This window comes from Amphibalanus amphitrite, unplaced genomic scaffold, assembly GCF_019059575.1.
Source record: "Amphibalanus amphitrite isolate SeventyFive unplaced genomic scaffold, NRLGWU_Aamphi_draft 000091F_arrow, whole genome shotgun sequence".
Lineage (NCBI taxonomy): Eukaryota > Metazoa > Arthropoda > Thecostraca > Balanomorpha > Balanidae > Amphibalanus > Amphibalanus amphitrite.
In genome coordinates, this window is record NW_024881587.1 from 427321 (window position 1) to 570086 (window position 142766).

General features: G+C 51.3%; 4 protein-coding genes and 2 long non-coding RNA genes across 12 annotated transcripts; 3 read left to right on the forward strand and 3 right to left on the reverse strand.

Moving 5' to 3' along the window:
* Window positions 1–884: 884 nt before the first annotated feature.
* Window positions 885–11211, reverse strand: LOC122380091 (O-phosphoseryl-tRNA(Sec) selenium transferase-like). Of its 3 annotated transcripts, none has more exons than XM_043362910.1 (11): window positions 11154–11211; window positions 6890–7030; window positions 6284–6413; window positions 5529–5672; window positions 4827–4985; window positions 4361–4487; window positions 3994–4131; window positions 3629–3750; window positions 3101–3286; window positions 2620–2757; window positions 885–2227 (listed from the first exon to the last, which is right to left on the reverse strand). In XM_043362910.1, exons 2-11 carry the CDS (start codon window positions 7001–7003, stop codon window positions 1890–1892), a joined length of 1596 nt encoding a protein of 531 aa, XP_043218845.1. In that variant the 5' UTR covers window positions 7004–7030; window positions 11154–11211; the 3' UTR covers window positions 885–1889. The 3 variants fall into 3 exon arrangements, with proteins under 3 accessions (XP_043218845.1, XP_043218847.1, XP_043218846.1); XM_043362912.1 differs by having other exon boundaries at window positions 6890–7028; window positions 11112–11178; XM_043362911.1 differs by lacking the exon at window positions 11154–11211 and adding an exon at window positions 11094–11149 and having other exon boundaries at window positions 6890–7028.
* A 378-nt stretch (window positions 11212–11589) lies between these two features.
* On the forward strand, window positions 11590–17058 carry LOC122380096 (beta-sarcoglycan-like). Its single transcript, XM_043362917.1, is given in 6 exon segments — window positions 11590–11690; window positions 12604–12694; window positions 14194–14362; window positions 14796–14927; window positions 15321–15548; window positions 15550–17058. Coding segments are annotated over 5 exon segments (1056 nt in total). The 5' UTR covers window positions 11590–11690; window positions 12604–12614; the 3' UTR covers window positions 15997–17058.
* Window positions 16968–28393, reverse strand: LOC122380095 (interleukin enhancer-binding factor 2-like). Of its 3 annotated transcripts, none has more exons than XM_043362914.1 (9): window positions 28184–28393; window positions 23895–24050; window positions 22701–22829; window positions 22355–22523; window positions 21818–21986; window positions 19858–19978; window positions 18194–18305; window positions 17865–18017; window positions 16968–17624 (listed from the first exon to the last, which is right to left on the reverse strand). In XM_043362914.1, the coding sequence occupies exons 1-9, from the start codon at window positions 28184–28186 to the stop codon at window positions 17482–17484; spliced, it is 1155 nt and encodes a 384-aa protein (XP_043218849.1). In that variant the 5' UTR covers window positions 28187–28393; the 3' UTR covers window positions 16968–17481. The 3 variants fall into 3 exon arrangements, with proteins under 3 accessions (XP_043218849.1, XP_043218851.1, XP_043218850.1); XM_043362916.1 differs by having other exon boundaries at window positions 23895–24054; window positions 28259–28315; XM_043362915.1 differs by lacking the exon at window positions 28184–28393 and adding an exon at window positions 24762–25025.
* Window positions 23759–41123, forward strand: LOC122380093. 2 transcript variants are annotated; one of them, XR_006256278.1, is made up of 9 exons: window positions 23759–23844; window positions 28767–28909; window positions 30509–30710; window positions 30940–31165; window positions 31402–32502; window positions 35645–35769; window positions 36062–36148; window positions 36519–36687; window positions 40268–41123. XR_006256278.1 is itself a non-coding variant. In XM_043362913.1 (9 exons), the coding sequence occupies exons 2-9, from the start codon at window positions 28792–28794 to the stop codon at window positions 40611–40613; spliced, it is 2382 nt and encodes a 793-aa protein (XP_043218848.1). In that variant the 5' UTR covers window positions 23759–23844; window positions 28767–28791; the 3' UTR covers window positions 40614–41123. The 2 variants fall into 2 exon arrangements, 1 of the variants encoding a protein (XP_043218848.1); XM_043362913.1 differs by having other exon boundaries at window positions 36511–36687.
* A 385-nt stretch (window positions 41124–41508) lies between these two features.
* LOC122380098 lies at window positions 41509–46569 on the reverse strand. Of its 2 annotated transcripts, none has more exons than XR_006256280.1 (3): window positions 46151–46569; window positions 45746–45857; window positions 41509–41581 (listed from the first exon to the last, which is right to left on the reverse strand). It is a non-coding gene; the product is annotated as an uncharacterized LOC122380098 (long non-coding RNA). The 2 variants fall into 2 exon arrangements; XR_006256281.1 differs by having other exon boundaries at window positions 46141–46286.
* A 3539-nt stretch (window positions 46570–50108) lies between these two features.
* LOC122380099 lies at window positions 50109–53391 on the forward strand. The gene is made up of 5 exons (XR_006256282.1): window positions 50109–51148; window positions 52010–52137; window positions 52290–52397; window positions 52931–53048; window positions 53338–53391. It is a non-coding gene; the product is annotated as an uncharacterized LOC122380099 (long non-coding RNA).
* Window positions 53392–142766: the final 89375 nt, after the last annotated feature.

The following is a 142766-nucleotide window of genomic DNA, read 5'->3' on the forward strand; positions in this document are numbered from 1 at the left end:
ACGAAACTGACTAATGCGTTTAAAAGGATCCGGCTTAGCAGCATAGCAGCATACATGATACATGAAGTTATTTTATTTTGGGAAGAGATGTGTCATCACTCATCATATTCAAAGTACTATGTAGGTCTCAAAGACGTACAGAAGTATGCCGCCCAGCGGTGCGTGCTGAATTGCGAAATGTTGTCACTATATAACAATTCAATACAACGTTACCATGAACATTTTCAGGAGCACGATCGAATTTCAAGAAATATATCAATCAGTGACGCGGATGTGAAAACAGTACTTCGCTTTCAATCAAACCATAACGAACCATGTAGGTACTCCGGCTGACACCCATCACAATCAGATTCTGTGGCACGACCCACTGCGAACAAGGGTGCCTGCCTGGACCACGACAAGCCAGCCTGAACCCTATGAACAGCTATCTACTGAAAAGGACTGAAATGGGAGTTAATCCAACCCTTAGCAAACCTGGGCTCTTCAGATAAAAATCAAGAGGCCGGGCGAAAGGGTCCGCCTCAGACCGAACACCGGCGGACCGCGCTGTTCCCGACCGGGGTGTCTGAAGAATCAGAGCACGGGCCGAGCCGTCCCGGCCTGCCCGGGCCGCTACCGCACCCTGTGTGTATTTGGACAGAGCCGCACCCAGTCAGGCCCGTGCCTAACTGAACGGTGCTGGGCCCAGGGCACTGGATCGCATCGTGTGCGTCCTTCCGACGTCCGTCCGACTGTGTTCTAGTGCTGCTGTGAAGTCTCGCTACCAATACAATCCGCGATAGGCATTGCATCCGAAATGCATTGCGATTAGCGCCACTGCGCCAGTATTTAAGACGCGGCATAATTGACAGCAATCGGCTTTCGATGACGCTGAACAGAGCATGGCTAGAAGATGTGTATATTATGACAAGCGGCACAAATGACGCTACAATATGTGACTAAAGTACGCACACATATACGATACGACACAAAACACAAGCTTATGGTCAAGATGGTACGGTTGCATCACGTGAAAATGGGTTTTTCAAACAAGTCTGGTACTTGGTAGCATATAATTAATAGTGATTTGGCAGTTATCGCGAGACAAGGTAACACTAACCAACAATGACGGTGAACAGCTTAGGGCTATTTTTGCGGGAAATGTGAATTATTCCACAAGTTATTATCTATGTACAGCACTGAGAGCATTGTCCCGATGTGAAGATCATCCCGATAGCTACATCGAATATCCTTTGAGGAATCATAGTATGTAGGCACAAAAACTCATTTACCGCACCTTTCAAAGAAGCGGGAGAAAGTCCCCTATCCGTTCCAATGGCCCTGGAAATGCATCTCCCCTGGAAGAGGTCGGGTCGCCGCTCGGATACCGACCGCACCCGCATCATCACCCCTGCTAGCGGAGCTAGAGAGCCAGTCACCGGCACTGGGGTCCCGACTCCCAGCACTGCAGCCACAACCCTGATCACTGGTAATCACTGCCGCTACCAGCGGAACTCAGTTCCGGCGATCTTTGGTGAAATGACAATAATCAGACTGGTCATGATTGTATCACTAGTTTTCAAAATCACGATCAATGATCGAAGGCGGTCTCGACCATCGATTGTAAGGCTCAGCAATCACTTATGGGTATCATCTGAGGCAGATGGCAGATCACATTTGGACTGACTAAACATTCACAGTACGTTACCGCTCACAACCACTCTGCACACACCACACCACGCCAGACCTCTTCTCTTGAATGTCGTAAATAAATACGCGGGACTAGACTACCGATGACACGAAGCGAAATCTCCAAAGCAAACTATATCATATTCCCCGTCCCCGTCCTCCGAGCCCAGGCCACCCCGGTGCTGGACCCACCAGCACCTGACACGCCCCCCCCCCCCCGCCTACAGCAGAGTGACTGCCACGCTCTTTTTGCTGTTCTTCTCGGGCGGCTGCGGCGACGCGGCGCCGTTCGTCTCGCGACCGCTGGGACCCACCACGATCACCACCTTTTTCTCGCGCGGCGGCGCCCCGTCCGAGGACGAGGCGCCCCCGGCCGACTGACCGTTAGTTGCCGCGGGCGCCGGTGAGGGCGCCGCCGGCGGCGGCCGGTCGCGCCGCCAGCGCGCCAGCACCTTGTCCAGCTGGCCGATGAAGCGCTCCACGTCCGTCTCGGTGATGCCGATGGCGGCGGCGGCCGTCAGGTAGGCGTGAGGGTAGTGACTGTGGTGCGCGCCCCACCCTGCCGGCCGACACGGGGAGCGGTCACCGGCACCGCCGAGGATCGACCACGCAGTTCAGACACCACCGGTCGCGACAAAATGGAAATACATATGGACCATAGATGACAACAGAACAATACAAACGACCTATTGGCGATATGACATAACTCAAAATATGAAGCTTTCATATAGAATCTATGAATAAAAAATGTGGTAATATAACTGTTGATGAAGATATCACGAATTCGTGTAAGGAATATGTATTACATGCTGATTACGCATAGCAAACGCCACTCGTTCAGTAATCGATAGCGCACTGCTTAGCATTGCTTTAGCGAAAGTAGCATCTTGAACAGATCAGACCGTCCTCCCTCCAGATGCGTCCTCCCCCACCGCCTCACAGCCGCCTCACCTTCGAACTGGTGGCCGGCGATGACCTTGGTGTCGCCGGGGGCGATGACCCGAGTGCCGGACACGCAGCGCGTGTAGAGCATTGAGCCGATCTGGGTGAGCTCGGTCCGGTCACCGCCGCGCCCGGTCAGAGTCATACCTGCCGGGCACCGCCGGAGGGGCAGCCGAGTCAGTCAGACAGACGAGTCAGTCAGGAGGAAACAGCATACACAGGAAACCGGTAAAAAGTTACACAAAAACGGAGCAATCCGTTATTTCATCCCCGGACCAATCATTTTGGCTGCTCCGGGCGTGTCTATAAAATAGCCCCCTTCCCGACGACGGGCGCCGATTGAACATAGGCTCCCAATCTCCGCTCGGATTTGGGTTATTCTCTCATCGATGGAGATTGGGTTGTTCTCTCATCGATGGAGATTGGATTGTTTCTCACCGATGGAGATTGGGCTATTCTCTCAGCGATGGAGATTGGGTTGTTTTCTCACCGATGGAGATGGGGTTGTTTCTGGTGAGCAGCAGCCGCTCGCCGTGCCGCTCTGCCAGCTGCATCATGCGCTGCTGCAGCTCGGTGTACATCCGCTTCCGCTCCTGGAGGCGAGCCTTCCAGCCCTCGGCGCCCAGCGCCAGCAGGGTGATCAGCAGGTCCACCGAGGGCGCAGCGGACGCCCGACCTGCCGGGAGGGTACGAGCAGACGTCAGTCCCACTGGAGAGGGCGCTTCAGGCCTGTTTGGTTTTCTCTGAGGTCGCCAGAGTAGCCGTAGGCTGGGACGGGCCCACACATCCCACCGCTTGAAAGGAACTGGCTCGGAGGGGCGGGCTTTCAGTTAATTAAAATCAACTAATAAACGACTAAAAACCACAGGCGGAAGCTAACACAGAGTCCGACGCTTAAAGTATTGGAAACTTCTACTGAGAATACTGCATGCAATACAATACAGAAAACAGATATAGGCAGCCGCGACTCAACCATCCATTCACATGGCCGACTTAACTCCACTGTCCACGACAGTACCTGGGTAGTTTTTGCTGATGGAGTCGACCAGGGCCTTGTCGAAACCGGCGACGATGGCGCCGCCGACGGGCACCATGAAGTTTTTGTCGGTGCTCTGTACAACGACGTCCACCCGGCCGGTCCTGCGGGTCGCGACAGATTAATGTCACCGGGATGGAAGCGCATGTGATCAATACGATAACTGCGACCATGTTATATTTTGTAGCTTCATATAAACGGAAAATATTAGACGCCAGTATCTTCATTGTATAAACAGATAGTTGACAATGAATGCAGGGTCCTGAGTGACCACTATCCGAGTTTATCCAAGCATTGGCTGCCAGCGAGCCTCTGCCACATTTAGCCCGCGGTGCCGCGGCACTGACCTGGCCGCCTGCTGTATCTCGTGCATGCACTTTGAGCTCTGCACACCGTAGGCGTTGTTGATGACGTGCGGGATCGAGTGGTCTCGACACAGAGCCCCGAGCTCCTCCAGACGGTCGATGCCGCGCGGCGCGAAACAGCTGCAACGTGCCGCATGAGGGGTCAGCAGCTAACCGGTAAAACAAAGACAGCAAATAACACGACAACAAAAGCCAATATCACGTCATATGAGGGTCACGCTACCAGGAACTAAGCGTTCCATTTTGGACAGGTCGGAATCATCTTAGCACAGACAGGCGCTAATAAATCGAAGTGGACAGAACACCTGTGAGTACGTTTTCGAGTTGTTCCCAGGTGCAGCCGGCTCACCTGGTGGTGCTGAGGACACACAGAATGTTCTCGGCGCCCTTGGCCACGATGGCACGCTGTACGTCGTCGATACCCGTCCGCAGCTCGTCCCCGTCCAGCTCGTTCTCAATGACGATCGGCTCAAAACCTGCGCGAGCCAGAGCGTCACATGACGGGAATGTACTTTGTTAAGACATCAGACGCTGGACATAAAGATAAAATTATATTAGACAAATAACATAAAAAGCAATCGAATGACGACAATAAAATCAGAAGAGCATCCACATTGCTTCTAGTATTGACAAAGAAAACAGACATTGGTGCCCCGTGCTCCCCACCTAGATCTCCCTCTCCGATCTTCACAACCGCTCCTCCTCACTTGGGCCCGACCAGCTGACCCCCAGTATCAGCTGCCCTGCAGCCGACCCACCTTTCCAGCCAGCCTCGCGGCCGCCCCACCCTCCCATCTGCCCCGCGCCGGTCCCACCTGCCGTGACGATGGCTTTGAAGCAGCTCTTCTGGTCGATGCGCGGCCAGATGACGTACCGGGCGCGTGGCCGACTGTGGCGCAGCGTCAACAGGCACAGCGTCACCGTCATACCGGTGGCCATCGGCACCACGAAACAGGCGCGCGCCGTGCGCAGGCCTGGGGACCAGAGCGGGCAGAGGCGTCAGGTCACCGCCGGCCGGCAGGGCTCGCAGCACTCCACCTCAGTGCGGTATTACAAACAACGGTAACACAGGACAGCCGAGAACGGCTGCAGCATAGCATGCTGCTTCCAGCATTGGGACCGGCCACCATCGGACTAACAGTAATTGCCGCACCGGCACACACCTTCCGTTAACGATGTAGGTAGCATTGTAAATTGCAGCCTTTCCTACCCTGTGCTGCCTACCACACCCCGTGTACCGCTAGAATCGCCTCGCACTTTTCCTTCCGGCAGCTGCCAGCCTGTGTGTGCGACAAGAGCAATCCCGTCATTAGCCAGAGTGCAATGTGAAACACAGCGAGACACCTCACACCACATGTCAGCATTTTCCGCCCGATATGGCGGGAAGTGTTCCCAAGGAGGGACCCCAATCGCCCCGAATGTGTGCCGCAGTCCCCCCCCCCCCCCCCGAATGCACATGTGCCGCCGTAGGAACCCCCGGTCGCCGGTCGCCCCCAGTGAGGTCGCCCGCCGGTCACCTGCCGCCCGCAGAGCGTCCAGCGCCAGGTCGTTGGTGAGCCGATTGATGACGCTCGAGCCGGCCGCCTTGGGCTGCGGCTCAGTCAGGTCGCCCGACCGGCCGATGCCGTGACCCAGGTGGAAGTGGCGCCGCGACACCAGACCTGGGGGCGAGTTTTCCACGAGTAAGGATACACGTGTGTACATTACGCCGTATTACACAGCGCTGGCCGCTACAGACATGGCTACCGACTGCCAGCGTAGTGCGTACCTACATCGCGAAACCAATGCCGTTATCGTCCAAACGGTAAACACGCACGCATTTGAGTTTACTGCTCAAACCTGCGCACTCATCAGTGCAAACGGACGCTCGGCTCAGCCGACCACTGTAACCAGGCCAAGGTCCGCACCCCTACACTCGAACGTGCGTCAGCGAAAACGGCGAGTCGAACACAACAAACGAATCGTCTGGCAGCCGCGCCATCCACAAAGCCCGGCAGAACCCCGTCAGTGAGATTTAATGCGTACAGGACACGTTATTAACTCGTAGTGACTATCAACCAGGCGCGTATAGCTCATGATCAATGACTGCATATCGAAATGACTCATCAAATGAAACACCAACTCAAATAAACACTGCAGTCAGAATCTGATCGGTCCCACATCACCCTGTATCCCGGGATCTTAAACATAAATAACACATGTGTTCCCTTTCCCACCCCGTGCCACAGCACCCACTGCACAGCCCTGGTCTACTCTACAACTGCCGACTGACCTGATGCGAGTCGGGCCTCCCGCTCGCCGACGCCGCAGTTGGAGGGGAAGTTGTTCGAGTCCATCAGCGAGAGTTCGCCGAGGAAAGACTCGATCAGCTGCTCCGACCAGCCGTCGGCAGGCAGTTTCCGCTGTGAGCGGGCCGACCGGGCACGGTAAACCATCGGCCGCTGGGGGGGGGGGGGGGGGCCGAACAGTACCCACGGCCACCCATACCCGGGCCCGGAGAGGAAACACTGCAGTCTAGGAGTAAAACGCAGCCCAGAGCCCCGCCATCGTGGGAAATATGTTCAGTCATAGGTATAGTCGACTACAGAATGATGTTCCACTTTTCACAGGCAATTATTTGCCTGAAGTGGTAGGCTGTGGCACATCACACGGGCTGAGTTCACAAATTATAGCTTTGTCCCAATGCTCACAATCGACACGCTTAATTGCGTGATAAACGGCACAACTTAGCGCTCCGGTCAACTGATAGCTTCTGAGGAGTGCAACGTCATTCTGTAGTCGACTATACATACAATGCAAATCTAGCGGTCGATGAAATTAGCTGTAATGTAAGCAGCCGTTGCAAGGGGATCAACAAAATGGAAATGTGATGCATTACCTGTTCAAGAAGTATGCGAAACACTTTCGCTCTGCTATCTTGTGCATCATTTGCTGTTGTCAAAAATGCCCTAGGAACAAGTTTGGCTGCAGCATCTAAAGCTTCCGCATCCATTTTTCAATCGGCAAATTAATGATCACTGTAAAGCAAAATAAGCTTACAGGTTATTGCGGTTCTTTTAAACAGCAGTGTTGCCAATACAGGTAAGCACTGGTACGTGGCCCTCAGAGGCGCCGGTGTGGGGACTCTCACGAGTCGCCGATGTAGGCCCTGAAGATGCGCTGGTGTGGATCCCTTGGAGGTGGCGTGAGGGGCCTCGCAGGTGCCGTTGTGGGGGCTTTTAGAAACACTGGTGTGGGCCGTGGGGCTTTCATAGACGGGTGTGGAGCCATTGCAGCTGATCCCTCATTGGCCGTTACTAGGGCCCTCAGAGGCCGGCAAAGTCTCTCAGAAATCGGCATCGGGCCCTTTATTGAGATAAATGTGGCTACTTAGGAGCGCATAACGTGCTCGCACAAGCCCTGTGGTGTCCTTCCGAGTTGAAGTGCGACCAGAGGGTGGCAGGCTAATTGGTGGCAGACCCTCTGCCACCAATTGGCGCCGCACGGGTTCGAAGGAACCCAACCCTAAACCCGAGAACGGGCACGTAACCCCTCGCTCCCTGGCTATGCCACTGAATCCAAGTGATCAGGGACCCTGCAGGCAATCAGGGACCTCTCAGTAAACAGGGGCCACTCAGGTAACTGCAGGAGTCCGGAGTCCCTCAGATAACCAGGGGCCGGCAAGATCTCTCAGGTCCATTTTTGACAAGGCTGTTATTGATGTCAGTTGCGAGCCCTTTGCCCCCAGCTGAGGGCCCTTTCAAGCCTTTTGATTTTTGAGGGTCGTTTAACGTCTCTTGAGCTCCCTTTGAGGCTTCCTAAGGGTCCTTTGAGCAGTCAAGGGGCCTTTGAGGCTTTCTGAGGGTCTCTTGACATCAGCTAAGGACCGTTTGGGGCCTTCTGATGGCCATTAGACGCCAACTGAGGGCCCTCTCACCTCTGACACCAGCTAAGGGCCCGTTAAGTTTGACGCCAGCTCAGGGCCCTCTGACATCAGCTGGGGGGCCCTCTGACACTAGCTCAGGGCCCTTTGACACTCTTTAAGGCCTTCTGAAGTCTGTTTGACGCCAGCTGAGGGCCCTCCAACACTAGCTTGGGGCACTTTGACGCCAGCTAAGGAACCTTGAGGCTTGAAGGCCTTCGCAGGACCGTGTTACGCGAGCTCAGGACCCTCTGACATCAGCTGGGGGCCCTATGATGCCAGCTCAGGGCCTTTGACGCCCTTTAAGGCCTTCCGAGGTCCATTTGACATTAGCTGAGGGCCCTTTGACACCAGATGAGGGTCATTTGATGCTAATTGAGGGCCCTTCGAGACCATCTGAGGACCCTGTGACGCCATCCGAGGGCCCTTTGAGGCCTTTTGAGGGCCATTGAAATTTCACCACAATCGCCCTGACTGCACTACTGGGCATATCATGGACTCATATGGGCCTGTTGGGGAGCGAGCTGGGCCCTCATGGTCTTTTCAATCATTATTTCAGCTCATTTTTACAAGGTCTTCAACGGTCTAGGGATTAGGGGCCCCCAACTCGAATGGGGGGGGGGGCAGGTGCCCCCCTTGTGTGCGCCCTTGAAATGGACCATAAAACATATATCACATGACACTTTCGTATTGTGACCCTCAGTAACCTGACCTCTGTGACCTGACCTGGTATTAGTGACCTCAAATAGAAAAATATGTGTTTTACAGACAATTCCAAAAATAAATTTTTCAATAATATGCATTTTTACCCAATTTTACAACACAATTCAGTCATTTAATTCCTTTGCACTCTTTTAAAACTAAAGAAATTCAAAAAACAAAATCATGAAAAGAAAGAATACCTACATCTTTCTAAGGTAGAAAAGTGAGATAGGTAACACATAGGGGAGAGCGGGGCCAGTTGAAACACGGGGTCAGATGAAACATGGCTTTATTTTCAACAGTATGCAACATATGGCGTTGCCGACACCACTGCGCATCCGCGCTCGACCACTTCCTTTGTCAACGGCGTTTGGGCGGCAAACGGACGGTAATTTTGATTTGACACTTGTTTTTGTGTTTTTTAGGGGCGTTTGGGAGAAATCGTTTTTATGAATATTTTGTGATATCTCATATACCTTTGTTTGCTGAAAGAAGAACTCCTGGCTCCGGAATAACACCTTATTTGGCCCTTCATTCAGCATGATGCCATCCCTCCAGCTCGTTTGACATGTTCTTTACGGCGCGTGCGAGATGGCGGGAGCGGATGGGGTCAATTGAAACGCTTCTCTGAGGGTCAGTTGAAACAGGGCCACAGGCCGTTTCAATGGACCCCGGTGACCTTTGCAATGGTTATTGTTCAGGGTCTGTAAACATTAAAGGAAATAGTCCACCTTTGAAATGAGCTTTTAAACTGAAATAGTAGTTTAATAGAGCTCAATTTTTGACCCCTTTTTCTCCAGCCTTTTGCTTGAAAGCACACTATAGCCTGAGATATTTCTCATTTTCCTCATCCGCCCATTTTACCATAGTCTATGTACTTTATGTCACCTATTATGAGGAACTTTGCACTTTTAGCTTTCCAACGACCTATTGAATGTAGCATTTGGAAAATTAAACCGGACAAAATATCTCCTTAAGAAAGTGACCTTAAAGAGGAAAACATCCCATTGTTAAGGATAGGTGCAATTGACCCCATGGGCTGGTTCAATTGACCCTCGCATCGGGGTCATTTGAAACGGGCGTAGAGCTGTTTTATAAGCATGCGTTTGGCAGCAAAATATGTTTGAAACATAATTTTAAATATCTTAAAATAAAGCCAAAAGAGCATATTTTTTCATGGTCTTGTGCATTTTTCGATATGACAACTAGATCTCGCTGTGCATGTCAATATATAAAAAGTGGTTCAACTGGCCCCGCTCTCCCCTAGATACTTATGATACATTTTACACAAAACAAGATAAGTTACACCCGACCCAACCACTCGTTGAGTCGGTTAAGGTTATGTGGTGTATAAGTAGATTTAGGTTGTAGTTTAGGTTGTAGGGTACTATGTAGGTTGGTACTTGGTAAGTGTAGGTTGGTACTTGGTAGGTGTAGGTTGGTAGGTTGTAGGTTGGTAGGTTGTAGGTTGGTAGGTTGTAGGTTGGTAGGTTGCAGGTGTAGGTTGGTAGTTTGTAGGTGTAGGTTGTAGGTTAGTAGGTAAGGTTAGGTCAGGTTAGATTAGGTTTGTTTATTTCTGCTTGTATTGTACCTGATTTTTTAACATTAAATAATTGTATGAACAATTTTCTAGGTGCATGGTTTGTGTGGTTTTTATTCAATTTTGAGACCAGGGTGCAAAAGAGGGATTTGACCCACATTTTTTAAAATGCCTGTAAACGGCAAAAATTTGACATTTGAACTGACCTGTGACGTCATTGGTTAGACCAAGGTCAATGAAATTGGGTGACAAGGTAGTGCCCTGTTTGTGTTGGGGCTATCCACCAACGTTTACTGCTTGTCGCTATGTTGCATGGTTCTCTAGATCTTAGAGGGGGCCAAAATGGCTTCCCATCAAGATCAGGGCGCGCTCAGACTGCTGCTCGGCAGACCCCATCAGGGTGTGGGTTAAAATAATTATTCACTCATGCTCCTTGGAAAGGCACTATGTGATATCATCAAGGAGTCTTGGCATTAGTAGAGAAGACGTCACACAAAGGTTTTCCAACCGAGGAGACTGAGAGGCGCTGTAGGTTTGTAGGTTGTAGGTTGTAGGTTTTTAGGTTGTAGGTTGTAGTTTAGGTTAGGTCAGGTTAGGTTAGGTTTGTTTAGGTTTTCCTAGAAAGAAGCACCACCGGGCATGGCGCCTCTCTTTGGTTGGAAAACCGGTATATGTCAAGTTTACGTCCTAAGCACATATTGATATATTATCAATGATGATAGAATGCAAATAAATTATCATTGAAATGTGCTTAGGACGTAAACTTGACATTTACCGGAAAACCTTCGTGTGACCGGTGACGTCTGTTCTACTAATACCGGAGTCTTAACTCTTTCTGGACCCACTGATATCAATTTTGTGGAATCATCAACTGCAAAGCTTGTCATTCAAAAAATAATAATCATAACAAATCGCTGTTCTAGCAAATATTCCTTATACCCTTTTTCTATCACACACCACAGTCCACACCTCAACCTCCTCCACTCTCGCAAAGTATGTAACTCAAATGCAAGAGGGCCAGGCGAGACTCAAATCACGCGTGAAGCATATCGTTCATAAGGTTGTAATTTCATTGGATTCTAACAAACAAAAGTCCTTATTAGCATCCTTTCGCTTCATATGTTGCGCATCTAGGACATTGAAAAATCAAGACAAAATAGGATCAACTGGACCATCATTTTGATGACGTCAGTAGTTTATCACGCTTGGAAGCAACTTGGAAGAGCGTTTATGAAAAATATTTGCCTATTATAAAAGAATTAGCAATCCCCATATTTTGTAATAACTGTTCGTCATTTTTCATCAAAATATATCTCGTTTAATGCAATATTTTTTCTTACTTGTCTTTTATTAGGAGGGAAGCATGACGCAATAGAAAACACATTAAGCATAATTCCTTTACGAATTCGATATCCTTGATATCAAGGTTTTATATCACGGTCCTTGCATGAGTATTTTTCGGATTCAGATTGAGATAGAGGGTGCAAATGCAAAAGAGACTGTAGCAGCCTTATCTATAAATTATTATTGCTAAAGGTAGTAGTCAATTGCAGGCACGTAGCCAGGATTTTGCTCAGGGAGGGGCCACAGGTCGAGGCCAAGTTTGTACCCCTCCGAAGAGGAAAGCTCCTCTGATTTAGCCCACTTTTTCAGAGGTGTAGTGGAGCTGTTGTTATTTATTAAATTTTGTATTATATTTATTTTATTTCCTGCATTCAGGGGGGGGGGGGAACCGGGCATGGCCCCTGTGCCCCCCCTGGGCTACGTCCCTGGTCCATTGCTACATACCTACCTGTTTCAGTGACCCTCTTTTCACACTTATAATATTACCTAGATTTATTGACAGGTTTTTCTCATTTATGTTTCTGTACTGCCTTGATTCAAATTTACCAATTGTGAATCTTAAAGGCAAGCATTTACTTTTTAGGGGAAAATATTCTGTCTTTTTCATGCACTCACCTTTTAACCTGTTCAACTCACCTTTTTAACAGGTTAATGAATGATAAAATGAAAAAATGCACAGTTTTGACGTACTGGGAATTCCTTCTCTGCCTTAGTCAATCTGATATAATGCCAGTTTATTTTGTTAATGTTTCATTTTCATAGGTGTCAATTGGCATGGGCCTGCTGCCCTAGCTTACCAAATTTATGAAGTTTTAACATTCATGCAATGGTGCTACTGCTGCATGTTAAAAATGTTTTTAGTATCCTAAATGAACCATTTGAGCCCTACCAATAAGACATATAAAAAGTAACACCATGCAGGTTGATAATTGTAAATATTTTAAATCACCTTATGATAGAGGTTCATCCATTTGTAATTAGGCAGGATCATGGTGTCTGATTGAAACTGCAACTAATTGAGTTGCTGGTTGGTAGAATAGAATGTGCTTAAAGTTTTGTATTTGACTCCTAGCTGGTCTGCTGGTTATTAAGTTACTTTTTTCAGGAAATTTTAGGATGCAGGACTACATTGTCAGCCAGAGGAGAAGAAATAGTGCCCACCAATCAATGGGCATGTATGCCCAGCCTTCAAATGGGTAAGAAGCTGTTCAGTATGTCTGTTATCTCATTAATCCCTGTCATTTCATTAAGAAATTGTTTAATTAAGCCTGCCATCTCATTAGGCAGTTCTGAATGGCCTAATGAATAAGCCATGAGGTGTCTGCCTTCAGAACTTGATAGCAATGAGTTGCTGCAGGAGAGCAGTACACTGTCCTATAACTGTTTGTTGCTGTGCCTGCGTTAACTCTGGGCCTGCTGGGAATAGAGATGCTCAAACTGTAATAGAAAGCAGGTACCTACCATTCTGCTATCTACCTGTGAAACCTGCCATTAGATGGAAAGCCTAAGAAATAGAAGCAGAAACCCAAACTTTTTCTACACGTTTACCTTATTTACTCCTTTTTTTTGAAGAGTTAAATAGGCTGTTTTCCCCAGATTTGCTCTGGTGCATTGTCAGTTTGTATCACGAACTCTTTCAAATCCAGACTACCCACTGTAGGGGCATTCAGTAGTCAGTACATCTCAGTTTTTATACATAAGTTCATAACACAATACACACCAAATGTCATTATAACTGAAGTGATTTGTTCCTACAGGACCCTGCCTCTAAATTCTGTGTAACTGTAAGGTTAGACAATGTTGAATACATTGCCAGGTGCTTGTTTGAGAGGTCTGCTTTCTACAGGGCATTTCTTGTTCAAGAACACTTATGTCCTTTGACTCCCCTACGCAGGCATTAGGGCTGCTACCACCACTGATAATGTGCTGTGGTGGTAGCAGCCCTCTCCCCCTGTAAGTGTGGTGTGTTTAAGGTCCAGACAGTGACCCTGCCACCCCTGAACGGCCCCTGGGTGCCCTCAGGGCACGGTGAACCCTGCCGCCCCTGTCTGTTCCCTGTGTGTGCTCAGGGTTCAGTGGACCCTGGCCAGCCACTGTATATCGTACTATATACTCAGGGTGCAGTGAAACCTGTCAACCAGGGCTGCAGAGTCGATTAATTTTTGGTAACTCAGACTCCGACTCCGACTGACAAAAACAACTCCGACTCCATGCGAAACTGTCGACTCCGACTCCGACTCCGCAGCCCTGCCAAGTCTGTGGAGTCTATGGATTTTGGTGACTCCGACTCCGGCTCCGGTTTCCAAAAACAACTCGGACTCCGACTACGGTCAGGACTGTCGACTCCGGCCGACTGCGACTCCGACTCCGCAGCCATGCCGTCAACACTGACCACCCCTTCCCTCCAATATACCCATGGTGCAGACAGTGAACCTCGGTCTCCCCTCTGATACACCCAGGGTGCAGACAGTAATCCCCAGTCTCCCCTCCAATACACCCAGGGTGCATTGAACCCCAGTATCTCCTCTGATACACCCAGGGTGCAGACGGTGAACCCCGGTCTCCCCTCTGATACACCCAGGGTACATTGAACCCCGGTCTCCTCTCCATTACACCCAGGGTGCATTGAACCCCGGTCTCCCCTCCATTACACCCAGGGTGCATTGAACCCCGGTCTCCCCTCTGATACACCCAGGGTGCAGACGGTGGTGACTACCGAGCCGCCCGAGTCGGCCGGCGGCGGCCGCTCGTACGCCTTCTGGCTGCTGGTGGCCGTCGTGCTACTGGTAGCTGTGTTCAACCTGCTCATCACGCTGACACTCATCAGCGTGCTGCGCATCTCGGTCGGCATGGAGAGCGTCCAGGTACGGCCCGGCTGGGTGGTGCCGGGCTCGGGGACTGCTTTCTCATTTTTTTTTTTTTTTGGTGATTCGTTTTTAATCGCAGCAATTTATCGATAAATTGTCGGTAGACGCGTATGCTATAAATGATGGTGCAGGTGACGGGCAGAGGTATGTTTTATGGCCTTGGGCAGAGGCTCGCTTCTGGGACCAGGTAGGATACGATATGATTGATATATGATTCGAAGGGGTTTTCATAAAGTTTAAAGCTCATGCCTATGCCTGGCTGGGAGTTTTGGGTTATTTCCAATGGACTGCTGATTTTCAAAGCCGCTCATAGCTTGATCGAATATCACGGCTGACGCAATCGTGTTTCATGCATGCAATACCAACCATTCTCTGGGCAGTGCACTATGTGTACGTCCGGCCGCCCTCTGACATCCCCTCCCTGCGGCAGTTCGTGGACGGGGGCATGGTGCTGCCGGGCACCGTCAACCTCGACCGGCTCTACAAGCCCGACGGCAGCTTCATCGGCTTCGACGGCGACCCGATGACCGTCACCGGCGACGCGGGTCAGGTGGACCTTCTGGTGAGCCCCCGGCGCGCGCCGCGGCGCCGCCGATCGGGCGACTGGCTACACGGCTGCTCGTAATATAGGTACTCAATCGTTGGCGATATGTTACGTGAAAACTGAATTGATGGCACTTATTTTTGTGATCAGAAACAGATCGTTACGGTTGAGAATATAATTGCGGAATGTTACGTAGTTGGAGAATGGAGATGCTGGGTGATATTGTCCGCCACGATTGTCTTGTCTAGCGCTCTTTATCGTCTACTGAGTGACCATGTCTAATGTCTTGTCAGTAATGCCTTCTGTACCCGACGCCGAGTGTTTCCGGTGTCTGACAGCCCGGACACTTCCGTCGTTTATTCATCAAGTGTCTCACAGCCCTGACAGCTCCTGTGTCTCCCCTTTCACCAGGTGTCCGACACCCCGGACGCCGGGTTCGAGCCGGCTGAGAGCCAGCGCGTGCGCCTGTCCCCGTCCACCCGGGACTCCGCCAAGGCCAGCCACGGTGTACGCGTGGAGGGCGTGCAGCGAGCGGCCGTGTTCGCCGCCGGCCCCGGCTCGTCGGCCGGCGGCGCAGCGCCCTTCTTCAGCACCGACTTCCCCAACTTCGGCCTGCCGGACGGCGTGCGCAGCCTGCAACGTGCAGAAGGTGCACACCCGGCGCGTGGTCAGTCCCGTGGACCGATCACTTAAACTGGAGGCGTCCACTCAGGTGCACCTCAAGGGCAGCGAGGGCACCTACATCGACGGCAAGGAGATCGTCATGTCGGCCGATCAGGAGCTCCACCTGAAGAGCGTCAACGGCAGCGTGGTGCTGCGCGCCGGCGCCGGCGTGGCGCTGGACGTGCGCAGCATCCCATGGGCGCAGGGCCGCGCCGGCGCCGCCGACAGCCAGGGTGCCTACCAGCTGTGCGCGTGCGTCCACTTCCCGCAGGCGAGGCCCGGGGAGGGGGCGGCCAGCGGGCCGGCCGTGATCGGCCGCCTGTTCCGGGTACACGTGCCGGCCGAGAGCGGCCAGCTGCCGACCGGTGAGCGGGTCACCTGCGGCCAGGCGGCGCTGCACGGCGACAACAACCCGTGCGTGTGAGCGGGGCCCGCCGACCGGGCTCCACAGCGACCCACACAGGGCCTTCCGAGGGAGAAAGGCGGCCAACGACTCAGAACAGGTGACCGTACCCGGATTTTGTGTCAACCGTATCTAGTCACTAATCATTTATCCTGTGATAGCTTGAGCTTAGATCTGAAATTTCCTCGGTGTGTGTGTCTTGTGGTCTTTAATGGTGGACTTGCTCCCTGTGGTGTGCCAATAACAAGGCTTGTGTTACGAGGCATCTACCCAATAATATGCGGGATTAATGATCCCAAATGTGAAACAAGAAGTGATCATTTGAATTGATCGAGTCGAGATTAGTCTTTTTGAAACCTTCTCTCCGCCGTTATACTGGTTTTCGATTAATCTACATTCTACAACTGATGTTCCCTGAAATGTTCTACACGTTAAATGTTGAACCTTTTATAGTCAATGTGTCACTGTCGCAGCATTCGCAGCACAATTGAATTTGGGGCGAACCCCTAGTCCCCTACATACATACAAGATCCCAAATATCACACCACGTCTCAGTGTCACATTATCCTCGCTTCCCAGCTACTTTGTAAGACTAACTCGTATATTTCACCAGGATAAATGCATTCATAAATGCGCGGATAGGTCACCTCGCGCAAGGAGCTAATCTGCTATAGCCAAGCTGCTCCTCATAAGACTGTGTTTGAGCGCTAGTCATGTCCCATACTGAAATCCTAGTCATGTCTGAATCGAAGACCCGTTTATCGTGTATTTCAGTTAGCTTCGTTTCGTTCATCACATATTACTATGTGATGTGCCGTCTTATACTCGTTGCCTCTGACGAAACGACGGCCAGTAGCATTGCAGCTGCTGTATCAGGGCCGCTGAGTACCATCTAACGATACCAGTGTTAGCGCTGGCCGCTGCTAGTCTGCCGTATGCTGGTACTTGCATACCCGTCTTTGGTACTGCTGCATAAGACAGTGTCTAGTCTGTATGTTTGTGACGTGATGTATTCGATAAAGATGAACGGTTTTATGACAAGCGTTTCTGGTAGAATGGAAATAAAGGCGACCCGCTGCATTCGCGCGGTGTGTACAAATGCCGAGTCACGACAGTGATTACCGGCCCCGACGCAACAGACCTACACACGACAGGCTCCCTCACATGCGCACACGCAACCGCACTGAACGGGCCGCACAACCGAAATCGGGCACCACGGACACTGATTTGCTTATAAAAGCTCATAAATCCACGCCAGTGAACACGACAACGGAAAAGAATGTCACATTTTCGTAAAACATTTTAAACAGTTAAGCAGATAATCGGCGCAGATGGTCCTAAATTGAAACACCCACTTAGCCTTGCGTACCACGGTCGCAGGACATTAAAAAGAACACAATACATGCACACAAACTCGACCTGCCACGCGTCCGTCCGACCACGCGCGCCACACAGCGATAATACACGAGTACATGCCGCCGTCCCCCCAGCCGGTCCGGCCGGCGCTCAGTTGTCGGCCATGTCCATGTCGTCGTCGTCGGCCAGCTCGTCGCCCGGCTCGCCCTCCTTCCTCTCGGGCGGCTTCTCGTAGGCCTTCTCCAGCGGCGAGACCACGATACCCTCCCAGACGGTCATGTCGGTGGCGATACCTGCCGACGCGCCGGCGGCTTCATCAGAATCGAAACCATGCTTCAATAGCTGAACGGAAGAGCAAATTTTACCCCGATCCGCATCAAACACTCAAGTGGATAGCTCGGCTGTGCACAAGAACCGATAAGAAATGTCCTTGCAGGACTTAACCTGACATCTTAAGCAGCAATATACTAGCTTCCGAAAATGCCAACTGACACAGACGAAGGATCGGCTCTCAGCTGTCGGTTTATACTCACTGGCGTTGCCCTCGAGTCCGATGACCTGCTTGTAGCCGCCGTGGGAGAGCGCGCGCAGCAGCGTCTGCGCCGTCAGACACACCTGATCCTGCTGCTCCAGCGTCATGGCCGTGTGCACGCGGATGTTGCCGCCCTCGCACGGGTCGGCGATACCTACAGACAGCAGGGGGATGGGCCGGGCACTCAGCGCAGGGACGCATACCAACAGCCCGCAGCCCACTTAGCCCTACGGGTGACGCAGATGTTATATTCATTTTCCAGTTCAATCTTTGTTTCTATTGATAATCAAAGAACCGTTTCCTATATTCTATCGGCCCCCGCGGCCCTACCTGCCGATCCGGGAAGGAAGAGGCCGGCTGCCAGCAGCTGCAGACAGCGCCGGTACGCCTGGTGCACCGACATGGCCTGACGACTCGGGTTGTTCATCACAGCGTAGTGCGCCTGCACACAGACACACACGCAATTACAAGCAAGTCGGCAATGGCATGCGAAGCGGAAGTCGCAGAGTCTTACTAAGACTACTTGGCTAAAACACAGCCACCAAGTCTGCTGGCTGTGTGTGATTCTGAGAACGTATACCAGTCATGTAGTTTCCCATACCTGCTACATTGCATGATTAAATCGAGACATCCAGGCATTTAAACGGCACGTGCACTGTACCACACTTTTCAAAGTTTAATGCAATGCTTTAATATTACCAGCCGTGTGGTTCAAGGGGTGTGGTTAAACACGTTGAACCACACGGCTGCTGACGTCACTATCATATAGTTGTGAGCTTTTTGGCAGGTATGGGAAACACCTTCCAGCCCTAAGGCCGGGAATTCAATAAATGTCACCTCGCTTTTTTTAGCAAAATCACCTCGGGCCTAACGGCCCTCGGAGTTTTCGCTAAAAAACCTCGGTGACATTTATTGAATCATCCCGGCCCCGGGCAGGAATATATTAACCCTCGCCGGCCGAGGGGGGGGGCGGGTGCCGCCCCCCCCATAGGGTTTTTTCGCGATAGCTCCGAACACGCTGGCGATAGAGAGCTGAAACTTGGCATACCTAACCTTTGATCCAAGCCGGATCTTTTGACACCAACCGCATTTTTGGGTCAGGTCAGGTCACTGACCTATGACGTCATAAGTGAACCGCTGCACGGTCTTCAGATGTCGCAACTTCGCAACGCCCTCACTGCCAGAGGAGATGTCACAGGGAAATGAAACTTGCAGGATCTAGTATCCATTATGAGTCCCACAACTTGTATATCTCGGATTTTTCCTAAAGGTCATATGAGGTCAGGTCATTTTCGTGACCTCACCATTATAAGTCAATGGGGAAAAATTCAAACTGCTATTCTGGCGCCGGGAACGATCTCTAACTATCTCAAGCACACAGAATCATGATTTGATGCACTCCTTGCAAGGTTAGATGCGTCACTTTTGCAATGTTGACCTTGCGTGACGTCATTTATGACGTCATCAAGGTCAAATTAGTTTTTCGTCAATAACTCTTGATCAAATTGAGCTAGCGAGTCGGGAAAAGCACCAATGGACTCAGGAAGGCCTGCCGAATCGAATGATATGCGACATGACCTCTTTCGACCAACTTCGTGACCTGGGGGTGCTGACCTGACCTTGACCTGAGGTCAACACCCCAAGTTGACCTGACCCGGACAAAAAGTATATCATTCGACGCGCCTGAGCGAGGCGAACACGATGCTGCCAAAATCGGCGCTCTGCGGCCGTTTTTTGCGAAGTTATTCACCAAAAACTGAACCGTACCCTGGGGCACTTGACCTGACCTCAGAGGTCACCGGTTGACCTAGGACCTTAAAATCGGGTACCAATCTCTGCGTCTCGTAACGGCGCACACGCTCGTATTTTCTGCGACGCGCTAGCTCCACCAGGGGCGAAACGGCGAGGGGGGGTCGTACCCGCCCCCCCCCCCCCCCTCGGCCGGCGCGTATGTAGAAAACCAATAGGTCCGGCGAGGGTTAAGCTGTACTTACGAGGAGATCAAGCATCCAGGGCGAGAGCGGCTCGAAGCCCTCGAATCGGTTCTTGAGGTCGCGCAGCAGCCGGATCAGCACCTTGATGGAAGAGTGGTGGGCGTTCTCCTCGAACCAGCGACTGGAATACCAGCGAGTTTGTCAAATTTCATTTCAAAATGATCAATGTCGTTCAATACCTAATTGAAAGTACTATTGAAATATGATTCACTGCAGTCATGAAGCGCGCTGAAAAGTGAAAACAGCATAAATACATACATAAAACATTCCTGGCAACATAATTCAAGCCCGCGCTTCTGCGTACAGGGCTATGGAAATTCGTACGCAGGCGATGGATGAGCGGCTCAGGCTGGCGGCACACGGACGGCACGCTCCAGCCGGTAGAGAGCTGGAGGATGTCCTACTGTCCCGCATACAATACAATACAATACAATACAATTTTATTAGGTCCCTCCATTACATGGGTTTTGTGGTGACAACGTCGTATACATGCGAAAACACATCTGGATAAAACACTGCAGTAAAACCGGATAGAAGTGAAACCACAGAGTAAAATACACATCTAAGACATCTTCCGGTACACTAACCAGTCGACCACACCTACTGTTGACGCGCTCCTGAGGACTCGTTCCAGTGCTGGCTGGCGCGAAACAAAAATCCACGACGGCCGAACTCGGTTCGGACCCGGGGCAGACGCAGCTGTCCCCGCTCGGTCGCACGCGTGGTGCGAGCTGACTCGTCGGAGCTGAGCACCAACTTGCTCCGCAGGATTTGTGGTGCACTGTCCGAAGTAAGTAGGCGACTAACCACAGCTGCTACGTCACTGTCACGAATCAAGTCGTCCACACACTTCCAACCCAGCTCGTTAAGCACAGGAGTCACGTGATCTCTTCGGCTGAGGCCAGACACGACACGTGCGCCGAAATTCAGCACCTTTTGGATGCGTTTCCTCTGAGCGATGCAGCAGGCACCCCATACGCTAATACAGTATTGTATGTGCGGAAACACTAACGCTTCGATAAGCAGGCGCTTAGTCTCCGTCGGCAGCCTGTTCCGCATTCTCGCTAGGCTAACAAGTATCATGTTGCAGCGCTGGACGACAGACGTGACATGTGAATCCCACGTCAGGTGAGAGTCGATGGTGATGCCCAGAACCTTGACGCTCGGTGAAGGTGAAACTACGTCACCGCCAAAGTGGATCGAGAAACTGGTGTTAGTTTTTGACGACTGGATTTCAAAATGGTCATTTCAGTTTTGGATGGGTTAATTTTCAGCCGGTTCTGAGTGAACCACTGCACGAGTACAGATAGGTCACTTTCGATGCGGTTTTTGATAGCCAAGACGTTACTGGGAGTGTCAGCGTCAAGGATCTGGACATCATCAGCGTACATCACTAGTTTGACATTTGACAGATGTTGGGCCAGGTCGTTGGTGAAAAGCAAATACAGGCTCGGTCCCAAAATGGACCCCTGTATCACGCCGTGCGTCACGCTCAGCGGACACGACCCGATAGCCTGACTGCGCCCACTCAACCAGTCAGAAAACCAGTCAGTTCGAATCCCGTACCAGCCCAGCTTGTCCAGGAGGCGGCCATGCTCGACGCTGTCGAACGCCTTGGACGTATCGGCTGTCACGAGTGACGTCACGAGGCCTTTGTCGATATTGTCAGTGACATACGTGACAACGTCAAGCATAGCCGCCCCCGTGGACATGCCGGGCCTGAAGCCATACTGCTGCGGGCAGAGCAGAGCGTTGCGGTCTAGGTACGACGTCAACTGGGAACATACCACTGGGAGCATCGCGACATACTGGGAGCATCGCGACATACGGTGGTGGCACACAGCTGCCAGTGTAGCTGAGCCCCGCTGGTAAATCCCCCACCTGTGCCGTATCGCCGCCAGTTGACGGCAGAGAGTAACTACTCGTTAGAGCCGAGGCTGGTGAGGCCGAGAACACCCACCTGTGCCGTATCGCCGCCAGGTGGCTCTGCAGGATCTTCTGGTCGAGGTGCAGCTCGGGGTCCAGCTTCCGCAGGTTCTGGTGCACCGTCGTCACCAGCACCCGCACCGTTGCCTCGCTGTTGCTGATCTCGAAGCCACGATCATTTGGCAGCATCGCCATTACCAGCACTGGGGGAGATCACCATATTATTCAACCCGAACGTCAAAAAATCGAGATGTCGGTAATGGTATCGCAAGCACTGGAGGCGATGATCCAATTATACATATAGTCAGCCTCGTGCTACCACTGATCGGGTCGAGATGTCTGTATAGTGTATAATGTATATGGTTATTCAACAAGGTTCACGAAACGGCACTGCAACGGCTGATACTCAGGGATGGCGAAACAATAAGTCAACTTTGACATCGAACATGACGACATTCTTGCATTTTTTTTTTTTTGCAATCCAGAGCATATCTGCCTATGGAGGGTTTCGTATCGACCCGTGTCGGCTCTCACCCCTCCGCCGCCCGTCCCGCCACCCACCCTGACCCACCGTCCGCGGGCTCCTGCTGGCGCAACTCCTCCGTGACCTGGTTGCCCAGCGCCTCCACGGCCTCGCGCGTCGGCAGCGTCTTCAGGATCACCACCACGTCGGCCACGTTGTGGTTGGTGCGCATGGTGCCCTTCTTGTAGGAGCCCACCTGGCGGTGCTCCTCAATTTGCTGCCCCACAGACGAGCATGTCAAAATCCGCACACTATATCAGTCCTCATCAAAAGCTGAATACCAACAACAGAAGAACACATGACAAGGCCAGCGCTGGAGCTATCTCGAGCGCGCGCACACTGAAACCAATCAGTCCGGCCCGTCCGAGTGTCCCGGGAACGAGGCGCCACTCACACAGGCGTCGAAGGATCCGGGCGTGACGATCAGCGTGTCGAGCACGGTGGCGATCTTGGTGACCAGGTTGAGCACGGCCGTCTGCTCGGTGGGGCTCGGAGACAGGTCCGTGTTCCGCTTCAGCAGCGCCTGGCAACCACAATCGGGAACCAGAACGTGAAAAGCATGTTCACACAACACCTGTGTAACACTAACAAACATACTTAATTTTGCACGTTTTATACTTGGCAAGTTAAATGGCGATAAAATGTCAGTCACGCATCACAAAACAAATGTGCTCGGTCGTTTATCGTGTCATTATGCGGCTTCAATTACACAAGATACAACTTGGGCAATGTAACGCTATTAGGGTGTTGATACATCAGTTCATTCTCCTTAGTACGGTCATTGGGAACCTCGCCGTGAATTCCGCGGACGGCCATGCATCCTGACTACTCGTCACATATCTCATATGTTCGAGTTAGTGCCAGCTGGCCGATCGGACCATGCAGCGCGCCGACCCCACAGCTGCTGGGGAGAGATGAGTCAGTCGCGCGCCTGCAAACCTCCGACCGTGGTCAACACAAACAGCCACCTCCGTCAAGGAGGTAACACGGTGACGTGTCACAAAGAGGCCCGATCTGCGGTCCGGACCGGATCCAGTCGTGCTGTAAGTAAACAAACCGCCGCAGACCCCGCACAGCTCTGCAAGACTGTCCCACTTCCCCGCCACTGTGCCGCGCAGCCCAGGGGACCTTCGCGGCAGATGTCTGGCATATCTAGTTACACCACCGCGACAGCGTCCGGCTTGTAGGTCGAAACAGAAAACACGCCGATCATCCCTCCTGCATCCAGCCGAGCTGGACGCAGGGCGAGCTGAGCTGCAGAGTGATACGCACCCCATCTGGCGCGGCCACCGTCTACCGTCGCACGTGCTGCTGTCCGGACGGGGCGCGCAGTCTGGCCATGTTTGTGTTACGGCCGGACACCGGCTGCTAACGTAAACAAGAGCGGCGCGCCGGCTGCGGCTGCGGCGGCGGCGGCGGCGCGCACGGCGGCCGGCGGCCAGTGACGGCGCGGCGCGCGCTGACGGCCGCCGCCGCCGCAGCCGCTGTGGACACTGGACGCCCGCACCGGCTGAACCCCGCCGAGCACAGCGACTCCGGTGAGTGCACGGCCAGAGGGCCGCCGGGACGGGGCGGGCCGGTCACCCACCTGCTGCAGCGGCGTCTCGTCCGGCGCCGGCTTGGCCCGCTGGAACGCCGGCTCACACAGGTAGATGTCGAACGGCAGCCGCGGCACGAACGTCTTCATCTTGTAGCCGCCGCGGCCCATGCGCGGGCCGCCGCGCCCCCGGACACCGCCGCGCATCTGGAGCGGAGCGGAGCGGCGCACGGTCAGGTGGCGTGGCGCGGGCCGCCGACAGAGTGTCAGCAGCGGGGTGGTGGGCCAGCGCGGCCGCCCGTGCCGACAGCGGGACACTGGTAAACAGGACGGGCTCGGCCGCCGGCACGACGGACGGACCGCACCCCGCCAGTCACACAGTCCACTCAGTTTGGGAGGGGGGAGGGGCGGTCCACCAAACTATCATATCCTGGTGACGATGCGTCCAAATTGGTAGACATGAAACATACCTAGCGATGTGATGCTGTTTGCATATCAATTCAATATAGCATTACAAAGTTATGCTATATCATTGCTTAAACAGGAATGTCATTACTGAGCAAAATTGATCCTAATTCAAAGTGAGACTAACAGCAATACCATTGCTACAAGTAAACATCAGCTCATTTTTAGGGCATCAAAGAATTTATCAAAGCTTTCCTTCTATTCAACAATATAACATTTCACAAACTTTTGAGCAATTTCCTGTAGGTGGTGCACAAAGCGTATCATTATTTTGTTACAATCGTTTTGCATATCTCAGCACTCATCATAGTTTTATCATAGAGTTCTATCATAATCATTACAAAACACATGAAGCCAATATCACTCATTTGAATGCATAAGACTCATCTGAATGCAGAAAGACAATAAACTAGCTAACTAGTTACTACCCACAACTAGCAAGCAGTAGCTTACCATGGATTGCTCCTAAGAAGTGTCAATAGACATTTGAGGCACATTATGCCTGGAGAGAGGTAGCAGTAGGCAACAGAGAACTATCTTTTCACTCATCTGGGCATGTCAGATGTGATTCTTTGTTACACTGTATTTTAAGAAACCAAATCATTTATTGAAAAGATGCATTCCTTTCTGATGAATATGAGTTGGCTGTTACACCTCAACCAATTCAGTTAAGTCATACATTTTTCTATCATTTATACAGTCAGGCTGAAAGATCAATAGTTGATAGTCAAAGATGTTTCATTTTGCTTAGGTATTAATTACAAAACGATACACTGACAAGGGCGCACACAAGGGGGGGGGGCACACGGGCCCGTGCCCCCCCCCCCCATTCGAGTTGGGGGGCCCAACTCGAAGGAAGGGGCCCATTTGAGGCGGCCGAAGGCCGCCTCAAATGGGCCTCTAACTAATCCTTAGACCACCGAAGACCGTGTACAAAGGGCCCTCAAACGGCCTTAAAGGGCCCTCAGATGGTCTCAAAAGGCCCTCAGATGGCCTCGAAGGGCCCTCACTTAGCGTCATAGGACCCTCATCTGGTGTCAAAGGGCCCTTAGATGGTGTCAAAGGGCCCTCAGATGGCCTTAAGGAGCCCTCAGGTGACCTCAAAGGACTCTCAGATGGCCTTAAAGGGCCCTCAGATAGCCTCAAAGGGCCCTCAGCTAACGTCAAACGGACGTCAGAAGGCCTTAAAGGGTGTCAAAGGTCCCTGAGCTGGCGTCAGAGGGCCATGCCCTTGCGTCGAACGGCTCTCCGAAGGCTCTAAAGAGTCCTTTGCTGGTGACAGAGGGCCCCCAGCTGGTGCCAGATGGCCCCCAGCTGGCGCCAAATGGCCATCAGAAGGTCTCAAACGGTCCTCAGCTGGCGTCAAGCGGCCCTCAAAAAGCCTCAAGGGGCCCTTAGAAAACCTCAAGGGGCCCTTAGAAGACCTCAAGGGCCCTCAGAAGGTCTTAAAGAGCGTCAAAGGGCCTTGAGCTAGCGTCAGAGGGCCCCCCAGCTAATGCCAGAGGGCCCTGAGCTAGCGTCAAACTTAAAGTGCCCCTAGCTAGTGTCAGAGGGCCCCAGTTGGTGTCAGAGGGTCATCCATTGGCGTCTAATGGCCATCAGAAGGCCCAAAAACACGATCCTCAGCTGGCGTCCAACGGTCCTCAGCTGACGTCAAGAGGCCCTCAAAAGGCCTCAAAGGCCCCTCGACTGCTCAAAGTGCCCTTAGAAGGCCTCAATGGGAACTCAAGAGACGTTAAACGGCCCTCAAAAGGCTTGAAAGGGCCCCCTGCTGATGGCAAAGGGCTCGCACCTGAGTCAATAAGAGCCTTGTCAAAAAACGGACCTGAGAAACCTTGCCGGCCCTTCTGCGGGACTCCTACACTTACCTGAGTGGCCCCCGTTTACTGAGGGGCCCTGGTTATTGATGGGGTTCCTCGTTACTTAACGCCTGGTTACCAGAGGGGCCCATGGTTACCTGGTGGGCCCCTGGTCAATTGAAAACCCCTGGCCATCTGAAACGCCCCTGATTACCTAAAGGGCCCCTAATCACTTGGATTCAGTGACATAGCAAGGGAGCGAGGGGGTACGTGCCCGTTCTCGGGTTTAGGGTTTCTTCAAAACCGAGGGGCCCTGCGGCGCCAGTTGGTAGCAGAGGGTTCGCGCTGGCCGCACTTCAACTCGGAAGGACACCACAGGGCTTGTGGGGGCACGTTATTGGCTCCTATGTAGCCACAATTATCTTCATAAAGGCCCAATGCCGGTTTCTGAGAGACCTCGCCGGCCGCTCAGGGCCCTAGTAACGGCCAACGAGGGATTGGCTGCTATGGCTCCACATCCGTCTGTGATAGACACACGGTCCACACCAGTGTTTCTAAAGGCACCCACAACAGCAACTGCGAGGCCCCTCGCCCCACCTCCAAGGAACCCCCACCAGCGCATCTTAAGGGCCTACATCGGCGGCTCTGAGAGTCCCCACACCGACGCCTCTGAGGGCCACGTACCAGTGACTCTGAGGGCCTCTTACCAGCCTCCGAGTGTCCTTGCCAGCCTATGACGGGTCACTTTCCACTTGCAGGCCATTTTGCAGGGCCACACACATGCCAATGATGGCCCCACCAGTGTCTCTAAGCCCTTGAGACCCCGCAACGGCGCCTGTGAGGACCCAACACCAGCGCATCTGACGGCCTTTCACTGGCACCTCTGAGCGCGCCACACACCGGTGACTCTGAGGAGCTCGCTCGCTTATAAAATACCATGTAAATTAGGCATTAGTGTACATTAGGCACACTCCTCGGGCATAAATGATACTTTTGCTTGCCGATTTTCCACATTTTCTCATGCAAAGACCGTTTTAAAGAGACCCGTCTGCCAGTGAGACTGGACCCACCGTGCCTTCCTCCTCCCATCGAAAGGTCCTGGATACATCCTTGCCTGAGCTGACCCCGGGCCACCGGGTGACTCGCGGGCCCGGGGTCTGCGAAAAAAAAAAACATGCTAAAAAAACATGCTAGCGTAAAAATATATATGTTTTGAAAATTAAGCTGGTACCGAAATAATTGTTTTACCTACCATGCATTGACAAACCAATTGCTCAAGCTTCAAACCAACCGAAATATAGCCCCGTGGACCGTATTTTTTTTGGGGGGGGGCCCTTCGGCATGGGGGGGCCCAGTTCGAAGGTCGTGCCCCCCCCATTCAAAAATCCTGTGTGCGCGCCTGTACACTGAAAACCCGTGGAAAAGCCAAAGGCAAAGAACCAATCCATCAATCTAAATAGTGAAAACGCTCAGTCCTCAAATGCAACATATAGCAATTTTGACATCTTGATTGCGGGACACTCAGTCAATTGATGGCAAGGTGAGAAATTATCATGGCGTGCCATGAATTTCATGTAGTGGTGTCAGTGGGCCTTAACCCTTGCCCGCACATGCTATTTTCCCATCCTAGAACCCACATGGGGGGAGGTGGTTGCCAAGCTGAATTTACTTTTGCATTCCTTGCTGAGGAATGCAGCCATGTCATTGTCAGCCAATCTGCGTGCTGCTTACAGCCAGTATGTACTACGGAACATGATTGGTTAACATGTAGGTAAGCTTCAGAATCAAACATTATTTTAGTTAGAATATAGTTCTTCCTATGTCAAAATAAAAGTTTCAGAATATTACAGCTGGTGAATCATAAGGTGTTCAGATATGAGATGATGAATGAAGTAAAGTGAACGACGAAGGGGCTAGTTGGTTGGTTTGGGTTAAGCACCATATCCGGTGGACCAAGTGCTAACCGGAACTCTCACGCTATTCCAAGCGGTCGGGCAGCGGAAATGCCACATAAACGACGGAGGAGGCTATCACAATCACTGACTTAATTCGAGCTCAAACACTGTAAACGCTTACCATCTGTTGGGCGTGAATAAAACTCGACGAAATGGCTCAAAAGTCAAAACCCCGAAGCAGTATTTGGCACCTTGGCAGCGAAAACGTGTTACGCTCCTCTGCAAAGAATTACAATTCTATTAGGAGTCTCCCCACCAATAAATTTATCGATTGTAGCAGTACAAGCATGCCGGCACATGCGTGCGCGTTTTCAACGTGTCGAATTATTTGCGCCATACATGTAACATGCGTCGGAAAAGGCATACAACTCGAGCTACCAACTTCACCGATTGCTACCATATTGCAGTTATCCCTTTACAAGTTATCCTTTCGAGCATTCAGCATAGGGCATGGGCATTGTAACTTTGAATTACTGGCAAGTGGCAACAAATACAATCGGCTATGCTTGTATTAACCTCGGTATGATCTATTCAGAATTCATATCGTAGCCCTTATTGATCGCTTGTCGAAATCCTTCTTCTCCCACTCCGCCATCATTTGAGTGAACTTGATGAAGCTGTCGTTTTTCGAAAGCCGAAAGGCATCCCTTGAGCATCTGACTGTCGAAGTGCTGACAACTGCATCCCCATACGTGTGGTTTCAGACGTTCCGCTCCTCACACCGCAGCTATGGGCTGGCTCGCTGGAGCCGCTGTCACCGGCGTCATTGTCCTGGCTCTGGCGTCGGCCAACGAGGTCACCTTCTCCACCGCAGCCTTCGAACAGCGCATCATCCAGGAGGTCGGAGGTAAGCCGACCGTGTATTTAACCCGCGCACCGACGGGGGGGGGGGGCGGATATCCAACCCCTGAGGTTTTTCGCAAATCGCGAAATTTGGTACGACTATTCGTATTCTCTCATCAATTTTACACATGGTGTGCAAGTTTGAACCTCCTAACTTTTAAGGTCAGGTTACCAGGTCACTTTGAATGACCCAACCTCAAGTCACTTTTTTGCAACTTTGTCACCGTGCCAGAGCTACAGTAGATGTCTGAGGCCTTTGAAAGTTGCAGAATGTTATTAGATCATTAGTAGCTACAATTTGTATATCTCAGAATTTTGATATCGGTGACCTAAGGTCAGGTCAATTTCTCGACCTCCCCATTATAAGTCAACGGGGGAAAAATCAACTCCCTGTTTTTACCACTAAAACGGGTCGGAATGGCCCCATATACCATACATGACTTCATATACGATCAACCTTCACTACCTTGAGGTCTGTTTTGCTGTTGGGCAGCTGTAAGGTCATGTGACGTCATCAAAGGTCAACAAAGGTTTTTTGCTAATAACTCCGTACAGGAACAAGATACAGCCGCGCGGATGATCTCATTGTGTTCAGCTCGTCAAAACGCATCAAATGATATGCATGATGACCTCGAGGTCCCGTGACCTGAGGTCAACCTTTGACCTTGACCTTTCGAGGTCAACATATATATCATTCGATGCGGATTGACAAGAGGATCACGATGATGCTCTTAGTTTTTTCCTATCTTGACTAATTCGAAAGTTATTCGAGAAAAACTCTCCATATCCAGTGCCGCCATTTTGACTTTTTTGACCCCTGTGACGTCATCTTTGACCTGACCTGAAAATGACCTGTGTAAAAATTGTAGACCTTGTCCGTGCGTATCCGATGCCGTTTACCACTTGTCGCTATCTTGCTTCGTTCTCGAGATCTCAGGGGGGCGGTCATCCGCCCCCCCCGTCGGTTCTAAGTTGGCGCAGACCCCCGTCGGTGCGCGGGTTAAGTACGCGTACTGCAGTCTCATCCCCCCCCCTCTCTCTCTCTCTCTCTCCTCTCACTCATTAATTTTTTTAGTGCGCCTCTTCCACCAAGAACGCGCGGTCCCAGCTCCGTGTTTCTTTCATCTGCCACTAGATGGCACTAGTTGTAAACACCTGAAGGTAGGCTGCACCGCACGGCTCCGCCGACCGCCGTCGCCGCGCCGGTCGGTCGGTTTATTGCTATCACAACTAGGGACATGGACACAGACGGTGGCAAAGGACACGGACAGGGCCGCACGTGCCAGTACCGGTACCCTCCGCATTTATCGCCAGTATTCCTTCTCGTTTGACGTCCGTGTTTCCCGGGTCTGACAAACGTCCGTATTTTTCGCCTTTGGGTGTCCGTATTCCCATGTATGACGTTCGAGCTACCCGGATCTGACGTTCGTATTCCCGTCCGTACTTCCCGTGTCTGACGTCCGTATCCCATGACTGACATCCGTATTCTCCCCGTGTATACAGTCAGCGCCGTGTCTGACGTTCATATTCCCCGGGTCTGACGTCCATTTCTCCCGGGTCATTTCTTCCGTGTCTGACCCGGTGATCGGTGCGGTGTGGGCAGCGCGGATGGAGCAGTTCGGCCAGCAGTACCTCAGCCGGATAGAGCAGCTGCAGGTGGGCACCGCGCGTACGCTCACCCGTGTCGAGGATAAGCTGGGCCAGCTGCAGGAGCGCGCGCGCGTCTGGGACACCTTCCAGTCGGTGATCACCTCGTGGACGGACCTGCTGGTCGGCACCGACCGCAAGATGGACCTCCTCAAAGAGTCAGTACCTGTCGATGCACTCACTGCTAATGCTGCTAATATGAATGCCTTACCGAGACACGAGTCATGATCCGCTAGATGAAATGACGATCAAAAAGTGTGCCGCTCCAGCATCAGGGTATTTACCACGTTGCTCTGTTATAAGGGACGCTTTTCATCAGTTATCAGGGCGCTGACCGTGCCGTTCCATCCTTAGGAGCAATGACCGTGATGTTCCATCCATTGTCAGGGGCATTGACCGGACGGTCGAGCTGTATGAGGACATCACGCCCTACTCGGCCGTCTCGTATGCCGTCGATCAGCTGAACGCCCAGCTGGCCCGCCTGGTGGCCAAAATACCCGAGTCTTCCGGTGCCATGGTCAACGACTTCGCCATCAAAGGCGTCATGGCCACGCTCCGAGAGCTCAAGACCAAGATCGAAGGCATGAACCGACGGAGATTTGTCATCAAAAAGGTAATCACGAGATCAATTAAAACAATAGGTATATACTAGATTAAATGAAGTAATAAATAACATAACTGTGTATAGACAATTAAAGTCACAATTCATACACGTCATAAGTAGCGCTTTGTCTCACCAGTGCTCGCTAATGTTTTGTTTCTCGCCCGCGCCCCTGGGTACACACAATTGGCGGATTCCCGTTGCGGCCCGTGCTATATCCCCTGATCTCTGACGGTGCGCGGCCGCAGGTGGTCAACTCTGTGGAGTCGGAGCCGGGCGTGGTGTCGGCGGGCCCCGGCGCCGACATCCAGTACCGGGACATCCAGGACGAGCTGGAGGAGGCCATCAGCAGCAACAACATGCTCAACGCCATCGAGGTGAAGCTGGACAGGATCGCCGCCGTAGTGACGGAGCGCCGGCCGCCCGAGGTGCACGCCGCCCGCCGCCGAAACTCCACCGAGAGCGTGTTGCGCCAGGCGCGGCCGCGGGTGCACGGCGAGCCGCGCGGCCGCCGCCGCCCGCCGCCGGGACGTCCGCCGCCCACCAGCGCCGCCGCCGCCGCGGCCGGCGTGGACAGCTCCGACGCACCGAGCTGCGACAAACTGCTCAAACAGTGGACTCAGATGGAGCTCAACTTTGACCAGTTCGAGTCGGTGCGCGAGGCCGTGGGTCGGATGGAGGACGTGCTCGACTACCGCACCTCCACCATGGAAGTGAAGCTGGACCGGCTCGAGGACGTCCTGTTCCGACAGGGCTCCAAGCAGGACAAGAGCGACCTCTCGCTGCAGCGCCACCAGGAGGACGTCGTGGCGCGTCTCAAGACCATCCGGCAGGCCGGCTCCGAGACGGTCGAGGCGTTCCGCAACGTCTCCGACACGACGGCGGCGCTGGCGGCGGGCCTGGGGCAGCACCGGGAGCGCACCGAGCAGCGGCAGGCCAACATCAGCCGGCTGCTGGCTGAGCTGCACGACCACGGCCGGCAGGCGGCGACCAACTCGTCCCAGGCGCTGCAGGCACTCACCGAGGCGGTCAACAGCACGGCCGTCACCACCATGGACCGGCTGTTCGCCGCGCTCGACCTGCTGGCCAAGCCGGCGGCCGGCGCGGAGGCGGCGACCGGCACGGCGGCGGCCGGCGGTCACCAGGCGGCCGGCGCGGGCGCGGCGCCCACCCAGCAGCCGCCGCCGCCCGGGCCCGGCCTGCCCGGCCTGCGCGGCTGCGAGGACCTGGCAGAGCTCGGCATGGAGAGCGACGTGCGCTACCGGTTCGGCGACGCGTTCGGCCCGCCGGTCGGCCTCGACTTCATGGAGCGCTACTGCGACATGGACACGGACGACGGAGGGTGGACGGTCAGTGGGACGGATGTGGGGAGGGGGACGGCCAGTGGGACGGATGTGGGGAGGGGGACGGTCAGTGGGACGGATGTGGGAAGGGGGACGGTCAGTGGGACGGATGTGGGAAGGGGGACGGTCAGTGGGACGGGTGTGGGGAGGGGGACGGTCAGTGGGACGGATGTGGGGAGGGGGACGGTCAGTGGGACGGATGTGGGGAGGGGACGGTCAGTGGGACGGATGTGGGGAGGGGGACGGTCATGAAGTCGAGGCCGACGCGTTCGGCCCGCCGGTCGGCCTCGACTTCATGGAGCGCTACTGCGACATGGACACGGACGGCGGAGGGTGGACGGTCAGTGGGACGGATGTGGGGAGGGGGACGGTCAGTGGGACGGATGTGGGGAGGGGACGGTCAGTGGGACGGATGTGGGGAGGGGGACGGTCAGTGGGACGGATGTGGGGAGGGGGACGGTCAGTGGGACGGATGTGGGGAGGGGGGACGGTCAGTGGGACGGATGTGGGGAGGGGGACGGTCAGTGGGACGGATGTGGGGAGGGGGACGGTCAGTGGGACGGATGTGGGGAGGGGGACGGTCAGTGGGACGGATGTGGGGAGGGGGACGGCCAGTGGGACGGATGTGGGGAGGGGGACGGTCAGTGGGACGGATGTGGGCAGGGGGACGGTCAGTGGGACGGATGTGGGAAGGGGGACGGTCAGTGGGACGGGTGTGGGGAGGGGGACGGTCATTGGGGCGGGTGTGGGAATGGGGACGGTCAGTGGGACGGATGTGGGAGGGGGACGGTCAGTGGGACGGATGTGGGGAGGGGGAGGTCAGTGGAGCGGGTGTGGGAATGGGGACGGTCAGTGGGACGGATGTGGGGAGGGGGACGGTCAGTGGGACGGATGTGGGGAGGGGGATGGTCAGTGGGACGGATGTGGGGAGGGGGATGGTCAGTGGGACGGATGTGGGGAGGGGACGGTCAGTGGGACGGATGTGGGGAGGGGGACGGTCAGTGGGACGGATGTGGGGAGGGGGACGGTCAGTGGGACGGATGTGGGGAGGGGGCGGTCAGTGGGACGGGTGTGGGGAGGGGGACGTTCGGCTGAAATAAACAGTCACTCTTGAATGTACCGCGTAGCGTTGCGGTGGATTCATCAAGCTCGACCGAGGAAGGGCTGCTAAATTTAAGTCACCAAACCAAGTGTCGCCTTCATCCATTCCCCACGTCAATTGGTTCAGTGACTTTCAAATTTAGCAGCCCTTTCTCGGTCGGGGGGACTGATGAATCCAACCGCAACGATGCACGGCACTTTCAAGAGAGACTGTACTTACTCACGTTGATGGTTTGGATTAGATTGGATCTCTTGAAAGTGCCGTGCATCGTTGCGGTTGGATTCATCAGTCCCCCGACCTAGAAAGGGCTGCTAAATTTGAAAGTCGGTTTGATATTGTCACTTCGATGGTATTTCTCGCAAGGTTTGCAACTTTTCCAGTGGCGGTCGCAGGGAGGGGGGGGGGGCTTTTCAGGGCCATGCCCCCCAAGGCAAATAAGGGGAGCCATCACATCATTTGCCCCCCCCCCAAACAACCGATGGGCCCCCATGAGCGCATGGGGCCCTGGCCCTTATTCGATTGTCACAAGGCTCAAGAAACCCACGCCCAGCTATGAATACTTATTGAATAGTTCCCACACCGACCTTTGAGCGTCCTACACTGATCTCTGAGGGCCCTTCAGTGGTGGTCAAGCGCCCACATTGACTGCTGAGAGCCCACATCGACCTCTGAGGGCCCTCCAATGGTCTTTAAGGCCCACTAAACCGGCCTCAAGGCGCCCCAACCGGCGTCTGAGGGTCTCACACCGGCATCTGGTGGCCTCATTTCTGTCTCTGGGATCCCAAGACTAACCTTTAGGTGCCTCTGAGGGCCCCACACTGGCTTCTGAAGACCCGATGCCGGTCGCTAAGGGTCCGCATCGGCCTCTGAGGGCCCATCTTGGCCTTTGTGTACCCTCTGCTTGCCTCTGGGGTCCAGCGCCGGCCCATGCCGATCTTTTAGGGCTCCACGCTGACCTCTGAGGGCCCCATGCTGGCCTGTAAGGACCTACATTAGCCTTTCAGGGCCCAAGTCGGTCTCTGATGGTCTCAAACTGCCCTTTACAGGCCCTGTACTGATCTCTGAGGGCCCTAAACTGGCCTCCAAGGACCCAAACCGGTGTCTAAAGGTCACACATGGCCCACTAAGGTCCCACACCGATGGTGGTCCCATTTCCGTTTCTGGGACCCAAGACTGACCCTGATGTGCCTCTGAAGGCCCCGTACTGGCTTCTGAAGGATCGATGCCGACTTCTGAGGACCCACGCCGGTCTTTAAGGGCCTCACACCGACGTCTGAGGCCCCACACTAGCCTCTGAGGGGCCCCAAACTGGCCTCTATAGGCCCCCATGAGGTCTCTACACCGGCCACTGATGGCCCTATTATGTTCTCTGGGGGCCCAAGACTCCTTTGGGCGTCACGCACTTGCCTCTGAGGGCCCACATCAGCCTCTGGGGCCCCATCTGGGCCTTTGAGGCCCTTCGCTGACCCTTGGGTCCAACGCCGGCCTCTTGGGGTTTGACTTAAATTACGTACCTACCAGTTACTCACAGTTGTGCTTAAGTAAAAAAAAAGAAGACAAAACGAAACACATGTGATTGAACACATACCTACTGATGACCCAATGTCAAAAGTTTTGGCGGGATGTCTTCGAAAATGGCTAAATTAGCCGCTTTTACTTTTTACGGCAGCTAATTCACAGTTGCGTGAATTATTGACATTATCAGTGCTTCAAAATGCACTTATCGATACCTGTTCGACATGGTACACTCTCAAAGTTCGCAATGAGCCCCGCTCGGGTGCCGCTCCCTACCCCCCCCCCCCCGCTTCACCGGCCTTGGCTAGATTCCTGGCCCCATTCACCCCCAATGTTTCAGCCGCTCCTACGCCCATGGGCCCCTTTAAGCTAGCACCGGGCCCCCCGGGTCAACGCGGGGGCCCCTTTGCCAAGTTGAGCCGGCCCCAAACGCCAAGTCTGCGACCGCCCCAAAACTTCTCGCCTTTATCTTAGGTGCACTGACATGCATGTCAGTGCATGCGCGCTAACACCGAATCTCCTACCTAACAGGTAATTCAGCGACGAAATGATTTTGGAACGCCAAAGCTAAACTTCAGTCAAACATGGAATGCCTACAAACACGGCTTCGGAGACCTGGACAAGGAGTTTTGGTTCGGAAACGAAAACATCCACAAGTAAGGATTAATATTTTCTCAGCAATCTTGGATTGGCTGGCAACTAGGCACTGAAGTAGGCTTCGTAAATAGGCTGAACAATTTACAGATATCCGTCATTCGGTACCTACAATAACATGCCGATTGCCGAACATCCCTTTTATCAAGGCCGCATATTGTTTCTCTATTTTGAAGAATCGTTTCACGGGGATTCAGGGTGATTTATCCGTTTGAGCTTCAGCACGAACTGCGAGCGTCGAGCATGTTACACTTGCAAGCTCGGCACATCTCATTTGATGTTGTTCGTCCTCAGGCTAACGCACGACCAGGATGTGACTCTTCGAGTAGATCTCGAAGACTTTGACGGAAACACCGCCTACGCCATTTACACCAAGTTTAAGTAAGTCGTGCATTTTACAAATTGTAGGTAGGTACCGTGGGTAAGGTAAATACATTTCGGAAGCAGTTATGCCAGATGGTTCACGATATACCTACGCAATGAAAAGGTGAATAAACATTTCAACGGAACCAATGCATAATACATTTATAATCGACTAGGATACTCAGGTTACTAGACGTGCAATGATTCATTTTGTTTTCGCTGTGAAATGTGCGAGTAAAAATTAATATGCGAGCACCTTGTTTTCGGTAGGGGTGCTTGACAAAGAGCACATATCATGTTCCTTCTTTTTAACCTTTTGTGTGTGTTTTTCTTATGACTAATGTTCGGAGTGTAGAGGCCTGGACATTGTCATTACTCAGAGTTTCAGGCGAGGACGACGGCTATTACCTGGAGGTGGCTGGTTACCATGGGAACGCGTCTGACTCACTGACGTCACACAACCTGAGCAAGTTCTCCACGTGGGACGTGACCAACGACAAGGCGCCGCCCTGCTGTCCCTGCGCCAACGCTTACGGAGGCGGCTGGTGGTTCAACAGGTACATACGCCTCCATATCCCGGAACTCGGAAGCAGTTGTGAGAAGTTCCTGTAGAGGGGATACAGGCCCGAATAGTCCCCATTGCACTCCCAACAACGATCTGACACCTATCGTTAATGACCATGAGCCACACCGAACCGGAAAGCTGGGGTGCATGGTGGCCACTAACGCTTTTATCATATATTTATTATTGAGCAATTAGCGTGCACGGTAATAAAAAATGCGGCGTCGACAGGGCCACATTGTAAATCGCTCCCCGAAACGTTCAGCATGCTCCAACACACGCCAATTGGCTGCCTGCCGCGTGCTTCAATGTCACGAGCGGGAGACTAGACAGTCCACAGCCACCGTGTGCCGTGCGGCACAGCATACCTACAGGCGTGCACTGCTAACGCCATATATGTATTGGTAGCTTTCTCAGTGGCGGTCGCAGGGGGGGGCCATCAGGGCCATGGCCCCCCCCAAAGCCAAATCAGGGGGGGCCATCATATCATTTGGCCCCCCCCAAACAACCGATGGGCCCCCATGGCCGTATGGGGCCCTGGCCCGTATTCGATTGTCACGAGGCTCGAGAAACCCACGCCAGCTATTAACAGCTCCCATACCAGTCTTTGAGGGTCCTACACTGACCTCTGAGGGCCCTTCAGTGGCGGTCAAGCGTCCACATTGACCGCTGAGGACCCACATTGACCTCTGAGGGCCCTCCACTGGCCTTTAAGGGCCCCTAAACCGGCCTCAAGGGCCCAACCGGCGTCTGAGAGCCTCACACCGGCCTCTGGTGGCCTCATTTCTGTCTCTCGAGTCCCAAGACTAGACTTTAAGTGTCTCTGAGGGCCCCGCACTGGATTCTGAAGACCCGATGCCGGCCTCTAAGAACCCGCATCGGCCTCTGGGGGCCCATCTTGGCCTTTGAGGGCCCTCCGCTGGTCTCTGGTGTCCAACGCCGGCCCATGCCGGCCTTTTAGGGCCCCACACTGACCTCTGAGGGCCCCATGCTGGCTGGCCTGTAAGGACCCACATTAGCCTCTGAGGGCCCCCGCACTGGATTCTGAAGACCCGATGCCGGCCTCTAAGAGCCCGCATCGGCCTCTGGGGGCCCATCTTGGCCTTTGAGGGCCCTCCGCCGCTGGTCTCTGGTGTCCAACGCCGGCCCATGCCGGCCTTTTAGGGCCCCACACTGACCTCTGAGGGCCCCATGCTGGCCTGTAAGGACCCACATTAGCCTCTGAGGGCCCCCGCACTGGATTCTGAAGACCCAATGCCGGCCGCTCAGGGCCCGCATCAGCGTCTGAGGGCCCATTTTGGCCTTTGAGGGCCCTCCGCTGGCCTCTGGGGTTCAACGCCGGCCCATGCTGGTCTTTTAGGGCCCCACACTGACCTCTGAGGGCCCCATGCTGGTCTGTAAAGACACACATTAGCCTTTGTGGGCCCCGCACTGTATTCTGAAGACCCGATGCCGGCATCTAAGGGCCCGCATCATCCTCTGAGGGCCCATCTTGGCTTTTGAGGGCCCTCTGCTGGCCTCTGGGGTCCAACACCGGCCAATGCCAGTCTTTTAGGGTCCCATTCTGACCTTTGAGGGCCCATGCTGGCCTGTAAGGGCTCACATTAGCCTTTGAGGCCCCCCTGGATTCATTAGACCCGGTGCCGGCCTCTAAGGGTCAGCATCGGCTTATGAGGGCCCATCTTGGACTTTGAGGGCCTTCTGTTGGCCTCTGGGGTCCAACGCCGGCCCATGCCGGTCTTTTAGGGCCCCACACTGACCTCTGAGGGCCCGTGCTGGCCTGTAAGGACCCACCTTAGTCTCTGAGGGCCCGCACGGGCTTCTGAAGACCCGATGCCGGCCGCTCAGGGCCCGCATCGGCGTCTGAGGGCCCATCTTGGCCTTTGAGGACCCTCCGCTGGCCTCTGGGGTCCAACACCGGCCCATGCCGGTCTTTTAGGGTCCTATTCTGACCTTCGAGGGCCCCATGCTGGCCTGTAAGGGCTCACATTAGCCTCTGAGGGCCCCCACACTGGATTCTGAAGACCCGATGCCGGCCTCTAAGGGCCCGCATCGGTCTCTGAGGGCCCATCTTGGCCTTTGACGGCCCTCTATTGGCCTCTGGGATCCAACGCCGGCCCATGTCGGTCTTTTAGAGTCCCACGGTAACCTCTGAGGGCTCCATGCTGGCCTGTAAGGACCCACATTAGCCTTTGAGTGCCCAATTCGGTCTCTGATGGTCTCAAACTGCCCTTTGCAGGCCCTGTACTGGTCTCTGATGGCCCTAAACTGGCCCCTATGGGCCCAAACCAGCCTCTAAATGTCCCACACCGGCCTTTGATGGCCCTATTATGTTCTCTGGGGGGGGGGGGGGCTCAAGCCTTACCTTTGGGCGTCACGCACTTGCCTCTGAAGGCCCACATCAGCCTCTGGGGCCCTACCTGGGGCCTTTGAGGCCCTTCGCTGGCCCTTGGGTCCAACGCCGGCCTCTGGTGGGTCTGACACCGTACTCTAAGGGCCCCATTGCAGCCTCTAGGCGATAGGTATCGCCGAAGCGCTATCGATGGGCCCATAAGTGTAGGAACCATGGGTGCAGTGGGCGCAGTTGCACCAACAATAATTCTGCAGTGGGTGCAGACAATGTATTCTGCATCCACAGTAATCTGGAACAAAACCCCCTTTTCTCAGCAACACTACTTTCCATGCAGCACGACAAATTTAGGATATTTGGCCCACTATCCATCTTCCGAAGTATTGGCTACTGTAATGGCCTTCAAAACTTGCATTTGTGCTCAAGTAAAAAAAAAAAGAAAAAAGATGAAACGGAACACATGTGATTGAACAGTGAACAGATACCGATGACCCATAGCTCGGGGTTACATGAGCAGAGTTAATACGCATTACAAACGGACTACAATGGTGAGCGAATATGGAAAATCCGTTCCTGATACGCATTTACTTGCTCATGTAACCCCGGTAACTGTCAAAAGTTTTAGCACGATGATCTTAGAAAATGGCAAAGTTAGCCGCGCCGCCTTTACTTTTGCGGTAGTCCATTCACAGTTGCGTGAATTATTGACAATATCAATGTTTCAAAATGCACTTATCGGTACCTTTTCGACATGGTACACCCTCAAAGCTCGCATTTCGCAATGAGCCTCCTCTCGGGTGCCGCTCACTACCCCCCCCCCCCCCGCTTCACCGGCCATGGCCTGGATTTCTGCACCCGTGCACTACGTCCGTGGGCCCCTTTAAGCTAGCACCGGGCCCCCCGGGTCAGCGCAGGGGCCCCTTTGACAAGTTGGCCCCCCCCAAACTCCAAGTCTGCGACCGCCCCTGAGCTTTCTGCGTTGGCGCTAGCCACGGAATAACATTGCACATTGTGCATTGTAAAGGCATCTCCACTGGGTAATACTTTTCCAGGACAACAATAATAATATAACTTATAATTAATAATTTAATCTTCATTTATCGGATAATTATAAATGGTAATATTGATATTGAAGTAAATGCGAAGCTCCACCAGGCAACCAGCGAAGTTCTAATATCGCAACGAGGGAAACAATAACTCAGCACTTACCTGCTTTCGCTGGCAGCTGTTTCGAGTCCAACTTGAACGGCGAGTACCACACGCGGCCGCGTGACAACGACCACTACCACGGCATCATCTGGGAGCTGTGGAAGGGCGACTACTCGCTGAAGTCGTCCGAGATGAAGGTGCGCGCCATGTCGTACGTCAGGGAGCCGGCGCTGGCGGACGGGTCGGGCGGCACCGCGCCGCCGTCGCCGCCGCCGGCCGACCCGGCCGGGCCGTCCGGGCAGCTGGGTGTCGGCACGACGAGCGGTCCAGCGCCGACCGCCGCCGAGCCGCCCGTCACCGAGGCCGCTCCGCCGGACGTCAGCACGCCGGTAGATCTGGGCGTGGAGCCGCTGAACGCGTGAGACGGCCCGCGTACCACAGCCGGCGACCGGGCGGCCGCACCGCGGGCGCCAGAATCAGCATACCATAACACAGACAGGAGCACAGCTCGCTAAAATGGAACGGAACAGCCCGACAGACGACAACTTTAATGTAAATAAGCGTCTTACACCTGTATCAACACCATATACTGTTATATCGCGTTTTGCTGACCCTCTTAGGCGTCATATTCGTGCGCATGCATGTTTTCGCTGTGCGACCTATTGACAGCCCATACCATTTCCGTTATTACCATATCACTGTTTCTATTAGCCATGATATGCCCAACTTCAACAGGCAGATCGAGGCAAGTCGATCGGGTCAATAAGACCAAGAGATTTGTCAACTCACTCATCAGTGTAGCTTTTCATTGACATGTTTTGCATGTTATTGGTGTTAAACTTGTGCTTAGGTAGCGCACTGTTTATGAAGAACTTCATGCCGGTTACGCACATGTGTCTGAATCTGAATAGTGTATAAAGTATAGAACAATCTATGCTTGTGAATTTGTCTGCGTGGTTGTGTGGATCGAGGCAAAACAACGTTTGAAGATCGCCATGAACGCAGCAAGTTACACTGAAACACTCAGGAATGCGTACCACGTATTGTATTACAGCATTACAGAAATAGACACTGTACTGCACATTTGCACTATGAACGTTAGGGACACCGGGATCTCTGAATTACTATCCAACGTCCTATCACCACGCTTTCTTCGCCCACCGATAGCAATGTTTTCGGGCAGGGACGGCGGGGGGGGGGGGGGGAAGGACAGGACTGCCTCTATCGCCACATGTCTACAACACCAAAAAAAAAAAACTGAAAGGTGCACCAGCTCAGCTTCATCTCAGAAGCGCAGGCAGTTGCCGGGAGGAGCACCCAAGCACCCATTTTTCTCCCGTCGTTTGTCCGTGATATTGGTGCGCTCATGGTCTCTTCTGACATTATGAGCCTGAAACATAGATGAAACGTGCTATAGTTCGTTTTTTTTTAAGTTCGACCCTCACTGTAATCGTCTCTTTGAACACAGCACGAGAATTGCTAGCTGAATTGCTGAGAAAACTGGTTAGCGCACATTATATTGGAGTAATTACGGAGCGAGCGAAGCGAGCGGAGTCTTACGTAGAATACGGAAATTTCTGAGTATGAGCAGCCGGCCGGCCGTGGTCACGATTCTGCGACGCTTATATCTCAGCAACCACTTGACCGATTTACATGCGGTAATTTTTGTAGGGTAGCTTCATTCCTTCTACCAAGCATTGGACGATTCCCGATGCATGTGGGTGACCCCTTATGCACGTGCCACGTGCAAAACGAAGAGGTGTCACTTTTGTAATTGTTGCAATATCTCGTAACTACTGGGCCGATTGCGCTGAAAGTTGGCATGTAGGTAGGCACCCACTAGGCAATGCATATCCATGTGCCAGAGTTGGGGTGCTGCTGCACGTGCGCACGTGCAGGGGTCGTTTCCAGATTTCGAGAACGGCTGGACCGATTGCGCTCAAATTTGGTACATGGTTAGGGACCAGTTAGTAGGGTGCCGTGCACAAGTCACTTAACCCGCGCCCTGCTGGGGGGGTGTTTGAACACCCCCCCTTGTCGTTTTCCGCGAATATCTCAAAAACGGCGGCGCGGAGCGCCGCCGTTTTTGGTACACCTTATCATACATCAATTCTACACATGTTGTGAAAATTTCAGACCAAGGTCATTCAAGGTCAGGTCACCAGGTCACTTGAAGTGACCTCACCTCATAAAAACTTTCAAAGTCTGTCATAGCTACACCGAGTGACCGATCGCTTTGAAACTTTCAGCGATTGCTAAGAGCAATAGCATGTACAAAATGTATATCTCAGAATTTTGATATCGATCACCTAAGGTCAGGTCAATTTTGCGACCTCCCCATTATAAGTCAATGGGAGAAAATTGAAATGCGCCTCTTTTGGAAGAAAGACATTATAAACACTCCCAAACACCGAATTACAAGTGGTTTAGACACACTGAACTTAAAAATGGTGTCCGTGACCCTTGTTTATGCCCTGAGGTCATCTTAGGTCACGAATGGTATCTAACAGTTTTTCGCAAATAACTTTTGATAGAGGCATGCTAGAGCGATGAAAACGCCTTAGATGTGTTCAGCTCGACGATACGGATCGACTGATATGCAACATGACCCTTTCCGGTCAGGTCATGACCTTGACCTGAGGTCAAATTTTCAAGTTGACCTTTCAAGGTCAAGTTATAGTTCATTAGATGCGTCTTGACGAGAGGAACACGATGCCGGTAAAAGTAAGCTCGTACAAGGCTTGGGTCAAAAGTTATTGCAGAAAAACTGTTTTAAAAAAAATCGGCTATTTTTGCAGTTTTTGCCCCCTGCAGGCAAAACCGTTGACGTTAGGTCAAAGCTGAGAGAATTACTCAGAAAGGGCGTTAATAGGGCTATCGAATGCGCTTTTCCGCGGCGCTGTAGCTCTATTGGTTCCCGAGTTATGCGTTGGCTTCTTGGAAATTTTCGACATTCGACCTGGAAATCGGCGAAATTTTGCCTTCAATGACCTCTGGTGACCTGACCTTTGACCTGACCAAAAAATTGACCGAAGTGATTTCGTCATTATTTTTTACGCTCTTTCGAACGCCGCCTTCCGCGTATCGCTACGTGGCCCAGGAGCCGAGTTACAAGGGGGGGTGTTCAAACACCCCCCCCCCCAGCAGGGCGTGGAAATCCAGGACCCCCAGCAGGGCGCGGGTTAAGACCCATTTTGCACGTGCGCACGTGCAGGGTGCCGCTTCCAGATCTCGAGAACGGCTGGACCGATTATGCTCAAATTTGGCACATCGCTAGAGACCGGTTAGTAGGGTGCCGTGCACAAGTCAGTTGAGGTACCCCCTCGAAATTTCGCACGTGCAAGGCCCACCCTCTCGCTCGCTCCGTTAGTCGCCCCAAAAGGCGTTATACTGGTGAATAATAATTGCCTAATAACTTTTAAAGGGACCCTCCCACCTTAACATTAGATTTGAGTTGAGATAGCCAAAATGGGGTCCCTGGCTCACAATTACCGGTTTCGGCACTCACAACATCGAGAAATGCCTTAAATCGGAAATATTGAATTTCAAAATTGCAGCATTTTGATTCAGAGGGGCTAATGCATAGGAATACCCCTCTGAATGTGTGACGTCATCGCAGATATCTAACGATTTTTAAATGTTTGACTAAAACGTTTTGTAGCACGCAATGGTATATGCTGCTTTGCGCGCAACAAATGCCGCACTTTCAAATAAAGTCGCTAGGAACAGCGGAGATCCCAAAAAGTAAACAAAAGTAAAAGTCTAATATCTTCAAACCGGTGAATATTTTTTGATGAAATTTGGTAGATATTCGTTTTTGCTCTTTCTGAACCGAGCGACATCACTTTCATGCCAATTCATTAACTTTTTTGAAGGTGGGAGGGTCCCTTTAAACGCCGATAATATACCGTCATGTTAGACCCCCTGCAATTTACTGATAAGGTCTGTTATCATTCCTGGCAAGTCGTCTATCCCTGTGGTTTTGTAAGCATAGGCAAATACGAGCTGCAAGTCTGGGAAAATACATATCAGGTAGAAATAATTTTGATGAATTTGATCGTCTGTGAAATCAATGTGCACCAACCAGTTTTCTCAGTAATTCAGCCAGCAATTCTCGTGCAAAAAGACGTGTTCAAAAAGACGTTTACAGTGAGGGTCGAACTTAGAAAAAACGAACTATAGTCACTTACCACTTACACAGAAGGTACAATATACTTTCGACTTTGGCTTAGCTACCCGCCACCCAGATACTGAGTCTTTACAATAAAAGCGAATCGCCAAGATCGATTCTCTGAAACTGAACAGCTAACTTCGCGGCGGTAAGCGCATTTCGCAATTACTTTGAGGAATTACAAAATGACATCGCCAACCAGATGCACTGGTGTATGTCTAATGTATGAGTCAATTTGTATTTGTATTTGCCATCGTAGAGCGGTCCACTCAAAGTGTGGCTATTAAGCTCCGAGTCAAACATGGTCGCTGTCATGGATAAAAAAAAAAAACACACACACACACACACACGCACTCCTACACGGTACACAGGGCTACCCCTGTGCTGTGGCGGCCACGGCTGTCGGAACGGTCACGTTCGGTGGAGATCCAGCAGGCGTCTTTTCACGGTACGTGAAAAACGCTGCTGGCTAAGCGGTGTCAGGTCACTCGACAGCTGGTTGTAGAGGGCAGGTGCCCTCGAGCAAAAGCGTCTCTTGCCGGTCTCGGTGTTGGACCTCGGCACGTAGAGCTGCCCGTCCTGCCTCGTGCGCCGGGACCGCCGGTCACCGTTGCACACGAATGCAGCCGCCAGTGACTCGGGCTCGCCACCAGCAATCACCTTGTGCGCCAGACACAGTGTACGGTGGTCGGCCATGTGCTGAGCGGGCAGCCAGCCAAGTTTCCCGCGCAGGTCACTAACATGATCAAATTTTCTCTTACCAAAAATGACTCGTGCAGCAAAGTTCAGTACCTTTTGAATTCTGTCAATGTTTTTCTTAGTGCCGTTGCCGTAGACGGAAAGGCAGTATGTGACCTGCGAGAGAACCAAGGCGGCTACAAGTGTCTTGATGACACCGACAGGCAGGACGTGACGGACATGTGACAGCGCGACAAGAGTACCGCTGCATCGCCTGCCGACGACACCCACGTGACTGTCCCATGATAATTTCTGGTCGAAAATAACGCCAAGATTTTTTACCTCGCGGCAAGGTACGAGGTCAGTGTTGCGGAAGGCAATTTTGATGTCTGGAAGGCCCGCGCAAATGTTGACCTGTTCCGAGAGTGATGAGCTGTGCGTTTACTTTAAGGGCGTTTGCGCAGAACCACTGATCCAAAGCAGTCAATGAGTTTTCCATGCTATGATTAACAGCCGAAAGTTCGTTCTTTTTGCCAGAGACAATCACCTGGGTGTCGTCAGCGTACTGCACGACACTTGCACCCGCAGCGAACAGTGACATGTCATTTGCAAACACGGTAAACAAGAGGGGGCCCAGGGCAGACCCTGGGCCAAGCCAGCCTCAATGAGTCAATGACGTGGCGAGCCAGCTTGCAATTCACCCACCACTTTCGAATGTGTGACACAATCCATTTGCTGATGCTGTGGCGAAAAACTTCCCGTCGCCGATGCCGCGCTGGTCATGGTGATGATGCCGTGGCGACGCTTTCCACTAAACCTGGAAAATAAGAGCTAATGTAACAGCAGTGAAATGCTAGCACACAAACCCACAACCCAGAGGCGATGTACACAAGAAACAGATGGACCATGTAAGATGTCCCCTCTTCACTACACCCTCGGCCACGTCAGGGAAAAGGATTGTCGCATGCTCAGACACTTTAGTTATTTCTCGAGCCTTTCAGCCGCGCTAACGTTCTAATTCATTCGGAGTATCACACGACTGAGCTATCCCAAATCAACGTAATAAATATATTGCTTGCACCTACCACAAAAATACGCACTTGTGCTCACCTTAAGCCATTGTCAGTTATCAGAACATCACTCTCCAACATGTATTATACCGTCTCACTGAACCCTTCAACATTCAATCCTACACGTCATTCTTTCCCTGCAGCCAACGTCTGAACGGCCATCTGGTACTCACCGTCTCACCCTGGACCAAGGAGGTCGCCGTCGGGGCGGCAGCACGCTCCTCCAGCGGCCAGCCGTTATGCAGAGGTGACCCGGTCATCATAGGCGGCGGAACGCTTGGAGACAATGGGGGGCACCGACTAGAGGGGTCAAACCTAGGGTATCCCAAATTCGTGCTTTCTCATCGGATTTAGGCCACTTATTTTTCGTCACAGCCCTGGCACGATGAATATTACAAAAAAAAACGAAAAAAACAGAAATGGTACCCCACCCATCCCATGCTTTTGTATTTTAGTTCGTTTTTTTTTTTTCAAAAGGACTCTGGCTCTAAGCACGTTTTTCGTAAAAGCACGCGTTTTAGCGAGCAAAACGAGCAAAAACTTAACCTGAGAAACTCGAACGTCGCCTTATTTTAACATGTGAAGAATTCCCAATAATTTCCATACGTGCATTTTGGAACCAAATATGAGAACAGTGGTGACGTCATGCTGGCGAACTTGTATTGCAATGTAACGTATAACTATCATGGACGAAACCGCTTACTCGATTACAACCTCGGCAACAGTGAAAAACGAAGTTTCCCCCAAATTCGTCGAAACTGTGTCCCATCGTACGGACATTGGGTGCCTGCTGCCACCAGTGACGTCATCATAGTATGCTGATTTTTCAAGACACAATTTCCGGGTACTTACCGTGCACAATTTGAAATCGAATATTTTTTCGGTAAGAAATTCTTGGCCAGACGCTGAAGCTGCCAAAACTCACGTGAGAGCTTCGATCAGGAACTTGGAGCCAGCGTCCTTTTGAAAAAAAAAAACGAACTATAGTTTGTTGCCCCTCAGTTTGCTCCACCAGACGTTGAGAAAGCTTGCTTCTTTACATCCGCGGCTGGTAGATCACCCGACCCAGATTCGGGTCGGTGTGACAGGGACCAGGGTTCCATGAGCAAAGCAAACACGTATTAGGAACGGATTCACCGCTAATGCGAAATAAGAGCGCATTACCGACTCATGTAACCACCTTCAGAAAAACAACCACCTAAAAATAAACTTATGCCCATCTGCACTGGACCGCATACAGTCCCGACCTGTCCGGCCTGGATTTCTCGTTCTGGCCCCAAGCTTTGGATCGCGTGGTGGAATCGGAGCCGGAAACAATCAAAGAACTGAAAAAGGTCGTGGAGGACTTCGCCAGAAGCATAAGTGAGGAGCAGCTAAGGAAGATGGCACGGCACACACGGCGCCGGGCTGAGCCGTGGGTGGCGGGGCGAGGTGGTTACTTTGAGCACCTTCTGTAGGAGACACAAGTGGCAAGCGGTGATCGCGATGATGTCATCATAAATGATATAACCTCCTAAAAATGCATTGAGTGATTTGATAACGTGAGATGAAAACATATCTTTCTGGTGCCTGCCTACTTTGTTCCATTCATTAATGAACACCCGGCCCCGTTCGCCACATTAAATGATGCAAGACGTCAGCACACACACAGCTATACAGTCATGCACTGAGCCAAGTTGAAGAGCGTCTGCAACATTTTCTGGTCCTCCGGGCCGGATCATCCCGGCCAGAAGTGAGAAGTCAGAGGAAGAGGTCCAGGGGAACAGCCCGCAGTAGCAGCCCGCGCCAGTGTTCGTCAAGTGGTACCAATGCGCCCCCTGCGATGCGATCTCCAAGTGAATGAAGGCTGATGGAAGATCCACAGAACAGAAGGTGCCGCAGAACAGGGTCGACGGCGGAATGAAGGGAGGAAGAGCCGCCGATGAGCTGAAGGTCCTGAAACTGCAGCATGGTCACAAGGCGGCCGTGCCTCGTACCTGTAACAAGGTTGAGGTACAGTTCGCCCCAAGTGCAAACGAAGAACAACTTAGAAAGCGGCTTGAGACCCTGACTGAACACGGCGCTGGAATGCTTCCTGGAGACAAACGGTGATTAGGTATGTGGAGAAGGTGTAGGAAGTGTGTGAGCTAGAGCTGAGGCAGAGGAGTATGCCGCCCGGTTGACGGCACGGCACGCCTCAGCAATCAAGGCGATTAAAGAGGCCATCAAGTTGAAGTCCGCAGGCTGCTCAGCGTCCGAGACAGAGGGGAAGCCGATGTCGCTCGCTTCACGGTGAGACGGAAGTAAGGTCAGTGGATCCCGGGCTTCAAAATGCTCAAAGGCCTGAACGGTATCAAGAGAGGCTGAAATAACTGCGGAAATGAAAGCCCTCGAGCTGAAGCACCTCAGGGCAAGAAAGGAACAAGAAAGGCAGAAGAAGAAGCAAGAGGACACGCTGAAGGAGCAAGAGGACATGCTGAAGGTGCAAGACGACATGATGAAGAAGAAGCCTATGGAGGAAGAGGTTGTACGAGCGCTTGCGAAAGCAGTCTCTGCAAAGCGGCTGAGAGCGACCTCGAGTGGGAGAGACGGCACGATTTCGACGGCGAGAACGTCGCTCTGGTCCCCAGGGAGTGCAATGTGGCAGTGGGTCTAGTAACGGTCGATCTGCCTCAGCGTAGACCACCGCCGCTTGAAGAGCGCAAAAAAAGGCCATCTGAGGAGCAGATAGCCGCAAACAACGCCAGAATGCCGAGCAAGAACGAACAACATCCAGCTAACTGGATGACAGATGTGCTCTCTGGGCAACAGCCTGTTTTCCATCAACAATCGGCGTTTGTGAAGAGCATCCCACGTCTGGCCCTGCCGACGTTCCTAGGAAGCGCTCAAGAGTGGCCACGCTGGACTGGGCTGTTTAAAGCTTTAGTGCACAATCAGCCGTCGTTGTCAGACTCCGAGCGCATGGTACACCTTCAGAACGCGTTGGAAAGACCAGCTGCCCAAGCAAGCAACGGCATGCTCTTCAACGGGGAACTCTACCAGGAGCAGAGAAGAAGACATGCAGGCCCATCTGCGAAAGATCTTCACCTGCACCCCGCCATCTCTCATGGATCTCCCAGCCATGGAGCAATTCTACTCAGTCGTCCACAACACGGTGACAGTTCTTCGTAATCTGGGCTACTTAAGTGGCCTAGCGAGCGGCGAAAACCTGAGAAGAGCGGTGGAGAAGCTACCAGCCGAGCTCGGTCGAAAGTGGGGCCGAGAAGTGAATAGACTCCGACCAGTGCGACCTACCCCGGAGACGTTCAGCTCATGGCTGAAGACGGAAGTTGATGTCCTTAGCCACTCTGGTAGCCAGTTTGTGACGAACGGCAGGACAGGAGCAGCCAAGTCCAGGGACGGTGGGACGGCAAGAAAGTCGGCATTCGCGACAGGCGTCACGTCTCCGGCAGATCGCAAGTTCAAGCATCATCCGCTGCTTCATGGCAACAAAAGACAAGCGGAAATCAACAAACCTCGGAAGGAATAAGGCAGTGGCAGCGTACCGTTTGTGGCGGCTTCGCTGAGTGTAACATTGTCAGCCGCTGTAGGCCATATGTCAGAGCTTGTGCGACCGAGGCGACCCCTACTCGGAGTCGTCGACTGCGCCGGCCGCCGCCGGGTAGTCAGTCGCAGTCACGGTCTCAGTCTTGGTCGGTATTAGTCGTGGTCAGTCTCTGCCGAGTCTCGGCAGCCCACCGACGATTCGCGCTCAGTCACTCGCTATGTGACTCAGTCTCTCTTGCTCTCGGTCACTCTCCTAGACTGTCTCTATCTCTCTATCTCTCGTCTGTGTCGAGTCAAGAAATACAGTGAGGTGCCGAACTGAACTCTTTTTATCAAGAAGATTCCACGGCGAACATTTTAATTTGTTACACTGAGCGAAGGGACGGAAACACTGCTCCAGGTAGTTCGGGTCCAAGTCCCTGGCACCAGAGGTTCAAAAGAGGTTCTTGCGCTGCTCGATACCGGGGCGCGAACATCCTTCTGCCATAAAGTCGTTCTGCACGACCCGGATGCCGGATCGCCGGACACCGTCGCCAACTCCGAATTCAGAACGTGGAAGAAAGTGGCGTCCAGAGGCCCTCGCAGTGCGTCTCACTGACCATAAGCGCACTGGACTCTGATGGAAGGAAGAGTGACATCCAAATCCCTGAAGTGTGGTCCGTTCCAGCTCTCAACGTGACTGCGACTGTGGTAGCGAGAAGCCAGCTCAAAGGATGTGAACATCTTCAAGGACTGGAATTCCCACAGTACGACGGTGGGCAAGTGGAACTGCTTATCAGAGCGAACGTCTTGGAGGCGATCCTGCAAAGAGAGCCGCGTGTGGGACGCCCGAATCAACCAGTAGCAGTGAAGACCGACGTCGGGTGGGCACTGACAGGATCGGCTTCGACCATCGTTCCCAGTAGCTAGAAGTGAATATATCGGTTCGAAGTTCACTTTTAATTTAGTTCAGCGTCGAAAAATACCAGTAAAATCATGAAAAATATTACTTATGACCCTGATAAAATCTGGTCCAATTGTCTTTCAATTTGTTTGATTGCTATCCCCGAAAATGCTACTTGTTTTCAGAAGTTCGGTGTGACATTCAGTTCAGTTCAAAATGACTGAATATATAGTTCATTCAGTTCAGTTTTCCTGCGTCTCACCTTGACTGACAGTTTATTCAGTTCAGTTCAGATCACGGCATGTAAGTGCCTCCGTTCAGTTCTTTCATTTCAGCTCATTCAGTTCAGTTCACAACCGTTCTGGCCCTGGTCTCATTGTATCTTGCACTAATATCAAACAATAATTGCACTGTAATTACGATTTTTTTCTTTGCAGACTATGTACTGTCGCCACTTCAACATGACGTGCAGATGCAACGCAACCGGCTCCGATCCGAGGCGATTGACAAACAGCAGCGCACTGCACTGATGGCAGTCACCTTCAGCGACCGACGCAATCACGTCGTCAGGCTGGGAACAACCGTGAAACGGCTGCTGGATCTCTACCTGCTCTGAAAGATCCTGAAGAGGTATGCCCCCATTGTTGCCGTTTTCTACCTCCGATTGAGGTAGAAAACGGCAACAATGTACGATGTATGTACATTGTTGCCGTTTTCTATGAATCACCTTGAAGAGTTCATATACTACCCTACCTACCCCCAACTTTCGTTTTTCTACATCTTCCAGGAGCCAAAATACCAAGGAGGCCGAAATTCTCTCCCCCCCCCCCCCCCCACCACCATCTCCAGAGTGATCACGAGAGACAGAGAGCAGGGAGCAGAGGGAGACACCAGACACTGGAAGTGGAGGGGGAGGGACAAGCGTAATCGAACGAGCGCCGAACTGATAGCGCGACAAATTAGTCTATGTCATAAGGGCCTAATGGGTGCCAAATTTAATGTCGCCATCTGCGAAAACCCCCCTCTCGGCTCTGGTTAATCTCCTATAGTTCGCTCCCTCGCCACACGTCTTCCCCGGCATGATTTTTTATCGGGATCAGCACCCGCACTAAACATACCATGTTGTGCTGACCCCGATCCCACCACCCGATCGCGCCATTCTAGCTCTATGACAGAATTTAGTTCGAACGACGTGTTTTCTACCGGGCACAACCCCCTCCGCTCACTAGTCTTGACCCCTCCGACCCCTTCCGACGAACCGTTTAGCGCCGTTTGTTTGTTTGTTAATTGGGGCTTTAGGGCGCGCCGACTACTTACCGTCTACTTCCGTTTAGCGCCGTTTCCATGACACTTGGGGAAGCGGCTTCGTGATGTAATCCATTTAATCCACTTGATCCATTTAATTATAATAACGGACTATCTAAAGCATTGTATGTGAGTCACATTTGCTTTCTATGTGGCAGCAAACTAACTTAACTTTTTTTACTTCAGATCTGGCTCGAGATGAGCCGCATGGAGGGTGCCGTCGAAGCTCCGACATCGAAGCTGAAGGAATCCGTGTCCTGTTGCTAGGCTCCGTGTCCTGTTGGACGCCGCCCAGGTGCTGACAGGATGTCAAGGTAATTACTGTAATGCCGTCGATTTATAATTCATCACCATTAGTATGTGTGTTTGGATGGTATGGGGAAGGTGTAACAAACCAATAGGTATGGCGAGGGTTAAAGAGTTATATATGAGGACATGTCAAAACAATATTTATTTTATCTTTCAGACACGGACACGGTCAAGATCGAAGCCATGATGGAGTATCTGCTAGTCAACTACAGCGACGTGATCGTCGACGACTTCAGAACGCCACGCTCGCCCTTCATTCGGGACGGTAGTGTGTGGGTGGAAGGGGTGAAGGTGTTCGCCTTCGAAGAAGGCACACCCCTGAGTGTCGTTCTGCTCACGTGGGCTGCCGTGTTCCCTATATTAAGAGGTTTTTCAAAAACCCAGCAAGCCAATGAAAAACCGCTGCGCCGACAGGCTTCATGCCCTGAAAGCCGAGGAAAGGTAAGCTGTTGCTGCTGCTGTTCTGCTGGCGTGCGTCGCCGTCGCCCATGCGGACACCGGCGTCTCAGCCACTCGGTCGGAGGCTACGGAGGCTAGTGTAGCATGAGGCTATAGTGAAGCATGACCTCTTTTAGTCAACTTTGGACATGGTTATATTGAAGCATGGCGTCAAATTTTGAAGAAAAAAAAAAGCTTCCCGCCCGGCGCTGGTTGAGTCCAGTAATGGCAGCATTTCTTCGTAAATTGTTCTTAACGCGTGCCATATTGGCAGTTTTCTCAGTTGCAATGTATGGTCCTGGTGTTCTTTGCTACGCGAAAAGTGTTTATGGATAAACTTATGTGACTTTCATTTTCCAGGTGTGGAACGAGGTAGACAGAATGGCCGGTGTCCCTGTGGGCGTCCGAATGGCGGAGGTGCGACATCGCTACAACAAGATCCTGAAGAAAGCAGCTGACCTCACTGGATGTTCTGAAGGTACGAGTATGCTTATTCTGGAATGGGAGTTTGTTGTTTGCTCAGGGTAAAGGTGCCGTACTTAATAACATCTGAATCTATCCTGAGTTATGCTTTACTTTTTTCCACTCTGTTTGCCGTTCCGTTCTTTTTTCAACCGGCGGACATCTGTGTGCATCTGGGTACTAGCTAGTGTATGTAGGTCGTGATGCTATGATCGATTAATGCGGTCGTAGTTGGGGTCGGAGTTGGTCTAGGTTGAGTGAGTTGACCAGGGTCTGAGTAAGTGGAATCGTGTTTGTGATTACAGATCGGGCCGCGGAGGCTCTCGCCAGGCTGTTCCGATGTGACCTGGAGACTGTCATGGAGGGATGCGGAGAGCCTGAGGCCCCTTCTATCGTGGATGGGGTAGTGAGGGTGGAGGGGGAGGAGCTCTTCAAAATAGACGGCTCTAACACCCCGGCAACGTCGCTTCTTTTTTGGGGAGCTATCATCTTGGTGTTCAACCAGAAGTGCACGGGAGCTGCAAGGAACCTTGGCAACTTTCTAGTTGAGAAAGTGTTTGGATATAAAGAGGGCAACACAGTGCCAAAAATGTTGCGCCCCGTGGTGGACCTCCTCACAACTTAAAGGGATGTGTGTAAAGTGTCGGTGTGTTTGTGGGACACCGTGATGATTAGAGAACGCAGTGTTCCAACTGCCGAGCATCGCGCTGAAGCTCTTTCTGGAACAATGGACGCAGCTGCTACGTATGTGACGCACCTTTCTTTGAGTGACCTTTCTTTGTTCTTTTGCATTTCGGCACTTACTGGAACTTGGCAAGTGTTAAGTGTTAGTTTTTTTCGTATTTTGTCAGAATTGAGTAAGATCGGGCCTCCCCGAGCTGTAAAGCGGGGTCGGCCCGATGAATGGTTTTCTTGCACAGAATGAAGATGAACATACAGCGTCCTTTTCCGTGGAATCGCCGTGAATACCCCCGGTTGTTGAATACATTGCAAACCGTTTGATATCAGTCTGTCGACATATTTTTCACAAGGATTAAACCGACGGTGGGGGGATGGATATCGTCGTGCCGAACGAACGTGACTTGGAACAGGACACATAAAACGCACCCATTTCTTTACATTTCACAGAGCCACCCACATGTGATGCCTGCACTCGTGCCCTGACTATTGGACACATACTCATGAACTCTGTCAAGTACCGCAATATCAGATAAGATCTACGAGAAACATGTATTCGCACTGGTAACAGGGTTATCATGCATGCTGTTATGGGTGAAGAAAACTGACTGGAGATATCGAGTATTTCATGAGGCACTATTCAGGCCTCCCAGGCGTGTTGAATTGTTACGCGAGTTGTATTATACTAACATTCCTTTTACAGCTTGTCTTCTCAGCTTCGTTCTACTGAATATACGATATAAATGTAGCCCAGCGGGCGCTCAGCACCCTGTTCGATTACTTAATTACTTACTTTGTCTTCCGTGTTTCTAACGGGTTTCCCTAACATTATCTCCCTTTGATTCTTGCGAATAATTGTGTTCCTGAGGTCTTGATCTTACCCGAGCTACGGAGGCCACGGCTACGTCAGATACGGGGGCGGCTATGGACACGGCTACGGGGGCGGTTACGGCGGCCACTCGCACGGTTATGGAGGCTACGGCCACAGCCATGGCGGCTACGGTGGGAGTTATGACGGCTAAGGTTACGTTTGTTGTACGTAGGTACTTTGATGCTGAATTTACGTTTGTAACGTTTGTGGTACGGTACGTTTGTGGTACGGCACAAACGTACGTACGGTACGGTTACGTTTGTTGTACGTAGGTACTTTGATGCTGAATTTACGTTTGCGACGTTTGTGGTACGGTACGTTTGTGGTACGGCACAAACGTACGTACGGTACGGTTACGTTTGTTGTACGTAGGTACTTTGATGCTGAATTTACGTTTGTGACGTTTGTGGTACGGTACGTTTGTGGCTCGGTACGTTCGTGACGTACCATTTGTGACGTACGGTACGGTTACGTTTGTGTTACTTTTTCACGTTACTTGTTCAAATACATTAATGATGTATTTTTCACGTACGTTACACGTTTATGGCGAGTTTACTAACATCTAATTTCCGGATATGTTAACACAAATAAGTTTATGTAGCCAATAATTATCCGAGCCCAGAAACACCAGTGGTGTTATTGAACACTTAACATCTTTAATGCGAGCTATTTTACACGTTATTCGATACGCTATAAACATGTTGGCGAGTTATCGAACTCGGTAACACGTCTTTATCGAGTTACGGAACACCACTTTTTGGAAAGTCAAAACTCATACCGAGTTATGTGGCACGGATTTACCGTGTATGAGAAAACACGGTGGCGTGTTATGAGATACGGCTGTACCGAGTCGTTTTTGGCCATATAACACAAAACGTGCTATCATTTTTTTACAGTGTAGCCGCATTTGTTTTAAAGGTAGTGTGCCACCTTTGAAAGATTTCCCATTTTATTTTTCCTAGGATAAGAAGCTTCTGTTTTTACCTAATATCGCAAAAAAAATCAAAAATGGGCCTGGAATAGTGCCTTTTTCGCCTAAAAGTTTATCGGTTTTTAGATATGTATAACAACTGTAGTGGGCTCACCTGCAAACAGGCGTCGGGCAACAATCGCGAATGCGGCGCACTTGTGACAATAAGCAAAGGTCATTATAGTGTTACGACCATACGACGTACGGGAATGAGTTATCAGCTGTCTAATCGTAGACAACACAATGTCGAGCCTTAAACTGTAAGCCCGTATTGGTACTGTTTCTTTTATGTGGCTGTCGAACATTACTTATGGTTTGAAATATGATTTTATGTAAAATAATTGATATGAAAAAGCCGTCTTATAAGTTATGACCCCATTTCACCACACGCAAGTGGCAGAAATGACAATGATCAGCTGACGCATTTTTCTTGGCCGAAGTCAGAGCGCGCGGCCCGACGCACCACGCGTATTTGGAAATTCCGACCTCGACGAGCATCAGAAGCCACCTAACAGGCGTGTTCGAAACCGCAGGAGATGATGATGAACGGGTTTATCGAAACTTGATTGGATGAGCATATCGGTAATAGCGATTTCAGTGTGTGCATTTATTGTTCATAGTGGTGTGAAATGTGGTTGGGGTACGACCGACAACCCGTCGGGGCGAATTTCGCACTGGGGTACTCAAAATTTGAAGAATTTAAGACGTTTCCATGAGTTTTGAAGGTATGGATAAGTTCTAAAAATCCGGTTCTCCTTATCTGGGCCATTAACTCCATACGGTCCAAGAAAGCTGGCACACTACCTTTAACATCATGAACGGCACGTATGCCACCCACATGCTACACACTTGTTTTTATTTGTCCCAACCGCTCTGGCATTTCTCGAACTCCCTGACCGGTCAGTGAGTTTGCAAACTCCCTAGTGAATTTGCAAACTCACTGATGGGTCAGGGAGTTTGCAAACTCCCTAGTGAGTTTGCAAACTCCCTGACCCATCAGTGAGTTTGCAAACTCACTAGGGAGTTTACAAATTCACTAGGGAGTTTGCAAACTCACTGACCGGTCAGGGAGTTTGAGAAATTTCAGAGTGATTGGGCCAAGTAAAAACAAGTGTGCAGCATATGGGTGGCATACGTGCCGTCCGTGATGTTAAAACAAAGGAGGCTAGCTCTAAGGCCACGCACGCTGACAAAAAGCTTATAGATCATATGCACACCATAAATACTTTTTTATTTTAATCTGTTCAGTGATTTACCCATGCATGTACCGCCGCCTTATTTAGTTATACATTTATTTAGTTCACGTCCAAATTAGACCCGTTCCACTCAAGTGTGGCTATTCCAGAGTCAGGCTAAATATATCAAAGTAGAAACAGCTGACTGTTGGTCACTTATGCTAAAGCACAGGCACACGCATCAATTCACGCCCATTCCCACTCCGCCATAGACGTGTCATCGAGAGCCGGCGCTGCTGGCAGCCCGCCCAGCTGCGACTGGCGCACGCTGCTTGTTTGTTTTTGTTTTGTTGGGTTAGGCCCTTTCGGTCTGACAAGACCATTTCAGAGTCGGACGAATGATAGAAATTATAGGGGGAGACATTGGTCTGGGCAGACACCCTAGCGAGTCACCGGGGCTGAGCCCGTCCGAAATGACAGACCGACCAGCCCCCCAAGCACTCTTTGCACCCGGCTATGGGGTGCGCTCCCTCGGGAGCAGCGAGCGGTGCCGCTCCAAGGGAGCAGCCCGCATGAGTTAAAGGTCCCTGTCCAGCCCAGAGTGAGGGTTTCGGCGTGGACGAGAAGGATTTCAGTATCCTGATTCCTGAGGATGGAAACCACGGAACGGAGGAGCACGTTGCTCCGAACCTCCCCTTTGCATAGCCGCGAGTAGCATTTTTTTCGGTAAAACAATGAATGATCTGTAAACTTTTTGTCAGCGTGCGACGGTTATATAGGCCGTACCACTAGTCGCTTTTGTTTTAACATCACGGACGGCACGTATGCCACCCTCATCTTACACATTTGATTTTATTTGGCCCAATCGCTCTGGAATTTCCCAAACTCCCTGACCGGTCAGTGAGTTTGCAAACTCCCTAGTGAATTTGCAAACTCCCTAGTGAGTTTGCAAAGTCACTGACGGGTCAGGGAGTTTGCAAACTCACTAGGGAGTTTGCAAACTCACGGATTTCTCAAACTCCCTGTAACATATATAATATATATAATATTTATATATAAATTCAGTAGAACGGACTTTTATATATATAATATTTATATGATATTTATAATATTTACATATATTCAGTAGTGTGTTCTCTTTCACCAGCCATGGTGAAAGAGTTCCATGGCCAGCACAAGCTGGAAATTCACTTAAGGACATGATGTGGAGTTTGTTAATGTAATAAGTGAATGAGGACTTAACTCCACAAAAAATCGTTCGGGTCGCACGGGTCAACGACCCGAATGATTTCTTGTGGCGTAAAGTCCTCATTCACTTATTACAAGCTGAAAAGGCAAGCCACACACGTCCAAGGTGATGGTGGTACATGGGTCGCTGTCCAACAGGCTCTTGGCTTAAGACTTGGCCATCAAGATGGGCCTAGTGGACAGACTGGAGGAGGTAGAGATGAAAAAGGTGGGCCTGATATCCACAGAACTTGTGAAAATCGAACTCCGACAACATGCTGAACCATTCTGCCTCTTCACTGCAAGAAATGTTCTATTCCCTATCCCCTATGATGGATGCAGTGAAGCAGGAGCTGGGCAGGATGGTGGATTCTGACGTGATCAGGCCTGTAACGGAACCGACCGAGTGGTGCCAGTTCCCAAGCCAAACGGAAAGGTGCGCATCTGTGTGGACCTGCAGCGCCTGAACAAAGCGGTCAAAATGGAGCATCGAGTTCTCCCAACACTGGATTACATCGCTCCGAGTCTGGCAGGGTCAACACTATTCTGCAGCCTGGATTCAAAAGTTTTTTTTTTTTGAAGATAAATTTAGTCCGAACCTTTTGATTGAAAGGATTCACAAGGACAGAGCCCCCGCTAAGCGAAGCTTGTTGCGTTGGCCCTGCCCTCTACTCTCCGATCGCTGCAGGACTGGGTTCTGGCAGATCCCCCTGGAACCAGAGAGTCAAAAACTGACAACGTTTATATCTCCATTTGGCAGGTTCTGTTTCCAGAGACTGCCATTTGGCATCAAATCAGCAAGTGAAATCTTGCAACGAAAGATGCAAGAACTGCTCCAAGACCACCAGGGAGTAGAGGTCATAGTAGATGACATCCTGGTCCATGCTCGGACCAGAGAAGAACACGACACACGCCTCAAGAAGGTCCTAGACCTAGAGACAATAAAAAAGTCGGGCCTAAAGCTGAACTATCAAAAGTACCAGTTCATGAAGCAGCAGCTGAACTACTTCCGTCATGTGATCGGTGCCAATGGCATCAAGCAGGCTCCAGTGAAAATCCGGGCTCTGGAGGACATGCCTGCTCGGACTAATGTGGAGGAACTCCGCAGAGTCCTCGGCACGGTACATAGAATACTAGGTAACACCGGTTTGTCCGCTCAACACAGGGCCAATGGTCACCACTTTCTTCAGCTGACGTCTGTGACCTTGAGCTGACCTAGGATGATAAACAGCTGACAATTTAGGCCATTTGGAGCTCACTTGACAGCTGAAGAGCGTGATTTAAAATATAAATATTTGTCAGGCACTGACAAAAGATATTATTCACAAGTCATTTTTTAAGCACATTCTGTCATAAATTAGTTGACTCCCTCTGGTCTTCCACACGGCAGAAAATGCAAGTGCAAATTCTGCCGTCTTGAAGTGAGCCAAACGCTTATGATACACATGATCGTTTCTCTCAAATCACAACGGAAACTGCGAGAAAACAAGAGAGAGTCGGACTCTACAAATGAATGAATTTGGAAGAAAAATAGCTGTATTTTTTCCTGTGGAAATGTTGACTTTGAAAACATTGGCCATCAATTTTAAAATTGCCCCCAAATATGAAAATGTGTGAATTGACAAAACAGGCAATCTTGCTGTTTTTGCCCAAGTTTGTTCATGATTGAGAGAGATTCGATGCGAAAATGCACTGATATATACTTTTGAAAGCGAGGTCTCGATCAGTGTTTTCATTTTGATTTTGAACTTAACGCTAGTCCCACTTTTCCCTCCAAGAAAATATATTTGTCAATTTTTCAATAATCATATTATGCGTCATTGCTTTAAAAATAAAGAGAGTCGGACTGTAATTCTTTCAAAATGACTGATCGTGCTCAGTATCTATCGGAATATATCAATAGATTGGCCAGACTCATTGGCTAAATATGTTTAAATTGCATTTTTCTTACTTTCTGCAGAATTTCCTGCAAAATTTTACTGTAGTTTAAGCTGCGTTTCCTGCAGATTGTGTTCACAGACCAATGGGAGACAAGTATTTCTTCATCAACAGGTTTATTCGCCATCAATTGGTCTAGCTGATGTTTTTCGTATGCGCAGCTTATGTCACAGCTGCGTAAGAACACGTTCGCTTAAAATCATTATGGGTATTTCTTTTCGGAATATCAAAGGTTAATGTTGATGTGTTTCATAAGATTTGTGGTGGCGGGATTATCGTCATTAACTAATTACTTGATATCAGATTTTAATGGGGAGTGGTGTAATTCCCGCACGACTGTTGACTTTCATTGTAATTGCCTGAGCTGGTTCCTGGGCCGCCTCAGATAGCAGGATGGTGTGTCAAGTATCAACTTGACAGGAAGGTGGGTACCCAGACACTGAAATTTCTGTGTAATTTGCGCCAAAAATTAGGTACCTATTTGTGCAAAAATTAAACCCTTTTTATATAAAGCACATGTGCACATCTACCGATCAAGGCTATATCAAGGCTATGGCGTCTGCCGCCATGCGCCAAATTCGGCGCATGCGAAGTTACCTACGCCGGACATGCACTGAAATTTTCGGCGCAATCCCGCCACTATGCCAGACATATTAGGCATAACGTGTATTATTTCCAGTCTGGTACAAAACAAAAATAAAACCTTACCTAACCCCATGTTGCATGTTCATATGAACTGTAGATCAGATATTTTTTTGAAAAAAATACCCATCTTTCATCCTTTCAGCATACCTACAACCTACTAAACAGCCTTGGTATCAACCTAGCATTCATACTTTATCTGCACATACATATTGATATATGTGGTATGTTTTGTTCAGTAGGTTATATGTAGTAGGTCAGCCGTCAGGTGCCTACATGCTATCATTTGTCATGCTTTGATTTCAGATGGTGTCTTGTGGGCTTTATAGTGGGCTTTGTGGCCCTCGTGCAAGGGTTAAGTGTTGATGCACATAATGCAATGTGCTTTTTCCATGGGCGCAGGAACCTCACGTAAAGTTGGGGGGGGGGGGCAGAGAACTTCAATGTCACTTTGTGGGAACCGTAATACCCCTATGAACAAATTCTTTGCAGTTTCGTGCTCATCTCACCTTGCCGAACCATTTCTTGCTCTTAGTTTTGAATTTAAATGAAAAATAAATATTTTACTTTAAAAATTAGCATAGCTGAAAAGTGGGGGCATGCCCCCCCCCTCCGCTCCTACGCCTATGGTTTTTCTTAATGGTACAAATCATCCACATTCATATGTGAAGGGTAGGTAGCTACCTACAGAACCAAATCAATGCCTCAATTGCTCATTGTTTTCTTACAATAAGTCCCTCCTCTGCCAATCGCACTAAAGTATCTACTGTCACAATGCAGTGTGCGTCATGCTTTCTCAACTCTATGCTTACAATATATTTCCATTTGTCAATCACATATTGTTTTTTTTTTTTTACAGGCTTTCCGGTTATGACTGAGGCCGGCATCTCACCTGTCCTGGCTACGCCAAATCACTGCGGATGCCGGATGCCGAGGACCGGAGAGCCAACCGCTTTGAGGCGTGAGCTCTGTGGCGTGGCTCGAGTGACGGCTACGGCGCCGTCGACCTGGTTGAATAGCTGGGGCCTGGACGAGGGTGCCCTTAGTACGGTGGCCAATCGGTTACGTCCGAGGGGCGCTCGAACACGCTGCCGTCGCGTGGCTGCCGGCGGCCGCCCCCTCGCACGTGAATCTTCTGGAGCGAGGACTGCGAGAGGCGGCCGCATCATCACCTGTGTCCGCGCTCAACACCGTGCCACGCACTAATGGCGGAAGCCCGACTTTCTCCGATGGAGGAGAGAAGCTGGACGCTGGCTGCCAGGCTGCTGGGGAGGGCGCTGGCTCTGCCATCAGGGGACCCCCTGCGCGCGACCGCCAAGGCCTCGGCACCGGCGCGCCTGTCTTCGGTCCGAGGCTGGAGATTGCGAGGCCGCCAGGCCTGGGCGAGAGCGAGAATCCCACCGTGTCAACAGACGGCTGGCGTCACCTTCCGGTTGGACGTGTGCCCGATCCGGGCTGGGGCCACGGCGGCGGAAAGGGAAAGCGTGGCTACGCTGCACCTCGCGTTCCTGCCCCTGTGTGCTGTCCGGCTTTGGACGGACGGATCTGCGGAGGGCGGAGTCTTCAGGTGCTGGGCGGGAGCCGTGCTGGTCTGGCTGTATTTGTATTTGTATTTGTATTTACATTTAAGAGCGATCCACATACAAAGTGCGTGGCGATTACTGCTCAGAATCCGTATCCGCGGCTGCTGATCTAATCATTCAAAACATTTGCACATTCACTCACGTCAAAACAAGGACAAGGCTGGACGAAGAGGCCGAGGAACTGCGGGCCCCGGCCGGAGAGCTGTGCTTTAGCTACCGCGCGGAGATGGTGGCGCTGGTGACCGGTCCGGAGACCCTACTCGGAAGAGACAGAGACCAGGACCTGCGTTCCGTACCTATCTGCTAACTGCGGTGGTGCTGGTGTAGTGCAGCATTTTTGGATGGATAGCTACATTTCACGATTAAATAGCTGTTACGTTTCAGTGCAGGTGGCGTGACGAGCAATGTGGTAGTTAGCTGTTGGCCACTTCTGCGGCCGCTGCTATTTCCTACTCGAAGGCGGGCGCGCTGTTTGGCTGGGCCGCCAGGATGTTCCCATTATGTGTCGACGACAAAGCGAGTGTATTCGTGTTCTTTTAATGCACAGAGGTCTGTTGTATATTTGAAGTTTTATTTTAAGTTGACGATTGCGAAGGGCAGATTCATCTTCTCTCTTTCATTTGTGTTGCCACTTTATCGTTCATGTTTGTTAAAAGTGTCCATGCGGCTTGGTTGTCATCTTTATTCCTGATGTATTTTATTTTACGAACATGCTGGTGATCAATGCAATACACTTTTGGTTAATAATGCTGTTTTAGCTCTGATCCTTTGTGGTATGTCTTGACTGTACTAATGCGATAGCGATTTTTCCTCACCAAAATATGCAGGCAACCAATGTAAATGCTGCCAAAAGTTTGTCATTACGTGATGTATCTAAAAAACATCGAGTTCCTGAACGTGGTCGTGTACTACGTAACCGGAAACTCAATAGGACGCAGAATTCTGTGAAGCAAAACTACAGAAGTGAGGCTGGCCACGCCAAAATGAAGTGAGATATGTCTAGCCTTTCTTCAGCCGCCAAGGCTTCGATAGACTATTCCCGGGTTCGGTGTCTCTCGAACTACGAAGATTTAACGTCGTCCGGCCAATCCTGGTTAAGGTCAGCGGGGATTTAGCTGTGGTTATGGAACAGGATTGGCCGTCCGAGAGACTCCGAACCTGGGGTATGTTGCAGCACAGCTATGTCGACCGAGTGTCGTCGCAAGCTGCACCACTAGACGAGAACAAATAAAACCGTCCCGTCCTAGGCTGACTAGGCTTAGCTAGGTGGCAGCATAGTCGTGCCGGCAGGGGGCAGTGCCACAACCAGCCGACTGATATTTTCGTGTGACGTCAGAACCGGTGCCTCCCTGGTCCTCGGCATGCTGAACTACCTGGGGAGGTTCATAACCAGCCTGTCAACCCTGGCAAAGCCCAGGTCAGACCTCATCAAGGCTGATGCAAGCTGGGAGTGGGACCCACATCAAGAACAGGCATTTGAAGGCTGCAAAACCCTCCTGAGCAAGGCAGCCAACTTGCAGTACTATGACGCTTCTCTGCCCAGTCGTCTCTGCTGATGCAAGCTCTTATGGCCTGAGAGCTGTTCTGCAGCAAGAGCATGCTGGAGTGCTGAAGCCAGTAGCATTCTGTTCCAGAACCATGACGGAAGCAGACCAGAGGTACGCACAAATCGAAAAAGAATGTCTAGCGGCCGTCTGGGCCTGTGAAAATTTCGCGCGACACCTGGTGGGTCTCCGCAACTTCACGCTACAAACAGATCACAAGCCGCTAGTGCCTCTACTTAGTACAAAACCTCTCCATCAAGCGCCAGTTCGCTGCTAGCGGCTCCTGCTAAAGATGACGCGATTTTGCTTCGACGTCTAGCATGTGCCCGGGGAGGACGTGGTCGTATCGGACGCCCTATCCCACAATCCACTGAACAGTACTGAATCAAACAGTGAAGATCTAAGCAGCGAGGTGGTGGCCTAAGCAGACGCCGTGAAAACCTCCGGTGTTGGGAGGTAGCGTAGCAATGTTCTCCAATTAGACTTTGGATCGCATGTAGTATGTACAGATGTTCATGTGCATTGTTTGATAAGAGCTTCGTACATTGCTTGATAGTGTTTTCGGTGTACAGCCTGAATGCGTGCTGAGTGTCAATTGTTTGCCGTATGTAGCTGTCATTTAGGAATTTCGGTGTTGAAAGCGAGGACGGGGAGTGCGTGCTGATTGTCGATCTCTCGGGATTTCTGCAAGATTGCGGGGGCTAACGAGGACGGGGCGTGTGACCGATGGAGGCCAGCGTGATAGAAACCGGGCGCGCCGGTTAGTCGGCTTTAGCCTCGGGTCGACTAAGAGGGGCGTTTCCATCTCGAGCCAGTATAAAAGCACGGCGTGAGGAGTAGTCAGACGAATGTCAGTGCTACCTAAGTGCCGTGACGCTGCGCGCCCGACTACTCATCTGCTGCTGGCTGGCTCGAGGTAGGTTCCTGTCACGCCGGGATGTCGCGGGCTCATGGACATCCCCTAATTAGGGTAGGAGCACCGGGGTGGATGATAAGGTTATTTTGCGCGGCGTAGGGTATTGCTAGGTTAGTTTTGCGGTTAGCGGAAAATTGTCATGGCCGTGTAAAGGCGATAATCCGTGTGCAGTCTTTTATCATGTTCGGCATTAACAATATAAAGGGTATGAATTGATCAGTTGCCTTTGGAGATGGGTTGAGTCGGAGGAGAACGGGAATTGAGCAGAGTCAGATTCATTCGGTACCTTAGTTAGTCATCATGGCTCGGGAGCTTGGCTTTAAACCAACGAGGGCTCACAAACCACAGCGTGTGCCCCAAAATGGCGGAGTTATTCACCTGAACCACGATGCATAGTTAAGCTTTTTTTTTAGATTATGTAGAGGACAGTGGCCCGTGTGGCAGATGGGGTAATGGCTGGTGACGTCCCGGCCTAACACTGTGCCTGTAGAGTAAAGAAGAGATCCGGAGGGGAGGTAAAGAAGGGCCTATAGGAACGGCCTAAGCCCCCTCACACCGGGCCAGCCTCACATATGTGAAGTTGCAAGAATTCAACAAGGCCAGGATGAAGACGAAGGGCTTCAAACTGTGTTGAGGTTCATCTCCGACGGCTGGCCACGACAAATGTCGTCGGTGCCAACAGCCATCATGCCGTGCTACAAAGTACAGAATGAGCTCTCATCCTGCGACCGACTGGTAACGTATCAACACCGGATCGTCATCCCAAGAGCGCAGAGAAGAGCTGTGCTCAACCGTCTCCATGATAGTCATCAAGGACTGACTGCCTGTGGAGAACAAGCAAAAGCATCCGTCTGGTGGCAAAATCTCAGCCAAGAGCTGAGAGACGTAGTCCTGAACTGCGAATGGTGCCTGCAACATCTCCCGGCTCAGCGACATGAGCTGTCAAACTGTCGAGCCGGCCCTGGTCGAAACTGTGGCGGTTATGTGAAATTGATCAGTTGGCAAAATGATTACAGTTTAATAAATCGTTTTTTTTTTACCGACAAAATTCTTCAAGTTTGCCGCCCGCGAGAGCATTTCAAGCTTAACGGGGTCGACTTGCCCCACACTGCCCTATGTTTGCGAATAGCTGTAGTCCAGAGATGACGACGCCATCTATGAGAGATTGGTGAAGCTCGTGGTGTCGGGGGTGTTTTGGCGGGAAATGACTCGCCGAGGGTTGCGCGTGCCTTGTGTATGCAATACACATAAATTTCTGTATTCCGGATTCCAATGGATCAGTGAGTAAAAGATTCACTAAATGGCGACGAACAATGACACTTGATTAAATCCGTTGTGGAACGCCGCTGGAAGTGGGCTTGTGCGTGAACTTAATGACGCAAGGCCTGGAGCACCAGTGAGCGGTGGCGCATTTGTCGACGGCCGAAAGATAAGGCCTGACTATGGCGTTTAACCAAGGTTTGCCGTCAGTGAAGCCCTTTGAGCGAGGAACAGACTTCGACAGGCGGGTGAACGGTTTGAACTGTTATTTTGGTGCATGTCTAATCACGGATTCTGAGGAAAAGAAGTGCACACTGCTACCTACAACTGATGGGTCTGGATGTGAAGGACATTTTCCATGCTCTTTCCGAAGTCATAGTTAGTTGAAAACCCAGGTCAAGATGTCTATAAAGAAGCCTGTGCCAGGCCCCAGAAACATTTTAAGCCAAAGACGAACTAGTGCATGAGAGATATAGAATTCATGAAATGTCTCAAGTTCAGGGTGAGTGTACACTGTAAAAATGCTAACAAACCAGTTAGTTAATTCTTCAAGCAAAATCTAGTATCAAAACACACGTTGTTGCAAAAAACGGGTCAGGTAACACATATGTTTGCAACCATATATAACACCACATCCATTTCATCGAAGCAGAAAAGCTAACATCATTGTAAGCCGACAAATTTTATCCGTGCAAACCATGCCGTGTTATTTGACAAACATGTTTGTTTATGCTTCCTTTGCCTTTTTTCTGGGTATATAGTGTTTTGTCTCTGTCGCGCATTATTTGACCTTGACTGGATTGCGTGATACGGCCTGCTGCTCTATGGGAAATAGAGATGGAGTTCTTCCGGTGAACGTGGCGTGTGAGATGGTTGGTGAGAATCTCCGACAAAGACTACGGCTGAATATGTGTCTGTGCTGCGTGGCCTTGCCAAGACGTGTGACTTCAGGATGATGGAGGATGAAATGATCAGGGATCTTGTGATGGATAAGACTCTGCATCACCATCTCCGTGAAAAGTTTCTGCAAGATGGTGCCCTCACCTTGGAGAAGGTCCTCTCTCTGGGGGAGGCCTACGAGCGCTCCATGCTCCAGTCATCGCTGAAGGCCAGGCCGGACTAGGATGCAGTCGCCAAGGTCATCAGGCGGCTCAGGCCTACAGTGCACCCTGCCCCTGCGGATGGTCCGTGTGGGAACTGCGGGCTCAGTGATCACCCAACCAGGGCTCCTCAGTGTCCTGCCAGACGGGTGACCTGCCACGCCTGCGGGAGGAGAGGTCACTACGCTGCTGTGTGCCGGAACCTAACTGCATCTCCAGAGCTGCAGGCCCTACTGCATCGGCTTCAACACCCAAGAAGCAGCATCCCAAGTGGAAACCAGCTCGGGTGAAGGAAGCTTCAGTGGAGGCTCACGTGTTGCAGTGTAAGACAGGCTCACCTGCTGTGAGTGAGGTGACTTGCCCTGTTGTCCTGGAGGTGGAGGGACGCAGACAAGCTGTGACGCTTCAGGTGGACACTGGTGCGACCTGCTCGATCAATGGAAGAGTTCATTTGTCGATTGAGGATTGAAGCAGGAAAATGCGATTTTTGAGCCAAGGAAGGGGGAGGGTGGAAATGCACGTGTGTGACAGGGCAGCCGGTGGGTGTCGCCACTTGGAACTGCAGCAGAAGCTCCTCAGCCCACATCACCTGTCCGTGGAGAAAATCATGGAGATGGCATCAACGTACGAACTGAGTCGGCAGCAGGCTCAGGCCATGAGTGCGACTACTAATGGAGCATCAGTCAACTTCAGCAGGCGAAGGGGACAGAACCAGCTGACAGGGCACCAGGAGCCCCAGGGACAAGGGAAGCCTTCAAAACCTGCAGGGCAAAAGAAAGGTTAGTGCTACAGGTGTGGTTCAGTGCAGCAACATGCAAGAAACTCTGTGGTGTCGCGCCATCGATGCAAACGGGCGAGACCGGTAGTGATCACGTCCGCCGGTGGGTGGTGCACTAATCGCCGGCCGGCGGGATTCGCGGCAGTCGCGCAGTGGCGCCCGACCGAGCCGTTCCGTAACTGCTGTACGTGCGTGGCCGGGAGCGAATACATCTGCTACCTTTCCGCCCGGGCTGTGCACGGGGACAGAACGCCCGAGCACACGACAGAACAGACTCAGCTGAAGTGTAAAGTACCACAAACGTGGAAAGGAGGGTCACATCCGTAAGATGTGCCATACTTAACCCGCGCCCCACTGGGGTCTGTGTATAACACGCCCTACTGGGGGGGGGGGGGGCTATTCATAGCCCCCCCTCCTAACTCCGAAACTACTGGGCCGATCGTCAAAATTCAAACGGCGTCTGATAGTTCCGGAAAAACTGTCGAGCGAAACCTAATTTCATTGACCTCGAGGTCACCGATGACGTCACAGGTCAGGTCAAGGTAAAAATTATTAGCACTTTGGCTTGTTCACATTTTGGGCTCTGGCCGCCGTCTTACAAGTCAGATCAGGCTCATTTTTGGTTTCCACACTCGTGAACAGATGCTCTAGATACCTTGAGGGTACCAAACTTGTACTTTGATTTTCAGGTCAGGGTCAGATCATCACAGGTCACGAAAATATTATATCATGCATCGGTCACGTGACACATGTTTTATGGTCCATTTAGGCCATAGATTTCGAATTTGATGTCGTCTGTGTCATTCGAGGTCATTTTGAGTCGAATTTAGCTTAGGTCAGGTCACTTTCAGGTCAAAAAAGGTCAAATTTTGAAGTTAAAATTTTTCAACAAAAAAGGTGTCTATTGGATGCAGTTTGAGCTCAGGAACACGATGGTGCCATTTATATTGGTGTACGATGTCAAATACGTACTGAAAAAGTGATTTGAAAAATTAATAATTGTGAATTTTTGGCAATAATGCGTATAACTTGGCCATTTTTGAAGATATTTAGCTAAAACTTGCTAGAGTTAGTCATAATCATGCGTTCTGTCACATATATTCCGGTTTTTTCGAAAAGTCAAAAACTTTTTGAAAAAAATATAAAAATATAAATTTTGAATATTATTATATAAAATTTTCAAAATTTTCAAAATTTTGAAAATCCGAGATAGCAGTTTGATAGCGCGGTCAATTCTGAGTCCTTTCATGCAAAGAAATTGGATCTAGCTTAAAAACTGAGCTCTTGGGAGCGATTGCCGTGGTTCAATGTTTTGCGTCGAAATCGGACGAACATGACGTCACTCTGACGTCATTTCCGGCCGACCTATGGTAGCTACGAAGTTCAAATTTTGACACAAGGTGTCAAATTGATGCAGCCAAAGGTACTGAAAGTTTGGCGTCGATACGTCAAGCGGTTTGGAAGTTATTGCACAAAAACGGGAGGGGGGGCTATAAATAGCCCCCCCCCAGTGGGGCGCGGGTTAAGTGGTGAACTCTGTGGCAGAGTCAGGCGACATGAATCATCAGGGAGCTGGAGGTGGAAGTCAGGTACCACCAGGCCCCAGAGCAGAAAGGTCAGGTGAGGCTTATGCTATGTACAGGTCTCGCGAGATTAAGCGGTAGGTTTTGCACTTTTACATTTCCGGTTATATCTCAGAAACTAATCGATCTACGATGAAGCCATTTTACACCATCATGGCCGGCTTGTTACCCAACAAGGCGATCGCATCTTCAACACTTAAAAGCTTAAGACGACGAAGATATAGCCTGAAGTACACTAAATTTTCTAGGTGCAAAACCTACCGCTAAAACCCGCGAGACCTGTACACGATCAATTATGTGAAAGTCTCTGTGGATAAGCCAGTTATGGCTGAACTGTCTCTGTGTGGTGACACTGTGAGCATGCAGGTGGACACGGGTGCTTCGTGTTTAGTGATGTCCGAGGGAAATTTTCAGAAGTTCCTGAGTAACAAAGTGTCTGTGAATCAGCAGGCGAGGCCAAAGCTGACGGGCTATGGCGGTCAGCCACCCAATATACCCTGGTCAGCCACTGCCAGTGATAGGGCAGGCTGAGGTACACGTGTGCTATGGTGACCAGCAGTGTACCTATGCTTCCACTACGGTCATTGTGGAGGGGGACGTGAGCTGTCTTACCTTGCTGGGAAGGGACTGCCTGCATCAGCTGAAGCTGAACTGGCGTCAACTCTTGAGCATTGAGTACTGAGTGAGGTGCTAGATAAGTGTGGTTTTCCGTGACCTTGACCTGAGGTCAAATTGTTAAGTTGACGTTTTCAAGTCAACGTATAGTTCATTCGACGCGTTTCGACGAAACAAACGCAATGCTGGTAAAATCAGCGTTTGTTGTTTGTTTATTGGGGCTCAAGGGCGCGCCGACTACAAGGTCATTTTGCGCCCATAACTATACAAGTAAAGCAAGTGTGTCACAAGAAAACCGACGTAATAAAAGGCTTAAAAAAGCCTAAAAGCTGGTTAAAAAGAGCAAAGAAGGGTAAAATACTCCAAGCGTATCGTAAAAGACAGCTGACTAGGCGTAAGGACTAGATTAGAATAGACGTATGGACTAGTTGGTTTGGTATCAGATCGAGTAGATTACTTGGAATTTGATTGAACGGATAAAGGAAAAGATGTTGCCAGATAAAACCCAGGGTGACTCGTCACCCAGCAAGTGGCGGACGGTGATATCCGGAGCGATGCGGCCCAGGTAGCGAGTCCGGTCCGGTTCCAAGCGTCGACAAGATAAAAGCACGTGGGCGACGGTGAGAGGCACGGCGCACCCGCCGCAAACGGGCTGCTCATCTCCGCGGAGAAGGTGGCCATGCGTCGCATACGTATGACCGATGCGAAGCCTGCATAAAATCACTTCGTTTGACCTGTTGTCTTGCGAGCAAGACCTCCAATGCTCCAGAGTCGGCTTCACCTCTCGGAGCTTCCTGCCTCCACGCAGGCGCCACTCTGCCTGCCACTCCGTTAGAATAAAAGATCGTACAGCAGGGTAAAAATCACGCGCCGGCAATGGCAACCGACGAGTGCAGGGTGCTGCAGCAGCACGCCTTGCAGCCGCGTCTGCCAGCTCATTGCCATGAACGCCAACGTGACTGGGAATCCAGCAGAACTGAACAGATTTACCCGATTGTTCTACTGACTGAAGCCGAGCTAAAATGTCTTGAACGATCGGGTCGGCTGGATTAAAACTCCGTAGGGCCAACAGGCTGCTTAGGGAGTCCGATAAAATCAAGTAAAAAGGTCCGTCCGATACCTCAATAAAACACAAAGCCTTCTCGATGGCAACAAGTTCCGATGAAAACACCGAGGCGAAAGATGGCAACGAAAATGAACGGGTATCGTCGCCAGCGACGAAAGAACAGCCCGCTCCCTCAGGTGTTTTAGAGCCGTCTGTGAATACAGGAATAAAACCATCGTAAGAGGCAAGGTGTTCCAAGGCTCGGACTCGTGCCTCTGCAGGCAGCAACTTGCCCTTTGGAACTGCAGAAAGCGAAAGATCCACCTGTGGACTGACACTTTTCCACGGTGGAGGGGGCGCAGCCCAGGTACGACGAACGTTACGCAATGCTATGTCAGCTATTGAAAACAGTTCTTTCATGCGCACTCCGAACGAGGGTCGTAACCTTCCGTTACATCGGGTGGCATGCCGTGAAAAAACGTATGGGTACGTCGGGTGCATAGGAAATTGGCGCAGTTTCAGCGCGTACCGCATACCCAACATCTGACGGCGGAGTGAAAGTGGCGGTTCATGCGCCTCAGCAAGAATGCTGCTCCTGGGCGAGGTGCGGAATGCTCCGGTGGCTACTCGGAGTGCTGCATGATGGACTGTATCCAGGACCCTCTTGCTAGATTCACTCGCTGAATCGTACACAAAAGAAGCGTAATCTAGCTTCGATCGTACAATAGATCGATATAGAAGAAGAAGGGTCCTGCGGTCCGCACCATAAGATGTGCGGGCGACACATTTTAAAACGTTCAGGGATATAAAACATCGTTCCCGAAGCGTTCTAAAATGTTCTTTATACGTTAAACGACTGTCAAAAAAGATCCCAAGAAACTTCGCCACCGGACGAGTAGGAATCATCTGTCCATAGAGCTGGATTCCCAAGGGAAGGTCGCCGCAGCGGCGGCGGCAAAAGTGCATAGCGACGGTCTTCGTTGTTGAAAAACGAAGACCGTTGTCACGACTCCATCTCTCCAACCGCGTCACTGCAAGCTGCAGCTGTCTGGCCATATGCCGAGCGCTTGAAGCGGCAAACCAAATGGCAAAATCATCCACGAAGAGCGATCTACCGATCGAGACCGGCAGATCATCAGCGATGTCATTGATCGCCACTGCAAAGAGCGCCACACTAAGCACCCCGCCCTGGGGAACTCCGTTCTCTTGGGTAAAACTGCTCGAAAGACTACTGCCAACTCGGACTTTGAACCGACGACCCGATAAAAAGTTCTTAATAAAGAGGCCCATCCGGCCGCGTATGCCGTACTTGTGTACTTTGGAAAGTATTCTGTGTCGTAACACTGTATCATAGGCCGCCTCAATATCAAAGAACAGTGCTCCAAGGTGCTTCTTTTCAGTAAAACAGGTGCGTATCTCGGTGTCGAGGGCTAAAATGTGGTCAACAGGGCTGCGGTGCTTTCTAAAACCGCACTGGGCGTTTGTAAAAACACCGTGATGTTCCAAAAACCAGCTAAGACGCACATTGACCATCTTCTCCATCAGCTTTGAAAGCGATGATGTGAGAGAGATGGGCCGATAGTGGAGAGGGTCATGTCCCGACTTGCCAGCCTTCAAGATAGGAATGATAGTGGCTTCCCGCCAGGTCTCAGGGAAAGTGCCAGTCTCCCAAAGCGAATTGAAAGTTGCTAGCAGCGCCTCGAGGGCAACTGCTGGGAGATGACGGAGCATGTCGTTGTGGACAGCATCCGGACCTTCTGAGACGCTGCGCAACGAGCTGATGGCAGACGTGAGCTCAGCCATAGAGAAAGGCTCATTGTACATCAAATTTTCAGCTGTGCTGAAGTCCACGGCGGCTGGTGCAGGTCGTGAGGACGGCTCTCCTCGGCAGCGCTGATAGAGTGCACGGCCTATCGTCTCTGCGACGTCTAAAGGGTGGGATATGTCCGTGTTGTTCACTCTTAAAACCGGAAGCGGAACAGAGCTGAACCGGCCTTCAATGCGCTTCATGCGTGCCCATATCTGGGTCGTAGGAGTAAAACGGTTTAAGGAACTCACGTACGTGCGCCATGAAACAGCCTTTGCCTCTTTTAAAACGCGACGGGCAAAAGCCCGCGCTTTCTTAAAAGCGATGAGGTTCTCAGTAGTACTACTCCGGTCAAACTTTCTAAAAGCGCGCTTCCTGGCACGAATCGCATCTCCGCATTCCTTGGTCCACCACGGGACCGGAGGACGACGAGGCTGACTCGACGTCTTGGGTATGCACCCGTTTGCGGAGTCAATGAGTAAACATGTAAAATCATCTGTAGACATCACAGAGGCGTCGGCTCTGGATAAAACCGTGGCCTCTACGGCGGCCTGGAATTCGCCCCAGTCGGCCTTCCGAACATTCCACCTAGGTGGACGGTTGCCTGACACTGGGGACTCCTGGTGCTCCAGCCACACTGGGAAGTGGTCGCTCCCGAGTGGGTCGTCATGGACGGACCAGGTAAAAAGCTGAGCTAGCCGCGGACTGACTAAGCTCAGGTCCAGAGCCGATGTTTGACCGGAGGGTGTTGTAAAATGGGTGCGCTGTCCTGTATTTAAAATACACAGCGCCTCATCGCGGATAAAAGATTCTAAAAGTCGACCACGAGTGCCAGTCGTGTCGCATCCCCACGCCAGGCTATGGGCATTAAAATCGCCGACTACCAGGACCGGAGGTGGAAGCTCATCGACAAGTCGATGCAGCTCAACCACCGGGAGCGCTATACCTGGTGGTAGGTATAAAGAGCACACTGTCAGTTCCCGGTGGTTGAAATCAACTCTGGCGGCCACCGCCTGCAGGGGAGTCTGCAGCGGCACCTGGCGAGCAGGTACGCTGTGGTGAACCGCCAGAAGCACACCTCCATGGGCAATGGTCGGGGTGTCCAGGTCTCTTCTAAAAACAGAGTAGCCCTTGATGGCAAAGGTAACGTTTGGCGCTAGCTTGGTCTCCTGGAGACCTAAAACAAGGGGTGTGCGCCAACGGATAAGAGACTGTAGGTCCTGGTAGTTGGCCCGGAGGCCTCTACAGTTCCACTGTAGAATAAAAGGCGTGGTTAAAAAGGCGCAAAAAGGGCGCGTATAACATGAGGCAAAGGCGCACACAGATACCTGACTGACCACAAAAAAGGTAAAAAGCACCGAGAGAAATGCACCTGGTAAAAAAGCGCAATAGCGCGAAAAAGATAAAAGGATAAAAGAGGAAATGACTAGACTGAAAGACTAGACTAGGTCCTCTAACTCCGAGGAGGCGCTCCCCCCGTAGCGGATACGGGGGTGCCCTGAGCCCTCTCGGTGAAGCCTCCCTTCAGCAGAGGCAGATCGGGCATGGCTCGGGCCCGGCTGGGGCCTTTTCGACCGGGGGGCGTCGCCCTCCGAAGGTGACCAGCTCGGGGGCGTCTGCCGCTTGGCGAGGCGCCCTGGAGCCGCGGAGGGCTGTTGCCGCCCCGACGGGGATGTCGAGGCGGCGGCCTGTGTCCTCGACACAGGCGTCTCTGGCAGCGGCGGTGGTGGCCGCCGCTGCGGAGGTGGAGGAGGCGGCGGGGGACCCATGATGGGCCGAGTCCCCGCCTGAGGGGTCTCCGGGGTGTCAGCGGCGACAGCCGCATTGGCACTCCCGGAGGCGGAGTCGGCAGACGAGGCTTCCTTAGCCTCGAGGGCCTTCTGGACGAGGCGAGCCCTCCTCGCCTCACGTGCCCTTCTCTCCTCCTCCCCCCGCCGCAGAGCCTCCTGCACCGCCGTAGACGGTCGGGGGCGGGGCGGGGTGGGTGGCGCCTTACCCTGCGCCGGGGGGCGCCGACCACCCTGTCGGCGCTGGACGACGGTCCAATCGTCTCCATTACCGTTCGCGGCTGGAGCGGGACTGGGTGGACCCCACACTGACTCTTGAGCAGCCTGCTCTGTGTTGCTCGGCGGCGCACGAGGCGCCGTGTTGTCCGCTGAGTCACCAGTGGCTACGACGGTGAGGCCGAATCGTTTGAGAAGCTGCACGAGCTGTGCTACGCTCATCTGGGAGGCATCGGTAGAGTTTGTGACTCTCACCTTCTGGGCATACGAGGTCTTCGGGTGACTCTGGTTGTACACCTCCCGGGCCTCTTTGAAAGACAGATTTCTGGTAGCCTTGATGGTCATGATCTCTTTCTCCTTGACGTATGCAGGGCAAGACCTATCATACGCGGAGTGCGGCGTCTGCCCCTCTCCGCAGTTGACGCATCGGGGGGTCTCCGAGTCACAGGTTTCGTCAGTGTGGTCCTGCGAAGCACACTTGGAGCACGTGGGTCTTCCTCGGCAGTTGTCCTTTGTGTGGCCGAAACGTTGGCAGCGGAAGCAGCGCATGGGCGCTGGGACGAAAGGCCGCACGCGAACCTTCACGTAGCCCACGCGAATCTCACTCGGCAAGTCGGTAGAGTCAAATGTCAGAATGATGTTGTTGGTCGAGACCGTGCCTCTCTTCGTCATGATGCGGCGAGCCGCTGTCACGCCGAAATCGGCGAGCCCGTCCGCAATATCCTCGTCGCTCACTCCCCTCAAATCGAAACAGTTAATGACCCCTCGTGAGGAGTTCTTAGAACGGTGGGGCTCCACTGTAAGCGGGATGGAAACGAGCCTCCGGCCGGATGCCCGTCCCTCGGAGAACACGAAGCGAGTAGCGTCCAATGCTTTCGCCGCCTCCTCGCTTTTCCTGAACTCGACCTCCAGCGCGCCATCACGCATCCGGTCACAACGAACTATCGAACCAAACCGGTCGCAGCCATCCTTCCGCTGGAAGGGCGACAGAGAGCTCAGCTCCCTGTCTGCGCTCCGGAAGATGAGGATCTTAGGAGATCGTGGACCTTTTTCAAGCACCGTTCGCCTGTCGGCCGAGGCCAACGGGCGAGGATCGGCCGAGGCCGAAGGATTGGTAAGAGTGGGGGAAGGGGGGTTGGTCGAGTTATCCATGGAGTGTGCTTGGTCTCCGCCAGCTCGGCCGCCGACGCTCCGCAACGGCGCCGCTACAAGGCCTGGGACGGCCGAGCTGACTGTACGGGACTTGGCGGCACCTTCCGCGGGGGAGAGAGAGACTCACCACCCCCCACGGTCGGATACCGCCTCCTCCCTTGACGCCTAGCCGAGTCACCGCCAGGGGCAGCGACAGATCAGTCCCACCGACGGAGGACGAGCACAAGTGCCCGAACCCCGCCGGCGACACCTCTCAGACACCACCCCCGGCGGCGTCACGACTGGGAATGGCTCCTCAAGTGCGGCGCCCCACTGAGTGTCCCGCCCTTACAGAACTCAGGGCCAAAGAGGCGTGTTGCCCAGCCACCGCGACTGGCTCCGCACGGTGGGGGGCTCAACCTCCAGGATCCCGTTGTCCTGGGGTACGGGTCGGCTCGCCTAGCCTAGTAAAACCGGCTGGTACCCGAGGGGACGCCACTCCCCTTACACTAGCCCAACTCGGCTGTGTTCCTGCGGGTGCAAAAACAACGAAAAAGGTAGGAAAAGAATCAGAAAGCTGTGATCGAAAGAAACGCGGACATCCGGTGAAAAGCAAAGCAAAAGCAAACAGAGACCGCTCAAGAGAAACAAAACCACGAAAACCAAGAAAAGTCGGGCCGTACCATCTGTCCAACCAGCGATCAAAGCAAGTCGCAAGCAAGCATGGGTCAAGCTGGGGCCGAGGGGGCGCTACTCCCCTTGCTGGCCGAGGCCAAGGCCGCCGCGGGGCAAAGGCCCAAGGAACCCAGTCCGACAGCGACCCCGGCCACTGCCAACCCCCTGCGGGGCCAATCCTGCAGACAATCCATCCAGTAAGCAAGGCAAGTCCAGGTCAAAACGCGCGTCAAGCTGGGGCCGAGGGGGCGCTACTCCCCTTACTGGCCGAAGTCACAGCCGCCGCACAGCCGGAGCCAGATGACCCCGGCTAAGCAGCAGCTCTGACCACGGTCAGCCCCCTGCGGGGGGTAAAATCAGCGTAATACAAGCTTGGAGTAAATAGTTATTATACAAAAACCTTTTCGACAAAACCGTCAAATTTTGAGACGTTTTGCCCTGTGGAGGCTAAGCCGTTGACCTTCGGTCAAATCTGAGAACAATGCTAAAAAGACCTTTGAAAGAGCTATTGAATATGTCCTTTCACAGCACTGTAGATCCATTGGTTCCCGACTTTTGGGTCGATTTGTGAAAAAGTGTCAAAATCGAAAACTAATAGCCGTGAAAATTTTACCTTTCATGGCCTCCAGTGACCTCAGCGATGACCTGATCAAAAAAATGACCTGCATGGTCCTTATAGCGAACTATCTATTGTTTTTTTTCCGCGTCTTTCAAGCTTGCTTTCTTTCCGACATAACCTGGTGTGGCAAAAGGCCCCCCCCCCCCAACCATGGCGAAGTTGGCTGAGAGGCCCACCCGGGCGCGGGATAATAAACAGACCTACAAATAGATATAAGATAGCTTCCACTACCATTGTTTAGCGTATACATACATAGAATAATGGATAGTTGCGCGGGGGAGGAAAGATATGTGGAGAAGAGATATGCAATTGGCGCCTCCATCAGGGAGTGGGAGGTCTAGTTTCCTTCTCCACATTGTCGGTTATAGCCGTTTTCACGAATCCACCAGAATTGACCATATCCGCACCAAATATCTTTTTTTACAAATGTATTCATATCATGAACTAATTTCAGTATGTTGATAGAAAATAATGACTGGTCATTTAAAAATCAGGTACCTATATTAGCAACTGTGCAGCCCAAACTGATAACTTCTAAGAAACACAATGAACCTAATTTGACCAGACCAAATCTGCACCACATGTGAACCGAATGTTTACCATATGGCCGTTGTGAAAACTGCTTTTCTTGCTGCTGGTTTGCGGATTGGTTGCTTATGATGTGCCTATTGTTTGTTATAGCGGTGCTGCGCTCTGGGCGGCGCGGCGGTGGAAACGGGAACTCGCACCTCCAGTCATGGCGCCCCTGTGTCTGCGGCGACAGCCGCACCTAGATGCCGAACCTGTAGCGCTGCGGGGATCAGCGCCAGCGGCTAGTGACTTGGGAAAGACTGGTGAGAGCTGCTCGACGTTATCGTAAGTCTCGGCAACACTACAATAAAGTGAACGCTTGCGCTTTGCGCGGGAACTGGTGAAGCCAAGGCCATATGGTGAAGCAAAAGATCAAGAGACACTTATTTCTAGTACATGGTGAGAAGACCCGAGGATAAAGGCTCTTGGGAGCTTGAGCGACGGAGATAAGAAAACCGAGATATACCACCTGATGTGTGAAGGGCAGCTCTCTGCGATATCTATAGGGATATCGCCAAGTACCTACAGCGAAAAGATCCAAGACTTGCAGGTTTTCCCCGGAACGAACTAGAGCCTTCGACGACCTGGTGGAAGAGCTTGAGCAGCTCCTTTGTTTGTTTGTTTATTGGGGCTTTAGGGCGCGTCGACTGCAAAGGTCATTTTGCGCCCATAACGTCGCGCTAGTAAAACAAGTGTTTCAAAAGAAGAAACTTTCTAGATATCAAGACTAGAAAGTAAAAGACTATAAAAAAGACAGGGTAAAATAAAACAACGCAAGAGCGTCGTAATAGACAACTGACTAGACAAGGAGACTAGAGAGGATTTGGGTCAGGTCGAGTAAATCGCTTTGAATTTGACTGCGCGGATAAAAGAAAAGATGTTGCCAGATAAGACCCAGGGTGACTCGTCACCCAGCAGGTGGCGGACAGTGGTAGCCGGAGCGATGCGGCCGAGGTAGCGCGTCCGGTCTGGTTCTAAAAGTGGACAAGATAAGAGCACGTGAGCGACGGTAAGAGGCGCGGAACAACCGTTGCAAATGGCCTGCTCGTCTCCGCGGAGGAGGTGCTTGAGCAGCTCCAGACTCGGAACCCGGTCGATTGTCGAAGGGCAAGCTCTAGAAGAAAACGACGTGACGCGAGACAACAGTGGATGGATTTCCTTCTCTACTCGACCGATCAGCTCAAAGCAGGCAAACAAGAATTATCGATGTACATACACTTGCCATTGTGTAAGAACATACTCCACGTTTGAATACGATATGATAATCTATTTCTATGAAGAGTGTTTGTTGATAAAAAACAATTATACCGGCGAGGCAACCGATTATGAAGGACCATTAAACGATGGACAACTTAGACAATGCAAATGCTGATTTCAAACAAGGACATGTAAATGCCAAACTTGCATAAAGAGCATCTAAACAAACCGTTTTGTTCAGTTCAATGAAACTAAACAATAAACAAAACCTAAAAAATGAACAATAAACCTTTTGTATAAAAAAGTAACGATCATAGTTCCATTTTCTCTATGAAAATGATTTCTGAATACTTCTTCATCAACAGTTACCCGTTTTGATAAGAGAAATGTGTTTCCAGGAAAGAAAATTGGATGCATTTCTGGAGGGTCTGATCTCAAGCTGTTAACAACGTTGAGACGGCTAATAACAACACAACGTTTGAGCATTGATTAAGATCACTAATAAGTAAAGCAGTGCTGAGCCTGTATCTTGTAAGTCCTCGGTCTTGCAGACGAAGATGGAGGGGAGAGAGCTGAGGGAGCTGGCGACGGCGGTGGCCATGTTCGACAAGGCCGCCCTGACCGCGGTGAACCCCGAGGACTTCATTGGCTTCGGGTTGAAGGACTCTCACGTGTACCGTCAGATTTTCTTCAACCTGACCAAGAACCTCACCAGCGTGGACCGCACGTAGATCATCATCCTAGCGACGGCGGTCCGAAACAAGGAACGGATCTTGACCGAGCTGACCACCAAGTTCATGGGCGCGAACTGGCGAACGGCCAGACCAGAACGGTCACGAAGAACAGCGACGCGACGGGCAGGAGAAACGTGATCGCCGTCACCAACATCCCCGGCTGTTTCCCACCGATCACGGCCTACGCCTGGAAAGTCACCCAGGTGCCCGAATCGAGGACCTACGAGAACTTCGTAGCAAACCTGTGGGCCGCCCAGCTCAGGCTTAACGATGACGTCCACGCCGACCAACGAGAGTGGGAGGTCCACTTCTGGGAGAACGTGGTGACGTCAGGCGGCCCCAAGTACGCCAGGGGTTTCAACCAGAAGTTCTGGGAAATGAAATCCAAAGACATGTACCCTCTCCTGGACGAGGACATGAAAGAGGTCAAGCCGGCCAACGGGGCAAAGTACTCGCGGGCCGACATCCAGAAGTGGCTGACCGGGGCCGCCTCGGGGGGGGGGGGGGGGGGAGTGAGCGAGGAGGGTGCTGGTCCCGCACCTCCTCGCGGTGATGAGATGGGACCTGAGGGCGATGAAGAAAGCCTCGACTCTGATGATGATGCTGACGGTCAAGAAGAAGAGCAGGGTGAGGATGGCGATGACCCTGACTCTGCCACCTCTGACTCGGTCAAGGCAGAGATGGCTGTGATCATCATACCGGAGCTTGAGAAGAAGTTCGAGAAATCTCTCGCGAGGATCTCCCTGTCAGATGACGAGGCCACCCCAGGGCCCTCGAGAGTCACCCAGAAAGCGGCGCGTAGCTTGAACCTCGTGCAGGACGCGTCGGAAATGTTTAGATCCGCGACAGACCTGTCCGAGAGAGGGGTGAGCTCCACTTACGTCACCCCGATGTCCTCAGCTTTGAGGAGAGACGACAAGAGCTCGTCCCAGACCAGCTTGAAGAAGGCCATCGGGAACTTTATGAAGGAGAAAAAGGAAGCAGTGCAAAAGCTAGTCAGATCTAGAGGGAGCATTAAGGAGCAGGAAAGAAAGGAGAAGAAGGAACAGAAATCGGAAGGCAGGACCGAGGAGAAGAGGAAGAACGTCTCTGGTAGTAATAAGAGAAGGAGAAGGAGGGCCAAGATTGGGCCAACATCAAGTAGAACATCAGTACCCATTCCGTAGAAGTAGAGAAACACAGTCTTCATACACAAGTAAGCACACGTACAAGTTGAAGTTAGCTGTTACATATAAAAAAACAACGTCGAGACTGCCTAGACACGCGAAGGAGATCAGTTGGGGCGTCAAATGTCCGGCTGAACACACACTGCCACCAGCTGCGGAGGGTGGCCGACATGGTGAAGCAAAGAGAAGCAAAGAGAAGTACCTTCACTGCCTCTCGAATGTGGTGGAACACGCCTCCTGCGGCCATACCTGGAGGCCGTTACATGGTTTTGGCTGATGTCAGCTCCCGAATCCATCGTTGAGAGCATGGCCAGTGTGGTCAAAGACGTGCACGGAGAACACAGGCAACTACAGCACAAGAACGCTGACATAGAGCTGACGGTCCGTTGGAACGGCCCAGAAGTGGTGTGTGGCGACGGTCTGATCCAAACTGTCCATAACAACTTCCACACCAAATTTGTACGTACTGGTCAGCAGACCATCGACAGGTCCATCCACGGCACGGTATAGTCTCGCCACTACGGCCGGCGATGTGTGCGATGCGAGGCATTTCGCGACATGTGGCGCTGAGTGGTAGTTCACGTGAGGCTTGGATACTATCAGGGGTAAATTTTCAGGGTTAGAAGGACCCTTCTGGTCCTTCTACTTCCGACGTCTCACTCTCGTGACGATTTTTATGTAAGGAGCTGGTAAGGAGGATCGTGGTATGAGGTCTGCTGGTGTGGTGTCATACCAACTTTTTTTAGAGTTCCAGGTCATGCAACAGCCTCAGCTGTTCATTGATTTCGGAGATGCCTGGGAAGAAGTGGAGAGGGTCTTATGACTCTGGAAGAAAGCATAAACGTGAGTGGGAAACGGAGTTCATGTGGGTGAAAGGAGTTGCTGATGGTTCTGGGCAAGCATACTGCAAGCTTTACACAACATCGATGATTCCAAGGATGATCAAATGGCCCCGATCTTCCCTACAATCCATGTCAGGTCGCTGCTCGCGTGATGCAACATGCGAAAACTCAACCATTCGGTGACTATATCTAAAATGAAGCCGGCGGAGGACGATCGGATTGTAATTGAAAGAGGAGGCAAGAAAGACAAAGTTTCTGGCTAGTGACGTGGCTCGCCGCACCCACAGCGCATCCGCGGATCCCACTTAGCTATCCGGCAGGGCCGGACCATCCTGAACATACATTGGAAGTTTGAACAAACTTCGTCGTCTTTTACCCAGGAAACGCAGGCAAAAAAAAAAAATCGGTGGCGTAGATTGAAACCGTAGAGGGCCAAACCATGACTGTCGAAAAGGCAAGAAAAAAGTAAATCAACGGTAGCTGACGAAAGAATCGAAAAACGGCGGATCAATGAGCTGGCAGCATGACTCTGCAGTTTTGCAAAGACACATCAACAGTAAGCGAGAATATACTCAAACCGTCGACAAAAAAAAAAAAAATCACGAATATACATGGGCAATGTCCATGCAAAAATCAAGTCGTACAAAAACGGGAACATGTCCTGGGCTGAAACGTCCCTGAATGGATAGTGGCCACATATACGTCCCTTCTACTTAGAATAGAAAATGCACTGGTAACGGAGCAAGAAAGCGAGCAAGCTCCGTCTCCATATATCCACAGCAAAATCGATGGACACAGCTGATTTAGGCTTTCATGTCAGCGAAGCCTTCGATGGCTGCAATTCAGTCAAAGAATCGATCCGATGGCCTGGGCTGCTCTGGTCGGTAGAGCCTGAATGCGCAGCTACTTATAAACCACAATCTCATCCATGATTGGTCATTTCAAGACCATCCCCAGGAAAAAAACTGATGGACAAGGCACCCCATTTCACCCTCCGTGTCAGTGATGCCTTCGACATTTGCAACTCGAGCACGCCTCCCGCTCACATCAAAAGAGGCAGGCTCTCTGCATGGCTAAGCAGGAGGGATGTCCAGGTTCCTCGGGCTCGGTTTCCAGGCGACTGAGGCCGGCCTGCCGGCTGTGTATGGTGGGGGAGTGTCTGCTTTTGGTTCGTCTCAACCAAGGTGCACTCGAGAACCTGATCGGTATCATTCGCGCGAGTGGTGGTCAGAGGACGACTACCTGATGCGGTACAGTCCCGCATCGTGCTAGTAACGGCGCCCCGCAGTCCGCAGTCGTCTTTCGCCATAGGTCGGCCCACGTGTCCAGTAGGTGCCGGCGCTCCCGCCGTGTCCCGTATTTTGGTTGGCTTGGCTTTGCCAATCGGTTGTCCTAGCCAAACACGAATATCCACCCATAGACCTATCCTAATCCCGGCGTCAGATGGCGTAGTAAACAGTTTAACGTAACGGAAAGGCGGTCGACAAGCTCGACACTGCATCCGATGGATGGAACCAACGACAGAAGAAAAAGAAGGTTGTCACCATTATGTTGATTGGCTGTCGGGCGTTAGGTACGTCATTTTGGTCGCTCGGTACCGGGCGGGGTCCGTCGAAAAATAACATCACGTCACCACGCGTCTGTTCCCATTCTTGGGGCTATCAGTCTCGGTATCTCTTAGCGGGCCGACCGCTGCGCCAGGCGTGCCCCGCCTCCGGTCATAAAACTTCAGACAAGAAGCCTTTACTACGCCAGGGGCAACTTTGTTGATATTGTGACCTCGTTTGTTCCAGCACAGTGCTCTTGGTGATCGGCGACAGCTTCGCCTATTGGGCCAGTCGCCGATGCGACCTGCAGGCGGGCATACAGTCGGTCGGCTGGCGAGGCGGTCGGTTATCAGACAATCCGTTTCGTCAATATGTAAGGATGAGTTGTGTATCTTGCATCTGCCGGTAGATGTCGGGGTGCGGTCAGAAAGTGCTGCCACCTAGGGGAGTGTAGCGGGATGAAATGGCGGCCACGCAGAGAATGAAAGGCTGGAGCAGGGCACTAAAGAGTCTCGAAAATCGAAATGGTGGCGGTTGGATGTGTACAATACAGCTCGGTGTTCTTGGAACCTAGACATTTTGGCCACGTGCAAGAGCCCTGAAGATCACGCCTTCAATGGTGGCAGCGGTGGGATAGTGCAATTGGTGATTGAAACTGTGCTGTGCAGCAAGGAAGACCGAGAGTGTGGAGACTGAGTTTTTTTTTTCCGGAACTAAGTAGATATTGAAAGATGGCCGTCTTTCTCGAGACAGGTTGTTGCGCAGCTGCGCGCCTCATCGAGATTTTCGTGTGTGCCTAGCAGTTGGTACAGTAAATCACCAATTCGTCATCTCAGGGATACGGCCCAGGCTGTTTTTACTTCAAGATTCCAGAACTTTGTCTTCAAAGTAGCTTTGTGACTCGGCTTACCTAACAACAGAAGTGGGATATAGACTCATTGCGTGAAAGCGTGTTGCTTTCGACAATCCTGACACATGGGCGATATCAAGTCCAAGAAAGAAAAGGAAGCAGAATTGACCCAAAAGACTTTCGAGGGTGATATTGACTTTAACTTGATGTAAATAAGGCACACAAGTCTTTGGATCATACTTTCAACATGGAGTGGTCTAGTTCTGTTTTAAACCCCTTGTCTAAAAGGATGGAGAAGACCCAGATACATTTAAGAGGGATTCTTTTTAGAATTGCTAGAGCCAATGGTTGGTCTGATGGTCAGCAGCGGGCGATCCTATCTGCCTTGTATGGACTGGAGAGAGTCACGAGTGGCAGGGAAGAGAGGTTGAGGATGACGCCTCGCTCACCAACGTGAACGAGATGAAGAACAGGGTCGTTGAGAGGCGATCGTTGAGAGGCCTGCAGAGAAGCGGCGACCCCTCCTCCACCAGTTCTATAAGCTGAAGATGTCTGTGTCTGATAAGCTGCGAGCCTATGCAGTGCGGCCTCAGGCACTGGTGCGGGCCGCCATGCCCGATCTGGGTCAGAAGGCCCAGGAGCGGCTGGTAGCCGAGCAGATCACCAGGGCTGTGCCCATCCAGTGGCGCTTGAGAGTGCTCGACAGTGAGGCGACCAGCACAGAAACTCTGATCAGGCGCCTGGAGTGGATCAAGACCAATGATGAGCTTCAGACGGAGTTGCCTACTGCAAGTACACCATTGAGGACCCTATCGACAAAACGTGGACCAGACAGGAGGACCTGCTTCAAGTGTGGTCGCTATGATATATTTTTTCATGAATTGGTATAATGTAGCGTGCTGTGTGCGTGTATGTTGTATGTGTTCACCTTAGAACGCATGTGTGGGTGAGCCGGGGTCGTGGGACCGGCGGACCGTATTTCCTGCGCTCGCGGCGCTATTCTTACGGCGCTCAGCTGTGTTTGCACTGTGGACCGCGCCAGCCGGGCGACGGCGCGCGGCGACAGTTGGCTCCGCGACACGATGACGTGCTGAGGAAGATAGCATTCGAAAGGTGGCTCGTTTTCTGTAAGCTATTTCGGATTTGTGTGTGAGAGTAAGAGCCATGACGGACGCGAAAAGTGTGAAGGCGGCGAGTGCAGTGGACGCTGCAGCCGATCTCCGACTCATGCCTGAGTTCGACGGAGCGACTCAGCCTGTCACAGAGTGGCTGGAGAAGGTGGAGCTGGTGTGCAGTCTACGAGGGATTGACGTGCTGCAGGTCGTCGTTCCCCTGCGCCTAAAGTGGGGTGTTCGCCGTCTACCAGCAGCTGGACGAGCAGGACAAGGCTGGCTACGAGACTATAAATAAGTCTGATTTCGGCTTTCGCAGAGGGTAAGTTTGACGCCTATGACCGTTTTGAGAGGATGAAGCTAACTACGTAGGAGTGAGCCGGTGGATGTTTTCGTCACAGAGCTGCGTCGCCTGTCCAGCCTGTTTGGCGGTATGACGGACAGCGGCCTAGCCTGCGCGTACGTGGCAAAACTGCCGGAGACCACCCACCGTGTGCTCCGTGCAGGAAGCCGCGTCGAAAGCAGGACGCTCGCCGAGCTACTTAGCCAGGCCCGAGTCGTGCTCGCCGACGAAGAAGAAACTGCCATTGCAGCAGCGACGGGAGCAGCAGTGCGGACGCCGGCGGCACCACCGCGCGTGACCTGTCACTCATGCGGACAGCCCTACCACCTGTCGCCGGATTGCCTCGCTGCTCGCGGTCAGCGGGAGCGTGGCGGGGCCCGCGCCCCGCGGCGGTCGGCGCAGTGTGCGCTGCTTCCGCTGCAACCGGCCCAACCATAGCGCCTCTTCCCGCCCGGAAAACGAAAGCGGAGAGGAGGACTGGGCGCCAGCCTCCTCTCCCAGTCTCCAGTGAACGGGGCGCTGCACGTTGTGCGATAATCGGTGGACGGCGCGGCCTGTGACGCTCTGCTGGACACGGGGTGCAGCTTATGCGTAGGGCACGTGTGGGTGTGTCAAAATTGGAGTCGAGATGCAGTGAGCGTGATGACGGTGAGCGGTGACCGATACTTGTGCAAGGGAACGGGTGTAGTGGAGGTGCGATCGCAATCTGGCGACTCGGTATCAGTGCGCGTGCTTGTGGTGTCACGTAAGCCGCTGGCCTTCGAGTTTATCCTGGGGATGAACGGTGTGAGCGCACTGGGTAGCGTGGCAGTGAGCGCGGAGAGGAAGAGTCAGGAGGAGAAGAGATGGACTGTTGGAACTGGTGGAAGAGTACTCCTAGTACTTCGCCTGGAGCGGTGAACTGGGAAATTGCGCCCTAATCCAAAACAGGATTAAACTCATTACCGACGAGCGGTGGCGGATCCAGAGGTGGGGGGCATGGGGGCCATGGCCCCCCTGGACCTCCCGGGGGCACCATCACGGATGATTTTTTTAAAATATATCACGGAAGTCACCGACGGGAGCTTCAACCCAGAGGTCTCCTCAGAGGGCACCATTCAGAAGGTCTATCGGAATAGTGTACCGTTTTCGGGTTCTCCCGGAGGCCCATTTCTGTGCCTCGCCTAGTCGGGTGGGGCTATTTCCATCCCGATGTCTGCGGGGTGCCATCTCGAGTTATCCGGGGGCACAATCCCGAGTTCTCCATGGGCACCATCTCGAGGGTCCGGGGGCACCATCCCAAGGTCTCCGGTGGCACCATAGCGAGGTCTGGGGGACCATCCCGAAGTCTGAGGGCAGAGGGGGCACCATCCCGAAGTCTGTCTCCGGGGGCACCATTCCAAGTTTCCAGAAGCACCATTCCGAAATCCGAGGTCTGAAGGAGCACTCTCCCTGGGTCTGAGGGGGCACCATCCCGAGGTCTCAGGGGCACCATCCCTCTGAGTAAGTGGCCGAAATCCGTATATTTCTTTTAGGCGATGGGGCACCAAATGCCAGGGGGCACCACAATACCGCAAGGACCCCCTTGACGAAATCCTGGATCCGCCACTGCCGACGAGCCCGTGCGCAGGCCAGCCTACAAGGTGACTCAAGTGGGTCAGGAAATTATCGAAAGGGAGGTGCGTGAGATGCTAGAAAAGGGAGTGATTGAACTATTCGTGTCACCCTATGCGAGTGGGGTTGTCCTCGTACAAAAAAAAAAAAACTGGTGATACCCGGTTCTGCGTGGACTACCGGGGCGTTAACAAGATCACAAATGAGCTGCCCCAGCCGCATGTCAACAAGTCATACAACATGGGCATGGGAGGCGTGGACCTGCACGAATGGCTGCTAGGCCAGTACGACATATCCATAAGGGGCAAGAAGTGGTACTGGTGCCTGATCACCAGGATGTTCGACATGGCCATCGTCAACAGCTGGCTCCTGCATCGAGCTGCAGTGCCCAAGGAGCAGCAGCTCTCGCTCCTGAACTTACGGCGCGAGATAGCGGTGGCTTACATGAAATCGGCAGCAGCAGGCCGCGATGTGCAACGGTGTTCAGGAGTGGACGCGGCCGACAGTCTCCGATACGACGGAATCGGTCACCTCATCGTTACAGCTCATGGACGGCGACGCTGCCGACTCCCCGACTGCAGCGGAAGGCCACGGAAGACGTGCGTGAAGTGTGAAGTGGCAATCTGTGCAAAGTGCTTCCTACCTTACCATCGTAGGTGAGGTGGCCCGGCTAACGCAAAAGATCCAGTGTGGTGAGCACATTCGGATTATGTGAACCTCAATGGGATGGTGCATTGGCTTTGTCGCCGCCATTTGAGAGTTATTTGCTTGGTCTTTGCAATGTGCAATACACGTATTGCAGTGTAACAATCATGCTCAAAGCACTGATCGTTTGATACACATGGGATATCAAACGAAGGCGTTGCCTCCATACTGCACTACCGGGGAGCGACCGCTGCTACCTTCCGGGCCGGCGCGGCGCACGAACGTTATATTGGACCAGTGGTACTTTTTGGTACATTACTATAACTCAAAAAGTACTTGAGGTATCGACACAATTTTCTCACATCACCACACCAGGATGCTTTAGTGCGTGTTAAATGAATCGAAATGGTTCACTCTGTCTATATGTGGTCCCTAACGGGTTAAGAAGTAAATTAGGCTGCTTCATTTATTATGCCAGCGGTACTGGCGCTTAGACGTAAAGCGGTGTGGGGAAGGCCACATAGGGAAGGCGATGCCGAAATATGTTTTCTGTATCATCATTAATTGTGATCTGACTCTCGTAACGGGCGGTTGATGTCGGTGCGCCGTGCGGCCTCCGTATGTGGCCATTGTGACTGCCTGGATTTGAACTTGGAGACGGTGACGACCTCCGTCTGTGGCCGTAGAACTGGTGACGGCCTGTGCCAAGTTTGGTGTCAGTGCGGCCTCCGTTGCGGCCCTGCAACTCTGAGTTTAAATACAGCATGAACAGTCCCACGCGGGTTGTCAGAACAGTAGTTATTACTCGTGTATCAATGTAAGGCAATGTAGCCGAGTTCAGAAGGTTTTTGCCATCCAAGCATTTGAAGATCTTGCGTGGTTTGGTTTCAACGGCGATTTTCATTCCATTTTTCATGTGGCGCAAAATATTATCTGCAGTCGTCGCGCCCTTAACTCCCAACAAACAGGAAAATTATGTGCCTAAAACCAGCCGCACACTAAGCCACTAGGTCGCTGATCCGGCCTGCAGCGGACTCAAGTAGCGATATTTTCGTGTCTGACGCCCGACCTCAGCCTATTCAGTGGTCGTCTAGTGCCTAACGCATCCAAGAAATGCACAATATTTCCCATTTGACCACCTGGATCAGCGTCAGGCGGCTAGCAGCCAAGAGAAAATCAGGCCCAGCTTGTGTCGGTGTGTGAGTCCGTCCAGCCGCATGTGCTGGACTGTAGCACAGCAAACGTGCTTACATACACTGGAGGTTACCTGGTGTAAAAAGAGGAACTGCAACATAACGTGTAGTCATTGCGCTGAGGCCCTGAGACCTTCGAACAGGTCGATCCGCCATAGCCGAGAGACACTACTGGGGCTTCAAGGGCTACTGGGGCTTCAAGCTTGAGCAGTCTCAGGAGGCTTTGTGTTGGGGATCTAGTGAAAGTATGTGCGTCTGACACAGACCCCGTTGTGCATATGACAAGTCACCTGGCCAATGATGACATACATCTGCTGAAGTCGAAACCAGGGAACAAGTAGAGAGCCCACTGTGGTACAAGCTCCGCGCAGGGAGGCTGACAGCATCTCGCATAAACGATGTTTCAAGACGAAGAGCCCTGCTGGATCCCTCCTGGAGAAGATAGTGGGAGTAAAAGACTTCGCTGCAACAGACGCAATGCAAAGAGGCAAGCTGTTGGGAGCGGCCAGCGCTCAGAGCTGTTGAAACTCGCCTGGGCATCAAAATCCGCAACTGTGAACAAACCATCAACAAATGTAACCTGAAGAGTAACGGAAGCAACAAACCTCACTAAAAACGAACTTTGTGACCACAAACACCACAGCCGAAAATCGCAGCAAGTGTTTCATGCGTCAAGCCCACACCTTTCAGTGGTCGCTAGGTAATGACGTCACACAAAGTCGGCGACGCACATACCCCGAGGGCAGAAAAACGAAATATTGAGTTAACCACTGAATGTGAAGTTCTATTAATGGCGACCTGTGTTTGTGGAGCGGCAGGCCGAAGAACCAGAGTGCGCGTGAGGCCAGTCCGCCGCATGGTTGCCTCCGGTGGGAAAGGCGTGACCGCTGGGTAAAAGGCGGCGGCTGGCCGACACCTGGGACCGGCGATCCCGTCTCCCGAACTAATTGCCAGTCCAACGCACGTCCTGGGTCTCATTTGGATCTCGTCCCGCCGGAAATAGCGGCGTGCATTCCCGAATTAATATCCAGGACTGCCTTATCTAAATAATTTTACATCGGCGCGGCGTGACGTGTGTGTGTGTGTGTGTGAGTGCGTTCGTTAGTGTGATTTGAGTGGCGTGCGTGTACGCATTGCATAATGCACATGAAAGTAACTGCTGGGTGACTTGACTAGGGAGTCTAAAATATAGCACATTGGGATGTGAGCAAAAGCTTTCAATTGGGGCATGACAGATGCCCGGCTGATGCACGGTTAAGTAAGCCCTGCAGGGCAGTTGCAACCCACTCCAAACCAAGACCCGGCTGAAATAGCCGGATAAGAATATTTAAAAAAAAAAAAACAAGAGAAGAGACAGCGGTAATGGCAAGTCAGCTGCGTGAACTAGCACTCGGTCAGGGCCCGCGGCTGCAATTGGTTGACGAGCCGGGGTCTGCAAGCGGGCAAGGCAACAGAAAGAAGAGCGCGGTGAGGGAGGGATTCAGGCGGATACTCCTCGATGACCAGCCGGTCAACTTCGTAGCATGTCGTGCCTGCAACGACGTGTTGAAACACGTTCCAGGACACACTGGATCTGGTACATCGGTGATGCAGCGGCATCTTGAAGTGCACAAGAAGGCCACTGGCGGTGGACAGAAGAAGGTGACGGCCTCCTTCGGCAAGAAGCCATCGGCCGAAAACAAACACCTTCACAAACAACAGCTTGCGAGGGCAATCGCGATGTTCACTGCATTGGATATGCGCCCTCGAGTGTTTCTGAAGGCAAGCTTGAACTGGAAGCATGATATTATGAAAAATGATGGTACTCCAAACCAAGACACTCCAAACCAAGACCCGGCTGAACTAGCCGGATAAGAATATAAAAAAAAAAAAACAAGAGAAGAGACAGCGGTAATGGCAAGCCAGCTGCGTGAACTAGTACTCGGTCATGACCCGCGGCTGCAACTGGTTGACGAGCCGGGGTCTGCAGGCGGGCAAGGCAACAGAAAGAAGAGCGCGGCGAGGGAGGGATTCAGGCGGATACTCCTCGATGACCAGCCGGTCAACTTCGTAGCATGTCGTGCCTGCAACGACGTGTTGAAACACGCTCCCGGACACACTGGATCTGGGACATCGGTGATGCAGCGGCATCTTGAAGTGCACAAGAAGGCCACTGGCGGTGGACAGAAGAAGGTGACGGCCTCCTTCGGCAAGAAGCCATCGGCCGAAAACAAACACCTTCACAAACAACAGCTTGCGAGGGCAATCGCGATGTTCACTGCATTGGATATGCGCCCTCGAGTGTTTCTGAAGGCAAGCTTGAACTGGAAGCATGATATTATGAAAAATGATGGCACTAATTTGTTTCTAGCGCGATTTTTAACTTGTTACGGAATACGGGTGGAAAGTGGGCGTCCAAAACTCAGCAGGCTGAAGGAAAGGCTGGATGATTGAACTGTGCTGTACTTTGTCGGAAAGGTTGTAACTAAGTGAATCGCGTTGCTCAGATGTCGCTGCTGTCGTTCGCCTTTTATGTCTATAAATCATAAATATCCTTAAAAGTGACGAAAATCAAGCCTCCTTTCAACGTGATGTTGTTTTTTTTCAGGAGAAGGGTTTGTAGAGCAGGCCTAGCAGTTTGTTAGGCTCGGCGCAAACTTGGGCTCGATAAACCTGACAACAGATGGCCTGATCCCTGGGAGGAGTGCGGTCCTCGCTCCCCTCTCGTCTTCTTCTTTTTATTTCTTTTCCATTTCTTAGCTGGGAGTGCCGCGACATTGCTATTTTTTGTGTTTTTTTTTCTGGTGTTAACGTAAGGGTACTGTGTGTCACTGGGTTCGAGGGTGGGGACACTCCTGGTCACCTATTAATGGGTGGCGGCGAAAAAATGTCTGCATCTAGTGCACAGAGCAGGTCACTGGCCGTGGTGAAATGTGGCTCCAGAGTGCGAAAGTGGGCTCACGAGTTGTGTTCGGGTGGCGTTGGGAGGAAGGGCTTTACTTGTGACTTCTGTCTTTCCTAATTGTTTGTTGTGCTTGTGACGAGTGTTATAAGCGCTCAGAGGGTAGTAGGGGCTTATTCATGTTCGTTATTGTCCTGCTTGTGTTCTTCATAACTATATTTTAAGTATTTCAAGAAACTGACGCAATTTCCCTTCGGTAAGGCAATTGAAATACCGACTTGCCACCAAGTCAATAAGTTTCTTTCACAACTATGTTCATGTCAATTGTCGTACCTCAAAGAGGAAGTTGTTTCACTTAATGCCAAACTTATGCATACTCCCTAAGTAGAAATGCTTAGGGAGTATGATAACTCCAAGTAGAAAACTCCATAACATAACTCCAACTCTAAGTAGAAAGTGTTACGTGACATGACATAATCGATAGTGCATGGGCGGCATTACCCCAGAAAAAGCAGTGCTTTGGAAAATCATTTGTTATGTGCTTAGCCATGTCACAGGTAAGTGAATTAGTAGAAATCGAAAGACGATTAATCCAGGCACGTGACCGTTTATAAACATTTAATAAATCCCTTACAGAGTTTAAGCAATTAGGTACAAAAATGCTTAGGAGGAGGGGGCGGGCCTACCGCGGTCTCCCCTACAAGAGGCTCTTGAGATAGCGCATCATTAGGAGACCACTAAGACTCAGTTAGAGGAACTGAGCAGGCCCACGCACTATGTCAGTGCTTTGCACGCTTCCACCAGCCGGGCTCCGTCTAGACCTAAGACGACTAGGTACAACCTGGTGATGTAGGAGCTGCAAATGGTGAAGGTGCCATACGTGCGTCTGTCTACCTCGGAGAAACATAACATTCTGATGTGTGTTTTTTTTTTTTTAGGGAAGATGGGATTGCAGCACGTCAATCCAGAGCTTATGTTTGCTGTCCAGGGCTTCGTTCGCTTGTTTCGCAGGAAAAACAAATTAAAAATGCAATATTTACAGAAAAGCCGTTTGGAAAAGTAATTGACATTGGTCATCATGGGATGGTGATTCACTAATGTGTACTCGTGTACAGGGTGTCCCATAAGTTCGTTCTCACCTAAATTTTACGTTTTTAGGCTCTCTTGCTTAAAGGCACGCTGAAATTGGTTCGTAACTGAGCTTACGTGGTTGCCATGGCTGGTAGAAATATGCTCCACAGTAGCTAATTTCTGTAGGCAAAATAGTTTTTGCTGGAGAGCCCGCTTCCTACAGAGACGGCTAATGCCGCAACATAGAGGTCTCCGATACGGGTACGTCTCAGTATTTAGTCAGCACGTGACCATTCGCGACTATTGAGGGTGATTGAGGCCTACCAGTCTGTAGCCAATGTCCATCGCTAACTCTACGCACAGTCAGCAGGTGACGCCGATGATTTGTCGGGAGTCAATCACTGCAAGTTTATCCTCTTTCCAGTCAGCCCTCAGGAGTGAGCCAAGTGGCCAAAACTGTGTGGCGCCAAAGTGGCCATCAAAAAGGTCAAAGAGTTAGAAAGTTGGTAAGCAGACTTTTCAGGATGGATTACCAAGTGTCTAAGAGGGTTCTTTCGGGGTACATAACTCAAGGTGACTTAAGCTTTGCTTACCGGAGGGCACAAAACAGTCAAAAACGTCTTAAAATGGCCAAACATGAGTTTCGTTATGCCTGCGGCTAAACAAAACTAGAGGGTTGATGACATCAACCAAGTCATCTGGACTAACTAGTCCACGATCGAGATGAAACACCCGTCCAAACCCGAAAACAACCCCATAAGGGCGAAGGAGGAGGCCTCCGTTTCGTCCCGTTATGTTCCTATGCAAAAGGCTAGGGTCACTGTGTTGTGGGGTTATAGGCGTTCTGGAGTTGACCAAGTTGCAAGTGGCAACCCAGACACAGTTTTGGGAAGCAGAATGCTTTTCCAAGAACATCTAGGAGGAGTTTCAGCCCTCAAGCTGAACTCAAACCGCGAGTATGAACACATTTATAGAGGAGAAAATGGCATCCGGGAGGTCGTAGGCCCATCTTCAGGCAAGACAGTGCATCAGTGCACAGGTCAAGCAAAGCTTAAAAGCTGTGCAAGGAGACTGTGACAGGCGTTTGTGGCAAGATCACATGCCAGGCACCTCATCGGATCAAAATTTCATAAAAATTTGTTGGTTGTGCTGAAATTGAGGCTCGTCGAAGCGTAGCGCTGTTCCAGCCTCGAGGAGCTCACGGCGCATGTCAAGTCAGTCTGGGTTAACTTTAAGCCTGCTATGCAGCCAAACATGCCGGTTGGCATGCCGCAGCATGTATTCATGTGTTTGCCTATTAAATGGGGAGCACATTGAGGGGTCATAAATATATCAAAACGCAATGTACTCTGTTTCACATGCAAACATAATGTGAGAACGAACTTATGGGACACCCTGTACCTATTTATCTCGAATTATGTCAATCCAACTACCGTACCTCCGAATTTACTAGGCTCATTCTGCATTCATATATCAATGGGCAATCGAAGTTAGTGTAGCTGTGTTCTATCCGAGTCACGTGACCTCACCGGACCTGACCTATGCAGCAGGACGGAAGTGGCATTCACAGTGTCCCAAGTGAGGCTGGGTGTGGTCGGATTCTGGCTGGCGCGCTAGCGGCTGTCGAGGAAAGGGGCGCAACGTGAGCCCCCGAGGCTCGGGCCTTACTTAGGCTTTCTATGGCGGGAAAGACCTTTTAATGGTTTTGTCATCTTCTTTGTCGTCAGGCACTGGCTGCTACAAACAATGGGCAAGAATGACGTGTCAAGATCACAAAGAGCCGATGAAGTGTTCCTGCATGAAGGGCATGAATACCTACGTCGAACACCGACACAGTGGATGAGCCCCAACAAGAAAAACTGGCGATGCCGAAAATACAAGAGCCAGCCATGCAAAGCTGTGCTTGTTACACCGGGGGAAAATAATAGTAACTAGGCCCTCCGAACACAGTTACTCCGGTGATACAGCCCAGTAGGCAGTGAAGACGGCCAGGACAACCATCGGCAATCATGTCGAAGGAGGACTCTGAACGCCCACTCATTTCGGGACAGCAACTGGCACCTGATAAGTGACGGTGCGGCAGCAAGGATGCCACGCAACTCGTCTCTAGAACGACAGGTGCGGAGGAAGCGTCAAAAAGTGGATGATGTGCTCCCGGCACCTCATGACAGGAACTTTGAGCTGCCCCAGGAATATCGGGACTTGATCCTAGATGACACCAAATGCTGAGAACCGCATCATCGTTTTTGGGCAGCCAAGAGCTCATCAGCTACCTCAGAGGTGAGGAATGGGCCACTGATGGAACTTTCAGCACGACGCCAGCTATTTTCTTTCAACTACACACCTATTCAACTTTACCCTGGAGGACAACTATCAAGTTCAGTTGTCCTGGTTCAGAAGGAAATTGACAGGTGCACAGACGACCTCTGCAATGAGCACTGGATGTGGCATGACGTCATCATAGGTCACCAACAGTTCCCTTGCAATAAATTTTGATTGAGACAAGATACAGGCTCCAAAACAAGTTTGATGGACTTATCTTATCGAGACGAATGATATACAACATCTCATGTTTGGGTCAGGTCATTACCTGACATAAGGTTCAATTTTCAACTTGACTTTTCGAGGTCATGCTAACTATATATCATTTGACGCGTGTTGATGAGGGAAATATCCCGGTGCTTTAATTATGGTTCTAACTACAATAGATCAGAAGTTACGCTAAAAACTATGCTTTCAAAATTGGCTATTTTAATATTTTGACGCCTGGATGTCAACCGTTGACCTGAGGCCAAATCTGACAACTTACTCCAGATAGGGCTGAAAATGGGCTATCGTTTGCTTTTTCTGCGCCGCTCTAGCTCTTCTGGTTCATGAGTTAGATCGTCTGAAGTTGAGCATTGTGAAATGATGGAAAATCGGCCAACATCTTATCTTTGCTGACCTCTGGTGACCTGACTATTTCGTGTTGTACTGGTATTTATGAATAACACTTTATATGATTATTATTCACAAAATATGCAGTAGTTACAGTGGATGCGAAAGTGGTCATATTTCTTATCAAATAGTAGATAATCATTTATCACTCTTGCATCAAGAAATTAGTAGGTGTACCTAAATCGTCAAGGAATCATCCACTATGCCAGGCACTGTCCATTCTGCCTTGCAAAATGTATGTGGCGTATAGGCAGCTTCTGTTTTACATACGTCTATTATCATGTGATAATGCTATCATACGCACTATGTTTGATGGTGAGGTTGGCAGAACAGGCATTATCGCTACCTTGCATGGCGCCATTTGCCGTGAATACCGTCTCATGCAGCTGGATCTGAGCTCTGTGAGTCATGCTCAAATGTTTTTAGCTCAGCGCTCAAACGCATTGTCGAAAATGGTTAGCCTATGAACACGAACGAGCTGGAATGTTCAGTGTATCTCTGTGGTATGTATGTTGTGTATGTTGGTATGTTGGTGACTGCTTGTATTCGTGTTATGTGCCTCTGATGGCATGAAAGAAACGGTATTATTATTATTATTATTATTATTATTATTATTATTATTATTATTATTATTTTATTTTCCATTCTATTGTCTAATTTCAGTTTGAAGTAAATACTTTTTGGCTCTCGAATGAAGTGCCTGGTATTGAAGGTCTGGCGCGGCCACTGCCAGCATTCTAAGGATCCAATGCCTAACTCTGTGCACCATTTGTATGAGTGGATTTAATAGAGCCATCCGTTTTCTGTTCCATTCCAGTGGACGAAGCCAGCACATCACTTTTCGAGGCAGTGGAATGCACCGATGACGTGCTGGCACGAGGCGACAGTGTCGGGGTAATCGACGGCAACCTGGTGGTCGAAAGCCAGGTCATCTGTGAGCTGCCGAACAGCGATGTGGCCAGCAACATTTTGATCTGGGCCCTGGCACATACGGTTTTTGCTAAGCACCCTCTTCCTAGGGCCCGGAATCTCTTGCTGTTTCTGCAAGCTAAGGCCCTAGGCGTGAAAGAGGCGGGCAAAATGTCCAAAAACGCCAGGACGCAGCTCGAGTTCCTGGGCCTCTAGGTGGCGAAAGGCTGCTGGGCGGCGTGGGCCCGCCGCGAGTTTCCTGCTGGGCGGCGGAAGCCATGCAGTTACATGCGTGTGATGAGTCATAGTGCCGCTGCAGCCGCAGGATGACATGTGTCCTGCAGCGTGACATAGGAGGCGTAGGGTCATAATACTCTGCTAATATACAGATGCATCGTTTCTCTTACGTATTGTGTCTTTGCATCGTGTGTGCGGGTGTGACTGCGAGAACTGGTGCGTTCGTGATACAATATACCATTCTTGATTAGAATGGCCGTAAGCCGCCCACTATTCTTGCTTAGAACGCTCGGCAGACGCCTGTAGCCGATTGAAGAATTTGAATAAGTTCAAGCTTAAACCTAAAAGCGGTTTAATCTAAACTACGAAACCTGCCTACATTCTTTTAAGGTTATTCGTGGCATTCTAGCGAAAAAAAAAAACCACTTAACCCCTATGCATTCCTTTACGGTTCTTTGTAACGTTCTAGTAGCCGTAAAACCTAAACCGCAGAGCATTCCTATAGCAAGTAGGTATGGTTAGACCCTGGGTTAGACTGTATACGGTTCTTCGAACAAGAATGCATGCGGGCTGGTCTAAGAATGCACATAGGGGTTCTGAAAAATGGTGGCATAATATTAAACCGATTGGTTTAGAAGACCACAATACCTTCTTTACATTCTTCAAAATCGTTTTCAGTGTCCGGAGCCTCGGAAGCCTAGAAAGAAAAGCAAAAAAAAAAAAAAAAAACAAGATGCCGCAAGCTCAGGATGGGTGACCTGAAGCCATCAGAAGATGCAGTCATTGTCATGGACGACAAAAGTTATTTTCCGTTTCACTGCCCGGAAGTCCAATCAAATAGAGGTTTCTTCTTAGACCGTCTATCCAGAGAGTACTGACTAAAAGGTTTTCTTTATTTTTAACTGGAATTTCACAATAAAACTTCACTTTACCATTTTGCCCACTTTTCCATCATTCTCCCGCGCTACAATGCCAACTCAAAACAAACCATTCAAACGCTCCTGAGACACGATACCTGCTCTCACGTGGGCTCTCAAGGCCAGCTCAATGCCACCGGCTTCTGTTTCGCTGTGCCGCCGTGCCGTAAACGTCAAGGCCCTAAATAGGTAGGTACAGTAAACGTGCCAGGTCGAGTTCCCCACACCCTGTGCTGCCACCTATTGAGAGCTCTCCAAACTGAGACTTTATAAAACTTGCCTATGAAACTCTCCAAGACAGATGGCGGGGAAGTGTGCATCGCTCTTGACGTCGCTGTGGCAATGAGCGGGAGCGAAGCCAGTGGTCGAGTCTTACTGCTCAGTTATGAAGTCCCAGATATCTACCGAGTATGAGCTTTCAGTCTTGCGGCGTTTGGCAATGGCACAAGAAGAATTTTATTTTTTATTTATTTATTTATTTATTTATTTACCAAGATTGTCGACGGGATTCCCATTGAAAGACGAAGTCAATTCATAACATCAAACACGCATACAGCACAAACCTACTCGAAAAAAAAACACACACACGCACAGTAAAGCACAGTAAAACCGTACATATAGATACCTATACAAGAATGACGATGATAATTAACCCGCGCCCTGGTGGGGGGGCTATTTTTTGCCCCCCCTCCAGACTTTTCGATATATCTCCAGAACCGCTGCGCTGATCGTCACCAAACTTTCAGTACCCTCCCGGACATCAATTTTACACATTGTGACCAAAAATTGTTCCAAAGGCTATGATAGGTTGGCCGGAAATGACGTCAGAGTGACGTCATGTTCTGCCGTTTTCGACCCAAAAAAGGGTTTTGCGGGAAGAGCTGTCAGGCCCATAGCTTTGCAAATACAGAAAAATGATAAAGACATAAAAGCTGTAGATTGGACAGGGCTACAAAAATGCAATCTCGGATTTTTGAAATTTTTGGATTTTGAACCCCAAAAATCAAAAAATAGATTTTTTGGATATAATAATCGAAAAATCCAAAAAGTTTTTTGAATTTCGCAAAAACCGGAATATATGTGATAGTCCTTACCGCCTTCCATCCACATACCAAATTTGAGATTGATACCTCTTTTTTTGGCGAAGTTATAGCGAAAAAACTGTTCAAAATTGATGACGTCAAATTTTCAAACTCAATTTTTAGCAATTCTAGACCCCGTAGCGCAAAACAAAGACCACCATTAGACTCCCCGTGACGAGCTGCATCGAATCAATACCCATTTTATGCAAAACTATCAACTTTAAAATTTGACCTTTTTTGGCCTGACCTTGACCTGACCTTGACCTGAACTTCACCAGAAAGTGACCTAAGCCGTACCTGATAGTCGTATAACCAACACCATTGAGTTGGAAATGAAAAATTGGCCATAAAACATGTATCACACAACCTTAGTAAACTTGGGCTCATGTGACCTGACCTGTGACCCTTGGTGACCTGACCTGTGACCCTTGGTGACCTGACCTGTGACCTGACCTGGTATTGCCAGTGACCTCTAATAGCAATATATCTACTAGGCAACTGACGCCCTTCCGCTGATTCTCGACAAAATGCGTTTTCCTCGGTGTTATATTGCATTCCCTAGAAGACCCGTGAACGGTGAAACATTTCATCTTTGACCTGACCTGTGACGTCATCGGTGACCCCGAGGTCAATGAAATTTGGTTTCCTCCGACAAATTTGACAGGCCTTTCGAACGCCGTTTGAATTTTGCGGATCCGTCCAGTAGTTTCGGAGATACGAGGGGGGGGGGGCAAAAAATAGCCCCCCCCCCCCCACCAGGTCGCGTTATAAACAGACCCCACCAGGGCGCGGGTTAAGAGTGGAACAAAAGTAAAAGTAAAAGGTAAAAGCTGAATGACTAGTTCGGATACGGCAGAGTAGCAATTGGTTCACATGAGCACATGATCATACTGAAGCAGCGTATAGTTTAAGAACAGTGAGATGCCTCTACTTGGCCGGAAATTGAAGCTCAAAGGTGTACCTTCAGTGCAGTCTCGCCGCTTTTGTCGAGTCAGCAGAGTGGCAGTGACAGAGACTGTTTTCATACCAGCTGGGAGTGAGGTGATCATGCCAGCAGCTGTGTCTTTGCCAGAATGTGGGAACAGTGCCAATCAACATTATGGGATCGTTGAGGGGCATGAGGAATTTGTATATAACTGTGATTCGTGTGTGGCTGAGACGGCGCGCTGTGGCAGGCGGCGAAGTGCGGAAACTGGCCTCCCACCTGGGAGGGCCCATACCGCATCGCCAAGAAGCTCCGCAACTGGACATATTCCATTGTAAAGGAAGGAAGCTCAGCCACCTTGACAGTGCATCACAACCGGCTCAAACCGTGCCGGGCTGCTCCTTCCTCTCTCAAGACGGCACCCAGGCCGTCCGCGCCAACACAGGCCAGTCCAGTGACTGATGCACGGAAACGTCCCGTCGTTCCCCACTCGGTAGGGGGTTGGGACCAGCCCAGGTGCGGCCAAAGCGCTAGTCGTACCCAGGACCGACGCACTGTAGGTGACGAGTCCGGCTGGAACCATGAGGGAGCTACAGAGCACACAGACCGGGACCAAGGGCGGCCCGGGACACAAACACACCGGGACCCAGGGCGGCCCGGGATACACACAGACCGGGACCCAGGGCGGCCCGGGACACACACAGACCGGGACCCAGGGCGGCCTGGGACACACAAAGACCGGGACCCAGGGCGGCCCGGGACATTCACTGATCGGGACCCAGGGCGGGCCGACCCGCGCACTGATGGAAGCCCAGGGCGGCCCGACATCGAGGCAGATCGTGAGCCTTTGTGTGAGATTCGCACGCGTCCAGGACGCATTTGCCGGGCACCTCTCAAGCTTTCAGATTTTGTAGTGGTTAGTGTGTGCTATGCTGTAGTGTTCTTAGTGATTGGTATTAGCTAATGTAGTTATATAGGTTGAATAGCTGTAGAGCCTGAACCTATTTTGGCTCTGTGTACGGTGAGGATGCTGTTGTCGTCATGCCGCTCTGTCGCGGGTCCCTAGCCTGGTAAAGTGGTTTGCTATTTTACATTACTGCATATACGCGATATTTTAGGGCCCGAAATGTCGTCTGTATGCACTTCTGTAAATGGTTGGGTTGTTGAAGCTCCGTTGGACACATCCCACAGAAGCCGCCTCACGTCACCCCTCCGCACCAATAGTAATCCCGCTGATTTCTCCTTTTTTTTCTCGTGGGCGCTCCCACCCCGTGTTTCTTTGTGTGGTCGCCTGGTCATGTTGATCCTCCGCGGGTTACCTCGTTTGTTTTTGTTTTGTACGTTTTGCACCTTCCTGTAGTTTCCGGCGGGCGGGAGTATTGTTGCGAGTTGAATGTCAGTGGAATTTGACGGCTCGCGCCTACGAAACGTCCCGAGACGTTTTGATTGTCGCTTGAGCGCCATTGAGGCCTTCGAGCAGCGCGCGTGGCTTTTTGCGCGGGATTGTGAGTAGACGGGTGGAGAGTTAAGGCTGCACGGGTTGTTGCGGCACTTCAGTGTGGATAAACCATGAACGCTACCGTTTTGAATATATTATCAAGATGCACCCAAGTGTCAGTCCAGAGACATGAGTTGAGAGAAGCGGAGAACCCATTACAACAGTGAGGGGGCTGTGGTGGCTCAGGACACCGTGTTTGGTTGGATCGTGTCAGGAATGACCTCCCGTGCACCTGGTGTCTCAGATGGTGATGCAGCATGTCAGCTGCTGACACTGGGTGACCTCCATGAGGACACTGTGCGCAACCTCTGGAGCTTGGAGGGTGTCGGTATTCACTCAGGTGAGGTGGGCTTGCCCTGAAAGGAGAAGGGTTGTCAGCAGCTCATGGACAACAGGTCCTCTGCTGAGAGTCGTTTGACGGGACTGTCCCGCAGGTTAGAGCGTGATCCCACTCTGAAGGAAAGGTATTGTGCTGCTCTGACTGAGATGGAGCAGGCTGGTGTCATTGAGGAAGTCCCTGATGACGAGATTGTGAGTCACCATCCAGTGTTTTATCTGCCGCACCACCCTGTGGTGAAGGAATCGAGTGTGTCTACCAAAATCCGGCCAGTCTTTGATGCCCGTGCTCCAGGTCCCAATGGTGTCTCTGTGAATGACTGTGGAGACGGGACCATGCCTCATTCCTGACCTAGTCAAGGTTCTGCTGAGGTTTAGGAGGTGGCATTTGCTGTCACTGCTGACATCGTGAAGGCCTTCCTACAGCTACAGCTGAGAAGGGAGGACCGTGATGTTCACAGGTTTCTGTGGGAGTGTGATGGCGGAGTCCGGATGATGACGTTTGTGAGGGTGACCTTTGGTGTGGCCAGTATCCCCTTCTTGTTGAATGCTACCATCAGACACCATCTGTCAAAGTACGATCAGTCACACGCAGACACTGAAATGCAGAACAACTTCTATGTTGATTTCATCTCAGGTGCGGACGCTGAGGAGGACGCGAGAGCGTTGCTGGCTGAGGCTCAGTCTCTCATGGCTGATGCAGGCATGGTGCTCTCAAAGTGCTCCTCAAACAGCCCAGTTGTATTCGACAACGCTGCATCCGAGAGCGGCGAGGGCACCAGTGTGAAGGTTTAAGGGTATAAGTGGATTCCGAGTGACGATGTATTCACGTTTGCCGGTGTTGTTATACCTGATGATGTGGTACCCACCAAGCGTGTGGTGTTGAGCTTCATTGCGCGAGTTTTTGATCCTCTGGGGTTTCTGACCTCGTTTGTAATGGTAGCGAGGTGCCTGTTTCAGGGTCTGTGGCAGCTGGGTCTGCAATGGGACCAGCAATGGGTCCCCATACAGAGCGCTGACACCGTTTCTCGCTGAGGGTCTTCTGAGGGTGCGAGGTCGGCTCCAGACGTCCGATCTCTCTTATGAGGAGAAACACAGGGTCACTCGTGCGCCGCCGTTTACGGTGACTGGCGTCGACTTTGCTGGTCCATTGTTCTCGGCAGACCTTCCTAAGAAGAAGTTATACGTCTGTCTGTTCACCTGCACGGTGACGCACGCCGTTCATCTCGAGTTGACCGGGTCTGCTTCCGTCTGCGATACACTTTCGCGATCAACGTCTTGACCGTTTGGTGGGCCAAGTTCCAGCCCGGTCTCCTGAGCAGGAACGTCTCGACTTATACATAGATACATAACATACATAACATACATAGACTTAGATATACATAGCAGCCAGCTCGTCTCCGCCCGATCAGCGGCACCGGAGACGGCCGTCCAGCTGACTGCCACCGCTGCTGGATGCATTAGAGGAGGGGTGACCACTGACCAGCCCCACCTGTTGGTCCATACGAGGGGGACGACTTGACCCCCGCTTCGGATGGCGGGGGTCAACCCTGCCATCCGGGAAGGCCAGACACACGTGCAGGGGACCCCGAGTCGCGGGGCCGACCTCACATCGCAGCAAACCGTGCTGGGCGTGAGGCCTGTCTCAGTCCACTCCCGACCGAAGGACCTGGTCAAGGAATGGCCAGCCGACTGAGAACCGAACGCGCTGCGCAAGCGCGACACCAGTGCCTGGGCACTGAGCAACGGCGCCCTACCCCCTACCGGCCTAGGGGGTATGGGGGAACACCGGTGTCCTTCAGAAGGGCTGGCAATCTTGGAAAAGCCGACAGTGGCCGCCCCAACGACAGACTGCCGGCGACGCCCTCAGGCCACCTTAAATGGGTCCCTGCTTAGATCTGCGATACATTTTCGCGATGAACGTCTTGACCGTTCGGCGGGCCAAGTTCCAGCCCGGTCTCCCGCGCAGGAACGTCTCGACTCGTTTCGTCATTGGAACCTCACTGGACTCCAGGAGTTTCTGTTTTATACCGAGTAGGACGGTGGCATCCTCCACCGGAGACCAGGATGAGCCTGTCCGGGCGTGCCCTTTGTGCCTGTCCCTACCGATAAAAGGCAGCACTGCCGCGTCGACAGTGAGCCCCGATACTTGTTCGAGATCGCCAGCGGCAAACTCCCGATCGGTCGGTCGGTCAGTCGCTCCTGAGTCCGTCGGTCGGTCAGTCAGACCTAAGTTGGTCTCGGTCTCTACGTATACAGTGTCGACACGCAGCCGCTTAAAGGGACGCTCCCACCTTAAAAAAGTTAATGAATTGGCATGAAAGTGATTTCGCTCGGTTCAGAAGGAGCAAAAACGAATATTTACCAAATTTCACCAAAAAATATTCACCGGTTTTCAAGATATTAGACTTTAACTTTTTACTTTTTGGGATCTCCGCTGTTCTTAGCGACTTCATATTGGAGGTGCGGCGTTTGCGGCAGATGTTGCGCGCAAATAGCATATACCGCCACTGCCTCACAAAGATGTTAGCATAAGGTTTTAAAATCGTTAGATCACCGCCGACGTCACAAATTCTAAGGGGACATTCCAATGCATTAGCCCCTTAGAATGCGAAAACTGCAAGTTTGAAATTCCATATCTCCGAATTAAAGCATTTTTCGATGTTGTGAATGCCCAAACCGGTATTTGCAGGCCATGGCCACCAATTTGGCTATCTCAACTCAAAACTAATGTTAAGGTGGGATGGTCACTTTAGGTGGAAAGCAGTAGAAGGCCTCCAAGTCCGACTCCGACTCACTGGAGGTGGACATACAGGCCATCGGGTTAGACGGCCCAGCCTGCGGCGGACGGGATGTCTGAATGCCGGAGGGCCCCACCTGTGGCTCCTCAGACGCTTCAAGGCCCGAATCGGGCGGACCAGTGGCTGCAGTGCCATCCTCGGTGGACGCAGTTTCGACGAGGCCGTAATACTGGTCGGCGGACTCGCCCTGTTGGCCTTGGCTGCCCTCTGAACCTTGTCGCGAGCGTCCTAATTACGAAAGGCGGTCGGGAGTGAGTGGCACCTCAGCTCAGCCAGCTCGCTGACGGTGGTGCCTTGGAGACGGCGCTTGTCATGCAGCTCGTGCCCAAGCTGCACGTGGTGCCGCCTCGTGTGGCTACCGCGGAGCAGGCGGGGGTAGGGGACGTCACCTAGTGCCTCGATATTCAAGTCGATATTCTTTGAATCCCACACGTTTAGTGAAGGTAGCAAAAGCTCGCTCTTGCCGCCCAGGATGGAGTGGTAGCGGCCGAGGTAGTGGTCTATGAGGGGAACCAGCCGTGCTGAGATCGGGACCTGGGCTGTTTTGTACTTGCGAGCAGTCTTGCCACCCACATGTGTGATGATAACGTCGTCGTCCCCCTGGGCCCCCTGGAACTCGGCCACCGTCAAGTTTTGGTAAACTCCGGTTCGGTGGCCCTCGTTTACCGACATAGCCACATAAATCGCCTGCCGCCACCAGACGGCCTCTGACAGGCGCTCCTTGGTCGAGTCTGGGAGCGGGTCGCTGACTCTCGACTTGAGAGTCTTGAGGACCTCCCTCTCCATACGTTTACGTGTCGGATGATCAAGTCGCTCCTCCGCCTGGTGTTTGGCCTGGGCCTTGCCATGTGCTTTTGTGAGCAGATGACGACACTCTTTTACGAGGCTTGTGACCATGTTACCCGTCATGTCCAGCAGTGGCTGCCAATTCTGGCCATCTGTCATCTTGGCCAGATGTCCTTTGATGAAATTAAGGAACATTCTGACGGCATTGGTGGTCAGAGCGCCAGAAACAGTGGACACGTTATAGCGGTCGCGCATGACTCGGCGCATCTTTCGGCGATTTTTTGTGACGGCCACGAGCTGCCGCCAGTCGACAAACTCGACATCCAGGGCACGTTCGAAAGAATGTAGTGCGCTCACCGTTGACTTCGACGGCTCACACACCTCTTTGAATGTGGCAACGACGGAGAACAGCGCCATGGGCTGCGGGTGGAGGAGCAGAGAGCTGGGCAGCAGGTGCTCCTCGTGCGACTCCTTGGCACTGGCCGCTGTGGCCTGCGCCAAGCTCGAGCCGTGCCGCCTTTGCTCGGCCTCGACATCATCGTAGGCCGAGGGGTGCAGAGGAATGCCCACCCCCACCCGCATGGCAATCTGCACGTTCTGACCCACCAGAACGTTATTCTGAGCGAAAATAGCGCGCCACTTCTCGATGCGCTCCCCGGCGGTCATGCCCCGGTGGTGCGAGGAAAAAAGGCGAACGAGGGCCTTGGCCACGCTTACGTCCCTGTCGCTTGCCTTTATGGGCTTGCCGCAGAAGCAGGAGACGCGCCGGTCGGAGCCCGCCCGGACCAAAGCGATGACGTCACCGAAAGAGCCCTTTATACCGGCGATCGGGCACGGCTGCATACTGCACTCCTGTACATGTCGTGCAAATCGAGTCCGCTGGACGGACAGACCACAAGGGCAGGGAAGGACGGCCGGGTCCTCCTCCCAATCAGGTCCTCGTGGTCCTCATCTGATCTCATCGGCCTGGGCGTCCTCGACCTCCTGACCTGACGGAAGTCGCGGGCGACCTGCCCGGCCGGCCGAGCTTTTTCCTCCTGTGTTGCGACTCGCGAGCGGCCATCGAGTCGTAGCAGGACGCGGCAGATTCCCAGTTGGCGCTGGTGGCGAAGATCAGGAGCCTGCTGGACACAATCACTCGATCAGGCCACAGGCTACACCTACAGTGGGTGCCCGGTCACGCGGGCCTGCCGGAGAACGAGGAGGCGGACCGGCTGGCAGCAGTCGGAGGCTCGCGAAGTCAAGACCGGATACCCATAGACCTGTGGTCGGCGAGAGCCGCTGTGGCACGCCGGGCAAGAGAGTTGTGGGCTGCACGCGCGAGACGTGGCCACCCATGCCCGGACCCGACGCCCGGGCTCGACAGGTTGGACCGCCGAGCGTCGGTGACAGTGGCGCAGCTCCGGGTGGGCTGCTCGCCTCTGACTGGCGACACTCGACATCGACTCGGACTGGCTGAGTCCGACGCGTGCGCGGACTGCGGCGAGCCCGACTCAGTCGCGCACCTACTACTGGACTGCCCTGCACACCAGGGGCCTCGGACCCGCCGGTGGGGCCCCCTACCGACGCTTAGAGGTTTTCTCTACCGATGCCGACATCCTGGTGGACTTCCTGGTGGAGACAGGCCGGGTCCCTGGACCCGGCCTAAGCTGGCAAAGAAGAAGAAGAAGAACATCAGTGGACATGTTCCGAGAACTGCTTGATGCTGTCATCAAAGAAAACCATCACTGAATCCATCAAGCCAGAGGAAGCGGGAGGTGGAGCACGTCACAGAAGAACGCCTCGACCACCCAACAAGGATCGAGATAGAGAAGACCGTTCTCACATAGCTTGAGGGCGCATCACCAAACCCCTGCCGCAAGAGCCCCAGAATTTCCGGAAGCAGGCAGTATGGTTCCGGCAGGCGTGCTACGTGGCCATGTGTGTGAACCAGGCTCACCGAACTGGTGTCTACCAGAACATGACAAAGGAAGAGTTCGAAAAAGTGGTGAAGACGCCAAGCGGCCTGGTCTTGAACCATGTAAGTGGAAAGACGAGAGGCATGTATAAGACGGTACAAGTGCCCCTAAGCACCCGACTCCACAGTGCTAACTTGGTACATGGAAAACGTCCATGAACGTCTGTTTAACACAAGTGAGGCAGGGAAGCTCCTGTTCCCGCATTTGAACGTCTGGGATCCAGCTCTGCTGGATCTCAAGATCGCTTCGATCGAGGACGTACCGTACCCGAAGCTGCTGCGAGGCAACCACTCACGCCGCCACAACGTACGTACAACTGTCCCATCAACTATACGACGAAGGGAAGCTGAAAGGAACTAACCTCAAGGAGCTGGCGAACGTGCGGTGCCACTCAGAGGCCGAAGCCTATCGGTCTTATGACGCGAGGAGCAAGGCGGCACGGGCAACGAGGGCAAACAGGGCCCTCATCGCCAGTGCCAACAAGGCTTACGGGATCTTGGACGAAGAATCCTCAGAAGACGAAGAGCTCAACGAGAGCACCTTTCTACTTACGCCAACCAGTTCGCGGAAGCGGTTCGAGGAAGTATATGAAACAGACTCGGACGACGAAGAGCCTGCGGGCAAGCGAAACAAGCAGGTTGGCGACAAGAGGTCGTCAGCGTCACAAGAAGCTCAGGACGAACCGGAATCTGAAAGAGCAGGAGAGGAAGCTGGAGACAACAGATGACCTGGACAGGCAGTGACGAGAGCAAAGACAAACAACTGAGTCTGGCCAACATTGAAGAGACAACTAACCTGGTCGTTGACAACCAGGTTCTCAAACACGTAAAAGAAGTGCAGCAACAGCCAGCGCTAAGAGACCACGCACGGACCGGCAATGGTCGGTTGTGGAGCGTGCGACTCTCAAGCTCGCCCTTGAGAAAAACGTGATAGAAGGAAAGAACAAAGAAAGAATGGTAAAGAAGTTCCTGGAAGGTCGTCCAGGTTGGGAGCTGACAAGACGTAACGCACTTAACTTTCTCGCTCAGCTTTGTAAGCTGAGGAGGGCATAGGCTCCACAGGAGCCACGGTAGCACTCGTCGTTGGGGCGGCGGTGCTACCTGGCCGGAGGACGCTGGTGACCTCCGAGGGCTCGCGGTGTCCCCCATGCCCCTCCAACCAGGCCGGTTGGGGGGGTAGACCACTTGGTCAGGCACTGCTGGAGCATGGATCCCGCAGGTGCACCTGTGCGGATGACAGGCGCGCCCAGACCTCAGCTCACCAGCCGTCCCTTGCCCAGAGCTCGGGTAGGGACGCGCCGAGGTTGTCCTCCTCGTCGGACCATAGACGGGGCCGGGAGCTTGTCGTTGGGGCGGCAGCTCTCGGGCCGGAGGATGGTGGTCACTGGTCACCTCTGGAGGTCTGGCGGTTGTTCCCCATGCCCTCCCCGACCATGTCGGTGGGGGGTGGGGGGGGGGGGGGCGAAGCTTGCTCAGGCACCGCCTAAATGGACACAATCCCTGGCAGGGAGAGGCGTTAGCCCGCGCCCCGTACGGGGGGGGGGCGAAACGGCCCCTCCCTGTCCTTTTCCGTCGATATCTCCTAAACGGCTGGAGATATCGCCACCAAACTTTCAGGACCCCTCCGGGCATCAATTTTACACATTGTGACCAAAAATTTTTCCAGAGGCTATGATAGGTTGGCCACAAATGACGTCAGAATGACGTCATGTTCTGTCATTTTCGACCGAAAAAAGACCTTCGCGAGAAGACCTGTCAGGCCTACAGCTTTGAAGATACAGAAAAATGACCAAGACATAAAAGGTGTAGAATTGATTGACAGGGCTACAAAACTGCTATCTCGGATTAAAAAAAAATGAGTTTTGACCCCCAAAAATCAAAAAGCATTTTTTTGGATATATTTGCCAACAAATCCAAAAAGTTTTTTGAGTTTCGAAAAAAACGGAATATATGTGATAGTACCTACCGTTTTCTATCCACATACCAAATTTCAGATCAATACCTCGGTTTTTGGCCAAGTTATAGCGAAAAGAACTGTTCAAAAATGATGACGTCAAATGTTCAAACTCAATTTTTGGCAATTCTAGACATCGTAGAGCAAAACAAAGACCACCATTAGACTCCCCGTGGTGACGAGCTGCATCGAATCGATACCCATTTTACGCAAAAATATCAACTTTGAAATTTGACCTAATTTGACCTGACCTTGACCTGACCTTCACCAAAACGTGACCTAGGCTGGCCCCAAAGGCTGCCTAACCCACATAATCGCATTTGTCATGTAAAATGGACCATACAACATGTATCACACGACACTTTCATATTGTGACCCCCGGTGACCTGACCTCGCTGTGACCTGACCTGGTATCAGTGACCTCAGATAGCGAAGTATGTGTTTGACGAGCAATGCACCATCAATGTTTTTCAATAAATTACCAATTTACTCGATTTCACAACACATTTCTTGAAATGCCTGTGAACGGTGAAAATCCGACCTTTGACCTGACCTGTGACGTCATCGGTTTGACCTAGGTCAATGAAATTTGGTCACAAGGTAGTTCCCCGGTAGGGCTATCGAACACCGTTTGAATTTTGAAAATCGGCCGGTAAATTTCCGAGATCTTAGGGGGGGGGGGGCGAAACGGCCCCTCCCCTACGGGCGGTAGGGTCCGCCGATAGCCCTACGGGGCGCGGGTTAGGAGCGCCATGGGCCTCAGCTGACCACCTGTCCTCGGTCCCGCTGATCGGGCGAAGGCGCGCTGGGGCCTTGTACATATTTTTTTTGGGGGGGGGGGTGTATGACACACAGTCATACAGCCAGCAATCGAGTCCAGGCCAGCCTGTGTCATTGGACACAGGTCACTTGTGACAATTGTCACAGAGGCCTACCCGCCCCCCCCCCCCCCCGAGTGGTGCTAGGCATTACTGACAATCAAAAGCTCCTTAAAAAGCTCTTGAAGGATATTCCAAAGTATTAGTAGTAGATAAGATATAAGTAAAGATATTCCTGTATTAGTATTAGTAGTGACCAACACGTTTGGCTATACAGTATACACCCCTTAAGTGCCCTTTTGGCATACGAGTCAATATAGAGGACTACTCAAATGCCTCTCCTGACCAAACTAAGAAAGATACAGAAACCAGGTTACCGCCGTTCGATAGCCCTTGAATGCATCTAAAGTATATCTGAAAATGAAGACTCTTCCTTTCTTAGTCTTGCCGCTAGATGGCGCTAAAGTTGCTATATGTTACCGCCAGTTTGCAAAGCCGGACCAAAATGCGGTTCCGATACGTTGTAGCCACATAAATTGTGCATCGACTGACACAAGAAACTTGAAGATCGGTTCAGCCATTTTAAGTCTAGAAGCTTCCAAGGAGACCAACTTTTAGCTATACACCCCTTAAATGCTCTTTTAGAATACGAGTCAATACCGATGTCTACTTAACTGCCTCTCCTGACTAAACTAAGAAAGATACAGAAACCAGGTTACCGCTGTTTGGGTAATGTTATGGATTCTCCCCTCGGCGCATCCCTGAGTGCGCCCCTGCAGCTGCAGGTAACCCGTGCGCGGTCAGCTGTTGCGAGGGGGACGTGGCCGCCGCCCGAGACAAATACAGTTTGGTATCAGCGGCCGGCGTGTTTGGAACGGCCGAGCTCGGGGTTGAGCACGACATGGTGGCAGCGGTGTCGAACTGAGCGCTGTTGGTGACGGATTTTGATGAGGACGTGATGGGTGGTACGGAGAAGGACTCGAAGGCTGGCGGAGGTGACGATTCCGCGCAGCAGAAACCTCTGGACACAGGTATGGCAACTGACCTGAAAGTGGGCATCGCGGACTTTCCGCTGTACGATGGCTCTGTGTCACCGGAAGACTTTCTGGCTCAGTGTTCGCGTTTGGCCGGCCTCGGCAACATATCGAGTGACTCGCTGGCGTCCATCGTAGCTGCGCGATGCTCCGGGCGCGCACTGACGGTGGTGAACGAGCTGGAGCAGCGGCTCGGCCGACTCTCCATGGCCCAGCTGTCGACGTCGCTGACGTCACATTTCTCTGCCCAACCGACGGCGGCGCAGGCGGCGATGCAGTTATCTCGACTCGTGAAAGGAAGAATGAAGGCCAGAGAATTCGGACAGCAGGTGCGTCTGCTGATTCGCAGAGCGTGTCCCGAGTTCTTCACGAAGGATGGAACGGTGAAGAGCACTAGTGTGCCGGCTTACAACGCCGCACTGTTCAGACATCTCCTGGTCGGCTTGAGTGCCGAGGAGGCGACTCTCATTTCTCGGCTTAAAGCGAACACGTTTGAGGAGGCCATCGAGGAGCTGGTGAGAGAGGAGTCCCTTCCCAGGACGGAGGGAGCGGCATCAGATGACAACTGGCCGCCATCTGGATCGGGTCACGTACGCTGGGCGTCGCCCATACGGCATAGTTTCACAACCGACATCGCCATACTCACACGATTTTCTAGAAGAGAAGTTGAGACTTCTGTCCGAGACGCTGAGAAAGGCACAAGCCAACATATCTGCCTCTCAGGCACGACAGAAATCCCAGTATGATCTGAGGCACAGAGTTAGAGAACCAACTGTTAAGCCTGGTGATCAGATAAGGGTGAGGAACCAGCAGTTCTCCCCGGGGATTTCGAGGAAGATGGCGTCACCCTGGTCACCCATTTTTGTAGTTGTCCGCTGGATAAGCAGGCGACATCTCGAGTACATGGACCCGGTGACCGGTCGGCTTTGGTCTACCCATGTTAAATTTGTGAAACCTGTAGTTGAGCGCACAGTGTAATTTGTAGCCTGCAGTAGGTAGACCGTGATCTAAACACACTTGTTTGCGGATTAGCCATTCGGTGAATGAGCAATTTGGCCGCCTGACTAGGCGAATAGGTACCTAAATGGGTGAAACGATTTTCTGGTCACTTGAACTTGTTTGTGGAAGGGATGATATGCGATGTGTTTGTTGGCGAAGCGATCTGGCCGCCTGAATTTGTTGTGATTGTGGCTGTGGTTTGAAGACAGCGTGAAGGGGGTAGGAGGAGACAATGTTATGGATTCTCCCCTCGGCGCATCCCTGAGTGCGCCCCTGCAGCTGCAGGTGACCCGTGCGCGGTCAGCTGTTGCGAGGGGGACGTGGCCGCCGCCCGAGACAAATACAGTTTGGTATCAGCGGCCGGCGTGTTTGGAACGGCCGAGCTCGGGGTTGAGCACGACAGGTAAAGTATTCCTTTACGATGTTTGGGTAAAGCATTCCTTTACGTGATTGTCGCAACTGCACCATTATCGCGAGTTTGGTAGCAGACGCCGAAATATGGTAACCGAACTCGACCCCATACTGTTTTGTACATGGTTGGTGATTCTCTATGGGCTCACTCCACGCGAGACTAGGCAGCTTGCCTACAAATTCGCTGTGGCCAACAAGCTGAGAGTGCCCCCATCTTGGGATCGGAAGAGCGAGGCGGGCATAGACTGGTTCTTGGGCTTCATGAAACGGCAAAGTTATCTCAGCACCAGAAAACCCCAGGCAACGAGCCTGGCCCGAGCCTCTGCGTTCAACAAGGTCACGGTCAATCGTTTCTTCGACCTTCTAGGACAGGTGTACGACAAGCATAAGTTCGAGCCGAAGGACGTGTGGAATATGGACGAGACGGGCGTCACCACGTGTCACACTCCGCAGAAGGTGATCGCGACGAAAGGCGCCAGGCGCCAGGCAAGTGAGTGGTGCAACGTCTGCCGAACGTGGTACTCTGGTGACCGTGGCCGTGGCGGTCAACGCTGTAGGGAACTGCATGCCTCCTCACTTCGTGTTCCCTCGGGCGAAGTTCCATGACTTCTTCCTCAATGGAGCACCGCCTGGCTCAACCGGCTCGGCAAACCCTTCGGGGTGGATGACGGAGGCCGGCTTCATGGGCTACATTCAACACTTCCACGAGTTCACCCGGTCATCGCCAGAGAACCCATGTCTTCTTGTCATGGACAATCATGTGTCCCACACATCACTGTCTGTCATCAACTTCTGCAGAGCAAACGGCATCGTCCTCTTGACGATCCCACCTCACACATCTCATCGGCTGCAACCGCTGGACCGGACGGTGTTCGGTCCACTAAAGAACTACGTCAATGAGAGCTGTGCCGACAAAATGCGCTCTCAGGCTGGACGTCCGCTGACCATCTATGACATCCCAGCAGTGGTGCAAGAAGCGATGCCACGTGCCGTCAGCATCGCCAACGTGTGCAAAGGGTTCGCCTGCACAGGGATCTTCCCCTACAGACGGAGTGTCTTCGATGACAGCATGTTCATCCCAAGCGCTGTCACGGATCGCGAGGATCCAAGCGCCACCGCAGAAGACGTGCGCAACGAAGAAGCTGCAGAGACTCCAGCGACATGTCCAGGGCTTCGTGACCCACAAGATACCTCAGCTCACCGAATCCAGTCGCAGCAGCCTCAGAGTGACGGAGAAGATGCTGCAACGCCATAAGGTGTGTACCCACCTCGTTCACGTCGACAGCTATTCAGCCGAGTTTCAGTGGGTGAGGCTCCTGGAACGTCGGGTCTGAACATGACACCCGAAATGGTGAAGCCGCTGCCGCAAGCTAGGCCACGGAAAGCGAGTGGTCGAGGCTGCAAGAGAAAAACGTCCGAAGTGCTGACAAGCACCCCGGTGAAAGAGCGCTTGGAGTCGGAGCAGAAAAAGGTGGAGGAGGAGAAGAAAAAGACAGCGAAGAAAGCATCAAACAAGCGAGAAACTAAAAACAGCAAGAGAACAAGTGAAACGGTGTCCGCGAACGCTGACGTCCACTGCCTCATTTGTGGCATGAGATACAGGGTGTCTCAAAAGTTCGTTGACACATTTTCCATGCCCATAAAGCATATACGAAATGGCCAAAAATTTAAGGTTTTGGTGTCTGTGTGCACACTAGACAAATATGCATGCTTTGACAACTGATTCGGAGGGTTGGAAATCAAACTCTTTGCTGTATCTCCAAAAATATTTGTCCATACCGATTTTCGTCGCTCCGTCAGCTGCCGGAGGCTAATAAAATGTTACCAGCTTTCAAGTTCTTGTAGGGATTCCCCTGCAGTTTCTGCGTCGAATTTAGGCTTGACGAGCTCCTAGGCAACATCCGCTTCTCCCTGAAAGCCGACAGCTTGCATCGACACCATCCGTGAGTATTTTGTAGGTCTTCTCTGCCGCTAACTCCTTCATGAATGACTGGCACCGACCTCCCGAAGCACCATTTTCCTTTTCAAAACAACCCCATTCCTGGACAAATGGGAAGTGCCAGGGGCAAATTTTTCGCAACATATCGTAGAAGAATGTGTCGGCCATCTGTTTCTTAGACACATTGTGCAAATTTTGCAAATCCCAAACGCTCGTCATTCCCCATGCCAAGACCTTCGCTGGGTTACGGAGTGTTTTCCTCAGGAGAGGTTCTGCTTTGTAAACGGCCAAAACCTGTCCATCGTGCGGTTTTGTAGGGATTTTGTGCCTAAAAGAAAGCTATTCGCTCCAGATCTGCCTCTTGAAAATTCGTAAGATAAAACTTTACATTAATCGACACTTTTGGAGGGTCAGTTGTCCTTGGCATTGACGATTTTCGTGTTATTTTCCCCAAACATTTAGTGTTATAGATATTATAAACAATTTCAAATGATACTTTGTCGTTAGTTTACGATGACCTGCAATTTTTGAAACTGGGTAACCTCTGTCTGTGAGCTTCTAGTCAGTTTTCAATAGTTATGATTCATTTTCAGCTGCTTTCCGGAGCACGATTCTGCTGCCGTACGAGGGTCGTTCAAAACGCTGTTAGTCTCGCATGGTTTTGTCCTCCAAAAATTTTAGCCACCGTTTTTATTAGATGATCATCATGTTGTACTCATCCTCGCCGACAGTTTGCCATGTGTCATTTCCGACTTAACCATTCCCATTACTCCTGAAACAGAGAGTTTCTCAGCCGACCCGATTTTGCGACCTCCATTTTCATGCCTGACCCATGGTCAGAGATGAACCCTTTTTGTGAGCTCATGAAGGGTCGAATGCGCTTGAAAACAATGAGACTGCTTGAGGAAGGTTATTACGAATGCCCATGCAAAATATCGACCGTTAATTTATTGTTGATTCAGAATTATTGACAAAAAAGCATGGCTGATACCTGTCAACGAATTTTTTAGACACCTGTACTCGTTTTCGAGCGAGCAGTGGATTAAGTGCCAGAGCTGTCACAACTGGGCATGCTTGCCATGTACGGACGTAGACAAGGGTCAGGCAGGATATGTGTGCGAGTTTTGCCGGTGAAACCTACCTGTTCCGCTGAGTCCCGCTAGGTAGCGCTGATTGCCGTACCTATTTCAAGCGGTTGGTCGGATCAACCGTTTTCTGATGTGATTACTGCATTAGCATGTAAGAGCATGTTAGGTTAGCATTCGATGCTAAGAGTACGATTTGTTGATGTGTTTGATTAGACTTTTGTTTTGGGTTTGGGCGGTTCAAATGGCAATGTAGGTATCAGTCGTGCTTACACTGTTGTCTATACTGATCTCCGTCGATGTGTGTGGTCTTTCATCAGCAACAGCACTGCTTCTTACTTGCTTTTGGTGTGAAATGCATATTTGATGCCGTCTTTTCATTCACTTTTGGTCAGTCCAGAATACGTGTGTGACTTCTGTCAGTGAAGCCTACCTGTTCCGCTTAGTTCCGTTTGGTATCGCTGATTACCTTGCCGTACCTAGCTCATGTGGCTGATGGGATCAACCGTTTTCTGATGTGATTCTTACATGCTAGGTTAGCATGAGATGCTTAGAGTTTTGATTAGTTGATGTGTTTGATAAGAGGCTTTTCTTTGAGTTTGAGCGGTTCAAATGGCAATGTAGGTGGGTACCAGTCGTACTTGCACTGTTGTCTACCGATCTCCATCCGTGTTGTGGGTGGTCTTGCAACAGCATTGCTTCTTACTCATGCTTTTGGCAAAAAAATACATGTTCGATACCGTCTATTCGCTCACTTTGGATCAGTTTTCACTTCGCCCCATCCTCCGTTTCAACTTACCCCGGGAAAGGGGTAAGTTGAAAATTTTGCGAGGTTCGGGATTTTCTATCATGTAGCTAAATTCATCCATTATAGCCCCCCAAAATGGATGTCAAAGCAAACAAAAATGAATGGGGAATCTGCTGACACTCGTCGTTTCTCATTACGATGAATAATAACAGAAATACTTAACTCGGAACAAAAAGTTGCTCAACTCGCCCCAGTCTCCCCTATGATGTACTATGATGTACCACCGGCTCTCAAAAGTGGATAAGGAAGATGGGGACTTTCAAGTTAGCTCACTGCTTTACTGCATGGGTATGCTTGAGTCTAAACACATTTTTTAAAATGTTTGCTTTGTCTCAAGAAGATGTGAAGAAATTTGCAACTGTTCTGGCTCGGTTTGATATTATGAGCCTTGTAAGAATGTGATTCATGAAAGGGCAGTCTTCCATGATAGATCCCAGAGGCCAGGAGAATCAGTATCAGAATTTTTGAGAGCATTGCATGTGTTGGCACGATTGTGTAACTTCTCTGATCAAGAGGGCATGATACGAGACAGATTTGTCATGGGATTAGCCGACAGAGAAGTTACCGAACAATTGATGCAAATGGAACAATGTACTCTCTCGCAGGCTGTGCAGATCACTGGAAGGCGTGAGATGGTGAGAGGTCAGCTGAATCGGCAACCACAGCAGCAACCACAGCAGCAGCAGCAGCCAGTGGAGGTGAAGCTGGACAAGCTGAGCCCTGTTCGGGCAGCGCATCCTATTGCAAAATTTTACACCACGCATGCGCAGTTGGGGTCTCTCGGGTGCCAAGCTCCGCCCTTCGGCGTATGACGTCACACGTGTGACGTAGGCTCGCGCAAAATCTTTCAGTTTTGCGCAAGAAGAAAATAGTAGCTGCAGGAGGCGAAAGTGGCGTGGATTAAAGTTTACCCTCATATATTTCTTATTGTAAGTGGTTAGTATGGTGTTGTTTTGGTATCATTATCTTTCTTTTCAGTGGCACATTGCTATTAACCACATTTGAACGCATTTTACTCAGTAATTGAACGAAACACACCAGTCCATCCGCGCCACGGTTCGCCGCGTGGCCCTCGGCTTTGCGGGCCGGCGGAGAGGGGGCGGAGCATGGGCGGAGCCAGGCGGCTGACATCATCGCATGTATGACTTCACACTCAGCAAAATATTTTGCGCGGACCCGAACAGGGCTATGGACTGCAAGCGGCAGAAGCGTGAACAGCCCAGACATCAAAGCCGACAGCCTCCCAAGGACTCTGCGAACTGCAGCTTCTGCGGAGGACATCACAGCAAAGGCAAGAAATACTGCCCAGCTAGTAACAAGGTCTGTTCGAAATGTGGAAGGAAAAATCATTTTGCTAAGGTATGTAAATCTGCCGTCCAAAGGAAAAACCCATTACGTCGATTTTTGGCCATTTTCGGTTTTTTATACCATTTTGTTCGTCTGTTTAAGGCGCATCTGCTGGTGGGATCGAAATTCAAAAATTCTAAAATTTGAAAACGTTATTCTAAAAAAAAAACGTTTCCAAAATTCATCACGTGTAATTTGGATGCACGATGGGAGTGGCAGAACCCATCACGTCTCACCTCAACGGAAAAAACCATTACGTTCGCTGTTTCTTTCACTTTCACTAAGAGCAAAAGCCATCACGTCTCTGAAAGTCATTACGTGCAGCTTAAAAAAATGAACAAAGCTTGGCAAAAGCCATCACGTGTCTTTAAAAAACACACGTAATGGTTTTTTGTCAGCTTTGGATACCCCTGTTGTTGTGTCAAAAGCCATTACGTGCCACGTGATGGCGACGCATACGTGATGGGTTTTGCCAAACTTTTCACCACGTAATGGGTTTTGACATGAGCCTGAATGGCATACGTGATGGGTTTTGCCGAACTGGTCATACGTAATGGGTTTTGACATGAGCTCGAAAGGCACACGTGATGGGTTTTGCCAGTTTGTTTGCAAATTATATATGGTTTCCTGGTATCCGCTGATCGAAGGTGCCGTTCCGATTACATCACGTGGTGTTTTACTAAGTCTGACTTGTTCTGACTAACTTAGTTTGACATGATTCCGACCAATCAAATAATGCATTTGCAGAAACGGTTTAGATGATAACCAATCATAAGCGTCTCAGAATTGCGCACCTGAACATCGCGAACAGCGTTTGTTGTCATAACCGCAGGTTGTTTGAAAAGACAAACACTATATTCGTTAGAATTGTGTTTTTCTATTGAAAAACAACCGGAGCGGTCCTTCTCCGGGCTATGTTTGCAAAGTTGGCCTGAGATTGGGGCAACTTGACCGGGGCATAAACGAATCGCTCAATCTTCGTAAAAATTTCAGGGTATGGGCTCCCGCAGGCGATCTACCTGATGGCACCGGTCGCTACTCGCTCAGAATTCTTTTGCGCGTGGCACGTGCGATTCCATTTTCCCCATGTTAAGTCAACGGGGTTTTGGATGCTGCACACCATTTTATGGCCGACACGTTCAGGTACACGCCCCTGTGCGTTGTTTACCCGTAAGAAGTCGATATTTTTTTGTAGTACGACTTTGAAGTTGAACTTTTTTCGCTCCCCATGTTAAGTCTATGGGCGTTTTTGCAGAGACATTTTCATTCGTTCATTGTACAAAATTATATGATACGATTTTGTTTAAACTTTCAGGACCTGTTGAGAAGAGACCATAGAACATGTTGTGATGCTTCGTTAAGCTGTCAGAATTCGTTTGTTCTTTTTAAGCTCGTTTAAAAATAAAAATTTTTAACATGGAAAGTCAATGGGAGCGTCTTTGGTGCTTAATAACTTTGTACGTTAAAGATATATTTAAGTGAAAAGTTGATAGGATATACAACTTTTGATGCTCTTTCCAATGATATATAGAGCGTTATTGCACGCTGTGCCGTTTTTCAGAAATTTAGTAAAAAAGCACGACTCTATCGAGATTTGAGCTCAGACCTATATATGGTCTTGGCTCAGACAGTATACGAACAGGTGACGGGGATACCTCTCATTGAAGGATGCGATTTAATGCTAAAAATTAGCAGCCGGCCGCCGTGGGGACGTTTTTGCAGGAGTTATATCTCCGCAACCACTGGACTGATTCACTTGCGGTTTTTTGTGTGGGGTAGGGTATACCCTTCTTACAAGCAGTTTACTATGCACGATGCATGCGGGTGACCCCCACTGCACGTGACACGTGTAAAACGGAGAGGTGTCACTTTTGTTGTCATGACAATACCACGGTAGTTCCTGAGGAGATTCTGCTGAAACTACACAAGGATGTAGGCACACACCGGGCCATGCGTTTTCATGTGTTACGGTTGGGGTGCAACTGCACGTGCGCGCGTGCAGGGTGACGCTTCCAGATCTCGAGAACGGCCGGGCCGATTGAGCTCAAATTTGGTACACCGCTAGAGACCGGTTAGTAGGGTGCCGTGCACAAGTCAGATGGGATCCAGTTTGCACGTGCGCACGTGCAGGCTGACGCTTTCATATCTAAAGAACGGCTGGACCGACTGTGCTCAAATTTGGCATACCACTAGAGACTGGGTAGAAGAGTGCCGTGAACAAGTCAGTTAGTATGTATTTTCATGTGCCACGGATGGGGTGCAGCTGCACGTGCGCACGTGTAGGGGTCGCTTCCAGATCTTGAAGTTGGCTGGGCCGAGTGAGCTCAAATTTGGTACACCGCTTGAGACCGGCGAATAGAGTGCCGTGAACAAGTCAATTGGGACCCAGGTTGCACGTGCGCACGTGCAGGGTGTCGCTTCCAGATCGAAAATGGCCGGGTCGATTGCACTCAAATTTGGCACACCACTATAGACCGGCGAATAGGATGCCGTGCTTGTCAGTTTGTAGCACACCGACTCCGGTCTGCACGTGCAAGGCTCATCCTCTCGTTTGGCGGCGGGCGTTTTTGCTGCGTAACCGCAGGTTGTTTGAAAAGACAAACACTATTCGTTAGAATTGTGTTTTTCTATTGAAAAACAACCGGAGCGGTCCTTCTCCGGGCTATGTTTTGCAAGTCTGGCAGCGAATCAGTACAACTTGGTCGCAGCCTAGACGAATCGCTCAATCTCCGTAAAAAGTTCAGGGTATGGGCTCCCGCAGGCGATCTACCTGATGGCATTAGTCGCTACTCGCTTAAAATCTCGTGGCACGTGGCACGTGCGATTCCATTTTTCCCATAGTAAGTCAATGGGGTTTTGGGGCACTTTTTGCTCGATCGCGAATAGCGGGAAAACGAGCCAAGGAAGAGGTGGTTTTCTTCCCAGCATTTTATGGCAAACACGTTTGGGTACACGCTAGTGTGCGCCGTATACCCGTCAGAAGTTCGTAACGTGTCTTTGCTCGAGGTCAAAGTTGAACTTTTTTCGCTCCCCATGTTAAGTCAATGGGCGTTTTTGCAGAGACATTTTCATTCGTTCATTGTACAAAATTATATGATACGATTTTTTTGAAACTTTCAGGACCTGTTGAGAAACGACCATAGAACATGTTGTTATGCTTCGTTAAGCTGTCAGAATTCGTTTGTTCTTTTTAAGCTCGTTTAGAAATGAAAAATTTTAACATGGAAAGTCAATGGGGGCGTCTTTGGTGCTTAATAACTTTGTACGTTGAAGATATATTTAAGTGAAAAGTTGATAGGATATACAAATTTTGATGCTCTTTCCAATGATACATAGAGCGTTATTGCACGCTGTGCCGTTTTTGAGAAATTTAGTAAAAAAGCACGACATTACCGAGATTTGAGCTCACACCTATATATGGTCTTGCTCAGACAGTATACGAACAGGTGACGGGGATACCTCCCATTGAAGGATGCGATTTAATGCTAAATATTAGCGGCCGGCCTCCGTGGGGACGTTTTTGTACGACTTATATCTCCGCAAGCAGGGGACCGATACATTTGTGGTTTTTTGTGTGGGGTAGCGTATACCCTTCTTAGAAGTATTTACTATGGATGATGCATGCCGGTGACCCCTACTGCACGTGACACGTGTAAAACGGAGAGGTGTCACTTTTGTTGTAATGACAATAACACGGTAATTACTTGGCTGATTGCACTGAAACTACACAAGGATGTAGGCACCCGCCGGACCATGCCTTTCCATGTGCTACGGTTGGGGTGCAACTGCACGTGCGCACGTGCAGGGTGACGCTTCGAGATCTCGAGAACGGCCGGGCCGATTGACTTCAAATTTGGTACACCGCTAGAGACCGGTTAGTAGGGTGCCGTGCGCAAGTCAGTTAGGACCCATCTTGCACGTGCGCACGTGCAGGGTGACGCTTCCAGATCTCAGGAACGGCTGGGCCGATTACATTCAAATTCGGCATACCGCTAGAGACTGGTTAGTAGGGTGCCGTGCACAAGTCAGTTAGTATGTATTTTCATGTGCCACGGTTGGGGTGCAGCTGCACGTGCGCACGTGTAGGGGTCGCTTCAAGATCTTGGAAACGGCTGGGCCGATTCAGATTAAATTCGGTACACCGCTAGAGACCGGCGAATAGAGTGCCGTGCACAAGTCAATTGGGACCCTGGTAGCACGTGCGCACGTGAAGGGTGCCGCTTCAAGATCTCGAAAACGGCCGGGCCGATTGCACTCAAACTTTGCACACCGCTAGCGTGGTTAGTAGAGTGTCATGTTCGTCAGTTCGTAGCACACCCACTCCGGTCTGCACGTGCTAGGCTCATCCTCTCGTTTGGCGGCGGGTTACCGCAGGTTGTTTCTTCATTAGACAAACACTATTCGTTAGAATTGTGTTTTTCTATTGAAAAACAGCGGGAGCAGTCCTTCACCGGGCGATGTTTTGCATGGTTGGCTTCGGATCGAAATGTGTTTGTGATTGCCGTAGAAGACTAGACCAGGAAACAATCGGTGAGTTTGCTACCAAAACACATTAACCACCGCCCGAGTGGGGCGGGGGCGTTTTTAGCGACACCTATTTGTTTTTTTGCGTTTGTTAAGAAAATTACTACGTGCATTGTTATAAAGCTTTGTATGATAGATCAATTTCAGCGGCATGGTTGGACCTCTATGTAGGCACACCGGCGACAACGGCAGCGCAAAATTGCGTTTAAATCTTCACTCATGCGGCAACATACGGAAGAGGTGGCACTGCGGCACAACATGCTTTCAGGCGTTTGACACTTATGCATCATCTAGCGAGTAAAACGGAATGTTTGGCTAAAATGCCAGACGCATTTACCACACTCGGTAATCGTCCTCAAAAGCTTCAGTTTCGTGCGAGTCATCAGTTCTAAAGAGATAGTGCCTAGTGGTTTTCCCGGATCCCTCATTACTCGGCCATTCATTTAGGCGGTTATATACAATAGAGCCGGCATTGCGGCACAGCATACATTCAGGCGTTTGACGCTTCTGCCATCTAGCGGGTAAAATTGAACCCAACCACATTAGAGTATACGAACAGGTGACGGGGATACCTCCCGTGTGCGGATGCGACATTGATTATTGCTAAATATTGGCAGTCGGCCGCCGTGAGGGCGCCTCTCCAAAGCTTATATCTCTACATCTGCTTGACCGATTCAATCGCGGCCTTTTGTGTGGGATAGCTTCTTCCTTTCTTACACGTAGTGTGCTATTCTCGATGCGTATGGGTGACCTCTAATGCACGTGACACGTGCAATGGGAAGAGGCGTCAGTTTGGTAACAAGTCTAATAATTCTGTAGTTAGTTTGCCGATTGCGCTGATACTTGGCATGGATTCAGGCACCCGCCGGACAATGTATTTCCATGTGTCACGGTTGGGGTGCCGCTGCACGTGTGCACGGGCAGGGTGACGCTTCCAGATCTCGAGAACGATTGGGCCGATTGTGATCAAATTTGGCACACCGTTAGGGATCGGTGAGTAGGGTGCCGTGCACAAGTCAGATGGGACCCATTTTGCACGTGCGCACGTGCAGGGTGACGCTTCCAGATCTCGAGAACAGCCGGGCTGATTATGCTTAGATTTGGCACAGCGCTAGAGACCGCTTAGTAGGCTGCCTTGGGCAGGTCAGCTGGACCCCAGTTTGCACGTGCGCACGTGCAGGGTGACGCTTTCAGATCTCAGGAACGTCTAAGCCGGTTGCACTGAAATTCGGCACATTTCTAGAGACCAATCAGTAAGGCACCGGGCACATGTCAGTTAGTATGTTTTTTCATGCGTCACGGTTGGGTTGCAACTGCACGTGCGCAGGTGTAGGGATCGCTTCCAGATCTTGAAAACGGCTGGGCTGATTTAGCTCAAATTTGGTACACCGCTAGAGACCGGTGAATAGGGTGCCGTGCACAACTCAATTGGGACCCAGCTTGCACGTGCGCACGTGCAGGGTGACGCTTTCAGAGCTCAAATATGGCCGGGCTGATTGCACTCAAATTTGGCACACCGCTATAGACCAGGGAATAGGGTGCCGTGCACGTCAGTCCGTAGCACACCGACTCCGGTCTGCACGTGCAAGGCTCATCCTCTCGTTTGGCGGCGGGCGTTTTTGCTGCGTTTACAAAGGTGCTTGCTCAAACAACCTGCGGTCCCGCGATGCGGAGCCCGGCATCGCAGATGCTGGTTTACAAAGGTGCTTGCTCAAACAACCTGCGGTCCCGCGATGCGGAGCCCAGCATCGCAGATGCTGGTAAGTGTTGGCGGGAGTTTTGCTTTCACTTTCTAATATTTCGGTCAGATAACAAAATAACCGCAGGTTGTTTGAAAAGACAAACACTATTCGTTAGAATTGTGTTTTTCTATTGAAAAACAACCGGAGCGGTCCTTCTCCGGGCTATGTTTTGCAAGTCTGGCAGCGAATCGAGACATCTTGATTGGGGCCTAGAGTTTTGCGTTTAGGATCGTAAAAATTTCAGGGTATAGACTTTTGCAGGTGATCTACCTGATGGTACCGGTCGCTACTCGCAACAAAAATCATTGCGCGTGCCACGTGCAATTGCATTTTCCCCATGTTAAGTCAACGGGGTTTCGGACACTTTTTGCGCGATCGCCAATAGCGGGAAAACGAGCCAAGGAAGAGGTGATTTTCTTCCACGCATTTTATGGCAAACACGTTCTGGTACACGCCAGTGTGCGCCGTATACCCGTCAGAATTCGTTAACTTGAGTTGCACGAGTTTGAAGTTGAACTTTTTTCGCTCCCCATGTTAAGTCAATGGGCGTTTTTGCAGAGACATTTTCATTCGCTCATTGTACAAAATTATATGATACGATTTTGCTTTAACTTTCAGGACTTGTTGAGAAAAGACCATAGAACATGTTGTTATGCTTCGTTAAGCTGTCAGAATTCGTTTGCTCTTTTGAAGCTCGTTTAAAAATGAAAAATTTTAACATGGAAAGTCAATGGGAGCGTCTTTGCTGCTTAATAACTTTTTACGTTTAAGATATGTTTAAGTCAAAAGTTGATATTTTATACAACTTTTGATGCTCTTTCCAATGATATATACAACGTTATTGCACGTGCTGCCGTTTTTGAGAAATATAGTAAAAAAGCACGACATTACCGAGATTTGAGCTCAGACCTATATCGTTACGCTGTCAGGCGGACACGAGGACAGGTGGCGCCGCCGCCGCCCGCATAGCGGCGGGAATGTGAACTAACCTGTTTACCATCTATGGTATGGTACCATCGGGGGACCGGCCGCCGTCGGCACCATTTCGGGACTTTGCATCGCAATAAAAGGCTTATTTACAATTGAAAATGGACTAGCGAGAGTCGTTATGGAATCAGAATTTGATGCTCTACAAAACTAGGCTATTTTCATTGTGATGGCATCACAGACTACACCGCTAACCCCAATAAAGCAGATTTATGTCGCGTCATCGATGATTACATATAATGTTTCTTTGATATATATGTAGTCGGATCTTTCAGCTGCGTCCCTCCCCTCCCTCGCCGCGCTGGCGGGTCGGCCATCCGCGGCTTGCCGCCCTAACCGCAGGTTGTTTGAAAAGACAAACACTATTCGTTAGAATTGTGTTTTTCTATTGAAAAACAACCGGAGCGGTCGTTCTCCGGGGTATGTTTTGCAAAGTTGTAACCGCAGGTTGTTTGAAAAGACAAACACTATTCGTTAGAATTGTGTTTTTCTATTGAAAAACAACCGGAGCGGTCGTTCTCCGGGGTATGTTTTGCAAAGTTGGCCTGAGATTGGGGCAACTTGGTCGCAGCCTAGAGTTTTGCGTTTAGGATCGTAAAAATTTCAGGGTATAGACTTTTGCAGGTGATCTACCTGATGGTACCGGTCGCTACTCGCAACAAAAATCATTGCGCGTGCCACGTGCAATTGCATTTTCCCCATGTTAAGTCAACGGGGTTTTGGACACTTTTTGCGCGATCGCCAATGGCGGGAAAACGAGCCAAGAAGGAGGTGGTTTTCTTCCCAGCATTTTATGGCAAACACGTTCTGCTACACGCCAGTGTGCGCCGTATACCCGTCAGAATTCGTTAACTTGAGTTGCACGTGTTTGAAGTTGAACTTTTTTCGCTCCCCATGTTAAGTCAATGGGCGTTTTTGCAGAGGCATTTTCATTCGCTCATTGTACAAAATTATATGATACGATTTTGTTTAAACTTTCAGGACTTGTTGAGAAAAGACCATAGAATATGTTGTTATGCTTCGTTAAGCTGTCAGAATTCGTTTGTTCTTTTTAAGCTCGTTTAAAAATGAAAAATTTTAACATGGAAAGTCAATGGGAGCGTCTTTGGTGCTTTATAACTTTTTACGTTAAAGATATGTTTAAGTCAAAAGTTGATATTTGATACAACTTTTGATGCTCTTTCCAATGATATATACAACTTTATTGCACGTGGTGCCGTTTTTGAGAAATATAGTAAAAAAGCACGACATTACCGAGATTTGAGCTCAGACCTATATCGTTACAGTGTCAGGCGGACACGAGGACAGGTGGCGCCGCCGCCGCCCGCATAGCGGCGGGAATGTGAACTAACCTGTTTACCATCTATGGTATGGTACCATCGGGGGACCGGCCGCCGTCGGCACCATTTCGGGACTTTGCATCGCAATAAAAGGCTTATTTACAATTGAAAATGGACTAGCGAGAGTCGTTATGGAATCAGAATTTGATGCTCTACAAAACTAGGCTATTTTCATTGTGATGGCATCACAGACTACACCGCTAACCCCAATAAAGTAGATTTATGTCGCGTCATCGATGATTACATATAATGTTTCTTTGATATATATGTAGTCGGGTCTTTCAGCTGCGTCCCTCCCCTCCCTCGCCGCGCCGGCGGGTCGGCCATCCGCGGCTTGCCGCCCGCCGGCTGCTGGCCGGTCAGCTGGCCGGTCAGCTGGTCGCCCGCGGCTGTCGGTGCAGTGCGGGATGCCTACTTGCGGGGGGCCGTCGTGGCGGCGGCCCGGGTGGACTGGGCGAGCAGTGAGTTGGGGAGCGCTGCGCTGTCGGTGCTCTAGTTTGTATTGCGTTCGCATGATACGGCTTGAGCCAATACAGAGTGAACTGATTGAGCTGAGCAAGTCTTTATATACATTGAAAAGTAAAGCACTTTTTACTGCATCTACGGTGAGATGCTAGATAAAATTTATGGTCTACCTAATGGTACCCATTACTTAACAATTAAGTGAATCATTTCGTCGCTAAACTCTCGTAAATTCGTATGTCCGCCTCACTATGGAGTTTGGACCGTAACGTATGGCCTTTGCTCAGACAGTATACGAACAGGTGACGGGGATACCTCCCATAGAAGGATGCGACACGATTTTACTGCTAAATAGCGGCCGGCCGCCGTGGGGACGTTTTTGTACGACTTATATCTCGGCAACCACTGGGCTGATACACGTGCGGTTTTTTCTGTGGGGTAGCTTTTTCCCTTCTTTCACATAGTGTGCTACTCTCGATGCATATGGGTGACCCCTAACGCACGTTCCACGTGCAAAGCCAAGAGGTGCCTGTTTTGTAATAAGCGCAATAGCTCGCGGTAATTACTGAGCCGATTGCGCTAAAACTTGGCATGGAGGTAGACACTTTCCAGGCGATGCATTTCCATGTGTCTTGGTAGGGGTGCAACTGCACGTGCGCACGTGCAGGGTGACGCTTCCAGATCTCGAGAACGACTGGACCGATTGTGTTCAAATTTGGCATAACGATTGATACCGATCAGTAGGTTGCAGTCATTTAGTATGTATTTCCATGTGCCACGATTGGGGTGCAACTGCACGTGCGCACGTGCAGGGTGACGCTTCCAGATCTCGAGAACGGCCGGGCCAATTGTGCTCAGATTTGGCACACCGCTAGAGATCGCGTAGTAGGGTGTCTTGCACAGGTCTGCTGGGCCCCAGGTTGCACGTGCGCACGTGCAGGGTGACGCTTCCAGATCTCAGGAACGGCTGGGCCGATTGCATTCAAATTCGGCATACCTTTAGAGACCGGTTAGTAGGGTGCTGTGCACAAGTCAGTTAGTATGTATACTCATGTGTCTCGGTTGGGGTGCAACTGCACGTGCGCACGTGTAGGGGTCGCTTCCAGATCTTGAAAACGGCTGGGCCGATTGAGCATAAATTCGGTACACCGCTAGAGACCGGCAACTAGGGTGCCGTCCACAAGTCATTTGGGACCCAGCTTGCACGTGCGCACGTGCAGGGTGAGGCTTTCAGATCTCAGAAACGGCTGGGCTGATTGCATTCAAATTCGGCACACCTTTAGCGGCGTTACAGAGGTGCTTGCTCAAACAACCTGCGGTCCCGCGATGCGGAGCCCAGCATCGCAGATGCTGGTAACCGAAGGTTTGTTGTCAATAGTTAAAACACTATTCTTTAGAATTGTGTTTTTCTATTGAAAAACAAATCTGAGTTCCCTGACAAATTGGCAAAAGCTGCCTGAGATCAGTACAACTTGATGCTCTTGAAAACGGCTGCTCCAAAAAATCTGATTTTTTCAGGATTTCTAGTGGGCCAGGTGATCTACGTTCTGGTATGGGTATCCCCTCCGCGGACAATCTGGTGCACGTGCCACGTGACTTTGAAAATTCCCGTGTTAAGCCAATGGGCACAATGAAAAAATGCGTTCCACGGCAGATTGCTCGAAAACGATCCAAACGACCCCCCATTTTCTTACATGCGGATCAACCACCATTCGGTGCACTACCCATGGGTATGTCGCAAAGTGACCGGAAAAGTCCAGAACCACGTGCCACGTGCCGTTGAAAATGACCCTGCACACCGGAAATTTGGACTTTTGGTCATTTCGGCGCACCCATGATGCATACTATGTCGTGGGTGACCAAACAATGGGTGTCATCCGATCGGCAACTGTTTAAGGTGTCGTCCAGTGGGTCAAAGTGGTAGTTTCAAACTTTTGGGATCCACCATTCTGGGGATTCTTTTTGACAATATACTTGCGTTTCTTGGCGCAATGTTCATTCCACCCAGCCGGTCGTCAATGCGTTAGGTGACCCAAATGACGATTGACCTGAAGGAAGTTGGGGGCGAGGAACACGCACGTGCCATCCGTTTTTTAATTGGGCGCTTTCATCTAGGAGATTTTTGCAGATATCTTTTTGATTTGTGAAAATGACCAAAAAGCTGAATCTCTGCAGAATCCTAGCGGTATGCCAGTCGTTGATAAATTATTATCTTGCTGCGGCCGGGCGCTTATTTGCGGTGTTTGCATTTGCCGGCTGGCGGGCGACTTTTAGTCGTTTTCGGTTAGCAGTTAGCGTCGGTGCGATGCGGGCGGTCTTATTTTTTTTTCGGCGTTTCGGCGTTTTTTTGTGGTTTGCGGCGGTCGGGCGATTTTTTCCTACGTTTGCGTTGGCGTTTCGGGCGTGCGTTTTGCACGTTTTGCGGTGTTAACGTTTTGCGGCGGGCGGGCGTTTTATGTTTTTTTTTTGCGGTGCTTGTCTTTGGCGGCGGGCGGGCGGGCCGGCGATGCGGGCGGTTTTCTTCTTTTTTTGCGTCGTTGCGGTGTTAAATTTGTTTGCGGCTGGCGGCCGCTTTTTCGTTTTTTTTTTTGCGGTGTTTGCTTTTGGCGGCGGGCGGGCGATTTTTAGGCGTTTTCGGTTGGCGGTTAGCGGGCGGGCGATGCGGGCGGTTTTATTGTTTTGCGGCGTTTTCGGTTTTTTTTTTATTTGCGGTTTGCGGCGGGCGGGCGTTTGTTTATTTTTTGCGACGTTTGCGTTGGCGTTTCGGGCGTGCGTTTTGCGCGTTTTGCGGTGTTTGCGTTTTGCGGCGGGCGGGCGTTTTTCACAATTCAAAGTCCAAACCTTCGGGCCACAGCGCTCCTCGAAAAGGCGCTGCCCTCGAGTAGTCAAGACTCAACATATAGTCATAGATAGAGCAGTTACATAGCCTCAATGCTGAACAGGCTGTGAAATGGAGAGAAGAAGACGAAAAGGGCGAGAGGAAATCCGTGTTAATTGGGACAACACACAATGCGGCGAGTGGCATTATGTCCCAACAGCAAAGCTAACGCTATTGACAGGCGATACTCTCAGAGCTGGAGCTCGAGTTGGTCTTAAATGGAAGGGGGAAGTGTGGACTGGCACGGTCGCAGCCAAAAAGACTAGGTTCGCTGCATCCCAGCTCGTGCGTGTTGTGCCCGACATGCAATGTGGTGGAGCTCCGGCCGCGGACATGAACGCCATTCAGCTACCCGGATCGTTCCCAGGGTCGCACACTGGGGCTGATGGAGATTGTTTGTCCCGTGATCTCAGCGCCGATGATGTTCCGCCGCAGAAGCCCGTAGCTGGGGGAGATCGTGTGACCCAGGGACCTGGCGCTGAAAACGGTCAGAAGATGAGAGCCCGAAGCCCGCAGCCGAAGTCAATCGTACATCCCGGGGGTTCGGCCCCGGAGGAGACGCCGCGCCCCGAGAGCCCGGCCCAGGAGGAGACGCCGCGCCCCGAAAGCCAGGCCCAGGAGGAGACGCCGCGCCCCGAGAGACCGGCCCAGGAGGAGACGCCGCGCCCCGAGAGCCCGGCCCAGGAGGAGACGCCGCGCCCCGAGAGCCCGGCCCAGGAGGAGACGCCGCGCCCCGAGAGCCCGGCCCAGGAGGAGACGCTGCGCCCCGAAAGCACGGCCCCGGAGGAGACGCCGCGCCCCGAGAGCCCGGCCCCGGAGGAGACGCCGCGCCCCGAGAGCCCCGCCCAGGAGGAGACGCCGCGCCCCGAGAGCCCGGCCCAGGAGGAGACGCCGCGCCCCGAGAGCCCGGCCCAGGAGGAGTCGCCGCGCCCCGGGAGCCCGGCCCAGGAGGAGACGCCGCGCCCCGGGAGCCCGGCCCAGGAGGAGACGCCGCGCCCCGAGAGGCCGGCCCAGGAGGAGACGCCGCGCCCCGAGAGCCCGGCCCAGGAGGAGACGCCGCGCCCCGAGAGCACGGCCCCGGAGGAGACGCCGCGCCCCGAGAGCCTGGACCAGGATGAGACGCCGCGCCCCAAGAGCCCGGCCCAGGAGGAGACGCCGCGCCCCGGGAGCCTGGACCAGGAGGAGACGCCGCGCCCCGAAAGCCCGGCCCAGGAGACGCCGCGCCCCGGGAGCCCGGCCCAGGAGGAGACGCCGCGCCCAGAGAGCCCGGCCCAGGAGGAGACGCCGCGCCCCGAGAGCCCGGCCCAGGAGGAGACGCCGCGCCCCGAGAGCACGGCCCCGGAGGAGACGCCGCGCCCCGAGAGCCCGGCCCAGGATGAGACGCCGCGCCCCGAGAGCCCGGCCCAGGAGGAGACGCCGCGCCCCGGGAGCCTGGACCAGGAGGAGACGCCGCGCCCCGGGAGCCCGGCCCAGGAGGAGACGCCGCGCCCCGAGAGCCCGGCCCATGAGGAGACGCCGCGCCCCGAGAGCCCGGCCCAGGAGGAGACGCCGCGCCCCGGGAGCCCGGCCCAGGAGGAGACGCCGCGCCCCGGGAGCCCGGCCCAGGAGGAGACGGCGCGCCTCGGGAGCCCGGCCCAGGAGGAGACGCCGCGCCCCGGGGGTCTGGAGCCGGAGATGTCCCGCCCTTGGACTCCATTGGCTCCGGTCTTGGGGAGCACAGAGCCGGATATAGTCTGCCCTCAGAGTCCGGTCTCGGGTTTTCCAGTGAGTACCGAGCCGTATATGGTTGTCCTCGGGAGCCCGTCGTTTTCAGATGCTGAACGCTTGCTTTTGGAAGAAGTGTCTCCTCTGGGTCCAATCTTCGCCCCAGTCAGTCGATGCACCCCTTCCATCGATGAGACGTCCACGGGTTTTGGGGAAGATCTGCTGCATTCCTGTCTTGAGGAGCAGCTGACTCCCATACTGGCTGAGACATCCCGAGGCGAAACAAGTAGCGCGCCTGGCTCGATGGAAAGCTCCCCCGCACCCAAGAGAAGAGCCAGGACTACGCAGGAACAGGTCCAGAATTTTCAAACAAAATATCAGATCAAAGCGGCGCCTGCTGACTGCGTCAAAGGATGCAAGAAACACTGCACCACAAACTTCAGTGAAGCCCGTCGCAGAAGCATCAACGACACGGTGAACAGCCAGGACCCCTCAGCACGTCGCCAATGGTACAGATCCTATGTGAGCGTGAAAAAGGTGAGCAACCGCAGAACAACATCAGGAGTAAACCGAAAAAACAACACTTACAGTTGGACACTGCCCGGAGAAGCTGGCGCTGGACACTGCCCCATACCAGTCTGCAAGGGCTTCTTTTTGACGACGCTGGGATTCGGCCAAACAAGTGCAGACGCAGTGGTGTGGGCGGTTGAAGATGGTGACATTTGTCCTAAAAAGGACAAGCGAGATGAGAGACCCGCGGGAAACAAGCTGGACGTGCAAATCATCAAAGACCACATCAACAAGTTCCATCATATCAAACATCATTATAGGTACGAACACGCGCCCAACCGATTTTACCTACCTCAGGATCTAACAGTAGCTAAAATGCACCACGACTACCTGCTCCAGGAGGGTGTTCCCAAGTGCAGCTTCGAGACGTACCGAACAGTGGTCCGAAGTATGAACATTTCTTTTACCAAACTGGCCGGTGAAGAGTGTTCCCGCTGCTCGCTTCAGCTCCAACACACGGAAAAAGAACATGGAGAGACCGAAGATGAACCGAGATTCCACCAGTAAGGGTGCAAGGAGTGTGATGAGCACAAGAGACACATGGACAACGCAAAGGAGGCGAGGGAGGCGTATCGTGAAGATGCCGAAAAGGAGCACGATCCATGCACGGTGTATATGTCTGCCGACATGATGAAGGTCTGCATGATTCCGCAGCTGCCTATAAAGGAAGCACTGTTTACGCCACGTCTCACTTGCTACAATGAGACCTTCGCGCCCCTCATGCCGTCAAAGCGCGGCTCGAAGAAAGTAAATCAGCACAAGTCTGCCACATGCATCCTGTGGCATGACGGCCTGGCTGGGCGGAGCGGCGCAGAGGTAGCTGCCGCCCTTTACCTGTTTTTAACAACAGTGTGCCGCAACATCCCGCACGTTGTCTTGTGGCTGGACATTTGTGCGTCACAGAACAAGTCATGGGTGTTGATGACGACCCTCATGACGGCGATCAACTGCCCCTCCACCAGCACGCAGAGCATCACCCTGAAGTTCTTCGAGCCTGGCCACACCTCGATGTCCGCCGATGCTGTGCATCAGGTCGTAGCGAAGAACCTGAAAAGGATGGCAAGGGTGGAGGATTTTCAGGACTACGCTGAAGCCACAGAAGCTGCTGGAGTGCGCTGCGTGGTCATGGAGCCGGGGAGCAACATGGTGCGGATCGAGGACGCCATCAGTCGCTACGCGCTGAAGATGTTGGGCGACCAAGGACTGCGACCGGACCTTCTACACTTCAAGACTGTGAAAGTCGAGCGGGGATCGGACGAGATCTTCACCAAGACGATCTTAAAGGGCAAGGACTGGATGGTGTACAAGGTGCTGAAAAGCACGTGCCACGTAAAAGAACAGCCAGCACTGAGAACGACTTGTAGTGGGATAACAAAGGAGAGGGCGCAGGGCATATGGTCCAGCCTGGTCCCACATCTGCGTGCGCACAAGCGTGAGTTCTGGCGCAAGATCCTGAGTGCCAGTCTTGGACAAGAAAGTACAAAACGCAAGAGGGTAGACACGCCCACAGGAGGCAGGCGCAAGAGAAGCCGGAAGAGTTAAGGGGCTCAGGCAAGACAGGGATCCGTGTCAGTGCGCACATGTGACTGCGTGTGCCAGTCAGATGAGATAGAAGCACAAAGTTCTTCTGATAATTTGTTATGACCTGTTTTGTACATTTGTATGCGTGATCCTTTTCACGTGATATGTATTCAATCAATTCAAAGGCACACAAACACTTCGTATAAAAAGTTCTTGTTCTGCCGCAAGTGACCTCAGTCACAAGTTCTTCTTGGTGACTGAGGAAGTCTGACTTGATGACTGCGTTTGTTTGATAACCTTCTGATGTTTATGTCTAATAAACAATTAGACGAACCCAGGTTTGTTATGTAACATGAGCTGGCAAATCAGTGTGATGGAATTTGTCGATAATTATGGTAGCGTAAAAGTATCAATGAAACCAATACGTTGTGGCAACGCGACAGATTCAGTAAAGTTTGATGTTCCGACATTATCGATTATTACAGCACAGCGAACATTACAAGGCACTTATACGAACGTCGTACATACCAACAAACGAACGAACGAACGAACGAACGAACGAACGAACGAACGAACGAACGAACGAACGAACGAACGAACGAACGAACGAACGAACGAACGAACGAACGAACGAACGAACGAACGAACGAACGAACGAACGAACAAACAAACAAACAAACAAACAAACAAACAAACAAACAAACAAACAAACAAACAAACAAACAAACAAACAAACAAACAAACAAACAAACAAACAAACAAACAAACAAACAAACAAACAAACAAACAAACAAACAAACAAACAAACAAACAAACAAACAAACAAACAAACAAACAAACAAACAAACAAACAAACAAACAAACAAAAACAAACAAACAAACAAACAAACAAACAAACAAACAAACAAACAAACAAACAAACAAACAAACGAACGAACGAACGAACGAACATTAAATGACCTAGTCACCGAATACTTGTTCCTTGGTTTGCTTAGGTTAGGTTTTGGTTAGCATACATAAAGCTAAGCACAATAGGTACCATTCTGATTAATCCTGTTGCAAGAAGATTTATTGATAAGCGATTCGGATCTCACTAGACACTCACATCAGGCGGTCCGATCAGCTGTTTTGCAGGCGATATACCTACCTAGTGGGTTTTGCCACTGGTGACGGGGTGGATATAGTGGGTTTAGCCATGATTTAGGGCTTCTGATGGGTTTTGCCAAGCTGCCCTAAAGGTGTCAGAACCCATTACTGTCTTTTGATGGGTTTTGCCATGCTAGCTTACGTGCGTCAAAACCCATTCCTGGTCATATATATCAAAAGAAATATAATTTTTGAATAATAACGTAGTAGATTGATGTAGAATTATTTATTTTATATGCATAACCAAAAATAAAGCTAAAAACCGGTTCTAAGAGGCTATAGTTAAGCGAAACAGAAAAACGGCTCTCCTGAAAAATTTACTCGAGCCGAAAATGAGCACGTAATGGGTTTTTCCTTTGGACGGCAGAAATCACCAGAAGTACAGGAACTTGTTCATGACATACAAGAAGATACACTGTTTCTGGGTCATGTAGACGCTGAGCGGTCACCGTGGATCGTACAGGGTGTCTCAAAAGTTCGCTTACACGTTTCCCATGTCAATAAAGCATATAAGAACCGGCCAAAAATCTAAGGTTTTGGTGTCCGTGTGTACACTAGACAAATATGCATGCTTTGACAACTGATTCGGAAGGTTGGAAACCAAACCCTTTGCTGTATCTCCAAAAATATTTGCCCATACCGACTTTCGTCACTCCGTCAGCTGCCGGAGGCTGATAAAAGGTTACCAGCTTTCAAGCTCTTGTAGGGGAATCCCCCGCAGTTTCTGCGTCGGATTAAGGTTTGACGAGCTCCCCGGCAACATCCGCTTCTCCCTGAAAGCCGATAGCTTGCATCGACACCATCCGTGAGTATTTTGTAGGTCTTCTCTGGCGCTAACTCCTTCATGAATGACTGGCGCCGACCTCCCAAGCACCATTTTCCTTTTCAAAACAACCCCATTCCTGAACAAATGGGAAGTGCCAGGGGCAAATTTTTCGCAGCATATCGTAGCAGAATGTGTCGGCCATCTGTTTCTTAGACACATTTTGCAAAATTTGAAAATCCCGAAGGCTCGTCATTCCCAATGCCAAGACCTTCGCTGGGTTCCGGAGTGTTTTCCTCAGGAGAGGTTCTGCTTTGTAAACGGCCAAAACCTGTCCATCGTGCGGTTTTGTCCGGATTTTGTGTGTAAAAGAAAGCTATTTGCTCCAGATCTGCCTCTTGAAACTTCGTTAGAAAAAAATTTACATTAATTGACACTTTTGGAGGGTCACTTGTCCTCGGCATTGACGATTTTCGTATTATTTTCCCTCAAAATTTAGCGTTATAGATATTATAAACAATTTTAAATGATATTTTGTCTTTATTTTATGATGACCTGCAATTTTTGAAACTGGGTAACCTCTGTCTGTGAGCTTCTAGTCAGTTTTCAATAGTTAGGACTGCATTTTCAGGTGCTTTCCGGAGCACGAATCTGCTGCGGTCCAAGGGTCGTTCAAAGCGCTGTTAGTCTCGCATGGTTTTGTCCTTCAAAAATTTTAGCCACCGTTTTTATTAGATGACCATCATGTTGTACTCATCCTCGCCGACACTTTGCCATGTGTCATTTCCGACCTAACCATTCCCATTACTCGTGAAGCAGAGAGTTTCTCAGCCGACCCGAGTATGCGACCTCCATTTTCATGCCTAATCCATGGTCAGAGGTGAACCCTTTTTGTGAGCTCATGAAGGGTCGAATGCGCTTGAAAACAATGAAGCTGCTTGAGGAAGGTTGTTACCAATGCCCATGCAAAATTTCGACTGTTAATTTCATGTTGATTCAGAATTATTGACAAAAAAGCATGGCTGGTACCTGTAAGCGAACTTTTGAGACACCCTGTACACTTGAAACTGTGTGGGAAAAAGGTTCCGTTTAAGATAGAAACAGGAGCTGACGTCACTGTAATCAGTAAGGACACTCAAAGATGTCTTGGAAGCCTGCGCTGCAGCCCGTGAAGCAAAACCTGACTGGTCCAGGGGGTTCTGTGTCATGCTGTGGCTCGTTCAGGACTCAGGTCAGGTTTAAGAATGAGTTTCACCAGCTGCATGTGTATGTTGTTGATGGTCTGGACAGAAACCTGCTAAGTCGTGAGATGGCTGTGCAGATGAAGATGGTGTGTCGCATTGATGATGTTCTGCCAGAAGACCCTGCGGAGGAGCCCCTGGGCACGATGGTCGGTGAACCGGTCCGGATCCATCTCCGAGAGGACGCCCAGCCCTACTCTGTGAGCTCCGCAAGGCGCATCGCGTTGCCGCTCCTGCCAGCTGTCAAAAGGGAAGTACAGCGCATGCTCGATAGCGACATGATTGAACCTGTTACCACTCCATCAGATTGGTGCGCCCCAATTGTGCCTGTAGTCAAGAAAGGTTCAGGGGATGGTGGAGAACCCGAAAGTAAGGTTGTGTATAGATTTTAAGAAACTGAACCATGCCATTAAACGTGAAACATACCAGCTTCCTACTGTTGATGAGCTGATACCGAGGCTTGCGGGAGCCAAGATGTTCAGCGTGCTTGATGCTTCAAGTGGATTTTGGCAACTCCCTCTCCACAAGGATAGCCGCCACCTGACGTGCTTCATAACGCCCTTCGGCAGGTTCCGCATGAAGCGCCTACCTTTCGGCATTTCCATAGACCCGGAAGTGTACCAGAGGAGGATGAACCTGCTGCTGGAAGGCATCGAAGGAGTCGTCTGCTACATGGATGACGTCCTCGTCTTCGGAGCTTCTGAAGAGGATCATGACAAGAACCTGAAACAAGTTCTCAAGAGGATGAAATCGGAGGGACTGACCCTGAACCAGAGCAAGTGCCACCTGAGACAGAAGAGGATGAAGTACCTGGGACACATCGTCAGTGAAGATGGCGTAGAAGTTGATCCCGCAAAGGTAGCAGCAATCCAGGCTCTGAAGAGACCATCGAACGTGAAGGAGGTGAAGCAGCTGCTGGGCATGGTGAACTACGTGGGCCGCTTCATCCCTCAGCTGTCAGAGACAGGTAGCGCGCCGCCCCGCATGAAGTCAGCGTGGCTTGATTCAGGCATCAGGGCACGTTCACAAACCGAGCCCTCCTGTGCCGTCTGCTGGCAGACCAGCATCTGGCTCATGCCGCCATGGATGCCACCATGCAATTTTACTACCATACGAAAGGAAATATTGTACCCTTTCACACAACTGTCTTAGACGAACACTAACAAATGAACCCGTCGGTGACTCGGCTACTGCTCATAGCACAAGTCATCTCGCAAGGTCAGGTCACTACTGAGTTGAAAACCGATACCAGAAGCACGTATTCATTCAATATTCCCACTTTTATCATCAGAAGAGAAACTGTGCAAAGTGCAAACAGATATGGCGAAAAGAAAATAGATGTCCCGATACTATCGTTACACCCTGTTCATACTGATAAGCGGTTTAAACATTACAATTCCCTAGCATTGCACTGACCCTGGTGTCCGTGGTAGATGTGGAGACAGTCCCGATGTGCCAGGCTCAGCAGATATGTGATCAGGTGCTGTTGAAGTTCATGGCACTGGAGTAAATGTTCGCTGGGATCTCGTGGGTTGACACTGGGGATATAATAGCCCGGTGTCACGACCTGGCATCGGATAGTTTTCTTTATCACCAAATCAAATTGTAATATCAACACCAGGTTATGTTTTGTTTTCCACTGCACCTGTTAGTCTTTATTATCATGTTACATTGTAATGAATACTTAACATAAGCTGGCACAACATCCACCCATTCACAGATAAGCTTAGCCCACATATGCAGAGACATGCACATAAACCTAGCCCACATATACACTGCTAGCGGCAGAGCCTATTTTAAGGGAATTTGACTGGGGGGGCAACCTGGAAAATTGTCTTTAATAATCCATTAACCCTCGCCCGTATTGGTGTTTCCAGTAGCGAGCGTATAGGGGGGGGGGGGGGGGGGTCCGTTGGACCCTCCCCCTTGCCGTTTCGCCCCTGATCGAGCTAGAGCTTCGCGGAAAAAACGACCGTGTTGCCCGTGATAAAAGGAAGCCGATTATACCCAATTTTAAGGTCCTAGGTCATCGGTTGACCTTCCAGGTCAGGTCATTGACCCAAAAGTCGGGAAAATCGGGACCTGTTAGAGCGTCGTAAAGAGTGGCTGCTATGGTTTTTCGGGGTGCTGATCACGAATATCATGTTAGTAATGATCATAGATGATGTCTTCATGCATTTAGGCCAGGTCAGGTCAGGTCAGGTCAACCAGTAAGGGTTTTGCCGGGTATTCGTAGTAGGTGGCAACCGCCTCTGACAGCTTCGTAACATGTTACGAAGGCACCAAAACTACTTCGTAAATGGTCAAATGGTTGCTTAATTCGAATTCAGCTCCAAAAACTAGCCTAGAAAGTAGAAACATATAAAACTCGAAAATGTGAACCGAGGTCATCAAAGGTAAATGATCTGACCTGACCTTCCGGTGATCTTGACACCCACCCTAATGCATGGGAGCTACATCATATCCCATGTTTGAACGTTTGAAACCACGAAAAGACTGCAAACGCGCGGCTAATGCGAGGCGACATACGCCGAATCGCGACCTCGGCCAAACATGGTGCCATGGTGCTAGGCCGCCGGTGCATCTGAAAGAACTGTGGTGCCCCTGACAAGCCTGAAGTTCCAACAACAGGCCCGTGGTGCCCCTGACAGGCCCATGATGCCTTTGCGAGGCCGGTGGTGTCCACGTGAGGCCGGTGGTGCCCCTGGGCCCTGACAGGACTGTGGTGCTCCTGACAAGCCTGGAGTGTCCCCGACAGGCACGTGGTGCCACTAACAGGCCCAAGGTGTCCCAGTCCCTGCGAGGCCGGTGGTGTCCCTGCCAGGCATGTGGTGTCCATACTAGGCCTCTGGTGCCCCTGACAGGTCCGTGGCGCCCTTGCTAGGCCTATGGTGCCTCTGGCAGGCCTATGGTGCCCCTGGCGGGCCTGTGGTGGTACCCCTGACAGGCCCAAGGTGGTGCCCCTGCGAGGCCGGTGGGGCCCCTGGCAGGTCTGTGGTGCCCCTGGCAGACCTATGGTGCTCTTGCTAGGTTGATGGTGCTCCCAACAGGCCTGTGGTGCCCCTGACAGGCCGGTGGTGCCCCTGGCAGGCCTGTGGTGTCCCCGGGCCCCAAGAGGGTGGGGGGTCATGACCCATATGACCCACCCTTAGATACACCACTGGTCATTACTTACAGACTGACTCATTTGACATCCATTGCAAAACAAGTCACAGTAGTTACGTAGTATGTTTGTCACCCTGTTCCTTTATGCCCATTTTTATAGTGGGCAAATCTCGACGACTGGGGGGGCAATTCTGTTGAGTGCGGGGGCATTTGCCCCCCCAGTTAACATGTTAAAATAGGCCCTGGCTAGCGGTAAACATTGACCATTGTACCTATTTAAATCACGGATAAAGAAGAAGATGCAGCACACCGCATCTTCATTTCGTTACGAGCGAGCGAGCGCAGCGAGCGAGCGAGTTCATACTGAATTAAAGGTAGTGTGCCACCTTTGAAAGATTTCCCATTTTCTTTTTCCTAGGATAAGAAGCTTCTGTTTTTACCTATTATCGCAAAAAAAGGGCCTGGAATAGTGCTTTTTTTGCCTAAAAGTTTATCGGTTTTTCGATATGTATAACAACTGTAGTGGGCTGACCTGCAAACAGGCGTCGGCAACAAACGCGAATGCGGCGCACATGTGACAATAAGCAAAGGTCATTATAGAGTTACGACGTACGAGAATGAGTTATCAGCTGTCTAATCGTAGACAACACAATGTCTGACTTAAACTGTTAGCCTGTATTGGTATTGTTTTTTTAATTTGGCTGTCGTACATTAATTTATGGTTTGAAATATGATTTTATGTAAAATAATTGATATAAAACAGCTGTCTCTTAAATTATGACCCCATTTCACCACACGAAAGTGGCAGAAATGACAATGATCAGCTGACGCATTTTTCTTGGCCGAAGTCAGAGCGCGCGGCCCGACGCACCACCACCGCACCACAAAGTATGAGCAGAAGCCACGCCCAAAGCCAGGGCCCCGGTAACGTGAGGTAGCCGAGTCGGGGCAGCGTGCGCTGACCCAAGCCGGGGCCGCGGCTTTGGGCGCGGTCTACCGCATCCCCGCGGGCAGCCCCGGGCTATCACATGACACCGGGAGGACGCGCGGCCCCGGCTTGGGTCAGGGCACGCTGCCCCGACTCGGCTACCTCACGTTACCGGGGCCCTGGCTTTGGGCGCGGTCTACCGCACCACCTAACAGGCGTGTTCGAAACCGCAGGAGATGATGATGAACGGGTTTATCGAAACTTGATTGGATGAGCCTATCGGTAATAGCGATTTTGGTGTGTGCATTTATTGTTCATAGTGGTGTGAAATGTGGTTGGGGTACGACCGACAACCCGTCGGGGCGAATTTCGCGCTGGGGTACTCAAAATTTGAAGAATTTAAGACGTTTCCATGAGTTTTGAAGGTATGGATGAGTTCTAAAAATCCGGTTCTCCTTATCTGGGTCATTAACTCCATATGGTCCAGGAAAGCTGGCACACTACCTTTAAAGGTAGTGTGCCAGCTTTCCTGGACCGTATGGAGTTAATGGCCCAGATAAGGAGAACCGGATTTTTAGAACATATCCATACCTTCAAAACTCATGGAAACGTCTTAAATTCTTCAATTTTTTAGTAACCCAGTGCGAAATTCGCCCCGACGCACATTGCCCCAACAGACGGTAAATAACTTTTGAAAATACCAATTTCCAATTTTAGTGTTTTCTGGACCAAAATTTTGCGAGGAATCCGATGGTGTGGTCCCCGAAATCTGAAAAATTTCCATTTTGGAGATAGCACCTATTTTTTGAAAAATAAATATTCGTCAGGCTTAATAGTCAAATAAATTGGAAATATAATGAGTTAATTTTTGTAACAACACTAGAATGTGTCGAACATGAATTAGAGATATATTTTAGCTGAGATGATACTATATCTGCGCATACATGTACATGAACTAGTACATTAACCCTCGTCGGCCGAGAAGGGGTGGGGCGGGTGCCGCCTAATAGGGCTTTTCGCGATAGCTTAAAACTCGCTTAGGGTAGACAGCTGAAACTTGGCATACCTAATCTTTTATTCAAGCTGGATCTTTTGACCTCAACTGCGTTTTCAGGTCAGGTCAGGTCACTGACCTATGACGTCATAAATGAGCCTCTGCGAGGTCCTCAGATGTTGCAACTTTGCAACGCCCTCAGTGCCAGAGGAACTTTCACAGGAAGATAAAACTTACAGGACGTAGTATCCTTCAGAGGTCTCACAACTTGTATATCTCGGATTTAACCTAAATGTCACATGAGGTCAGGTCGGTCACATGACCTCACCATTATAAGTCAATGGGGGAAATACGAAAACTGTTATTTTGGCGCCGTAATGATCTAAAACTATCCCAAGCACATGAAATCGTGGTTTCATGATCGGACCTTACAAAGAGTACATGAAACCACGATTTCATGTGCTTGGGACAGTTTTAGATCATTTCCGGCGCCAAAATAACAGTTTTCATATTTCCCCCATTGACTTATAATGGTGAGGTCACGTGACCGACCTGACCTCATGTGACATTTAGGTTAAATCCGAGATATACAAGTTGTGAGACCTCTGAAGGATACTAAGTCCTGTAAGTTTCATCTTCCTGTGAAAGTTCCTCTGGCACTGAGGGCGTTGCAAAGTTGCAACATCTGAGGACCTCGCAGAGGCTCATTTATGACGTCAAAGGTCAGTGACCTGACCTGACCTGAAAACGCAGTTGAGGTCAAAAGATCCAGCTTGAATAAAAGATTAGGTATGCCAAGTTTCAGCTGTCTACCCTAAGCGAGTTTTAAGCTATCGCGAAAAGCCCTATTAGGCGGCACCCGCCCCACCCCTTCTCGGCCGGCGAGGGTTAATGTACTAGTTCATGTACATGTATGCGCAGATATAGTATCATCTCAGCTAAAATATATCTCTAATTCATGTTCGACACATTCTAGTGTTGTTACAAAAATTAACTCATTATATTTCCAATTTATTTGACTATTAAGCCTGACGAATATTTATTTTTCAAAAATAGGTGCTATCTCCAAAATGGAAATTTTTCAGATTTCGGGGACCACATCATCGGATTCCTCGCAAAATTTTGGTCCAGAAAACACTAAAATT

Bases quoted from the DNA above. Each gene is read 5' to 3' on its own strand.
- LOC122380091 (XM_043362910.1), bottom strand. From the start codon at position 7,003: ATGGATGCGGAAGCTTTAGATGCTGCAGCCAAACTTGTTCCTAGGGCA. The intron at 5,673-6,283 runs GTCAGTCGGCAG...ACTCGCCCCCAG, and splicing joins GGAGGCCCGACTCGCATCAG to GTCTGGTGTCGCGGCGCCAC. The intron at 2,758-3,100 runs GTGAGAAAACAA...GGTGCCCGGCAG, and splicing joins AAACAACCCCATCTCCATCG to GTATGACTCTGACCGGGCGC.
- LOC122380095 (XM_043362914.1), bottom strand. The intron at 18,306-19,857 runs GTAAGTACAGCT...GTCTGTGTGCAG, and splicing joins CCTGGATGCTTGATCTCCTC to GCGCACTACGCTGTGATGAA. The intron at 18,018-18,193 runs GTAGGGCCGCGG...TGCTGTCTGTAG, and splicing joins CTTCCTTCCCGGATCGGCAG to GTATCGCCGACCCGTGCGAG.
- LOC122380093 (XM_043362913.1), top strand. From the start codon at position 28,792: ATGGGCTGGCTCGCTGGAGCCGCTGTCACCGGCGTCATTGTCCTGGCT. The intron at 31,166-31,401 runs GTAATCACGAGA...GCGCGGCCGCAG, and splicing joins GGAGATTTGTCATCAAAAAG to GTGGTCAACTCTGTGGAGTC. The intron at 35,770-36,061 runs GTAAGGATTAAT...GTTCGTCCTCAG, and splicing joins GGAAACGAAAACATCCACAA to GCTAACGCACGACCAGGATG.